Raw genomic sequence first — 144,179 nt, forward strand, 5'->3', positions numbered from 1 at the left:
CGGAAACCTGAAGGTTTCCGAAACTGGAGGTTCAGCACCCACATAGAATGCGGGTGCCACAGGGAGATCGCGGGGGGGGGGGGGGGGTCAGCAGTGGGTCACCACGATCAGACATCTTATCGTGTTTTTTCCCAGAATACCCCTTTAAGCATGTACAAATAAAGTACTATATTTACCAATACAAAATAAAACAAGACATGATGGCCACAATGTTCTAGCGCCAGTCTGAAGCCTGTGTAGGTACCAGAGTCCCGATTTATCTTCATGTGGTCCCAAGCAAGGGATCTGAGGCCTAACTGTAGAGATTAGACTCTTCACACAACACCAGACCCCATGACTACCTGGTCTGCACCTGATTACAGCCCTTCAGCTAAAATTAGGGAACCTCTACCCACACACTCTACCTTGTTTTACCATAGAAAGGACTGTATATGGATCAGTGTGTTTGAATGGGTTTTTCTCACAAGTACTTACACGTTCTGACAATGGATGTCAGAAAAGTAGACAGTTTGAATTTTGGCCACTAAGGCCATGTTCACACATCAGGATTCAATGGGATTCAATGAGATTCTGCTCTGCTGTGCACACGGTGGAATTCCCATGCTAGATGTTTCTGGTGTGGAGATTCCCGTGTCCGCAATAAGAATGAACCTGTGTATTCTTGCTGTGGACTTGGCATGGAATGCATTGCCATCTATGAGGCGGCACATTTCTGTGCGCTCCAGGTGCTGATGTGTTATGCCAGCGCTCGTAGTCTGCAGAATATCTGCATAGAGATTTTCTGTGTGGACATTCCGAAAGGTTAACTCAGCCTAAGTGTCTTCCTTCCCTGCAATCTGCTATCCACTGTCCATTAGGTGAAATCGGTCCCTGATAACATCTAGATTAGGACGGAACACAGAATGCCAAGGGTGGGACAGCTACTGCTGTGTGCAAAAGAGGGGGAGAGACAGTCTAGGAAAGTCAGGGCTGTGTACCTACAAACTGCCTGCCCCAGATAATCCACACTGGTCCTGAAAGGTAAATCAAGGCTCCAATCTCATCCCTGACCACCTATAAAGATACGTGCAGCTGTCCCATGTGTGCAGTGTAGTCTCCCATTCCTGTAGCTTGTCAGCAGCAGGAGCAGCTGTTTCTTTCCTTCTGCTTACATAGTGACTTGCAAACAAAGTTCATTAATAAAATCCTCCTCCCTCCCCACAGCATCTATAGTAGTGAACAGTAAATAATCCCGTAGTACAGTGCTAGCCTACTATGTCAAGCACTTTCACTAACACTGTGTCAAGGCAAAGCAGAGTGTGGTTGTGCTGTGTGGTGATTAGCCAGGCAAGTAAGGGAGGTAGTGTCATGATGTAGGTCAGGCATAGGCAACCTTTGGCACTGCAGATGTTTTGGACTATACCTCCCATCATGCTTCGGCAGCAATTTGGCTGCATGAACATCATTTTGTCTCCGGTTTAAAAACCGTACTGCAACCGCATACGTTTTTTTAACATGGACGTCAATGGGAAATGCACATGTATACGGTTCCATGCGGGAAAAACGTATACGTTTTTACTTTGCACATGCGCATTTGAATCCTGAAGTCCCCACCCAAGACCTCTCCCATTAAAAATGGACAACATTTTCAAAAACGTATGGGTTTTTTTTCTATAAAAACTGACAGAACTGTATGCACTTTTAAAAACAGTATACTGTTTAAAAACACATACGGTTTACTTTTTTCCATACTGTTCCATCCGTTTTTTGCCATATGGTTTTCTTTAGAAAAACGGATTGAAAACAGTATGGCAAAAACGTGATGTGAACCCAGCCTTAAACGATATGTGGGTCAATACGATTAAAACAATATCAGTGTTTACATGTTTTTCAATTATTGTACCGCTTAAAAAACAAACAAAAAAAAAACTGGTCCTGATGTGTCAATGTGTTTCTTCTGCTTCCTCTTGTTGCTAATGCACAAATAAAGAGAAAATAAAATTATGTAGAACATACAGTAACTGCAAGTTCAGACTACACAGGGTTTATGTGTAGTTTGTAACTATGGAGATGTGTGCATTGCAGCTATATACAATATATACAATGGTAGGGTACTTTTTGGCTTTGTTTCTACTTGCCAGTTTTTGAGACAAGTGGATCAAGCAAGAAATAGAAGTAGAAATCCCATTTACTCTAGATTTGGTTTAAAAACTGCATCTTTTGAGACAAAGCCAGAAGTAGATTCAGCAAGAAATAGAAGTAGAAGTTCTATTTACTTCTAGATTTGGCTTAAAAACTGCAGTGGCATCCCCCTTCCCCCCAAGATTGCCAAGTGGAAATCCAGCCTTAGGTTAGGTTCACATGGACAGATCTGCAGTGTATATTACACTGCGGATCCACTGACATTGGACCCCTACATTGTGCCTCAAGCTGTGCCTGCTTGTAGCAGCATTCTGCCGCTACGAGCGGACACGCTACGATGTCCGAGTCGCTACACGTATGCTCAGTATACTCGCACACATGGTGGCTGCTCTTGGCCTAGCTCAGGGAACAGGGGGAGTAGACTGCGCATGTGCGTGACAACTCGCACATCGCAGTGTGTCTGCTTGTAACGGCGGATTACTGCTACGAGCAGGCACAGCTTGAGGGGTTCATTGTCAGCGGATCTGCAGCATAGAATACGCTACTGATCTGTCCATGTGAACCTACCTTTAGGGTACAGTCACAGGGGGCGGATTACCTGCAGAATTCCGCAGCGGATTTTGCTACTGTAGTAGCCCTCTGGGGGTATAGTGTAGTTGGGGTGTTGCTTCAGAATATAAGGGGTTAATTTAACCCCTGTCACTTGTAACGCCAGGGTGAGGTTAATAAGCTTAGGTAGTTCTCCGGCCTATCGCCACCCTTCCCAGGAATGATAGGTGCGTGCTTAAATGAATGAAGGTCCACAATGGAGATGAACTTGAACTTGCATAAACTTTACTGAAGTACTTGCGGTACATCCAATTAACAGTAACAGTCTTAGTAATACAGTCTCTATATAGCACGGCAGTGATTGACAGATGCTGAGGACCATTGACTTATCCAAAGAGTTATTAGATTTAGGATTTTTGCAGAGATCCGTCCTGATTTAGGGGAATATTTAGGTCCGGTGATCTTGCTGAGGTAATAGGGATTGAAGTAACTCACAGTTTTTAGAGTTGACCGTTGCCGCAAGGCTTAGGACTGGTTATTGTAGATGACAGCTGCGCAGATCCGTCCTCATCAGCAGCCCACGAGGAAAGAGAACTAGTAATGGCCGCCGCTCCCTTATATGGGCAGGGCCGTTTTGGATTGGTCCGTGTCAGCTGTCACTCACCGTTACAAGGCATGGTGGGTGAACACGTCACGGGGACCTCCAAAGGTCCTTAAGCAAAACCATAGAGTTTCTACCTGATCACGTGACCCGCAGGTCCTGCTATGCTCCGTACAGGCAAATAACCAAATATATACAGTTTCTATACCTATAGCTATATAAATATCAAATAGAATTATTATATATCTACTGACTAAGTGAGAGGTGACAAGAGGAAGACTAGACAAGAGGGACCCCGATGTCCTAGGGACTCTGACTTTGGGGACCTCTATATAGGTAACGTATAGGATACGGTACCGGGATACCACACTACCATTGACTTCAATAGGTCAGCAGAAAATCTGCAGTAGAGGTAGATTTGTAGATTTTCCTTCAGATCCATTGAAGTCAATGATAGCAAAATCCGCTGCGGATTTTCCGCAGTAAACACACTGTGGAAATTCTGCAGATAATCTTCCCGTGTGAGCGTACCTTTAGGGTCCACGCACACAGATGGATTTCCAGCAGAATTTTCACAGTGTATTTGCTGAAAAAAAATCTGTAGGTTATTTTGCTACCATTGACTTCAATCCACAAATCTGCCACTATTGCAGATTTTCTGATGACCCTTTGAAGTCAATGGTAGCAAAATCCACTGCTGATATTCTGCAGCAAATAGGCTGTGAACAATCTGTGGGAAATCTGCCCGTAAGGACGGACCCTTAGGGTTTGTTCACACCAGCGTATTATGCTGTAGATTGCATTAGCTAATAAAGCAGCTACACATGTTGGCTCCACACAGAGGCTGTTTTTATTTCAAGAACATTTTCATTATTATGACAATATTTTGACAAGTTACCAGCCTACTCTTGTGATCATGCAGCGTTCATCTTATTGGGGTCTAAATTGCAGGAAATTGTGCATCTATTTCGATATCTAATTATTTTTTAGATAAATTCCTCCGGTTTGATCACAAGTCTCTATGGACCGTGTACTAGACAGAAATGAACTGGAAGGTCTTAGCTTGTTAGTGCCTCAGCTTTCGAAATACTAAACATTCTATGAAAAATCAGGGCATATTATTACTTACATGAGACCACAGTACAGTGGTCCCTCAACATATGATGGTAATCTGTTCCAAATGGACCATCGTTTGTTGAAACCATGCTATGTTGAGGGATCCGTGCAATGTAAAGTATAGGACAGTGGTCTACAACCTGCGGACCTCCAGATGTTGCAAAACTACAACACCCAGCATGCCCGGACAGCCAACGGCTGTCCGGGCATGCTGGGAGTTATAGTTTTGCAACATCTGGAGGTCCGCAGGTTGAAGACCACTGTGTTGGAGGTTATACTCACGTGTCCACGCCACTCCGGACCGTCAACGCTGCCCTGAATGTCGCCCTCCATCGCTGTCGTCGTGTCGCCGGGGTGTCCCCGACGCTCCGGCAAGGCCTCTGCTTCCCCGGCATCCTCGCTCTCCGTCGCCGCCATCACGTCTCTACGCACGCCGCTCCTATTGGATGACGGGACGGCGTGCGCAGCGATGTGATGTTTTGACGATGGAGAGCGCCGATGCAGGGGATCCCGAAGAGGACGCGCCGGTGCCCCGGGGACAGGTAAGTGATCGTCAGCGGACCACACGGGGCACCGTAAATGGCTATCCGGTGGCAGCTGAAGCAGTCTGCGCTGCCGGATAGCCGTTTATGCGATGGCCCCGACATACAAGAGAATTGTATGTTGATGAGTCCTTCAACATGCGATGGCCTCTGAGAGGTCATCGTATGCAGAAATGATCGTATGTCGGGGCCATCGTAGGTCGGGGGGTCACTGTAGAACAAATGCTCGTCCTATTACATGATTTATCCTAATGAAGTAGGAGATAAACTTCAGGAGTGTAAATATCTATATATCTCATTCATATCTAAAACCTTTACTTTTTTTTTGCACTCTATTTTGTAAATGTATAATTGTATTTTCTATATACAGTATGACTATGTGGGCAGTCATCTTGTGTAGACTGCCAACAGCAGTTGAGAGATTTGCTTTATAGCAGGCATCTGGGCATCTAAACAAGTGTTTTATGAGAAGGTGGAGAGGTCAGGGAGAAAGAATATTTATCTCCATCATTTAATGACAATGATACAATCTTGTGTTTTGCCACCAGATTTATAATAAAAGTGCTAAAACTCATTGCAATAATATTGAAATTTTTCCTCGTGTTTGAGAAAACATAAACACATAGAGGGACATTTATCAATGTTTGCTTATGTATTCTTTTTTTTAGTAATTTTTTCCTTACTTTTTTTTTTGCTTATGTGTGACTTATTTATCAACTAGTTTCAGCCTGTTGATAATTTTCTTTCACGTAAGCAAGTTTTCCTTTTTTACTTTGGTAGTAGCTTTTTCTGCTCCATGTTTGAGCTGGAGTAAATGTAGTCAATTTTTAACCCTGTTGCGACTTTTTTTTGCGCAGTTGCGACTGTCAGAGTTAATAAATACCTGACTACCCGTAGTCCATTTTAAAATTATTACTACATAGCTAATTTTTGGAAAACTTGCTTTTCTCGCTTTCCAGTCAAAATGTCGCACGAAAAATTGCGTAGTCGCAGTTGCGACAATTTTGCTACAATTATAGTAAAGAAAACCTGGCTAAACCCGTTGATAAATGTCCATAATAGAGAGCAAATAAATGAAAATAGAAGGCTTCCGTAAGTTAAAACTATTGTATGTCGAGGTCTTCATATGCTGGGGGCTTACTGTATTTAAAAGCTTAGAAAATATTTAGTGCAATTCACAGTCTAAACTGTGGTTCATATCCCCTTTGAAAACAATGAGGTACTCATTGAATGTGCTTTGTATGAACCCAGCTAAAAGGGGTTGTGCAGCGTAAAGTAACTTATCCCCTATACGCAGGATAGGGAAAAAAGTGTATCATAGTGGGGGTCCAACTGCTGGAACCCCCGTGATCTCCATGGTCCCAGGCGGCACTTTTTAGGGGCGGCCCAGATTTTTTCTCCTATGCAACCCCCCAGGATTACATTTTTTTTTCTACAGCTGCCGTCAGGGGGATATAGCCAGTACCCCCCTGCGGCAGCCGGAGCACAGAGGTAGAAGATTGCTGTTTAAACAGTGGTCACCTGCTTCTGCATACCTCCAATGAGTGATTGACCCTGAGGCAGGAACCTCCTCGGCGCTCCGGTGCACGAGTGACGTTATCAGACACTGAAGTGCAGAGGATAGAAAAGGCATGAGGAAGCTGCTGGGGAAGAATAAAGAAGAGATGCAGGAAGTAAGTATGTTGGGCTTCGGGGGGGGGGGGGGGGGGGGGGGCTTTCTCACTACTGCCGCAGCCTACCTAATGTGGGGGAACAACATCTGCCGCCTTACTTATGGTGGGAGAACATTTGCCACCTAACCTTTTGTGGGGGAACATCTGCCGACTAACCTAATTGTGGGAGAACATCTGCCGCTTGACATATTGTGGGAGAAGATCTGCCACCTAACCCTAATGTGGGGGAGCATCTGCTTAGCCTATTTTGGGGGAACATCTGCTGCCTATGCAAATTGTGGGGGAACACCTGCCGCCTAACCTATTGTGGGGGAACATCTGCTGCCTTACCTTATTGTGGGGGAACATCTGCCGCCTAACCTATTGTGAGGGAACATCTGCTGTACCTATTGTGGGGGGAACATCTGCTGCCTACCCTATTGTGGGGGAACATCTGCCGCCTAACCTATTGTGAGGGGAACATCTGCTTTACCTATTGTGGAGGGAACACCTGCTGCCTAACCTATTGTGGAGGAACATCTGCTGCCTAATCATGTAGGGGATCTCTGCTGCCTAGCTAATGTGGGGGTCCTCTGCTGCCTAGCTAATGTGGGGGACCTCTGCTGTCTAGCTTATGTGGGGGAATTCTGCTGCCTAGCTAATATGGGGCACGGGGGTGGAGAAGCTAAAATGGCACTGGGGGGAGACAATGAAATCAATGAAATGGCATGGAGGTGGGGAAATAAAATGGCACAGTGGGATCAGAGAGTGGCCACCTCAATTCCCAATCCCCCCATTTAAATTTCCAACCCCCCCCTTTTATTCCTCCTGTACCATTTCAATCGCCCCTTTGATCATCCTCCTGTGCCATTTCAATAAAGATATATATATATATATATATATATGTATGTTTAAAATAATAGATGTGGGGACGTTTTTGTTGGCTGTGTTTTGTATTTAAATGTTTTTTATTTTTTCTAGGGGTGTACAGCATTTCAGTCTTAGACCCAGGCAGCACCATGTCTTGGGCAGGACTTGCTGATGTGATATGCCAAATAGCTCCAGTTCTGCCCAAAGGACAAGTCACAAAGCTTCTGGAAGAACATTCTTTGGACAGATGAGACAAAACTGGAGCTTTTTAGCATCTATGGTACCAATTTACTCAAAAATCTATGCAAAACCAAACAAAATTACTATTGTGGCAAAAAGAAAAAAAAATATGTATATAATTTTATTTATTTATTTATTTATTTATTTTTTTTGGGGGGGGATTTCCACGCAGTATAATTTTCTGTAAAAATGTCATGTTGTCGTTACTCTTTATGTCCATACTATTACAACAAAACATACAGTTGAAACCAGAAGTTTACATACACTATATAAAAAGACGCATGTTTTTCTCACTGACATGAAATCAAAATAAACCTTACCTGTTTTAAGTCAATTTGCATTACCAAAATTATTTGTATTTGCCAAATGCCAGAATAATCAGAGAGAGAATGTTTTAGGTGCACCTAAATGGAGATTTCAGAACCGAAACGAAACTGAAATAAAAAAAAATGTCCGTCCGAAACCGAAACCGAAAATGACTTCTCCCCGTCTTCTGGTAAAATGCAGCGCTCCGCTCATTAGATTAGATTCCCCCACATTAGATTGCCAGCTCCCCCACTTTAGGTCGGGAGTTCCCCCACATTAATAGGCAGCTCCCCACAATAGTAGGCAGCTCCCCAACAATAGTAGGCAGCTCCCCCACAATAGTAGGCAGCTGCCCCACAATAGTAGGCAGCTCCCCCACAATAGTAGGCAGCTCCCCCACATTAGGTCAGCATTTCCCCCACAATAGTAGGCAGGTTCCCCACAATAGTAGGCAGCTCCCCCCAACAATAGTAGGCAGTTCCCCCACAATATTAGGCAGCTCCCCCCAACAATATTAGGCAGCTCCCCCCACATTTGTAGGCAGCCCCCCCCCCACATTAGGTCAGCAGTTCCCCCACAATAGTAGGCAGGTTCCCCACAATAGTAGGCAGTTCCCCCACAATATTAGGCAGCTCCCCCCACATTTGTAGGCAGCTCCCCCCCACAATATTAGGCAGTTCCCCCCACATTTGTAGGCAGCTCCCCCCATATTTGTAGGCAGCTCCCCCCCCCACAATATTAGGCAGCTCCCCCAACAATATTAGGCAGCTCCCCCCACATTTGTAGGCAGCTCCCCCCCAACAATATTAGGCAGCTCCCCCCACATTTGTAGGCAGCTCCCCCCCACATTAGGTCAGCAGTTCCCCCACAATAGTAGGCAGCTTCCCCCCACCCCACAGACATACAGCTTGTATGTCTGTAGTGCTGCCCCCACAGTGTTCCGGTCACCACTCCTCCGGCCCGGGGTCACATCTACTGCTATGGCCTATGGACCATAGCAGTAGGTGCCGGGACTGGAGGAGCGGTGACCGGAACACTCAAGAAGATGACGCGGTCACTTACCAGGCCCCGGCCAGTGGGCGTTCTCCTGCGACGATCCTGCGGTCCTCCTGCGTCTCTATGGTTGTACGCACGGGACGTCAGTGACGTCCCGTGCGTACGATCATAGAGGCGGAGAAGCGAGGGACCGAAGGAGGATCGCAGGAGGATGCCGGGGAATGGTGAGTGACCGGCGGACATCCTTATGTCCCGAAAAGATTTTTCGGGACATAAGGATGTCCGGGATAGGAATACTTCTTTTTATGTGCCTGGGCCAGCTCCCGTATGTGACTGCAGACGGGGGCTGACCAGAGCATATAAAAACGAATACTGTATACTATAAACCAGGGGGCCTCCAGCTGTTGTGAAACTACAACTCCCAGCATGCCCGGACAGACTTTGCCGGTCCGGGCATGCTGGGAGTTGTAGTTTCACAACAGCTGGAGGCCCCCTGGTTTTTAGTGCACAGTATTAGGTTTTATATGCGCTGGCTAGCCCCCGCCTGCAGCCACACATGGGAGCTGGCCCGGGCACATAAAAAGAAGTATTCCTATCCCGGAGAGCGCGCCCCCCCAGATGTTGTGCCCGGTGCGGCCGGCCCCCCTGCACCCCCCACGAGTGCCTCTGCCACTGGCAGTGTTTGTAACTTGTGCTGTGGGCGGGCAGGGGAGGTGGGTCATTATCGGCACATTTTTTGTTGTTTCAGCATTTCCCCGAAATAGCTATTTTCGGCCGATATGTATCGGCCGCCGATATATCGGTGCATCCCTAGTTTTAAGGCATTTTTATTACTTTCTGAAAAGTCAAAAGTTTACATACATTTCATTAGTATTTGGTAGCAATGCCCTTAAATGTACTTGGGTCAATGGTTTTGGATATCCTTTCGCAAGCTTCCCACAATAGTTGATAGACATTTTGGCCTATTCCTCCTGACAGAACTGGTGTAACTGAGCCATGTTTGTAGGTCGCCTTGCTCTCACTTGCCTTTTCATCTTTGCCCAAAAATTTTCAGTAGGATTGAGATCAGGGCTTTGTGACAGCCACTCCAAAACATTGACTTTGTTATCCTTAAACCACATTGTAACCAGTTTGGCAGTATGCTTCGGGTCATTGTCCATTTGGAAGACCTATTTCTGCCAAAGCTTTAACCTGTTCAGGACGCAGGGCGTATCCATACGCTCTGCATCCCGAGTCCTTAAGGGAATTCCGGTCCCGCCGCTAGCCGGTTGGGGACCGGATCGGGATGCCTGCTGAAATGATTCAGCAGGCACCCCAGCACATCGCCTAGGGGGGTCCTGAGACCCCCCTCCCCCATGTCAGTGATCGCAGAAAATCGCATGTCAATTCAGACATGCAATTTTCTGCTATTCTGGGCTGATCGGGTCTCTGGTGACCCGATCACCCAGAAAATAGCAATGAGGGACAGCCCCAATGATCTTGGGGGCTAGGAGTGGGGTCGCAGAGCTGCGATCTCCTCCTATCCCCTGCCATTGGTCAGAACTGATTCTGACCAATGGCAGAGCAGGACAGTGGGTTGCCATAGCAACCCCCCATTCTGCCCACCCCTGGATGTCGAGGGGATCGTGGGAAGAAGATGGAGGCCGGTACCTGCAGGAGAAGATGCCTGGGGACCCCGGATCTTCGCTGGAGACTGCTGGATACTGGATCAGGTAGGGAAGCGATGGTGGGGGGGGGGGGGATTGAAAGTGAAAGTAAAACGATCTTTACTGTGGCAACCAATAGGAAGGCCAAACTGCAACTCCCAGCATGCCCATGCAGCCAAAGGCTGTCTGTGCATGCTGGGAGTTGTAGTTCTGCAACATCTGGAGGGTAACAGTTTGGAGACCACAGTGTGGTGCCCAAACAGTAGCCCTCCAGATGTTGCCAAACTACAACTCTCAGCATGCCTGGATGCCCAGGCATGCTGGGAGTTGTAGTTCTGTAACATCTGTCCCTTCAGATTTAGCCATTTTCATGATTTTTTTGAAAATTGCTGCTCTACTTTGAAGCCCTCAAATTTTTTCAAAAAGTAAAAATATGTCCATTTTATGATGCCAACATAAAGTGGACATATTGTACTTGTGAATAAAAATAAAATTTAAGTAGACAGCTTCAAAGTTAGAAAAATGCGAAATTTTCATGAAATTTTTGGATTTTTCACCAAAAAAGGATGCAAGTAACGCCGGAAATTTACCACCAAAATAAAGTAGAATATGTCATGAAAAAACAATCTCAGAATCAGAATATTCTGTAAAAGCGTTTTCGCGTTATTAATTCGTAAAATGTCGGTGGTCAGAATTGCGAAAAAGGGCTCAGTCCTTAAGGTGAAAAAGGGCTGCGTCCTCAAAGGGGTATTCCGCCCCTAGACATCTTATCCCATATCCAAAGGATAGGGGATAAGATGTCAGATCGCCGCGGTCCCGCTGCTGGGGACCCCTGGGATCCCCGCTGTGGCACCGCGCTATCATTACAGCACAGAGCGAGTTCGCTGTGTGCGTAATGACGGGCGATACGGGGGACGGAACAGCGTGACATCATGGCTCCGCCCCTCGTGACATCACGGCCCGTCCCCTTAATGCAAGTTTATGGGAGGGGGCGTGACGACTGCGACACCCCCTCCCATAGACTTGTATTGAAAGGGGCGGGCCGTGACATCACGATGGGCGGAGCAGTGACGTAACGATGCTCCGGCCCCTGTACCGCCTATCATTACGTGCAGAGCGAACTCGCTCTGTGCAGTAATGATAGCGGGGTGCCGCAGCGGGGATCCCAGGGGTCCCCAGCAGCGGGACCGTGGCAATCTGACATCTTATCCCCTATCCTTTGGATAGGGGATAAGATGTCTAGGAGCGGAATACCCCTTTAAGGGATTAATTTCCTGGCCGATGTCTAGAGATGTTGCTTCAGTATTGCCACACAATCTTCCTTTCTCATGATGCCATCTATTTTGTGAAGTGCACCAGTCCCTCCTGCAGCAAAACAACCCCACAACATGATGCTGCCACCCCCATGTTTCACAGTTGAGATTGTGTTCTTAGGCTTCCAAGCCTCTCCCTTTTTCCTCCAAACATAACGACGGTCATTATGGACAAACAGTTAAATATTAAATTCGACAGACCACAGGACATGTCTCCAAAAGTGTAGGTCTTTGTTTCTGTGTGTTGTGGTTCGTGACGTTGGGGGTAGAATTAGATTTGTTGTACACAAATACTGTTTTAAGTGTAGTGGAGCGTATTGTCCTCCCCTTATATAAGCACTAAATATGTCAGGCACATAGGAGTGGTAGAGGCCTAAATTCATCAGGCGCAGGCAGAGGTTGAAGCAGACTAGGGGCGAGTGGCAGCTAGCGGTCGTATCTCGACCAGCAACCCATCTGCCATCATCAATTGGTTAACTCAGTCATCCACTTCATCACAAGTGACATCTGACACCCCCAGTTAATAGTCGCTGGGTTCCTCAGACACAACCCTCAGTTGGCATTGGCCCAGGAGCAGTACCTGTCCTCCCATTGCCTCTGTCCTATGCTGTTTCCTCCCCCACAGAAGTATCCTATACTGGGTGTTCAACTCAATTATTTAGTGAGGACGATCTACTATATGACAGTCAGCAGCTACTGCCCAGCCAAGAAATGGAGGAGACATCCCCCACTTCCTCCGCTAGGCGGGCAAGTAGTAATGAGGAGAGTGGTGTGGGAGGTGGTGTTGCGAGCGTTCAGGCTCCTGAAGCATACACTGTTGAGGAACATGAGGAGGACATCAGTGACGTGCAGACACAACTCGATGATGATGAAGCCGATCGCACTTGGGAGCCAGGTACAAAAGGGAAGAGGGGCTACATCATCAGGAGAAGAGGATTGCAGGTTGCCCGTGAGGCAGCAGCTGAGCCAGCAAGGTGGTAGCATGGTTGGCAGTCAACATGGTGGCCGAAGTGGAAAGTCTGGAGCCAAACGTGCCCGGGGTAGACCACCTGCTTTATGGCAGCCTACCTTCCTGGGAGGTAGGGGAACAGGGCTTCCTGGAGTTGGTGGAAGTAGAAGTAATTCAGTGCATACTGTTGGGGGGAAAATCAGCTACTCAACAGTGTGGCAGTTTTTCATCAAGCATCCGGAGAAGGATAACATGGCCACATAGAAGATGTGTCGGCAGAAGGTGAAGCATGGCCAGGGTACTGATGCTTCTGATGCCACCTTCAGGCTATCTCATTCTGGCATCATAGTTCTCCTCATACTGATATCAACTCCAGGCAGTCTCATCCTGCCACCATATGTTCTCCTCATGCTTCTGCCCTCTCCAGGCTGTGTCATGCAGCCACTATATGGTCTTCTCTTGCTGCCGCCAACTCCAGGCTGTGTCATTCAGCCACTATATGGTCTCCTCATGCTTCTGCCACCTCCAGGCTGTGCCATTCAGCCACTGTATGGTCTCCTCTTGCTGCTGCCAACTCCAGGCTGTGTCATTCAGCCACTATATGGTCTTCTCATGCTTCGGCCACCTCCAGGCTGTGTCATTCAGCCACTATATGGTCTCCTCATGCTGCCACCAACTCCAGGCTGTGCCATTCAGCCACTAGATGGTCTCCTCTTGCTGCCCCACCTCCAGGCTGTGCCATTCAGCCACTATATTGTCTCCCCTTGCTGCCGCCAACTCCAGGCAGTGTCATTCTGCCAGATTATGGTCTCATCATGCTTTTGCCACCTCCAGACTGCGTCACTTTGCTGCCATGTGGTCTCCACATGCTGCTTGTCAGGCTGTTGCCACCTCCAGGCTCGGTCGTTCAGTCACTATATGGTCTCCTCATGCTGCCGCCACCTCCACGCTGTGTCATTCAGGCACTATAGGGTCTCCTCATACTGATGCCACCTCCAGGCTCATTGTGCCACTCTACGACAGTGATTCTAATAGTTACTCCTCTCATCTGTATGTCATACTGAATAACAGTATTATTTCACTAACACAGCACACTCCCTATGCGTGTTACAGCAAGGCAAAGTGTTCTACACCCCTATTGAGGCTCTCTGTAGCCCAGAAATAGCCATTTTTAATAGCGATTCGCCACAAATAAATTCGGACGGAACCAAATTTTTTTCGGAAAATTTGGCAAAACGCCCAAATTGAATTTTTCAATAATGTACTCATCTCTACTAGCCATATTGCCTACTATCATACATTTTCAGCTCCCTTATTTAGCGATACTAGTACCTTAGAAGGTCTGCATCCACTCCATTTATCTCATTTCAAAGTCATGTAATGTCCTATAGGGGTTAAAAACAATATGCAAGCAATAATAAAAATGACCTATATAAATTGCATTACAAATACAGACTAATAACTATTAAAATACATAAATATGTATAAAAATATTATCACTTCACATTTGACAGGTTACACTGTCATAAATGATACCTCCAGCTGCTGCAGATTCACTGTCTCTGACTGCAGGCTCTCTGTATATGACTGTGGGTGGTTGTTGCAGGCGGCAGAGCAGCAAAGCTATGTAGAGAGCGAGTCCCAGCCACGTCGGCAGCAGAAGGTAAGGTGACCATGCGCTCACGGCCAGCGTGTAACAATGCTTAAAATTGTCAAATGTTTACCCCTATAAGGGTGGGTTCACATATGTCCGGCAACCGAAAAACATAGGAGAACATAGGAGAAGCAAAATCTTGATGCAACTGATGCCACAACTGATGACAACTTGTCATCAGATGTATGGCATCCGGCATCCATTGTTTCAGGGCAACTGACAGGGGAATGCAGCAAGCTGAGTTCCCCTTTCCAGAGCCCTCTGGCATGTCCAACCATCCGGTGTCAAAATTGAGATGCTGGATGATTGTGAACTGTCCCATTCACATGAATGGGATCTGTTCTAGCATCAGTTTCCCTCCGATGCACGCCACAGGTAAACTGTGCTAGATGCCCCACATATGTGAACCCAGAGTAACTTTTGCGCCATAATCTGTACATTTTATCAGAACCTTTTTATATAACTGTTTATTGGAAAAGTATTGTCCACAATTCTCATCATAAGACAACAACACCGGTCCATCTGCGTATAAATAAATCAATGTTTCTAATTGCAGTTGGCATACAGGATTTGCAGGTTTTCACTAGAAAATTTACACTTAACAAGGTAACAGTAGTGTATAGTTGTTCAATTATCATTAAAAAAAAAAAGAGCAAAAACTTAATCTTTACCATTCAGATGTAGCCTATGGAGGTATCTCTATAGGACTATGTCCTGGATGATGGTCAAAAACATGGGTTGAGTTCCCATATCAATATTAAACATTGTGCAGTACATTAAGTCGTTTCGCTATATTTCTCAAGTGGGTCAGTGTTGCAGAACATAATACAATCACAAGAAAGGGCGGTAAATGCCTAAAACGCATCATCATGGTTACCCTGTTCTGTGCTTTGGAGTTTATGCAATAAAGAGAGTGTCTGCATTTTCCATGCTGGCTACTTTCTTTTCTTCATATCTGTTGGTGTTGCCGCACACCTGCCACGCTGTGGATGGGACTGTGATCGGGTGAGCTGATCTTCACATCTCTACACAAGAAAGATATAACAAAAAAAAAAGATAGAAAAAAAAAGTATTAAGGAACTGAATGTAGTAGAACTACAGACAAGTAAACATACTCGTGCTAATCCTCTCAGAGCCAACTCCCCTACGAAGGATTATGGGTCTCCATGTATTTGTCCCAATCCTTCCAGACCCTGATAAACTGAGGTAATAGACTATCCCCCACTGCTGACAGATATTCCATTCCCCTTACTTCTGTGATTATATTAATCAGAGCTTGGATAGATGGGCTATCTGTTTTTTTCCAGTTGTCGTGATCAGACATTTAGCAGCTGTTAGGATATAATGGAAAAGTCTAGTCTTATGTTTTGGAAGGCCCAATGGTGGGAGATTCAGGAGGTTTGTTATAGGGTGTAAGGGTAATAACACTTTGAATAAAAATATTGAAACAAAAAGTAAAGTCTGTATACCCTAAGTTCTTAATATTGTGTATTGCCATGTTTTTTAAATAGTGGCGCGATGATATAAAGGTCAGTACAAAAATATTGATGGTGTTGTGGGGGGAGATCTTAGTTTCTTGGGGGGGGGGGGGGGGGTGGATGTCTTGTTCCAGGGGACAGGAACTTCAGCTGTACGGTGCCCCAAAATTCCTGATGGCAGGCTTGCCCATGAATGTTACTCATATTTCATGAAGAGTGAACAAGAAACTAATTCCATACAGACTGTTACCTGTCCAGTTATATCTGATAATCCCACCCGCTGAAATATGTGACTATCATGGCTACGATAAAAATAGACCATTTCACCTTTTACATGAAGACTGATGCCTGCTGCTCTAGCTTTATTTCCACATTAAGAACATTTTATTTCTTAAGTCTGATGAAACTTCATTTTACAGGGGCCATCAGCATAAGAAATGTTCGAGAATGGCTTGAGAGCAATAGAGATAGGGGAGATTTGTAGCACCACATGGAGGAGTGAATAGACATTGTATGCAGAAGGAGGCATTTCTTCTTATCTTCATCCTAGTAGTGATAGGAGTTGTGATGTTCAGATAGAAATCTGAATATGATATATTTAATATATAATTGGTTCCTTGTAAATTATAACATTTTTTGATATGAATATTATTAAATCATTTGTAATACAGAATGGCATTTTGTACTCCAGGTTATCATTCTGTAACATTTCTGTATAAACTTTATTTACAGTAGCTTCAATGCCCCATTGGCCCCCATGTTAAAGGAGTCTGTACTGTAATTTTTTTATAATCCCCTGTGCCTGGGCTGCAAAAAGTAACAAAATAAACTTTAATTCACCTTCCGACATCCCACCCTGTTGCGCCAATATTGGTGTCCCCGTCCTCCACTGCCGATCTTCTTCATGCTTCTTGGGGTTGATGATTCATACTGTGCTCAGCGTATTGGCAGCCGCAGCAGTCTTCCGCCTCGGAAGTGCACTGTCATGTAACGAGCCCAGACAGCAGGGAAAATGTTAGGGGCAGGCTCGTTACTAGTGATGAGCGGCATGTGCCATATTCAAATTTGCGATATTTTGCGAATATATGGACGAATATCCGTCATATATTTGCGAAATTCGCATATTCGTTATATTCATTTTTTTCTATGCGCATTTGTGAAAATGTATGCACATATGCGAAACTTGATGCGCATATGCGAATATTCGCAAATATTGAGCCCTCCCTTTAATGGCATAGGGAACTAATGTGCTAGTGCATTCACTTTTTGCCCATTGAAACCAATAGGCCCATTGTGGTCTACGGGGATCTCACCGAATGTAAAACTGTAAGATAAGCAGGAGGGTCTCAGCAGTACAGTTGATGGGAGACTGTGCAGTGGTTCAAGTCCTGGGGTGGGACAGAGTGTTACAGTGTTGTGGTTAAACTTTATGTTCCTGGAAAAGCTGCTAAGTTGCCCATAGCAACTAATCAGATCGCTTCTTTCATTTTTCACAAGGCCTCTGCAAAATGAAAGAAGCAATCTGATTGGTTGCTATGGGCAACTTGACAACTTTTCCTTTGCACAGGTTTTGATAAATCTCCCCCTATGGGGGAGATTTATCAAAACCTGTCCAGAGGAAAAGTTTCTGAGTTGCCCATAGCAACCAATCAGATTGCTTCTTTCATTTTTGAAAAGGCCTTTGAAAAATGAAAGAAGCAATTGGATTGGTTGCTATGGGCAACTGGGCAACCTTTACTCTGCACAGGTATTGATAAATATCCCATTATGTTCCTTAACCTCCCATTCATTCATACCCAGCCTTACACATTAAATCCCGTTTCAATTAACCCCAATACTCATATTTGGTACCCCATTAACCTAGTTCCCATGGTTCAAACACTCAATTAATTGCCAATTGACCTAGTTCCCATGGTTCAAAGGCTTTCTTAATTACCAATTGACATACATTTGTCAATCACGAGTAAAAAAGTTAATCCACAACACTGTAAAACTCCGTCCCACCCCGGGACTCAAACCACTGCACAGTCTCCCATCCACTGTACTGCCAAGACCCTCCTGCTTGTCTTTCAGCTTTCAATACTCATAGACCACAATGGGCCTATTGGTTTCAATGGGCAAAACATCACAGAGTTAATGCACCAGTGCAGTGGTCTCCAACCTGCGGACCTCCAGATGTTGCAAAACTACAACTCCCAGCATGCCCGGAGAGCCAACGGCTGTCCGTGCATGCTGGGAGTTGTAGTTTTGCAACATCTGGAGGTCCGCAGGTTGGAGACCACTGCACTAGCCCATTAGTTCCCTATACCATTAAAGAAGGGAGGGCACAATATTCACGAATATTGTCATATGTGAAGAGCAGAGAGGGATGATCAGTGATCACTGTGATGTGTACTGTGAACAAAAAAAAAGCGGATATTCGTAATTGCGAATATATAGTGCTATATTCACAATATTCGCAAATTCGGGAATATGCGATATTCGAGATTAAAATTCGAATTGCGAATATTCGCTAGCAACACTACTCATTACATGAGAAATTTAGGATTTCAGATTCAGGAAAATTCAGCAGGTCAGGTAATGGTTAAGGGAGCATTCATGTAGTTTATTAGATGCCAGGTAATTGAAGCTACCTTCACACTATTAAATTGGAAATGCTCTGAAGGGATTTCACATGGACATGTGATCTCACTTCATCCTATCTGGTTAATCCTAAAGCCACAAATCCATAAATTAAACCATTTCCTCTCCCCTTTTCAATTGCCATGATCCACAGTAAGACTAATCCTCAGCGGACATTATGGAAATTTCATCAACCAATATTAAAATGTGCTTCTCATGTAAATCTCCCACCCAGAAAAGCTTAGCACATACATTTATCTCTCCTGTTTCACTCAAATGTTAAGCAAAAGTAGTAAAAACGTCTTTAGAAGTATGTAATGTATTGATTTCAACATCTTATAGTTCAATATAGAGATTTATGAATCCCTCATGATAGCAGGGTATAACGCGCTTTCTTTATTTGCCGATTCAGCATGAACTGTTCCCATAAATCTACATAAGGCACAAGTGCTCCCATAAGCAAATTTTACTTAACACATACAGATTGTCTCTATAGTTGCATGCAGTAAAAAGGCTTCTATGTGACGAGTCTGTAATACTGTTTTCTTACCTATCCTTTTAATTATTTTGGTTTTAAAATTTAAAAAGGCTCAAAATTCTATGCTGACTTACTTATTTTATAATATATCATTAGACGGGTCTGTTTTTTTTTTTTTTTTTCCTACATATCAATTTGTCTACTTCCCATACTAAATGCTGAATACTTACATTAATTGCAATTGCAATATTAAGATGTCATTGTTTTTGTTCCCTGATGAACCTTTTTATTTAATGGGGGAAACAAGTTGGGACAGATTCAGGAATTGTCTAGGAGTTACATGAGTGACACCTTCCTGGATAGGCGCAAGTGACGGTATGCTCAGGCAATCACTGGTCGTAGCAATGCCCCCCACTTTTTCCTTATGCTGTGCATAGGGGATAAGTATCTGGTAAGTTTAGTCGCCTAAACTATTCCTTTAATACACCTACATGCCTCGATACTCTTATATCTTTCTGGCATCTTAAAATGTTAATTTGACGCCTATTTAAGTTGATTTGTATCACATTGCCTTAAAAGGGCAGGGATTTTATGGTATACCCAATAAACATTAAGTTTTCTAAGGATTTCCTATTCTATGATAACATTGATATGGTTGTGCACCACAAAACAGAAGCACACTGTCAATCCTATTGGCAGCTGCTACATCTTTATGACAAGAATCTTTATTTCTTCATTATTTTTACGCCCCATAAGCCCTCCCCCCCCAACCCACCCCCCAATATATAACTTTTAATTTGTTCTAAGTTTCAGGCTTTCCCCATTGCAGCAATGCTGTGTGATCACTCAGAGGCGGCTCTAGACTTTGTGAGGCCTTAGGTGAAACAAAAATATGAGGCCCCTCATAATCTTCTGCAGACTTCACATGGTGATCCACTCAGTTTCAAGATGATCACACTGTTGCCAGTCCCACAACATATTCTGTCCAGTATACTGAGAACCATATAACCAATAATACCAGAATATGTTGAGGAATGTTATCATCATACATATTACCATCATAATGAAGAAAGAGGAAAGATGCAGGGATCTTCCAGAGAAAAATGGTGCTTGAGGAGTGGCGCTCACCTCCTGTCGGCCGGCAGTTTAATAAACCGTCAGGATACAGGCTTGTTCATAAAACCATGGAGGATTTTATTTTCAATAGTAAAACAGGAACAACGCGTTTTGAGGGGCGGAGATCCCCTCTTCGTCAGGTTCTGATTGGTAATGGGGCCTGACGTGCCATTTATGCACGTCACAAAGCCCGGGAAAATTAAACAACTTCATAATGAAATAACTTAATAAGTTTAATTTTACCGGGCTTTTTGACGTGCATAAAAGGCACGTCAGGCCCCATTACCAATCAGAACCTGACGAAGAGGGGGTCTCTGCCCCTCAAAACGCGTTGTTCCTGTTTTACTATTGCAAATAAAATCCTCCATTGTTTTATGAACAAGCCTGTATCCTGACGGTTTATTAAACTGCCGGCCGACAGGAGGTGAGCGCCGCTCCGCAAGCACCATTTTTCTCTGGAAGATCCCTGCATCTTTCCTCTTTCTTCATTGTCCGGACCGTCCTCCATGGGTGGAAGCACGGGACAGGTACTGGAAGCACTTCTCCACACATCTTCCCCGAAAGCGTGGGAAATAAGCGACATTAGGTGTTGTGCTCTCAGCGCAACACAGCAAGGTGAGCAAAACCTTCTCCTGAGTTTTTTTGATCTTTTCTCATTTAAAAAGATAATTGTGCTTAGATGCGCACTGGTCCTTCTCTGTTTTTGTCTCTACATTTAATATTACCATCATACTGATACTGACCAAATCCTGAATTCTGAGACCAATATTACCAATAATATCAGTATACAAGGATGACTATTATTATTATACATATTGCCATCATACTGTTACTGACCAAATCCTGTATTCTAAGACCAATATTACCAATAATACTAGTATACAAGGAGGAATATTATTATCGTACATATATTACCGCCATTCTGTTACTGACAAAATCCTGAATACTGAGACTATTATTACTAATAATACCATTACAAAAACAAAAATAGTCAACACTTCCAAACAAATTGAGATATGTGCACAGGTGCACACAGCTAGTAGTAGTACCAGCGAGGAACAAATAATACAGCCACCCCATGACCACGACTACCACTGTGGCTGACTAATATCACAATATAGATACTGAATATAATCCACCTCATAAAGACCAATATTCTTACAAACAGGGACCATATAGGGGAAGATACCAGCTGTACACGAGCAATCTGCAGACCGTATAAGTGATTAAAGTTACACCTTGATACTCATAGGTGACGTCTTTTCTGATAAAAGTTGTTCTCTTTTCTTTTTCTTTTCCATTGGCTCAGATTCCCATGAAGACTTTTGTCCAAGACTTGTCTCTGCAGAATCTGCCACAAACATTTTAGGTTCCTTTCTAAAGCACCATCCCCACCTCTTTACAAACTCCCCATGTGTGTATTATTCCTGTACTGTGACATCACTGTGTATTATTCCTGTACTGGAATATAACTGCGTGTATTATCCCTGTACTGTGACATCACTGTGTATATTATCTTGTACTGTGAAATCACTGTGTTTATTATTCCTGTACTTTTACATCACTGTGTGTGTATTATTATTGTGCTGTGACATCACTGTGTATATTATCTTGTACTGTGAAATCACTGTGTGTATTATTCCTTTACTGTTACATTACTGTGTGTGTATTTTTCCTGTACTGTGACATCACTGTGTGTATTATTCCCATACTGTGACATCACTGAATATATTATCCCTGTAGTGTGACATCACTGTGTATATTATCCCCGTATTGTGACATCACTATATGTATTATCCCTGTACTGTGATATCTCTGTGTGTATTATTCCTGTATTGTGACATCACTGTGTTTATTATCCCTAACTGTGACATCACTGTGTTTATTATATAAAAGAACAATAGACGTTTAAAGGGGTACTCCCATGGAAAACTTTTTTATAAAATCAACTGGTGCCAGAAAGTTAAACAGAATTGTAAATCACTTCTATTAAAAAATCTTAATAGAGATTTTTTTTAGGGGCTGTATACTAACCCCTTAAGGACTCAGGGTTTTTCAGTTTTTGCACTTTAGTTTTTTCCTCCTTACCTTTTAAAAATCATAACCCTTTAAATTTTCCACCTGAAAATCCATATTATGGCTTATTTTTTTGTGTCACCAATTCTAATTTGCAGTGAAATTTGTCATTTTACCCAAAAATTCACAGCAAAACGGAAAAAAAAATCATTGTACGACAAAATCGAAGAAAAAATGCCATTTTGTAACTTTTGGGGGCTTTCGTTTCTACGCAGTGCATATTTCGGTAAAAATGACACCTTATCATTATTCTGTAGGTCCATACGGTTAAAATAATACCCTACTTATATAGGTTTGATTTTGTCATACTTCTGGAAAAAATCATAACTACATGCAGGAAAATTTATACGTTTAAAAATGTCATTTCTGACCCCTATAACTTTTTTATTTTTCCACGTACAGGGCGGTATGATGACTTATTTTTTGCGCCGTTATCTGAAATTTTTATCGGTATGATTTTTGTTTTGATCAGACTTTTTGATCACTTTTTATTCATTTTTTAATGGTCTAAAAAGTTACCAAAATACACTTTTTTGGACTTTGGAATTTTTTTACGTGTACGCCATTGACCATGCGGTTTAATTAATGATATATTTTTATAGTTCGGACATTTACGCATGCGACGATACCACATATGTTTATTTTTATTTTAATTTACACTGTTTTATTTTTTTTATGGGAAAAGGGGGGGGGGGTGATTCAAACTTTTATTAGGGAAGGGGTTAAATTACCTTTATTAACACTTTTTTTTAAACTTTTTTTTTTGCAGTGTCCCATAGGGACCTTTAACACTGCACACACTGATCTCCTATGCTGATCACTGGCGTGTATTAACACGCCTGTGATCAGCGTTATCGGCGCATGACTGCTCCTGCCTGGATCTCAGGCACGGAGCAGTCATTCATCGAACGGACACCGAGGAGGCAAGTAAGGGCCCTCCTGGTGTCCTGTAAGCTGTTCGGGAAGCCGCGGCGGTCCCGAACAGCCTGACTGACTAGTCGGGATAGTTTCACTTTCACTTTAGAAGTGGCGGTCAGCTTTGACCGCCGCTTCTAAAGGGTTAATACCGCACATTGCCGCGATCAGCGATGTGTGATATTAGTCGTGGGTCCCGGCCGTTGATGAGCGCCGGGACGGACGCAATGTGATTCGGGGTCACAGCGCGACCCCGCTTCATATCGCGGGAGCCGGCGCAGGATGTAAATATACGTCCTGCGTCGTTAAGGGGCTAAAGAGAAATCCAAACAAGAAATGCATTTCCTCTGATGTCATGACCACAGTGCTCTCTGCTGACCCCTGCTGTCCATTTTAGGAACTGCCCAGATCAGCATATGTGTGCTATGGAGTTTTTCTCCCGCTCTGGACAGTTCCTAAAATGGACAGCAGAGGTCAGCAGAGAGCACTGTGGTCATGACATTAGAGAAAATGCATTTCTTTTTTGTATTTCTCTTTAGTATACAGCCCCTAAAAAGTACTGGAAGGATTAAGATTTTTTAATAGAAGTAATTTACAAATCTGTTAAACTTTCTGGCACCAGTTGATAAAAAAAAAGTTTTCCACAGGAGTACCCCTTTAAGTGGCACTGCTGTGAATGAATGCCAGAATACAGTTTAAGATATTCAAGTTCAGCAGGCAGGGAAATTACGATGGTAAAATGCAGTCTGGGAGGTGCAGATAATACGGAGAAATATTCCAATATGGTTCAAATAGAGAAATGAAGATATCACACTCACCCACGATTGTTGCACAAAAGAAGAGGTTTTTATTCCAAGAAATACATCTTGAGAACAGCAGGCATATAGCATGGAGGAGTGAAAAAAGACAAGCCTGTGGTCATTATTCTGTACTGTGACATCACAGTGTATATTAACCTTGTACTGCGATGTCACTATGCATATTAACACTGTACTGTTAGTCACAACACAGGGTTAATATGGACAATGATATCACAGTACAGGGTTAATATACATCCTGATGTCACAGTACAGGGTTAATATACATCCTGATGTCACAGTACAGGGTTAATATACACCCTGATGTCACAGTACAGAGTTATTGTACAGGGATGTCACAATACAGGGTAATAAACACAGTGATGTCACAGTACAGGATTAATATACAGTGATGTAGCAGTACAGGGTTAATAAACAGCGATGTCACAGTACATGGATAATGCAAAGTGATGCCACAGTACAGGGACAATACACAGTGATGTCACAGTAAAGAAATAATACACACAGTGATGCCGCGGTACAGGTTAATAAATAGTGATGTCACAGAACAGGGATATTTCACACAGTGATGTCACAGTACAGGATTAATAAACAGCGATGTCACAGTACAGGGTTAATATGTAATGATGTTGCAGTATCGGGTTAATATACAGTGATGCCTTCACTGGTACTTAGACATCTCCAAAAATTAAAAGCCGATGTTGCACTTTTACAGGAAACCCACTTATTGCGGGAAGATTTTGTTAGACTCAAAAAGTGGTGGGTGGGGACAGTCTTGGGTTCACCTGCAATGGGGAGAAAAGGAGGCACCCTTCTTTTAATACACAGAAAGTTGTCACAAGCAGTCCACTCTCATTGGGAGGATAATGAGGGTATGTTACAGCATCTGGTATTGGGGGATGGAGGTGTACTGTACAGTAACTATAATGTTTATGGGCCGCACACAACTATTTTCTATGATAATTTAATGGCTCACATACAGGGGGATGGGAATCAAAATATCGTATTCAGCGGGGATTTTAGCATGGTCCTCCACACCTCTGGGGACAGTAAATGCCACCTCGCCCCCAGCGGAATTGTACTTACATTCCCTTACTCATACTACTGGCCTTATTGATTCTTGGAGACAACATTTAGATGTGGTAGCAAGAAGTAACTTCCTTAAAAATGTATCCCTGCCGTCGTAATCGGAGGAAGATAACGCTCAACGCTCCTGTTACTATTGAAGAGGTATCCTCGGAGATCAAAAATCTTAAGAACCATAAAGTGCCCGGCCCCAATGGGTACTAAGGAGAGTTTTTCAAATTACTTAATGAAAAAATCAGCCCGACTTTAAGTTAGCCAGACACACAATTGCAAAGCGTCTTTGAAACTCTGAAGATGTTTGGAACATTTTCAAGGTACAAAGTAAACGTAGACAAATGCCAATTACTGTATCTAGGTAGTAGATCCTCCTTTCCTCCACAAGTAGCTTCTGTCCAAGTAGCCAGGAAATCCATTATTTATTTAGGCATCAAGATAGGTCACACACCATTGTTGCTGTATGACCTGAATTATCCTCCCCTGATATCGAAAATAGAGAGGGAATTAATTAGATGGCGTTCACTCCCCCTATCCTTGATAGGCAGGGTTCAGCTAATAAAAATGATGAGTTTTTCAAAGCTTCTTTACCCGCTACAGATAATACCTCTACTCTTACGACATATTGATGTCAAAGACTCCAGGCTAGCTTCACAAAGTCTATATGGGTGGATAAATGCCCAAGGGTTGCTTATGATACACTTTGTCTGAGAAAAAGGGAGGGTGGCCTACAGGTACCGAACATCCAACTCTATAATTTAGCAGCCCTCTTTTGCCATGTACGTGACTGGCTACACAACACTGCCTATTTCTCCAACACATCTTTCGATAATCATCTATGCCCCTTGGCATCCCTCCAAACATTATTCCATCTACCTTATAAAGATATTCACCCATTTCTATGGAAAAATCTGTTGTTTAGTGACACTTTAGCGACCTGGAAAACTTTACGTAAATTGTGTGGACTGCCCTGGTGCCGCTCCAAATTCTTTCAGTTGTGGCATGTGCCTGCTTTAAAGCACTGTTTGGGTAATCCGGCCTGCAAAGTGTGGGTCGAAAAGGGCATATTAACATTTGGGGACTTTTTAAAAGACCGTAGTGGGACACTCATGAGTTGGGAGGAGTTCAGTGTTAAGTATGTTCTTCCCAGTAAACAGCAATGGCTTTTTAACCAATTCTGTTCTTCTTTTGGTAGCTTGGTTAGAGGTTATGGTACAGTAGAGAAACCTGGGTGTTTTTGATGCATTGGTGGGGTCCTCTAATAGCCATCGCTCCTTTTCGCTCATCCATGCAAACATCAGGGATGTAGTGTTAGAGGGAGCGGCGGCAAAGGCGCTTGTTAAATGGTCTACCCATATTAATGATCAACATTTACCAACATATATGCAGAAGGGTTTGCTAGCTGTGGATGGTTCCATCCCAAGTTCACAACTGAAGGAAATACCTAATACTACATAAAGTGGCATATGCATTTTAGGGACAGGGAACACCACCGCCGCCTCCTTATCTTGATCACTGTCCTACCTGTCAATTATCGATGGCTGATCTATGGCATTGCTTATGAAAGTGTCCACAAGTGATATGCTTGTGGTAGGAAATCCTGGAACTAGTGGACACTATTTGGGGTTGCAGACTTCCCACCTCACCTGAACCGTACTTATTACATTATCTTCCCATGCGAGAATCAAACAAATTAAACAAAGGCTCACACATCCTATTCTTAGTCACAAAATTGTGGCTTCTTAGACACTGGCTCATTCCCACAATTCCAAATGTAGCGGAAATCCTTAAATAATTCAGCTCTGAACTTTACAGGGAGTTGTTACTTGCAATAAGGAATTTGGAATTACACGCCAAATCATTTTTCCATAAGTGGAAGGTCTACTTACCAAATGAGGTGGGGAGACATAACATTGTGGCCCATTTTAAATCTTCTTCATGGTATAGTATAGAACATCTCAAGGATACCTTAGGGAACTTGGAATTACCTACCCGAGCTGGCCAACGGCTCACTTTCTGTTTCTTGTGGGTAGGGCACTTGAATAATATATTTACTCCTCTGTTGGGATGGTGGGCGATTTAACTGTACTTTTATTGTGTTTGTCTTGAGGACACTGTGGATATAGCACAAAATCGACTAGGTCTGTCATGGTCTACTCTCCTACTTGAATTATTTGACCTTGAGAGAAGTGTTGTGTTTGTTCTATGAGGTATTATTGTGTTTTTCATTATAAAAAAAAAAAAAAACAGGGGTCTTACAGTTTTCATTTTGTATGCTGTAGAGTCAAATTTCCTAAGTATCTAAAGACATGACTGTACACCATTTCATGGATGGCTCTTGTACTTTTTTGTTCATATGTTTGTACTGTATGCTTCTGTGAATAAATTTTATTAAAAAAAGTAAAAATGTACAGTGATGCCACAGTACTGAATTAATAAACAGTGATGCCACAGAACAGGGATATTTCACACAGTGATGTCACAGTAAAGGGTTAATATACAGGGTGGGCCATTTATATGGATACACCTTAATAGAATGGTTGGTGATATTAACTTCCTGTTTGTGGCCCATTAGTATATGTGAGGGGGGGGGGGGTAACTTTTCAAGATGGGTGGTGACCATGGCGGCCATTTTGAAGTCGTCCATTTGGAATCCAACTTGTGCTTGGTTTTAAAATCGCTTTATTCTTTCATGAGTTATTTACAAGTTTCTCTTTGTTTACAGCCATTGACATGTCATCGAGGTTAACACGTGAGGAGCAGATAGAAATTGTGTTGATGTCTGGTGAATGCAGTAACCGGGTCATTGCAGCAGATTTCAATGCAAGACACCATACGAGACCACCCATCTCCCATCCTACAGTTAGCAAACTGCTTGCTATGTTTCGGGAAACTGGTTCAGTGTTGTATTTGCCAAAATGTGGACGCATGAAATCTGTCACTAATGAAGAAACATTAGTGGCTGTCCTAGCTTCATTCAGCAAGAGCCCACAGCGTAGCACTCACCGCATGTCACTGGAGAGTGGCATTAGTCGAACATCCCTTCGGCGGATATTAGCTACTCACAAATGGCACCTTTACAAACTCCAGCTACTGCAGCATCTCAACGAGGATGACCCAGATCGGCAAACTGAATTTGCAGAATGGGCAAAACAAAAATAGGAAGAGGATCCTCAGTTTACACAGAAGATTTTGTTCAGTGATGCGGCAAACTTTTATGTAAGTGGTGAACAAACAAAACCACCGCTATTGGTCTGACACTAACCCACATTGGCTAGATCCCTCCAAGACTGTTGGAACACAAAAATTGATGGTATAGTGTGGTATATTACAAAGATAGTGGGGCCATTCTTCATGAATGGAAACCTCAAGACCACTGGATATGCAAAATTGCTACATGATGACGTGTTTCCCTCTTTATGCACTGAAGCTGGCACATTCCCTGAGTTTTTCCAGTTAGCTGGTGCACCACCACATTATGGGTGTCAGGTCCGAGCATTCCTAGATGAACAGTTTCCTGGAAAATGGATTGGTCATCGTGGGCCAGTTGAATGGTTACCAAGGTCTCCCGATCTGACCCCCTTAGACTTTTATCTTTGGGGTCATCTGAAGGCAACTGTCTATGCTGTGAAGATACGAGATGTGCAGCACCTGAAACTATGGATACTGGAATCCAGTGCTAGCATTTCTCCTGCGGTGTTGCTATCAGCGTGTGAAGAGTGGGAGAAGAGGGTTGCATTGACAATCTAACACAATGGGCAGCACATTGAGCACATTTTATAAGTGGTCAGAAACTTGTAAATAACTCATGAAAGAATACAGTTGCGTTCAAACCAAGCACATAATTGTTTTTCATGTGAAATTCCCAATAAGTTTGATGTGTCACATGACCCTCTTCCTATTGAAAAAACTAAAGTTGGATTCCAAATGGCCGACTTCAAAATGGCCGCCATGGTCACCACCCATCCTGAAAAGTTTCCCCCTCACAGATACTAATGTGCAACAAACAGGAAGTTAATATCACCAACCATTCCCATTTTATTAAGGTTTATATCCATATAAATGGCCCACTCTGTATATAGAAATGTTGCAGTACCAGGTTAATATACAGTGATGCCATAGTACTGGGTTAATAAACAATGAAGTGACATTACTGTATATATTAAAGGAAAACTTTCACCTTGATCACCCACACTAAACCCAATACACTGGGTTATAGTGTTGGTGACCAAGAATCCAAAGAGGGGTCACTTACTATAATCGTCATTGTGGTTCCCAAAATAATGGCTGGCAAAGTTCCCCTGAATTCAGGGAATCGAGCGCAGGAGGCGGGGCCCAGCCGGCTTGCCACCCCTGCTTCTTTCCATCTTCTCAATCAGTCGTCCCTTTAGTTAGCATATTCATATTCTGCGACTCCACGTCCTAGTGACGTGAGTCGCAGTTCACATGAGTGCTGCACTCTGTTGGTAGTTACATACAGCTCTCACATGACTACAGCTCTCACATGAATACTTTCAGCCGTCAGAGCTCAGGACATGAGAGCTGTATGTAAACTGCCGGCGCATGCGCTCTATGGATGGAGCACAGCGCTCACGTGACATGCTCACGTCACTAGGACGTGGAGTTGCAGAATATGAATATGCTAACTAAGGGATGGCTGATTTAGAAGACAGAAAATAGCAAGGGTGGCCTGCCTCCTGTGCGCGACTCCCTGAATTCAGAAGGGGAACTTTGCCAGCTAATATTTTGGGAACCACAGCACCGATTATAGTAAATGACCCCTTTTGGATTCCTGGTATCCCACACTATAACCCAGTGTATTGGGTTTAGTGTGGGTGATCAAGGTGACAGATGACTGATGACTGATGTCACTGTAAACAGTAAATATACACAGTGATGCATAGTGCATGTGGGCCTCACGTTGTGTGAATAAAATCCACTTTTTGCACTTTATGGAGTTGCTGCTGCCTATTTGCTACTATATATATATACATATAAATGTATATTATGTAGGGCAGCGGGCACAGTCCGTATGTATATTTTATTTTCTTACAGCTTGCCAGGCAGTTAATTTTCACCGCCTGGAGACGCTACATGCAGGGTAAAGGAGGAGACACTGACCTGGAAAAACAGGCCACCACGTGGAGCACTGACTGCTGCTGCGGGATGCTGGTGCAGAGACCCCGATGGCTGGCTGAGCAGCCATCACTGTTTAGCTCCTGGAGGCCATCTGTGAAGGTGAGGGCCGGTGTTCTGGAGCACCACAGGTATAAGATGGGCTTTATTTTGGGAGATCATAGAGAGGGAGTCGCAAGGTTGGACCTCTGTGTGGCAGCAGGGCATAAATCTCTTTTCCCTGCGCTCCTCTCCGGTGAGTAGCAGGGGGCTGGCCAGGGCAGGGACATATGTCTTAAAGTGGCAGAGGGGCAGCAGGGGCTGGTCAGAAGTAGCATGCATTGTTGAATTTGGGGTGGTCAGGGTCAGAGCGAGCGACCTAAGTGTCCTATACAGCAGAACTTGACTTTGGATAGAGGATAGGATGTCTAGGGGTGGAGCACCCCTTTAATATTCCCCAAGATCTTTCCCTTAAAGAGTACCTGTCATCAAACCATATTTTCTAAACTAACTCAGATTATATTCACTAACTACTCCTAACACCCCTTCTGCCCTAAAAAAAATTCCGAGCATTAAAAAGCTGTGTATCATACCTTTCCCCTTGCTCACATTGTGTGAGCTCCCGGCAGGAGAAAGTGGGAGTTCTCCAGCAGGGGTGACATCACTGAAGCCTGCGAGAGCTGTGACACGCACTTCCTGTGTTTGGACTTCTGCAAGTCCAGGTGAAGACCAAATTAACTGTTTGGGAACAGAACAGAGCCACCTAGTGGCAGTTTTTTCAATCACATTAAAAACATATAAAAGTTGAATATTTAAACAGCAAGGAAATAGCAAATTGTCTTATAATTACATGAGGAACAATATATTAAAAGTTTAGTTTGGTGCTCTTTAAATTCAAACTAACATCACAAAAATTAGTTGTTACTTTAAATGTCCCTTTGTAAACCCTAGACTACTTCTCCCTAGCAGAAATTACAAACAGACAGTAGGACCCCAGGCAATGCATGAATTAATGAAAGTATATTTGAGACTGGATCAATGGACTTGTGAAGCATCAAACAACTTTTTACTTTTCTTCTAACTCTAAATTTCTCGTTTCTCATTATGAGATAATTTGGCCTATGTGTGACTTGTTTTATAAAGGGGTATACAGATTTATTTTTTTACTGTTGCTATAATATGATTATAAATCTGCCAGACAATTAATTTTTATATTATTTTTGTATTTTTGTATTGGTGTAAACTTATTTCCCAAATGTAAACAAATAGATTCAGGTCTTAGCAAGCAGTCAGACCAGGGACTTTTCATAACAAATCATTAATTTGCCTCACTCCTCAGCAGTTATTCTAATGAAAATCCCTGCCTATAAATGACCAGTGGAATTTTATGCCAAATTCTCTAAGGCAAATATATTGTAAACCCTGGTAAGTACAATCAAAATAACAGTCTTTAGAAAAAGTAACTCAGAATATTTATAACATTTCTAATGATAATTTCTAAATATATTTCACAAATATTTAAAGGGGTATTCCAGGCAAAAGCTTTCATATATATATATATATATATATATATATATATATATATATATATATATATATATCAACCTGCTCCGGAAAGTTAAACAAATTTGTAAATTACTTCTATTAAAAAATCTTAATCCTTCCAATAGTTATTAGCTTCTGAAGTTTTCTGTCTAACTGCTCAATGATGATGTCACGTCCCCGGAGCTGTGCGTGATGGGAGAATATCCCCATAGGAGCTGGACAGCTCCTGGGATGTGAGTCATCAGAAAGCAGTTAGACAGAAAACAGCAACTCAACTTCAGAAGCTAATAACTATTGGAAGGATTAAGATTTTTTAATAGAAGTAATTTGCAAATCTGTTTAACTTTCCGGAGCCAGTTGATATATAAAAAAAAAGTTTTGGCCTGGAATACCCCTTTAACAAGTCTTTACCGTCAGGAATCTGTATACCACAATAAATTTAATTTTTTAGTAAGTACTGCTTCCACGTGATGACAGAGAAAAACGAAAAGAGACAGAGAAAAACAGAGACAGCTAGAGAGACAGAAAGGGACAGAGAGAGAGACAATGAGAGAGTGAGACAGAGAGTGACAGAGAGAGAGAGAGAGAGAGAGAGAGAGACAATGAGAGAGCGAGACAGAGAGAGACAGAGAGAGAGATGGAGATACTGTCCTGAAGAAGGCTTGCTGCATGAGGAAAGAGAAGGTGAGTTTTTCCTGGTCAGTGGCATCTCTACCGCATCTTCTTTTACCAACACTTTGCTCCAGGTTACTGAATGACGTCACTACAGAGGGCCGTGAGTCCAAGTGACCCCAACATGTTTCAGACAATAGATCTTCTTTATCAGGGAGAGGTTACATGGCTGGTCCTGGGCTATATATAGATAAAGCACAGGCTTTTACCCCTTAAGGACCCAGGACGTATGGGTACGTCCTGGGTCCCGGTCCTGTGATATAACGCGGGGTCACACGGTGACCCCGCATCATATCGTGGTGGGCCCGGCGTCATAGTGAAGCCGGTACCCGCCTCTAATAGCGCGCTATTAACCCTTTAGCCGCGCGCTAAAGCTGAGCCGCGCGGCTAAAAACTAAAGTGAAAGTTGCCGGTTAGCTCAGGGAGCTGTTCGGGATCGCCGCGGTATAATCGCAGCATCCCGAACAGCTGTACTACTCCTACAGTCCGATCGCTGATTGAATGCTTCAAGCCTGAGATCCAGGCTTGAGCATTCAATCGCCGAAAACACTGATTGATCCATTCCTAGAGATGAGCGAACTTTTCAAAAATTCGATTTGGCCGATTCACCGAATTTTCCGGAAAAATTTGTTTTAATCCGAATTTTTTCGCGACAAATCTATATTAAAAAAGGCTATTTCTAGTCTACTTACAGCCTCTGTAGGGGTATAGAACACTTTGCTGTGTTCTAAAACGCATATGGAGTATGCTGGGTTAGTGAAATAATACTGTTATTCAGAATAACATACAGATTACCGGCATCGCTTTTAGAATCACTGCCGCACAGCAGCACAAAGAGAGAGCCTGGTGGTGGCATCAGTGTCAGGAGACCATATAGTGACTGAATGACAGCGTGGAGGTGTTGGCAGCATGAAGACACCATTTAGTGGCTGAATGGCACAGTGTTGAGGTGTTGGCAGCATGAGGACACCATATAGTGGCTGAATGACAAAGCTTGGATGAGGCTGAAGCATGAGGACACCATATAGTGGCTCAATGACACAGAATGGAGGTGTTGGCAGCATGAGGACACCATATAGTGGCTTAATGGGACAGTGTGGAGGTGTTGGCAGCATGAGGACACCATATAGTGGCTGAATGACACAGCTTGGATGAGGCTGAAGCATGAGGACACCATATAGTGGCTCAATGACACAGAATGGAGGTGTTGGCAGCATGAGGACACCATATAGTGGCTGAATGGCACAGTGTGGAGGTGTTGGCAGCATGAGCACACCATATAGTGGCTGAATGACACAGCTTGGATGAGGCTGAAGCATGAGGACACCATATAGTGGCTCAATGACACAGAATGGAGGTGTTGGCAGCATGATGACACCATATATTGACTGAATGGCACAGTGTGGAGGTGTTGGCAGCATGAGGACACCATATAGTGGCTGAATGACACAGCATGGAGGTGTTGTCAGCATGAGGAGACCATATAGTGGCTTAATGACACAGCATGGACATGTTGGAAGCATGAGGACACCATATAGTGGCTGAATGACACAGCATGGAGGTGTTGTCAGCATGAGGAGACCATATAGTGGCTTAATGACACAGCATGGACATGTTGGCAGCATGAGGACACCATATAGTGGCTGAATGACACAGCATGGAGGTGTTGGCAGCATGAGGAGACCATATAGTGGATGAATGGCACAGCCCGGAGTTGCCAGCAGCATGAGTAGGCACTAGGCCTTCACAATCCCTAAGATTAAAAGATGAATTAAGAAATTTAAACCAAAGATTTTGGATAGCTGGTGCTACCTATGAGAAAATTTGAAATTACCAGACCCAGGCCCCACAGCGGCATCAGTAACCCATATATTGCCTGAATGACACAGCCTGGAGTTGGCTGATGCACGAGTACACACCAGGGCTTCACAATCCCTCCAAAAAAACACCACAATTTTAGAAATTTTTGAAAAAGATTTTGGATAGCAGGTGCTACCAATGAGAAACTTTGAAAATAACACACCCAGGCCCCACAGTGGCATCAGTAACCCATATATTGCCTGAATGACACAGCCTGGAGTTGGCTGATGCACGAGTACACATCAGGGCTTCACAATCGCTCCCAAAAAACACCACAATTTTTGAAATTTTTGAAAAAGATTTTGGATAGCGGGTGCTTCCCATGAGAAAATTTGAAATTAACAGACCCAGGCCCAACAGCGCCGTCATTTTTTTATTTGAAATTTAAAACAACCTTTGCGTGTCCCGCACCCCAGCATGTGGGTACGAAGGACCAAATCCAACAAGCCCCCACAGGGCTCATGTGGCCTTGAGATTTAGGCGAAACGTCTCCATTGCCCTGACCGGTCATTGTTCCCAAGACTTTTCGCCAAGGCAAACCATGTGAAGAACAGCGTGACACCGCCGTGACCTGCACACAAGGAAGGGCCACTGAGACTTGTCTGGGCAGTGGAGGCTTAAGACACAGAGGAGGATGTGGAGGCGGAGTAGCACACTGTTGCAGGACCAACGGGCTGACAGAGGGTAGCAGGAAGCAGCATTGAGTGCACACCAGGGCTTCAGAATCCCAAAGAAAAAACAACCATTTTTAAAATAATTTTAAGAATATTTAGGACAGCGGGTGCTACCTATATGTTGCATGAATGACACACCCTGGAGTTGGCTGATGCGTGAGTACACACTAGGGCTTCACAATCCCTCCAAAAAAACACAACAATTGTTGAAATTTATGAAGAAGACTTATGGATAGCGGGTGCTACCTATGAGAAAATTTGAAATTCCCAGACCCAGGCCCAGCAGCGCCATCAGTAAACCATATATTGCCTGGATGACACAGGCTGGAGTTGGCTGATGCATGAGTACGCACCAAAGCTTCACAATCCCTAATAAAAAAGACAAACATTTTTGACGAAAAATTTTAACAAAAATTTAGGACAGCGAGTGCTCTCTATATATTACCAGAATGACGCAGCCTGGAGTTGGCTGCAGCATGAGGAGACCATTGAAATGTGTGATTTTTAATTTGAAACTTAAATCAAAATTTGTGTCCCGGACCCAGCCGTGTGGGTACAAAGGACCTAATCTCACAAGCACCCACAGGGCTCATGCGGCCTTAAGATGTAGGCGCAACGTCTCCATAGCCCTGACCGGCCATTTTTTGGTTTTTGTACCTTTGTTTAAGAACAAGTGCCTATCCAAGATTCCAGAAGACTCTATAATGCAGGACGGTGGACCAGCAAAAGACATTCTTCTATAAAATAATTTTTTGATGAAATAAAGAAGCAGACTTCATCCCTCTGCATATTTTTTTTGAAAATTTAACTTAAAAAATCATACGCAACAATCGTTCAATTTTGTAATGGTTATTATTGTGGAAAACTCAAGTTTATTACTGTGATAATTATCAGAAAATTTGAAAAAAACACTACCCAAGAGTGTTTAATAACCCCATACATTGCACCATAAATGTTGAAATTTTAATTAAGCATGTATGTATGTATTTCAAAAATCCTAAAATTAAAAGCCCAAGCCCAGAAGCATCAGGATGTCAAGTACTTCCTGAAAAACACAGGAGCAGTCAGGAGTAGGCATCAGCAGTACCCAAGAGACTTTAATAACCCCTTACATTGCGATTACTCGCGAGATCGAGCAATGACAGGTGTGTTATGCCCTCAGATGTCCGGGGCTGCACGCGCGCTATACTGAACGGACCAGCGTGTGTCTATCTTTCACCGACAGGTGCAGGTAACCCGCTGAACCCCCTTTGCGATAGGGATCAGGAATTGCAATTATTTGCCAGGAAAGAAGAATCGCAGCTAAGCGCCGGTCAAAAGCTCGGGTTTATTAAGTCCCTGCCTTTTGTACTCACCGCATGTCTCTACTGTCACGATGCCGGCTGGCAGGAGGTGGATCCTCTGTGCCAGAGAGGGATTGGCGTGGACCGTGCTAGTGGACCGGTTCTAAGTCACTACTGGTATTCACCAGAGCCCGCCGCAAAGCGGGATGGTCTTGCTGCGGCGGTAGTGACCAGGTCGTATCCACTAGCAACGGCTCAACCTCTCTGACTGCTGAAGATAGGCGCGGTACAAGGGAGTAGACAGAAGCAAGGTCGGACGTAGCAGAAGGTCGGGGCAGGCAGCAAGGATCGTAGTCAGGGGCAACGGCAGGAGGTCTGGAACACAGGCTAGGAACACACAAGGGAACGCTTTCACTAGGCACAAGGGCAACAAGATCCGGCGAGGGAGTGCAGGGGAAGTGAGGTATACATAGGGAGTGCACAGGTGAAGACACTAATTGGAACCACTGCGCCAATCAGTGGCGCAGTGGCCCTTTAAATCGCAGAGACCCGGCGCGCGCGCGCCCTAGGGAGCGGGGCCGCGCGCGCCGGAACAGGACCGAGGGAGAGCGAGTCAGGTACGGAAGCCGGGGTGCGCATCGCGAGCGGGCGCCACCCGCATCGCGAATCGCATCCCGGCTGGAGGCGGTATCGCAGCGCACCCGGTCAGTGGGTCTGACCGGGGCGCTGCCGTAGCGAGGATGTTGCGAGCGCTCCGGGGAGGAGCGGGGACCCGGAGCGCTCGGCGTAACAGTACCCCCCCCTTGGGTCTCCCCCTCTTCTTAGAGCCTGAGAACCTGAGGACCAGACTTTTATCTAGGATATTGTCCTCAGGTTCCCAGGATCTCTCTTCAGGGCCACAGCCCTCCCAGTCCACTAAAAAAAAAGTTTTTCCTCTGACCTTTTTGGAGGCTAGTATCTCCTTTACGGGGAAGATGTCTGAAGAACCGGAGACAGGAGTAGGAGAAATAAGTTTGGGAGAGAAACGGTTGATGACGAGTGGTTTAAGAAGAGAGACATGAAAGGCATTAGGAATACGAAGAGAAGGAGGAAGAAGAAGTTTGTAAGAGACAGGATTAATTTGGCACAAGATCTTGAAAGGACCAAGATAGCGTGGTCCCAATTTGTAGCTGGGAACACGGAAGCGGACATATTTAGCGGAGAGCCATACCTTGTCTCCGGGAGAAAAAATGGGGGGAGCTCTTCTTTTCTTATCAGCAAACTTCTTCATGCGTGATGAAGCCTGTAAGAGAGAATTTTGGGTCTCTTTACATATGGTGGAAAGATCACGAGTTATTTCATCCACAGCGGGCAAACCAGAGGGCAAGGGAGTAGGGAGGGGGGGAAGAGGGTGACGGCCGTACACCACGAAAAATGGGGATTTGGAAGAAGATTCAAAGACTCTGAAGTTGTACGAGAATTCGGCCCATGGAAGGAGATCTGCCCAGTCATCCTGGCGGGAGGAAACAAAATGCCGTAAATAATCACCCAGGACCTGGTTAATTCTTTCTACTTGCCCATTGGATTGAGGATGATAAGCAGAAGAAAAGTTTAATTTAATCTTAAGTTGTTTACAGAGAGCCCTCCAGAATTTTGACACGAATTGGACGCCTCTATCCGAGACGATCTGCGTGGGCAACCCGTGAAGACGAAAAATGTGTACAAAAAATTGTTTTGCCAACTGAGGCGCTGAAGGAAGACCAGGAAGAGGAATAAAATGTGCCATCTTGGAAAATCGATCAACGACCACCCAAACAACAGTGTTGCCACGGGATGGGGGTAAGTCTGTAATAAAGTCCATACCAATCAGAGACCAAGGCTGTTCGGGGACAGGCAGAGGATGAAGAAGACCAGCAGGCTTCTGGCGAGGAGTCTTATCCCGGGCACAGACAGTACAGGCCCACACAAAATCAACAACATCCGTTTCCAGAGTCGGCCACCAATAGAAACGAGAGATGAGTTGCAAGGATTTCTTGATGCCCGCATGGCCTGCGAGATGGGAGGAGTGACCCCATTTGAGGATTCCGAGGCGTTGGCGTGGAGAAACGAAGGTCTTCCCTGGAGGAGTTTGCCTGATGGAGGCTGGAGAAGTGGAGATCAGGCAGTCAGGAGGAATGATGTGTTGCGGAGAGAGCTCTGCTTCCGAGGCATCCGAGGAACGAGAGAGAGCATCGGCCCTAATGTTCTTATCGGCAGGGCGAAAGTGAATGCACAGGCCAAAGGGCATGACCAGATACTCAAAGTGTCCATCTCTAGTGTTAAATGCCATTTTCCATTCGTCCCCCTCCCTGATGCGGATGAGATTATAAGCACCTCTTAAGTCCAGTTTGGTAAAGATGTGGGCACCTTGGAGGCGATCAAAGAGCTCAGAGATAAGAGGTAGAGGGTAGCGGTTCTTTACCGTGATTTTATTAAGTCCGCGGTAGTCAATGCAAGGACGTAGGGAGCCATCTTTTTTGGACACAAAGAAAAATGCAGCTCCGGCAGGAGAGGAGGATTTGCGGATAAACCCCATTTTTAAATTTTCCTGGATGTACTCAGACATAGCAAGAGTCTCTGGGGCGGACAGAGGATAAATTCTGCCCCGGGGTGGAGTAGTGCCCGGGAGGAGGTCAATAGGACAGTCATAAGGCCTGTGAGGAGGTAGAGTCTCAGCTTGTTTTTTGCAAAACACATCAGCAAAGTCCATATAGGCCTTAGGGAGACCGGTTACAGGGGGAACCACAGGGTCACGGCAGGGAGTACTGGGAACCGGTTTAAGGCAGTCCTTGAAACAAGAGGTACCCCAGCTCTTGATCTCCCCCGTGGACCAATCCAGGGTTGGGGAATGGCGTTGGAGCCACGGTAGTCCAAGGAGAATTTCGGAAGTGCAATTGGGGAGGACCAAGAACTCAATTTTTCTTGATGAGGTCCGATGCACATTAGAAGGGGCTCCGTGCGGTAACGTATGGTACAGTCCAATCTTTCATTGTTAACACAATTGATGTAGAGGGGCCTGGCGAGACTGGTTACCGGGATGTTGAACCTGTTGATGAGAGAGGCCAAAATAAAGTTTCCTGCAGATCCGGAATCCAAGAAGGCCATAGTAGAGAAGGAGAAGGTAGATGCAGATATCCGCACAGGCACAGTAAGACGTGGAGAAGCAGAGTAGACATCAAGGACTGTCTCACTTTTGTGCGGAGTCTGCGTGCGTCTTTCCAGGCGGGGAGGACGGATAGGACAATCCTTCAGGAAGTGTTCGGTACCGGCACAGTACAGGCAGAGATTCTCCATGCGGCGTCGTGTCCTCTCTTGAGGTGTCAGGCGAGACCGGTCAACTTGCATAGCCTCCACGGCGGGAGGCACAGGAACGGATTGCAGAGGACCAGAGGAGAGAGGAGCCGGGGAGAAAAAACGCCTTGTGCGAACAAAGTCCATATCCTGGCGGAGCTCCTGACGCCTTTCGGAAAAACGCATGTCAATGCGAGTGGCAAGATGAATGAGTTCATGTAGATTAGCAGGAATTTCTCGTGCGGCCAGAACATCTTTAATGTTGCTGGATAGGCCTTTTTTAAAGGTCGCGCAGAGGGCCTCATTATTCCAGGATAGTTCAGAAGCAAGAGTACGGAATTGTATGGCGTACTCGCCAACGGAAGAATTACCCTGGACCAGGTTCAGCAGGGCAGTCTCAGCAGAGGAGGCTCGGGCAGGTTCCTCAAAGACACTACGAATTTCCGAGAAGAAGGAGTGTACAGAGGCAGTGACGGGGTCATTGCGGTCCCAGAGCGGTGTGGCCCATGACAGAGCTTTTCCAGACAGAAGGCTGACTACGAAAGCCACCTTAGACCTTTCAGTAGGAAACTGGTCCGACATCATCTCCAAGTGCAGAGAACATTGTGAAAGAAAGCCACGGCAAAACTTAGAGTCCCCATCAAATTTATCCGGCAAGGATAGTCGTAGGCCTGAAGCGGCCACTCGCTGCGGAGGAGGTGCAGTAGCTGGCGGAGGAGATGATTGCTGAAGCTGTGGTAGTAGCTGCTGTAGCATCACGGTCAGTTGAGACAGCTGGTGGCCTTGTTGCGCTATCTGTTGTGACTGCTGGGCGACCACCGTGGTGAGGTCAGCGACAACTGGCAGAGGTACTTCAGCGGGATCCATGGCCGGATCTACTGTCACGATGCCGGCTGGCAGGAGGTGGATCCTCTGTGCCAGAGAGGGATTGGCGTGGACCGTGCTAGTGGACCGGTTCTAAGTCACTACTGGTATTCACCAGAGCCCGCCGCAAAGCGGGATGGTCTTGCTGTGGCGGTAGTGACCAGGTCGTATCCACTAGCAACGGCTCAACCTCTCTGACTGCTGAAGATAGGCGCGGTACAAGGGAGTAGACAGAAGCAAGGTCGGACGTAGCAGAAGGTCGGGGCAGGCAGCAAGGATCGTAGTCAGGGGCAACGGCAGGAGGTCTGGAACACAGGCTAGGAACACACAAGGGAACGCTTTCACTAGGCACAAGGGCAACAAGATCCGGCGAGGGAGTGCAGGGGAAGTGAGGTATACATAGGGAGTGCACAGGTGAAGACACTAATTGGAACCACTGCGCCAATCAGTGGCGCAGTGGCCCTTTAAATCGCAGAGACCCGGCGCGCGCGTGCCCTAGGGAGCGGGGCCGCGCGCGCCGGGACAGGACCGAGGGAGAGCGAGTCAGGTACGGAAGCCGGGGTGCGCATCCCGAGCGGGCGCCACCCGCATCGCAAATCGCATCCCGGCTGGAGGCGGTATCGCAGCGCACCCGGTCAGTGGGTCTGACCGGGGCGCTGCCGTAGCGAGGATGTTGCGAGCGCTCCGGGGAGGAGCGGGGACCCGGAGCGCTCGGCGTAACATCTACTACCGATTGGATGGTTTATTGAGGTCTTCGGATCGGCCCCGGCGGGGTAGGAGAAGGCCCTAGCAGAGCGCCAAGAATTTAAAGATCATTGTTGAAATTAAGCATGTATTAGCTACTGCTAAACTGATTGCATCAGGGAGGCAATTATTTCCTGAAAGACACAGAATGAGTCAGGGGCAGTCAGGAGCAGTACCCAAGAGGGTTTCATAACCAACCCCTTACATTTAAAGATCAATGTTGAAATTTACATTAAGCATGTATTTAGCTACTGCTGAATATCCAAAAATTGAAGGCCCAAGGCCTGAGGCATCAGGGAGGCAAGTAGTTCTCGAAAGACACAGAATGAGTCAGGAGCAGTCATTTGCAGTACCCAAGAGAGTTTCATAACCATCCCCTTACATTTAAAAGTCAATGTTGAAATTTGCATTAAGCATGTATTTAGCTACTGCTAAACATCCAAAAATTGAAGGCCCAAGGCCTGAGGGCAGGGAGGCAAGTAGTTCCTGAAAGACACAGAATGAGTATGGAGCAGGCATTCGCAGTACCCAAGAGGGTTTCATAACCCCTTACATTTAAAGATCAATGTTGACATTTGCATTAAGCATATATTTAGCTACTGCTAAACATCCAAAAATTAAAGGCCCAAGGCCAGAAGCATCAGTGAGGCAAGTAGTTCCTGAAAGACACAGGATGAGCCAGGAGCAGGCAATCGCAGTACCAAAGAGGGTTCCATTACCCTAATTGATAACCCAAGAGGGTTTCATAACCAACCATAATTGGGAAAAGTTGGTGTAGCAGCTTGGTCAATCTACTCTGAGGCAACTGGCATTGGTGGCTGGAAATCCTGGCTGATCCATCCCTGATTCATCTTGACAAACGTCAATCTCTCCATATTTTTTGTGGACAGACGAGTTCGCCTTGGGGTGACTATGTCCCTGGCTGCACTAAACACCCACTCTGATGGCATACTACTGGCCGGGCAGGACAGCTTTTCCAGGGCAAACTCTGCTAGTTGTGGCCATAAATCAAGTTTGGCTGCCCAGAAGTCCAGCGGATCTTCAATGGTTGTTGGCATGGCCATGTCAAGGTATGCCACCACCTGCTGATTCAGCTCCTGCTCCATGTCTACCTGCTGCTGATGAGTTGCTTCACTATGCGGGTGAAGAAAGCTACTCATCAGCAACTGTAGACTCAGGCTGCTGCTGATTGAGCTGGTACTGCTCCTCCCACCCCTCCCCTCCCCAGAAGCCATGGCAGTGGAAGGTGAGCGCAGAGGGCCCCCCGAGTCAGACCTGCGAGTGGATGGACCATGTGGCCGATAGGCATCAGCCAACTGACTACGTAGAATCTCTCTGTAGTAGGTCAGTTTTTCCTCCCTCTCAGTGGGTGTAAAAAAGGCCCCCATTTTGGGATGGTAGCAAGGGTCTAATAAGGTGGAGATCCAGAAGTCATCCCACTGACAAATTTTGACATTTTGCCATTTGCGCCAGTGACTCGGAGGGACTACCTGCCTCCATCTCCACTGCATACTGCCACGGTGTGTCTGGGTCCTCTGTCTCAACTTCCTCATAACCCTCCAGCTCCTCTGGCTGCTCCTGCTCCTCCTCTTCTGTCCGAAGACTAGAAACACCGGCCATCTCATCCAACCTAAACTGTGCTCCGCTCTGCCCCACATCTTCCTCCTCCTCCAGTTCAGCCCCTACAGGGCTCATGTAGCCTTGAGATGTAGGCGCAACGTCTCCATTGCCGTGACCAGCCATGGTTTCAATCATTTGTTGTAGGAAATGTAGGAGTGGAATTACGTCGTTCATGGCGTAATCCAAGCGACTCACAAATAATGTGGCTTCCTCAAAGGGCATCAGCAAACGGCAGGTGTCACGTATGAGCTGACACTGGTTCACATTGAAGTTACACAGGGGAGTACTCCTATCTGCTTGGATCATCAAGAAATCGGTGATGGCTTTTCTTTGTTCGTATAGTCTGTCCAACATATGGAGGGTGGAATTCCAATGTGTGGCAACGTCACAAATAATACTATGTTGTGGGATACCGTTCTGACACTGCAGCTCAAGGAAGGTGTGCTTGGCGGTGTACGAGTGGCTGAAGTGCATGCACAGTTTCCTTGCCATTTTCAGGATGTTTTGCAAATGGGGTGAAGACTTGAGGAAGTGCTTGACAACCATATTCAACACGTGTACAATGCAGGGCGCATGTTTCACACTTCCTTGTCGCAGTGCGGACACAATGTTCTTCCTGTTGTCTGTCACCATGGTTCCCATTTCCAGATTTCGTGGAGTATGCCATACTCGGATTTCTTTACGAATGAACTTTAGCAGTTCCTCCCCTGTGTGACTCAGTTCGCCAAGGCAAACCATGTGAAGAACAGCTTGACACCGCCGTGCCCTACACACATAGTACAATGAATGGGCATTGAGATTTGAACGTGCAGTGGAGGTCGAGTACACGGTGAAGCATGAGCAGGCGGCGTCACACACTGTAACAGGACCAACTGCTTGGGAGCGAGAGCGTGGAGGAGGAAGCGGTGTGACCTGTCCAAGTTGCTGTTGTGGCTGTGCAGGAACCACATTTACCCAGTGAGCCGTAAAAGACAAGTATTGTCCCTGCCCCTAGTTACAGCTCCACACATCAGTGCTGCCGTGCACTTTTGAACACACCGACAGGCTCAAGGACTGGCCCACCTTCTCTTGTACAAACTTATGCAGGGCTGGTACTGCCTTCTTCGCAAAGAAATGACGGCTTGGGACTCTCCACCTCGGTTCGGCACAAGCCATCAATTCTCTGAAAGGTGCAAAGTCCACCACTTGAAAAGAGAGGGACTGCAACACCAGCAACTTGGACAGGATCACATTCAACTTCTGCGCCGTTGGATGAGCGGGCGCATACTGTTGTCTCTTGGACATGGCTTCGCCGATGGATTGTTGGCGGAATGGCTGACTAAAAGTGGGAGAAGCAGGAGCGACAGAAGGAGGGTTTGACAAACAGCTCCCTTCGGCTGAGGTGGTGGAGCCTTGGCTGGATGAAGGAGGGAGCGGATGGCCAGTGGGTGATGCAGCAGGCTGGACCACCACATCGGAGCCACGGTTCTCCCAAGCCGCTTTATGGTGGCGAATCATGTGTTGACGCAGGGCCTTGGTGCCGACATTGGGACCCTGGCCACGCTTCACCTTCTGCCGACAGATCTTGCATGGGGCTACGTGAACCTTCTCTGGATGCCTTATGAAAAACTTCCACACCGCCGAGTAGCTGATTTTCCCACCCACAGTCCGCACTAATTGACAGCTACTGGCGCCGTCTCCAGGAACCCCTGTTCCACTACCTCCCGGAAAGGTAGGCTGCCGCGAAGCAGGTGGTCTCCCCCAGGCACGTTTGGCTCCTGAATTTCCACTACTGCCACCACGCTGACTGCCAACCGCGCTACCGCCTTGCTGCCTCAAGGGCAACCTGCAACTCTCTTCTCCTGATGATGATGATGATGAAGCCCCTTCTGCACCCAGCTCCCAATTGTGATCGGCTTCATCATCATCAACAGTTCTGTGCACGTCACTGATGTCCTCATCAGGTTCCCCAACAGTGTCTGCTTCAGGACCCTGAACACTTGCAACACCGCCTCCCACGTCACTCTCCTCATCACTACTTGGCCGCCTAGCGGAGCAAGCGTCGTGTGTCTCCTCCCCTTCTTGGCTGTCCAGTAGCTGCTGACTGTCCTCTATTGGATCGTCCTCAGTAAATAGTGGAGCTGATCCCTCAGCATAAGATACTTCTTTAGGAGAGGAAACAGCATAGGACAAAGGCAATGGGAGGACACGGACTGCTCCCGGGCCATGCCAACTGAGGGTTGTGTCTGAGGAACCCACCGACTGTTGACTGGGGGTGTCAGATGTCACTTGTGATCATGTGGATGAGCGTGTTAACCAATCGACGACGGCAGATGGGTTGCTGGTGGAGACACAACCGCTGGCTGATAACGGGAGCTCAGGCCTCTTACTGCGACTCCTGCTGTCACTCGCCCCTAGTCTGCTGCCAACTCTGCCTGAAGTATTTAGGCCTCTGCCACTCCTCTGTGCACATCCTGGCACTTCTCTGCCTGACATACTTAGTGCGTTTATGAGGGTATTACAATACGCTACACTACTCTTTAAAGTACTCTACTGTCCTTGAACAGTATGTAGGTCCTTGACAGATTAACAGGTACTAGATGGTACAATACTTGGATGTACGTATGCGGTATGCACTGATGAGGGCAGTAATATGCCTAACTATTAGCAGAAAAAACTCTGTATTTTGTAATACACCAGCCGCTGGATACTATTGTTTGGACTTTGACGGTATGGAGCACCTTGACAGCTTAACATGTACTAAATGGTACAATACTTCGATGTATCTATGCGGTATGCACTGATGAGGGCAGTTATATATGTGTAACTATGCGCAGAAAACTGTTTAAAAAAAAACAGCCGGTGAATAGTATTTTTTGAACTTGCACAGTATGTAGCCAGCCCCTTGACAGATTAACAGGTACAAAATGGTGCAAATGCACTACAGTCCACTGAACAATCACGTATTTCTGAACAGCAGCAGGACCCAACAGTGCAGCACCACAAAAAAAAAATCCAGGGATTAAACCCTAAATTGCACTCTGTCACACAATTCTGAGCAGCAGAAGTTTTGTGGAGCAAATAAAATTAAACTCAATTGGGCTGAACAATGAGGAGATAAGATGCTTCAGAAAGTTCAGGCAGCTTGGAGATCTGTATGAGGCAGCTGACAGCTATCTGCCCCTCTCTGCTGCAATGCTCAATAACGTGAATAGGAGGTTTAGCTATTAATGATCCTTAGTGTTACAGCAAAGCACTCTGCACTCCTGCCTTTCCCTAATGCTGTAGCAGTTGCAGTGCAACGCTGTGGTATGAGCTATTCACACACGCGCAGTCCTGTCCTCTCCATCTGAGTGCATAGATGAAATGAAGAGAGGCAAGATGGCCGCCGATTATATAGGGGCTGTGACATCACAGGGGTCAGTGAACACTGATAGGCTGCATCTCACATGTAATTCAGGGTCAGCCCGCCTACCTTCATTCCCGCCGCTTTTTCCCGGCCTCCCATAATCCCCTGCCCCATGTACTCACATGTGGATCCACCATCTTAGGTCCCCAATAGCCTGGAACGCTGTAAAATGGATTTAAATGAAGTGATTCGTGCGATAGAATCGCGGCGATATTCGTATTCGTTGCAAATCAAATTTTTCATTAAATTCGTAACAAATTTGGGTTCGTCAAGTTCGATTCGCTCATCTCTATCCTTTCCTATGGAGATGGATCAATCAGTGTAAAAGATCAGTTAATGCAATGCTATAGCCCCCTATAGGAGCTATAATATAGCATAAAAAAAAGTGTAAAAAATCATTAACCCTTTCAATTATCCCTTCCCCTAATAAAAGTTTGAATCACCCGGCATAAAAAATAACAGTGTAAATAAAAATTAAAATAAACATATGTGGTATCGCCGCATGCGTAAATGTCCGAATTATAAAATTATATAACTTTTTAAACCACACGTTCAATGGCGTATGGGCAAAAAAAATCAAAATAGCGCATTTTTTATCACTTTTTATACCACAAAAAAGTAAATAAAAAGTGATTAAAAAAAGTCTGATCAGAACAAAAATGGTACTGCTAAAAACTTCAGATCACGGCGCAAAAAATGAGCCCTCATAGCGCCCTGAACACAAAAAAATTAAAAAGTTATAGGGGTCAGAAGATGACCATTTTAAACGTATACATTTTCCTGCATGTATTCATGATTTTTTTCTGAAGTGATACAAAATCAAACCTATACAAGTAGTGTATCATTTTAACTGTATGGACCTACAGAATAAAGATAAGGTATCATTTTTGCCAAAAAATGTACTGCGTAAAAACGGAAGCCCCCAAAACGTACAAAATAGTGTTTTTTCATCAATTTTGTCGCACATTGATTTTTTGCCCGTTTCACCATAGATTTTTGGGTAAAATGACTAATGTCATTACAAAGTAGAATTAGTGACACAAAAAATAAGCCATTATATAGAATTTTAGGTGAAATTTTAAAGAGTTATGACTTTTTAGAATTAAGGAGGAAAAATTGAAAATGAAAAAACGGAAAAAGCCCGGGTCCTTAAGGGGTTAAAGGGGTACTCTGGCCCTAAGACATCTGGCCCTAAAATGTCTGATCACAGGGGTCCTGCCGCTGGGGACCCCCGCCCCCCCCCCCCCAATCTCTCATGCAGCATCCACCTGTGTGATCTCCATGCAGTGCTGGAAGCTCCGAGTCGGAAGTGTTACGACCGTTATGGTGTTGGGGCCAGAGTATCATGACGTCACGACTCCACCCTGTATGGGGTCATGCCCTGCCCCCTCAATGCAAGTCTATAGGAGGGGGCATGATGGCTGGATCGTAACGCTTCAGACTTGGAGCCTCCAGTGCTGCGTAGAGCTCACACAGGTGGGTGCTGCCTGAGAGATTGCGGGGGTCCTCAGCGGCGGGACCCCCGCGATCAGACATCTTATCCCCTATCCTTTGGATAGGGGAAAAGATGCCTTAGGGCTGGAGTACCCCTTTAATGATTCTTGTTTGTACTTGGCTTATAGTTCTTTCTCCGCTGTATATATTGCTCTGTTACCATGTTGCTCATAAGCTGTTTTTACAGAAAAAAGTGACCTTTGATCAGGCAAACTCAGGTGAAGAAATTATATAATAATATCTCCTTGCATTTGTTTTTTAGTTTTCTGGGTTCTATTTATCTCAAATGGCAGCAGTAATTGGGTTTCTGCCAAATATAGTGCCAGAGTATGCATTGGTTCTTTTACAAGATATTAATACCCTTACTAGACATGAATGGAGGGGTGTGGTGTGATGTCATTAGGGGGCGTGGCCCTGACATCACGTCCCCATCTCAGAGGCAGCACCCGGAACAGAATGTCGGGGGCTGCACCGAGATCGCGGTGGTCCTCAGCAGTGGGACCCCTGCAATCACACATCTTATCCCCTCTCCATTGGATAGGGGATAAGATGTATAAAGCTGGACTACCCCTTAAATAGTGTGGTCTCTCATGTTCAGGATCCATATGTCTTAACCAGAGTATAGAAAGATAACACAGAGCATCTCTTACTTGGGGGGACCTGTCCTGTTCTTTGTTACATAGACAACTGACAGATTTGAATGTGCACTCTGCAATGCTTACTTTCCCCTGTGGGGGTGCTGTAGAGAAAATGAAAACTTACTACAGATTACTGATCGCTAGGATTACTAATCATTGAGCATCTTTCTTCAGAGAAGGGGTTGTCTTGTTGAGACAACCACTGTAAGTACAATTATATTGCAGGTAATCTTTATGGCGTTCAGAAAAACATTATATGAGTGAAAATATGTGATAAAGTAAAATAGTAGGAACTATTAGTCCATATTTTCTATGGTTTTGCTTGTTGACATTTTCCTTAATAGTTCTTCTTCATCATTCTGAATCAACTCACTATCAACAATAAGTTCTTGGATCTCAAAACCACACAATAAAATTGTCCATCACTCACAGGCCCATTCTGAATTATAATGTCCTTATTTCTTTGCATATGGAATGGTTACACCACAATGAAGCCCTTAATATAATTTCAGCACATATTGTAGCTATGACAAAGGGTTGTCATGGTCCTGAATGATGGATAGCTTCCTTTATGCAGTATTTAGGCTTGCACATTAGTTCCTGTCCATTCCTTTGACAGTCCCATGCTGCTTGATGCCACACAAGGTATTCATTTTAGTTTCATATCTTGGGTAACCATCTGACTGGATAATTCTTTTTTTTCCAGCTTGAGAGTTTGAACAAGAGGTATAAATACTAATGGATCCCTGGGTAAAGGAGAGTATACAATATAAACATTATATTTTTCAGACCTCTTGGAAAGCATGGAACTGCCCTTCTTCCATTCCCATTTCCCCTTGTACAAGTAGTCTTTGTTAAAAACAGAACTATTTCTTTTCATTCTTTCTTTTGTATTTCCAGTTTTAGGAAACACAGAGCCATTTTCCCCTTCTGTCTTTTTTTTGTTTTTTGTTTTTGTTTCACAGAGCGAGCCTTCCCGAATGCTCTCTATTTTCTGTATCATTAGTTATTATTAGTTATTGTGCTATCTATTCTGAGATAAGATTAACTCTTCCACCCTCCATAATCGCTGTCTTTCATAATTAGTCCTAATCATCTTTCCTCAGTTTCTTTTCTTTAATTGTTTTTTTATTTTTTTTTATCTTTCTTTATTTTAACATTATCATTTAACAAAACAAAAAAAAGGAGTATATAACATATCAAAATTAGAATTGGCACACACATCAAATAATATCCCCTCTTTTTAAAACCATGTTACATCCCCTTTTTCTCTACAAACCAAATGGGAGCAAAGAGACAGAAGCACAAGAACTCAAGGATTCTCAACCTAACCTTTATTAATGTTATTGTACAACATAACCAATTTAAAGTATCTGTAACAGATCCAATGCACAAAGCATGAATATATATATATATATATATATATATATATATATATATTCAGGGTATAGGGCATATTAGGATCAGAACAGCCTAGACCCATGGCCAGCCTACCCCCACTCCCCTCACACACTCCCTTATTTTGAGGCAGGTCAGGGACATAGTACACCCCCGCTACTACTTTTTTTTTGCTATGTTTTAATGGTTTTTACTATCACTATCCGTTACTGATGACTATTATGATTTTCATATCTGCATATTTGCAATTATGTAAGCTTATCGGTATATGATTGCAGCCCTTATTTTTTACATAAGGGCTAACTAACTGCCTTTTAAACCCTTTTATGTTATAGCCATTCTTCTGCAAATAGGCATTATCAAAATGGAAATGCAGCGGACAATATCTATTCGGGTCCAACCTCCTGTTTCATTACCTTAGGATCAGCCATGCAAACACTTGTAATACAAAATATAATCGCCGGCCATTCACCATCTCCTGTCCGCCACTGCAGCCAGGAGATCAACGCCAACAGAATCCCCGGTCATATGTGAGTAGGGCAGACCAAGCAGTCCATTAGCTGCCTGGCATTCTTTTACTCACGATCTGTTACTTTCGTCTGACAGGGATTAACAGTCACAGTAGTGCATGATATGTCTCGTGGATACACAGTACTTGTACCGCAGGTGATAACCATAGCAATATTTCTGTGATGCCCTTGTTTTTAGGTGTGATCTGCTTTATTCACAAGGCTATTGAGGGTTTTTTTCTTTCCCTTTTTCTTTACAGGTCATAGGCCGTTCTGAAAAAGTAGCAACCCCATAACATATGGGGTAAAACTGATGCTGCATAATGTGCCTTGACCTTGGGAAGTTAACATGCCTAGTGTTCTTTCTATATACTGATCATATATCATAAGTATCTCTTTATGATTGTATTCATCTCAATACCTCTATCTCATTTTTTGCTCACAACCCCTAAACAATTTCTCCCCTGAGGAAGTCGCCAATGAGCTGGCGTCAGACACGTGTTGGGTGGTTCTAGGGGCATTGCAGTGAGCCAAAAACAAATAATTATGTATGCTTTACCCTAGTGGAGTTGCATGAGTTGTCCTCAAACCAGACTGTGGACACAACAGTGTGAGGCTCATTCTCCATACAGGGTTTACGTGGATGCCGATTGGGGCATCACTGTGTTTATGGTTCTTTTTATTGACGTTATTTTATTAATAATATTATTAAACGTTAAGTTTTAAGCACATCAAGTACATTTGCACCTATTTAAATTGCCTTCATTCAAATTGGTTCAGAGACAACCTTGTAGTCTGTTCACGCTCCTCTTGTGTAAGTAGTCATAAAAAATATGATGCAATTGTTCCCCCCACCCTGTCTTCTGTACCAATAGTTCTAGAAAACATAGAACCGACCTTCCCCAACCCCCATCTTTTTTATATAAGAAGTCTCAAAAAGTCATGTAGTCACTCTTCCCCTCTCGTCTATGTTTTTTGTATAAGTAGCCAAGTCTTAAATTTGTCTTTTTTAGTCTGTAGAATTATTATAGCTTACGACTAGAATGAGATAATAGGTTTACTTTTAGAAGTGGATACACATTTATAATGAGCTTTCATGTAGAGGCAATGGGTACACTCCTCTGGAAGCTTCATTAGTTGCTGGTTGTTCTTTCATTCTTTACATGAAATGCCTTATTTTCTGGATAAGGTTATTTTTTAATGCATTCTCTGTGGACATCCTGAAAAATAACATATAAAGTATTGATATGTTTATCAGCATTTTTGTGGGACAATATTCACATTTCTGCTGAATCATTTTAGAAACTAATAGAGAAGGCAGCCTGAGATGAATAGGTGGATATTATCAACAAATGCAAGAATAACTTTATCCAAAAATATAAATAAACTACAGGAGCAAGAAATGAGAAAAAAGCATAGAACAGAAAAAATACACTGATAAACTAACAAGCAATCCATTATTTCTTTAAAGAGGGACTTTGTCGCTAGATATCTTATCCCCTATCCAAAGGATAGGGGTTAAGATGTCTGATTGCAGGGGTCCTGCCAGGACCCCCCACCCGCAAACTCTGTGTGGGCACCCTGGCATTCTGAACATAAGGTTTAGAATGCTGGGTTTTGGCAGCCATGGTTGTGACATAGACATGAATGGAGGGTCATGGTATGACATCTTGAGGGGGCGTGGCATGACACCATGGCCACCCGAACCCAGTGTTCTGAACATATGTTTTACAATATCAGGGCGTCTGCACAGAGATTGTGGAGGGTCCCAGTGGCCGGACCCCAACAATCAAACATTTTTTATTTTTTTATTTCAGTACATGAAAATTATACAATTTTCTATTATACTTGCTGAACCCAATCCTCATGGTTTTTAAGACCTGTGATTACCCCACACGTTCCATCACCTGTTGGCAACTTCCTCAGGAATGTCCCTGAGGAAGTTGCCCACAGGTGATTGGACGTGTGGGGTTTAGGGGGGCACCTGCCCGATATCTGCATCCATCCTGATCTCTGGTCTGGTCCTTCTTTTATCATAAGAGGGTTTTGTATTCACTTTATATGTGTATTTTCCTGTCCATGTGTAGATATTTTTCTCTTTATTAAGGTTATTCTAGAGAGATTTTCTGACATTTTTTGTTATGGTCTTGGTTCAGCAGGAACCATTTTAAAGGGGTACTCCGCACCTAGACATCATATCCCCTATCCAAAGGATAGGAGATAAGATATCTGATCGAAGGGGTCCTGCCGCTGGGAAACCCCCCCCTCCCATGATCTCCCTGCAGCAGTTAGCGATTCGCCGTTGGAGGCTCGTGACGTCACAAGCCTCCGACACTGCATCGCTAGTCATCCGGCATGGAATTCGCTCTGTGCACCAAATTACTGGGGTGCCACAGCAGAGATTGCAGGGGGGCCAGCAGCGGGACCCCCACGATCAGACATCTTATCCCCTATCCAAAGGATAGGGGATAAGATGTCTAGGGGTGAAGTACCCCTTTAAGTGTTTTTTAATGTATAGGTCTAGCCTTTTGATTGTCAATAAAGATTGTTTACACTGTTCTCGTGACTTAGGTGTGTGCCTTATTAGTTCACCTCTTTTTTTCTTCTTTACACTTTGCGTGCTTGTTGTTGCTGCTAGGCACATTTAGTCCAGGGTTTTTCTAGGGGCAATTGCAGGGACATTCACTCTAGTATTAGGTTACAGTTTAGAGAAAGTACTAGACAGCTATCTTGTTTGTGTTATCATCCATTCTATCTAAAAGTATTGATATGTTATACAAAAAGAAAATGTCATAAAAGCTCAGTATAGTAAGCATAAAATCCATACTTTATTCAAAGACACATTGTTTATGTTGAAACAGATTACTGTGTGTGGGATATCAAAGAGAGCAAGGACAAAGCCATGGGTCAATCTCTCATTAAAAAAAAAAAACATAATAATAATAATAATGCCCCCATGCCTCCCATATAGTACTAAAGTGACTAAGGGTGGTGTGTATGATGTATTAATACAGTGTTGTGACTGAAGCAGAGTTTGTGATGCCAGAAATGTTAACCACCACACTACCAAGGATAAGCAGGTGCCTGTGCTAGGGGAAAAAGCACCTCAAATGCCAAGTTACAGTAATTTTAACTTTACTTTCAGGAACTTGCAGTATAAACAGGAACAGTTCAATTTTTTGGGCAATGTTCACTGAAGGATGCTTTTGAGAATCACAGCTGCTTTTAGGCACTATGGGGCTTGTGGTCCTCGCTGACTAGCTTGTTACTTGACTTAGTTATGCTTTAGACTGGTCTGAACTTGACTGGACAGGATGAACTGACTATGACTTGACTTAGGAAAGCTTGATTGAAGACAAATGAGAAAATAGAGACTTAGAGAAAGTAAATATGGCTGCCAACGGCCTTGACTTTCTACACACAGGGTTTCCAGGATTAGAGCTTTTGCCAGACTGAGCCTTATGGGACCTGAGTTTTCAGAGGCTTTCTCTTTCTCTTGCATTGCCTAAACTTGATGTGGACAGGGCAAGGTCTGGTCGGTGGGAATCCACATGTAGGCAGCCAGTCTCTTAGGAACTGGTAGACAAGGGAGAAGAGGTAGATCCTATCTCCATTAGAGGTATGAGGCAGGTGTACATGGAGATGCTTCTAGCTCTGACTGAGCTTACCTTCCTCGCCAAAAAACCATCTAGCCAGACCTGGGTGGAGCAGGGCAGGAGCGCTGATTGGCTGAAGCAGTCATGTGATTCCTTAAGTATCCTCCTGCAGAGTACAGATTAACGATTGTGTGGTCTTCCGGTACCATATCCTATCCGGTACCTGCGTGTGTGAGTCCCCTTAGCCAGAGTTCCTAGGACGTCGGGGTCCCCATTGTCTAGTTCACCCCTAGGAAGCATGTAAATATTATAGAAAATGCCTATAAATTGTTAATTACCTGTCTATAGCGTAGCAGGATCTGCGGGTCACGTGGTTAGGTGAACTCTATGGTATTTCTGCTTTAGGACCTTTGGAGGTCCTTGTGACGTAGTCAATCCCATCACACTGTGTAACAGTGAGTGACGGATGTTCGGACCAATCAGATTCGCCCGCCCCTGCCCATATAAGGGAGCGGTGGCCATTGTTCTCTCTCTTGTTCCCGGGCTGTCAAACAAGCAGGATCTGTGCAGCTGTCCATCGCAGTGAGTTAGGCCTGAGCTTTGCGGCAACGGCTGATATGTCTAGAATCGCGAGTGTATCAATCCCTAAGCACTCTGCAGGATCACCGGACCTTATCTATCCCCTAAATCCGGAGGGATCTGCAATAATTACCCTAAATTCAGAGACTTTAATTTCACGCAAGGTCCGCAACAATTGTCAGTCATTGAGATATATAGAGACTTTTTGCCTGAGACTGTATTTGTTCATTGGATGTACCGCAATCATCTAAGTAAAGTTCTTCAAGTTAAAGTTCAACTACTTTGTGGATCTTCAGTCATTTTATTACATGCCCCTATCGTTACTGGGAAGGGCGGTGATAGGCCGGAGAATTACCTCAGCATACTAGCCCGCAGCCTGGCGTCACGAACTATAGGGTTAATATTAACCCCTCATTTACCGAAACAATACCCCCACTACCAACACCCCCCAAGGGCTACCACAATTGCATAGCTGGAACAAATACATAGACAGCAATTAAATGACAGTAAACTGAAATACAATATAATACACATAACCCATAGTCTGAACTGTGGGCCCGGAGCAGACACGGCAAAATGATTGCCACCTGACAGGGCAGGTAGACAGGTTGGTTCCACACTGGCAAACCACAGTAATAGTGCCCTTCTGAGCTCCCACATAGCAATAGTGTCCACTGTGCCTCCATACCATAAAAGTGCCCCCTATGATCTCATTTAGTAATAGTGCCCCCTGTGACACAAAATAGTAATAGTGCCTCCTGTGCCACATATAGAAATAGTTTCCCTGTGCCTCCCACATATTAATTGTTCCCCTCTGTGCCTTCAACACATTAATAGTTCTCCTCTGTGCCTCTCATATAGTAATAGTGTCTCATGTGCCTAATATAGTAATAGTGTTCTCCTTGCCTCTCATAGAGTAATAGCCAAATGGAAAAAGTAAAATATTCACCTCGTCCTGGTTCCCATGATGATTTAAGCTGCTTTATGTTTCTCTTTTGGCCTATAGCCTGCATGCCAAAGGGACGGGATTCCCAGGCAAGCATGATGATGTCATATGCCAGTGTGGGGAATGCGTCCTGGCGGCTCATAGGCTGCAGGTCTAAGGTTCCTGCAACCTATGAGTGAAAGGTGTAGGGTTAGCCTCTACTTTGGGACAGAAATTATCCCCAAGTCTGTTTAATGACAAAAACCACACAAAACGAGTTTGGTTACAACAACATGGGTCATATAGATGTGGCCATAGAATATGTACATGTTGTAGAAAAATGTCACTAGCCACACAGTTCACATCTTGGGCCAACCATGAGTCATTTCAAATTAAGCAGTACATAAACTGCAATATTAGATATGTAGTTTACTTGTTCACCTGTGACTTGTGTTTGATCCAATACGTGGGCTGCACCAGCAATCCTCTGAAACCTCTCAGATGTTCCGCACTTTGGTACCAAAAATACATCTATGGTATTTAAACATATTGCGAAGCATCATGGAGGTGATTCCTCTACTATAGGACTTAAAAGTATTGAAAGGGTCTCATCTAAGGGGAGGTAATCATAAACAAAAATTACTAGACCGTGAGATATACTGGATCATTGTTACGCCGAGCGCTCCGGGTCCCCGCTCCTCCCCGGAGCGCTCGCTACACTCCTCTCACTGCAGCGCTCCGGTCGGTTCCACGGACCCGGGGCGCTGCGATACCGCCTCTGGCCGGGATGCGATTCGCGATGCGGGTAGCGCCCGCTCGCGATGCGCACCCCGGCTCCCGTACCTGACTCGCTCTCCGTCAGTTCTGTCCCGGCGCGCGCGGCCCCGCTCCCTAGGGCGCGCGCGCGCCGGGTCTTTGCGATTTAAAGGGCCACTGCGCCGCTGATTGGCGCAGTGGTTCCAATTAGTGTTTACACCTGTGCACTTCCCTATATCACCTCACTTCCCCTTCACTCCCTCGCCGGATCTTGTTGCCTTAGTGCCAGTGAAAGCGTTTCCTTGTGTGTTCCTAGCCTGTGTTCCAGACCTCCTGCCGTTGCCCCTGACTACGATCCTTGCTGCCTGCCCCGACCTTCTGCTACGTCCGACCTTGCTTCTGTCTACTCCCTTGTACCGCGCCTATCTTCAGCAGCCAGAGAGGTTGAGCCGTTGCTAGGGGATACGACCTGGTCACTACCGCCGCAGCAAGACCATCCCGCTTTGCGGCGGGCTCTGGTGAAAACCAGTAGTGACTTAGAACCGATCCTCTAGCACGGTCCACGCCAATCCCTCTCTGGCACAGAGGATCCACTACCTGCCAGCCGGCATCGTGACAGTAGATCCGGCCATGGATCCCGCTGAAGTTCCTCTGCCAGTTGTCGCTGACCTCACCACGGTGGTCGCCCAGCAGTCACAACAGATTGCGCAACAAGGCCAACAGCTGTCTCAACTGACTGTTATGCTACAACAGTTACTACCACAGCTCCAGCAACCATCTCCTCCGCCAGCTCCTGTACCTCCTCCGCAGCGAGTGGCCGCTTCTGGACTACGACTGTCCTTGCCGGATAAATTTGATGGGGACTCTAAGCTTTGCCGTGGCTTCCTTTCCCAATGTTCATTACACTTGGAGATGATGTCGGACCAGTTCCCCACTGAAAGGTCTAAGGTGGCTTTCGTAGTCAGCCTGCTGTCTGGAAAAGCCCTGGCTTGGGCCACACCGCTCTGGGACCGCAATGACCCCGTCACTGCCTCTGTACACTCCTTCTTCTCGGAAATTCGAAGTGTCTTTGAGGAACCTGCCCGAGCCTCTTCTGCTGAGACTGCCCTGTTGAACCTGGTCCAGGGTAATTCTTCCGTTGGCGAGTATGCCGTACAATTCCGTACTCTTGCTTCTGAATTATCCTGGAACAATGAGGCCCTCTGCGCGACCTTTAAAAAAGGCCTATCCAGCAACATTAAAGATGTTCTGGCCGCACGAGAAATGCCTGCTAATCTTCATGAACTTATTCACCTAGCCACTCGCATTGACATGCGTTTTTCCGAAAGGCGTCAGGAGCTCCGCCAAGATATGGACTCTGTTCGCACGAGGCGTTTCTTCTCCTCGGCTCCTCTCTCCTCTGGTTCCCTGCAATCTGTTCCTGTGCCTCCCGCCGTGGAGGCTATGCAGGTCGACCGGTCTCGCCTGACATCCCAAGAGAGGACACGACGCCGCATGGAGAACCTCTGCCTGTACTGTGCTAGTACCGAACACTTCCTGAGGGATTGTCCTATCCGCCCTCCCCGCCTGGAAAGACGTACCCTGACTCCGCACAAAGGTGAGACAATCCTTGATGTCCACTCTGCTTCTCCACGTCTTACTGTGCCTGTGCGGATGTCTGCCTCTGCCTTCTCCTTCTCTTCTGTGGCCTTCTTGGACTCTGGATCTGCAGGAAATTTTATTTTGGCCTCTCTCGTCAACAGGTTCAACATCCCAGTGACCAGTCTCACCAGACCCCTTTACATCAATTGTATAAACAATGAAAGATTGGACTGTTCCATACGTTTCCGCACGGAGCCCCTTCTAATGAGCATCGGATCTCATCACGAGAGGATTGAACTTTTGGTCCTCCCCAATTGCACCTCGGAAATTCTCCTTGGACTTCCCTGGCTTCAACTTCATTCCCCAACCCTGGATTGGTCCACTGGGGAGATCAAGAGTTGGGGGCCCTCTTGTTCCAAGGACTGTCTAAAACCGGTTCCCAGTAACCCTTGCCGTAACTCTGTGCTTCCTCCAGTAACCGGTCTCCCTAAGGCCTATATGGACTTCGCGGATGTTTTCTGCAAAAAACAAGCGGAGACTCTACCTCCTCACAGGCCTTATGATTGTCCTATCGACCTCCTCCCGGGCACTACTCCACCCCGGGGCAGAATTTATCCTCTCTCTGTCCCAGAGACTCTTGCCATGTCTGAATACGTCCAGGAGAATCTAAAAAAGGGCTTTATCCGTAAATCCTCCTCTCCTGCCGGAGCCGGATTTTTCTTTGTGTCCAAAAAAGATGGCTCTCTACGTCCTTGCATTGACTACCGCGGACTTAATAAAATCACGGTTAAGAACCGCTACCCCTTACCCCTCATCTCTGAACTCTTTGATCGCCTCCAAGGTGCCCACATCTTTACTAAATTGGACTTAAGAGGCGCCTATAACCTCATCCGCATCAGAGAGGGGGATGAGTGGAAAACAGCATTTAACACCAGAGATGGACACTTTGAGTATCTGGTCATGCCCTTTGGCCTGTGCAACGCCCCTGCTGTCTTCCAAGACTTTGTTAATGAAATTTTTCGTGATCTGTTATACTCCTGTGTTGTTGTATATCTTGATGATATCCTAATTTTTTCGGCCAATCTAGAAGAACACCGCCAGCATGTCCGTATGGTTCTTCAGAGACTTCGTGACAATCAACTCTATGCTAAAATTGAGAAATGTCTGTTTGAATGCCAATCTCTTCCTTTTCTAGGATACTTGGTCTCTGGCCAGGGACTACAAATGGATCCAGATAAACTCTCTGCCGTCTTAGATTGGCCACGCCCCTCCGGACTCCGTGCCATCCAACGTTTTTTGGGGTTCGCCAATTATTACAGGCAATTTATTCCACATTTTTCTACCATTGTGGCTCCTATTGTGGCTTTAACCAAAAAAAATGCCGATCCCAAGTCTTGGCCTCCTCAAGCGGAAGACGCCTTTAAACGACTCAAGTCCGCCTTCTCTTCGGCTCCCGTGCTCTCCAGACCTGACCCATCTAAACCCTTCCTATTGGAGGTTGATGCCTCCTCAGTGGGAGCTGGAGCTGTCCTTCTACAAAAAAACTCTTCCGGGCATGCTGTTACTTGTGGTTTTTTTTCTAGGACCTTCTCTCCGGCGGAGAGGAACTACTCCATCGGGGATCGAGAGCTTCTAGCCATTAAATTAGCACTTGAGGAATGGAGGCATCTGCTGGAGGGATCAAGATTTCCAGTTATTATTTACACCGATCACAAGAACCTCTCATACCTCGAGTCTGCCCAACGGCTGAATCCTCGTCAGGCCAGATGGTCTCTGTTCTTTGCCCGATTTAATTTTGAAATTCACTTTCGGCCTGCTGATAAGAACATTAGGGCCGATGCTCTCTCTCGTTCCTCAGATGCTTCTGAAATTGAACTCTCTCCTCAACACATCATTCCTCCTGACTGCCTGATTTCCACTTCTCCAGCCTCCATCAGGCAAACTCCTCCAGGAAAGACCTTTGTTTCTCCACGCCAACGCCTCGGAATCCTCAAATGGGGTCACTCCTCCCATCTCGCAGGTCATGCGGGCATCAAGAAATCTGTGCAACTCATCTCTCGCTTCTATTGGTGGCCGACTCTAGAGACTGATGTGGTGGACTTTGTGCGAGCCTGCACTATCTGTGCCCGGGATAAGACTCCTCGCCAGAAGCCCGCTGGTTTTCTTCTTCCTCTGCCTGTTCCCGAACAACCTTGGTCTCTGATTGGTATGGATTTTATTACTGACTTACCCCCATCCCATGGCAACACTGTTATTTGGGTGGTCGTTGATCGATTCTCCAAAATGGCACATTTCATCCCTCTTCCTGGTCTTCCTTCAGCGCCTCAGTTGGCTAAACAATTTTTTGTACACATTTTTCGTCTTCACGGGTTGCCTACGCAGATCGTCTCGGATAGAGGCGTCCAATTTGTGTCTAAATTCTGGAGGGCTCTCTGTAAACAACTCAAGATTAAATTAAATTTTTCTTCTGCATACCATCCTCAATCCAATGGACAAGTAGAAAGAATTAACCAGATCTTGGGTGACTATTTACGACATTTTGTTTCCTCCCGCCAGGATGACTGGGCAGATCTTCTACCTTGGGCCGAATTCTCGTATAATTTCAGAATCTCTGAATCTTCCTCCAAATCCCCGTTTTTCGTGGTGTACGGCCGTCACCCTCTTCCCCCCCTCCCTACCCCCTTGCCCTCTGGTCTGCCCGCTGTGGATGAAATTTCTCGTGATCTCTCCATCATATGGAGAGAGACCCAAAAATCTCTCTTACAGGCTTCTTCACGCATGAAGAGATTCGCGGATAAGAAGAGAAGAGCTCCTCCCATTTTTTCCCCTGGAGACAAGGTATGGCTCTCCGCCAAATATGTCCGCTTCCGTGTCCCTAGCTATAAGTTGGGACCACGCTATCTTGGTCCTTTCAAGATTTTGCGCCAGATTAATCCTGTCTCTTACAAACTTCTTCTTCCTCCTTCTCTTCGTATTCCTAATGCCTTTCATGTTTCTCTTCTTAAACCACTTATCATTAACCGTTTCTCTCCCAAATCTGTTCCCCCCACTCCTGTCTCCGGCTCCTCGGACATCTTCTCCGTCAAAGAAATTTTAGCATCTAAAAAGGTCAGAGGGAAAACCTTCTTTTTAGTGGATTGGGAGGGTTGTGGTCCAGAAGAGAGGTCCTGGGAACCTGAGGACAATATCCTGGACAAAAGTCTGGTCCTCAGGTTCTCAGGCTCCAAGAAGAGGGGGAGACCCAAGGGGGGGGGTACTGTTACGCCGAGCGCTCCGGGTCCCCGCTCCTCCCCGGAGCGCTCGCTACACTCCTCTCACTGCAGCGCTCCGGTCGGTTCCACGGACCCGGGGCGCTGCGATACCGCCTCTGGCCGGGATGCGATTCGCGATGCGGGTAGCGCCCGCTCGCGATGCGCACCCCGGCTCCCGTACCTGACTCGCTCTCCGTCAGTTCTGTCCCGGCGCGCGCGGCCCCGCTCCCTAGGGCGCGCGCGCGCCGGGTCTTTGCGATTTAAAGGGCCACTGCGCCGCTGATTGGCGCAGTGGTTCCAATTAGTGTTTACACCTGTGCACTTCCCTATATCACCTCACTTCCCCTTCACTCCCTCGCCGGATCTTGTTGCCTTAGTGCCAGTGAAAGCGTTTCCTTGTGTGTTCCTAGCCTGTGTTCCAGACCTCCTGCCGTTGCCCCTGACTACGATCCTTGCTGCCTGCCCCGACCTTCTGCTACGTCCGACCTTGCTTCTGTCTACTCCCTTGTACCGCGCCTATCTTCAGCAGCCAGAGAGGTTGAGCCGTTGCTAGGGGATACGACCTGGTCACTACCGCCGCAGCAAGACCATCCCGCTTTGCGGCGGGCTCTGGTGAAAACCAGTAGTGACTTAGAACCGATCCTCTAGCACGGTCCACGCCAATCCCTCTCTGGCACAGAGGATCCACTACCTGCCAGCCGGCATCGTGACAATCATCAAACTTAATACACGTTTTCCCATTGGTTTGAACAGGAGGCAAGATGTGATTCTTAATTATTAAATCGGATTATTATGTGTTTTTATTATTAGTAATGTGGTCTTTAGTTTTAGTATTTCTTTTTGCCTCTTGTTTTAAACACTCTGGGTTACCGATATTAATATTGAAGTCATTTTTTTATATTTATATAGCACCATTCTGTATAGTAACATGTGGGCATTCACCAGACCATCAATAGGGTTTTCTATCGCAGTCCTTGATATATATTCTTTAGATTTTCCCACTCTACGTATTTCTATATATTTTTTCATAATAATTTATATTGCTTGTTATTACATTATTGTGGGTCACTTTTTGCATTAGTGGTTTTTCTACATTCATATTTATGTCATCTTGTCTCTAACAGATGATATATTTCTGCTTGTATGCACTAACATAAGCTCACATTTGTATTATGTGCGGGTTATATATATGTCTTTCTCTTCATTGTCATTTTTTTTATATTATATTGAGCTTTTTTAGTGGTATATATGCAGCATGAGACCTTTGCTGTATCATGTAATATGTTTTTATATTAAAAAGAGGTATATATGGAATAATAGATAAAATGTTATTTCCTTTATATATACTGTTGCTCTATATCATACTGTATGTACCTATGTAAGTCTTTTTTGTATGCTTTTGTATGTTTTTAGACTTTTGTATTGACATATAGTGGTATGTCTTATGTAATTGGAGGAGAATGGGTTAATGCAATGTGAACAGGTGTTCCCTGTCTCGCATTTCCCCTTCTGCCTCTATATATACAGTATGATCCTTTGTAGTAGTAATTTGTGTATGAGTAAGACCAGCACCTGGTCGAAACGCGTCACATCCTTCCACCTACCTGTGATCCATGTATTTGTGTTTGAATAAAGATTGCACCATTGATTGAGACCAAGCTGGATTCTTCTCCTTTCGTGCCTATGAGTGAAAGGTGATCCAGGGAGTTTACAGCTCCTGCACTGGCATTCTGTGCCACTGCATGTGCAACCTCCAGATGCAGTGCTGTTGAGGAAGCAGTCGCCCAGGCAGCGTGCTAAAATTTCACTGCTTGCACCCTTGATGTCTGGTGCTAGCGATGCCTTGCCTATGTGAGATTATATATTCTCTTATATGAACGCAGAAAGGTGACAGTATTCTTATTGCCTTTGGTGCTGACACAGTAGATCAGGAACAGACTTTTGGAGATCACATAAAGTATCCACATAACTATACAAAGTCTGGTCTTCAGATGCCGGTGCAGCATTCTCCTGTCAGGAATCCTCTGGCTGAACACACAAATTAGTCTTGAAAACCCATTTGAAGACCTGTTTGGCTGAAGAGATGCAATCTGTCAGCTCAGACATTTCTTGGTGGCGTTGGGGGATAAATACGCTGACATGAAGCCGATTGTCAGCACGTAAGACAGATCAGAACCTCCATGGAAGGTAAATCCTCAGAGAAGTAGTGCTCTTTCCTTGCAGATCTCCTGCTGTCCGTGTCCCATAATTCATGTTACTTAGCAAAGAGAAATCAAGAACAGATTTAGCTGTCTGCCTGCGAGCATGCACCGAGCTGTAGTACTTTCCATTAGAAAGCTGAAATATCCTTTGGCCATTTTTTTATTTGAACTAGAGGATATCTCCTGAAGTGTGACTTTCCTGTTTTTTCCCTCCTGGAAATCTTGTTCTTTACTCTTCATTTATCTGCCATGGTGAGTGCTTTGGGAAGTGCATTGACAAACTCAATTAATACATGTATTAAAGGGGTATTCCAGGATTTATTTTTTATTTGACTATGCTACAGGGGCTGTAAAGTTAGTGTAGTTCATAATATAGTGTCTGTACCTGTGTGTGACGGTTTTCTCACAATTCTTCTGTGATTTTAACTCCAATATTTATTTTTGCCAGCAAACAAAATTACTGTTGTCTCAGATTTTTCCCAGCTTGCAATGCGGCCGAGACCTGACATCACTAGTCAGCTGATGACAGGGAGCCTGTCTGCTTCAATGGGTGGAGGGATCAATCTGCAACTAATGCAACAGCTGTAGGCACCCTGATTGAAAACCACAGGTCTTTGAATGGAAGCAGCTCATTTATGTTTCAATGGGTGGGGTGGCTGATGTGTGGGAGGGAGGAAAATGGAAATATGGGATTTGTAGTCAAATAAAGAAAAGTCAAACAGGAAATACCAGTTCACAAAAAGCTTGCCACAGTGTTATGGTAATCTCACAACACATTTAGTCTGAAGACAAGCGCAGATCCTTCCTAAGCATGTCCATTACTTTCTGCCAGATACATACTAAAATCACCTTATGGTGGATAACCCCTTTAAAAGAAAGAGGGTCAAATTAAAGGTGTTCAGAGAAGTTTCCACTTAAAGGAGTACTCCAAAGATAAAACAATGTTTATAAATAATAGACTCTTTCCAAAATGTTATACAACTTTGTAAATTACTTCCATTTAAAAAGCCTAATCCCGCTGTGGTGCCTTGTGAGTGTGAATGGTGATCGGGATGTTGCTGTACAGGTTAGAAAGGGTGCTATTAACCCTTGTCAGTTGTGACGCCAGGGTGAGTTAAATGCTGCATGACGTGGCCTATCGCCACCCTTCCCAAGGACGATAGGTGTTTGCAGAATAAAGTATTGTCCACAACCAGAGCTTCACTGAAAACTTGCATAAACTTTACTGAAGATTTTCTGTAACATGCGAACATAAGCAACAGTCTTTGTAACAGAGTCTATGAACAGCTTAGCTGAGATTGACCGTTGGTTGGGACTTTTAGTAAGTTCTTTAGCTTGTAGGGATTGAGTATGCGCAGATCTGCTGGATTTAGGGTTATGTTTAGGTCCAGGGTCCTTGCCAACATTAGCGGGGAATTTAGAAGAACTCACTGTGTAATTCAGCCGAGGCCGCAAGGCTTTGACCTAGTAATTGTCGTTGAAAGTTGCAGAGGTCCTACCTCTCATTCAGTGACAGCAAACCAAGAGAGAGAATAATGGCCGCAGCTCCCTTATATGGACAGGGGCTGCCCTTTTTTGGATTGGTCAACGCCATCTGTCAATCAGCTTTACAAGGCATTGTGGGTATCACATGTCCCATGAACTCCAAAGGTCCTTTTGAACTACCATAGGGACTAGAACATCGTCATGTGACCCGCCGGTCCTGCGACGCTAGCGCAAGGTAAGTACATTTTTTATATACATTTATTTACATTTACTTTATAATGTATTGACTATTTAAGGGGTGACTAGGGGAGGACTAGACCTGAGGACCCCACGGTTCCTAGGAAGTCTGACTTTGGGGACCCATACCAAATTACGGTATGTAATACGGTACCGGGACACCACACTTCCAGTACTTATCGGCTGCAGGGAAAGCTATGCAGTACCACAGTCTGACCACAGTGCTCTCTGCTGACACCTCTGTCCATGTCATTAAGTTTTAATAGCAGGATAGGTTTGCTATGGGGTTTTTCTCCAACTCAGGCCAATTCCTGACATGGACACAGGTGTCAGCAGAGATTGCATCTAAAGTAAAATTCTAGTTGTTCTCCATAAACTTTGACTTAAGAGATGTTATTTGAAATAGTTGTTTGTGGGGAATCTACATTGTGAAAAAGAATAGTATTACTGCAACCATGTGATATAATAACCCTCATAATACACTTCAGCCTACATACACAACCCTCTTTCTTGCATCACAAACATTAGATTGTCATGTATGCAACCCAATACATCCATACTGCGACCCCTGCAACTTGATTTAAGAAAAAAAAAGTGAAAAAATAGAAACATTGTGGTAGCCCTTGGGGGGTGTTGGTAGTGGGGGTATTGTTTCGGTAGATGAGGGGTTAATGTTAACCCTATAGTTCATGACGCCAGGCTGCGGGCTTGTATGCTGAGGTAATCCTCCGGCCTATCTCCGCCCTTCCCAGAAACGACAGGTGCATGTAACGAAATGACTGAAGGTCCACAATGTACTTGAACTTGTACTTGGATAACTTTACTTAAGTGCTTGCGGCACATCCAATGAACAATGACAGTCTCAGGAATACAGTCTTTATATAGCTCAATGACTGACAATTGTTGTGGACCTTGAAATAAATTAAAGTCTCTGAATTTAGGGTAATTATTGCAGATCCATCCAGATTTAGGGGATAGATAAGGTCCGGTGATCTTGCAGAGTGCGTGGGGATTGATACACTCAGAATTTAGAAGTTATCAGCCGTCGCCGCAAGGTTCAGGCCTAGACTCACAGATCTCAGCAGCGCAGATACTTCCTGCTTGCTTGCGCAGGAACAAGAGCGGAAAAGAAAGATCCTTACTGTTTGGCTGTGCAGGAACAAGAGAGCAAGAACATGATCACCGCTTCCTTATATGGGCAGGGGGCGGGTCCAAACTTCCGTCATTCACTGTTACAATGAGTGATGGGATTGACTACGTCACAAGGACCTCCAAAGGTGCTAAAGCAGAAATACCATAGAGTTCACTTAACCACGTGACCCGCACGTCCTGCTACACTATAGACAGGTAATTAACTATTTATAGGACATTTATATAACATTTACATGCTTCCTAAGTAAGCTATTGGAGCAATAACTATCCGGATGAGAGGTGACTAGGGGTGAACTAGACAATGGGGACCCCGACGTCCTGGGGACTCTGGCTAAGGGGACCCACACATGCAGGTACTGGATAGGATACGGTACCGGGACACCACAACATGATAAGTCATTACAATAAAAATAATTTGTATTGCTGGCTCTATAGCCAATGTTAACCAAATGTGCAGCTTGACCATCACAGGTTAACCAAATGTGCAGCTTGACCATCACAGGTAAGGTTCCTGTCACAATTCTCCAGACGAACAATCTACATTGGATATTATTGTGGCAATAAAAGTCATTTGTATCTTTACCCCGTACAGCACTGAATGACAGGACAACTTAATAGGATTTTCTGCCTTACAGGCATTCTGTCAAGTGAGCAAATTAAAGGCATAAAGAAACAGTAAGATAAATAAGAAGAGTAAAGAAGTGATAACAAGCTACCTGCCACATCTTTTACCTTCTTTAATCTCTGCGGAAATTTGGCAAAAAATCCTCTGAAGAGGGAACTGCAGTCATTAAGCTTCCAGCATGCAAACGCTGCAGGACATTTCAGATATCATGAATATTAATTGGGAGCATAATTGTAGCAATAATTAGGAGAAAAAAAACATAATTTGTTAATAGCTAACAGATGTATACACAGAATAAATGGGCTGCATCAGAAACAGATGACAACACACTGGCTTGGCTGAAAAATGTACTTTACTGTATTTTCCACAGTAGATTATTTTGCAAGATCAATGATTAGATTAGGGTATTAATAACATATTGTATGTACCGTATTTTTCGCCCTATAGGACGCACCGGCACACAAATTTAAAGGTGCAAAATCTAGAAAAAAAAGATTCTGCACACAACAGTGATCTTCAACCTGCGGACCTCCAGATGTTGCAAAACTACAACTTGCAGCATGCCCGGACAGCTGTTGGCTGTCCGGGCATGGTGGGAGTTGAAGTTTTGCAACATCTGGAGGTCCGCAGGTTGAACACCATTGGATAGGAAATGATACTCACGTGTCCCCGCCGCTCCGGACTCGTCACCGCTGCTCTGGATGTCGCTCCATCGCTGACGTCACGTCTCCGGGGTGTCTCCGACGCTCCAGACGTCTTCTTCCCCAGGATCCACACTCTCCGTCGCCGTTATCACGTCGCCATCATCATGTCGCAATGCACGCCGCTCCTATTGGATGACGGGACGGCGTGCGCGACGACGTGATGACGTCAAAGGAGAGCGACGCCATGCAGGGGATCCCAGCACGGAGCAGACACGGAGGAGGCAGGTAAGGTCCCTCCCGGTGTCCTGTAAGCTGTTCGGGAAGTCGCAATTTCACCGCAGTGGTCCCAAACAGCCCGACTGAGCAGCCGGGTTAGTGTCACTTTTGCTTCAGACGTGGTGGTCAGCTTTGATCGCAGCAACTGAAGGGTTAATACAGGGCATCACCGTGATCGGTGATGTTCTGTATTAGCCGCGGGTCCCGGCCGTTGATGGCGCAGGGACCGACCTGATAGGTGTGTTTTCGCCGTATAAGACGCACCAACTTTTCCCCCCCAGTTTTGGGGAAGAAAAAGTGCGTCTTATATGGCAAAAATATGGTATCTTTCTTGGGGGCTTTTCTTTTCATAATTACTGGGCCATTAGCCTAGACCTCTGAAGACGCTCGGCTGAGCGAAACATGTCAGAGGGGCTAGGTGTGTACATATTCTAAAGTCTAGTGTTACCAGAGTACCTTAAGCAGGCTGGTGGACTGCAGCTACCAATTTGCTAGGACAATAGAAGATGAAGATAGGGTTGTGCAATACAGTGTACAGTTATAAGCAACATTGAGGTATACAATAATTAACCCTGTGGCACACATCAATATTTATACTCTGGCGATATAGGTATTGGCTTTTGCACAATTTTTTTTTATAAATATGTAATAAAAGTTAGGTTTTAAGTGTGGTAAACAAGAGGGTAGAGTGATCCAATTTCACTGGGATCTTGAGTAATTCACAATTTGCAGAAATGTTTTGTATTGTTTTTCAATTTCCACCAATAAATATTTTTGTTTAATTTTGCATTTCATTTTATGATGAAATGAAGGGTGTCAATAAAAACTGCAATTTGTCTTTCAATAAAAAAAAATTACAATTTTATCGAAAAATGTAAATAGTTATTGCTCTTAGAAGGCATATGATATGATGAGGTGAGGTTGTAGGGGGATGCCTACATACATGGGGTGGGGTGGGTGAGTTTGGGACTGCCTATATACATGGGGTGGGGGGGTTGGTGACTGCCTATATATTTACCTATATACATAGAGTAGGGGGAGAGGCTTTCGGACTGTCTATAGACATGGGGGGGGGGAGTTGGGGTCAGCCTACATTCGTGGGGAGAGGGGTTGGGGTCTGGCTCATTATTTAACTCCTCTGTTAATTACTGTATCTGTACAGCAGCACTTTCTTTGTAATCGGCTGGGCTTGTTTGATTATAAGTTTATATATGTTTTTCATGTCTGTCTTTTGTTTGCTTTGGTTTGTTTACCCTTTTGTGTCCTGACCTGTTCCCTGACTATGGTACTGTGTTTGCTTGTTACTTTGACTTCATTACACTTTGCCCCTTAGTAGTTTATGGACCAAGACCATAGTTGGGACCACCTTATTAAGGCGGTGCCCACCCCTAAAAGACAGGGACAAAGGGTTTTAGTCAGTTTAGGGCCACACTTATCTCTGCTCAGCGCAACACCTACCCTCCAGAGCTTTCAGAAGAAAAGCCTTTAGCCCTCATCTCTCTTCCCCATGGTGCACTAGTTCAGGCACTATCTCTAAGGCACACATAACTATCTCTTCATGCGCTGCCCAGCTCTCTTCATTATCTTATAAAATAATGCCCCTATGGCATTGCATCCAAGACACAATGGGATAAGAAAAGGAATGCTACATGGATGTACACACTTGGAAAACACAAAGGTAAAATGGGTGGGGTTCTTGCCTCCTACATATATCCAACAATGTAGATTTATTGCCTTTCTAAATGCTTACTGTCATTAAAAACAAAATTGTTAGCTATTAGCCAAGGAAGCAAGCAGCAGTGTGGCGCTCACTCCCTAGCCGGCTGGCAGATCTGACCTTTTTTCTGTACCAGTTTCTATGCAGACACTTAAAAAAAAAAATTGTATAAAAGGTGGAGTCAGTTGCAGTTTTCTATACAGAAGCATCCTGCATAGTATATAGTATATATAGAGCCAATGGTTATGTATTCTTATGAATGTTTTAACCATTAAATACTTAACCAACTTGCCTAATGTGTCTTTGTCTCAAGAAAAAGCTGTATTATCATCAAAGAATAGATTATGCTGTTAAATAAGAAGTCATCCATATAAAATGGACATCCATATATTATGGGGCTTTGAAAATCCAAAAATAACCTGCTACAGGACCAAAATGTATCTCTATTTTTCATGGAGGTTTATTCTTATCAATTCACATGAAATCTTTGAGAACCAAAGTAAAAAAAACAACAAAAAGCAAGGTTGAAAGGAGAGACAGGGTTAGGATGAAATCAGAAGGCAAAGTCAGAAAACAAAGAGGCCAGATTAACCCCATGCATATAGGCAGACACCAATCCCACTCCTCATGAGTATAGGCAGACCCCAGATCTTCTCCCTATGTATATAGCCAGTCCCCAACCCCCACCCATTGTATATTTGAGCCCATGTATATAGACAGTGGATTGCCTGGTGTTCTGGTTTCTTGGCCCACTTGTCCTTCTTCCCATTGTGACGGGAAGCTCTGCACCAAGCAGAGGTGGTGGTCATGGACAGATTGGGATGCTCCAGGCACTAAGCACCACTTTTGAGCAATACTTCTGTATGTCACCATAAGTTGGTACAGTGATCTCTCAACTTACAATGGCCCCTACATACAATAGTTTCAACATACAATGGTCTTTTCTGGACCATTGTAACTTGAAACCAGACTCAACATACAATGCTATGAACAGTCCAGATCTGTGAAACGTGTCAATGGCTGGAATAACTGACCAATCAGAAACTCCTGTATTACTGAAGTGCATGCAGTGACTGGTGTCTGGTAGCACCCCTACAGTACAGGGAGGTAGTACATGTTCTTTGGACACCAGGTGAGGACGGCTCCATGTTACTTTTTCAGGACATTGTGTGTTCTGTACAGGACCCTGAAGAAGCTCCTGTCCTCTACATAGACAGTGATAACAGCTCCCAGCAGATCTTGCTTTATCTATATTATCTACTTACTATTCTTTAATCCTCACTTTTCCCCTATTTTTGGATGACATTTTGGGGCTTCAAAACCAATTACCAGGTTTGCATAGAGTTATGGTCTCAACATACAATGGTTTCAACATACAATTGTCAGCCTGGAACCAATTAATATTGTAACTTGAGGGACCACTGTATCTGGTTCATTTATATCGGACAACTGCCTTATGGGTAACAGAATGCTGAACATCTGAATGCTTGATGTGGACACTGACTGCACAAAAGCAACAATTCCCTCAAAGGACAAGTTGAATGACATCCCATGGGTCTACTAGAATTTGGACCCTATATTACAAAGTTACAAAGTCACTAGAAAATTGTCAATATCTTATTGATTAATCTGTAGGTCTATGAAGTTGTTAATAGATGTAGTCTTTGCATGGTATGGGTATTTTTAGACGCATGAAACTTTACATTTAAGTCCAGGCAAATCTTTCTAGCTGTATGTCTCTTTAGTTGGTGGTTATGGAATTGATAGCTACCGTTTTTTTCGCCATATAAGACGCACTTTTTCTTCCCCAAAACTGGGGGGGGGGGGGGTAAAAGTTGGTGCGTCTTATACTGCGAATACACATTAAAACCCTGTCCTATCGCAGCAGTCCCTGCGGTCATCAACGGCCGGGACCCGATCGCGGCGATGCCCTGTATTAACCCTTCAGACGTGGCGATCAAAGCTGACCGCCACGTCTGAAGGGAAAGTGACACTAACCCGGCTGCATCGGGAGGGACCTTACCTGCCTCCTCGGTGTCTGCTCCCCTGCATGGCTGGCGCTCTCCTTCGTCGTCATCACGTCGTCGCGCATGCCGTCCCGCCATCCAATAGGAGTGGGTGCGTAGCGACGTGATGGCGGCGACAGACATCGAAGGATACCGGGCAGCAGAGATGTTCCGGAGCAACGGGGACACCCCGGGGATGCGGCGACAGCGATGGAGGGCAGCGGTGACGAGCGGTGACAGGTCCGGAGCGGCGGGGACACGTGAGCATTACCTCCTATACCAGTGGTCTTCAACCTGCGGACCTGCAGATGTTGCAAAACTACAACTCCTGGCAGGAGTTGTAGTTTTGCAACATCTGGAGATCCGCTGGTTGAAGATCACTGTCCTATACTTTACATTGTATTCTAGATTTTCCTCCTTTAAAATTGGGTGCGTCTAATATGCCGGAGTGTCCTATAGTGCGAAAAATACAGTAAATAGAACAATAATGGAAACATGGAGGAGAAATCTGTCTCCTTTATGACAGAGTTGTGGACAGACTGCATGGTCATTGTGTGCACAATTACTAAGGCAGACATTTAGAAGACGGTATTGAGTAGATGACACTAGAGAAGGACACGATAAATATAGAAAATGATAACATAAAGCCTGTAATAATTGTCAGTGTTGTAATTCTCATAGAGAACACAGGTCTTTTACATCAAGTGCTCCATTATAATGCAGGACCTTTTCTCCACTCATGTCATGTGTAGTACTTTGTGTATTAATGGAGAAGTTCTCCTCTATGACCTATGACAAGGTCACATGTAGTTCAATAATAAAGGCTTTTGAGTGAAACACAATGCATCCTAAACACATTGTTTCCTTGCTGAGAATTATTGATCACAGCTGCTTTCACAGTTTGATAAATAAATGATCAATGACTTTGAAATATAAAGAAAATCTGGCACATACCATAAGAATGCAGCAAAGCCCGTGTGCAGTAAAGTCCCTTTTCATAAGCACATAAATATAACCTGTTTGGGTAATCTTTTAAGTCAACCTGTCACATTGAAAATGCTTTGTGATCTGCAGAAGGCGCTGAGCAGTCTGATACATAGTTTTATAAGAAAAGTTCCAGTGCTTCTTGTTATTATATTTTTAATTTATATGCCTTCTTATAGTGGGTTTAGGGGCACATTGTGGGTTTAGGGGTTTTGTGGATGGCCCTTCTCAGTGATTAACAGTAATTGACACTTATAAAGGGGGAGGCTGTCAATTACTGTGTAGGACAGTCCAGTGGACCTTTTAGTCCACGGATGTAAATAAATAAATAACTGATATAAGCTATACCAGAACATTATTTAACAAAACTATATTGAACATCACCCTCAGCATCCAAAAAGATTTACAAAAAGTTCCTTTGGTTCTGCTGTTCAGAGCTGTAGGGTCTCCATTGGGCTGACATATGGTGCCCTCAATCATTCCTAGAAGCAATGCTACCAGGGGAGAATACTTCTCGTAATATAACATGTGATGAAACATGTCACAATTTTTCTTATGGATTTCATAAAATCTATTACCAAAAACATTAGCATTTACAAATTGGGACCCTACATTTTCATGGGTATTGTTACGCCGAGCGCTCCGGGTCCCTGCTCCTCCCCGGAGCGCTCGCGGCATTCTCCTCTCTGCAGCGCACCGGTCAGACCCGCTGACCGGGAGCGCTGCACTGACACTGCCGGCGGGGATGCGATTCGTATAGCGGGACGCGCCCGCTCGCAAATCGCATCCCAAGCTACTTACCTGTCCCGGTCCCCGGCTGTCACGTCCTGGCGTGCGTGGCTCCGCTCTCTAGGGCGCGCGTGCCAGCTCTCTAACATTTAAAGGGCCAGTGCACCACTGATTGGTGCCTGGCCCAATCACTGTAATTAGCTTCACCTGCTCCTTGCTCTATATAACCTCACTTCCCCTTCCCAGCATTGCCGGATCGGATCTTGTTGCCCTTGTGCCTAGTGAAAGCGTTTCTTGTGATCGCCATACCAGTGTTTCCAGACCATCTGCCATTACCTTTGACTACGAACCTTGCCGCCTGCCCTGACCTTCTGCTACGTCTGACCTCGCCTCTGTCTAGTCCTTCTGTCCCACGCCTTCTCAGCAGTCAGCGAGGTTGAGCCGTTACCGGTGGATACGACCTGGTTGCTACTGCCGCAGCAAGACCATCCCGCTTAGCGGCGGGCTCTGGTGAATACCAGTAGCAGCTTAGAACCGGTCCACCGGTACGGTCCACACCAATCCCTCGCTGACACAGAGGATCCACATCCAGCCTGCCGAATCCTAACAGGTATTGTATTGCAGACCTGTGCAACATGGATTTGTAAAGTTGCCACCAGTTCAGAAAAACAACTGCAAAAGTCCCATTGATAGTGCTCAAATGTTCCAGGATTATGTTGGCAGCTGTGAATCTGTTATACCACAATGTACAAAACTTTTCCAAGCAATGTTTAAGGGTCTCTGAAACAAATATGTACTATGGAAAGCCTACAGTTGGACCGATTATCAAATACTAAAGCAAGAAGCAGATACTATAAGCTCTGGGAAAGATTAGGTGAAGCTGGTGAAATGATCCTTTCATAACCTGTTAGGGAGACTAGAAAAAGAGGAGGCGGAGTTATAAGATTAGTGTAGTAAAGATATGCTTTTATAGAAGATGGAAGGGGGAAGTGATTTAAATGGTAAAGTATGGATGTAGCGGTGTGTAAGAGAGGGAGATGTTTTTCTTTTTTTTTTCTCCTTTGTCTTTTTCATGTAACCTTAGTTTATTGTATATGCTATTTATGTTATTAAATAAAAAATTCTATAAAATATATTTAAAAATTAACCTTGGCAACAAAGTGAGTACACTCCTATGTGGAAATATCCACATTGGCCCCAAAGTGTCAATATTTTGGGTGGCCACCAGCCTCTTGGGCATAGATAGATTTCCCAGAGCTTTACATATTGCTACTGGAGTCCTCTTCTACTCCTCCATGATGACATCACAGAGGTGGTGGATGTTGGAGACTTTGTGCTCCCCTCACCTTTTATTTAACCTGTTGGGGACGAAGGGCGTATGCATACGCCCTTGCGTCCTGGTACTCAAGGACGAAGGGCGTATCCATACGCCCGTGGGAATTTCAGCCCCCACCGCGCGCCGGGCGGGGACCGAGCCGGGGTGACTGCTGATATCTATCAGCAGGCACCCCGTGCAAATGCCCGGGGGGTCATTAGATCCCCCCATGTCGGCGATCGGCGCAAATCGCAAGTGAATTCACACTTGCGATTTGCGCCGATTCCGGGTCATTACGGGTCTATGGTGACCCGGTGACCCGGAATAGAAGGGGGATCGCGGGTGTCTAAGACACCCACGATCCCCCTAAAGCGATAGGAGTGAGGGGGCAGAGTTGCCACCCCTCCTATCTCTGCTATTGGGGGTCTAGACGCGACCACCAATAGCAGATCTGGGGCGGAGGGGTTTACTTTCGTTTTCCCCGTCCTGCCCTCCCACAATAGGCGGGGCAGAACGGGGAAAACGAAGAGGAGCGGCGCCGGAGTCCACTTACCCCTCCGGAGGCAGCGGAGCGACGGGGATCGGCGGCGGCGACGGAGATCTGCGGCGGCGTGCGGCAGAAGAGGACGGCTCCCGGATGCGACGGAAGCCGGTGAGTAGTTGCATAGCAACATCTAGAGGGCTACAGTCTGAGACCACTATAGTGGTCTCTAGACTGTAGCCCTCCAGATGTTGCAAAACTACAACTCCCAGCATGCCCAGACAGCTGTTTGCTGTGTGGGCATGCTGGAATTTGTAGTTTTGCAACAGCTGGAGGTCTGCAGTTTAGAGACCACTGCACAGTGATCTCTATACTGCCCTCTAGATCTTGCAAAACTACAACTCCCAGCATGCCCACAAAGCTGTTTGCTGTCTGGGCATGCTGGGAGTTGTAGTTTTGCAACATCTGGAGGTCCACAGTTTGGAGATCACTGTTCAGTGGTCTCTAAATTGTAGCACTCCAGATGTTGCAAAACTACAAATTCCAGCATGCCCACACAGCAAACAGCTGTCTCGGCATGCTGGGAGTTGTAGTTGCGTACCTCCAGCTGTTGCATAACTACATCTCCCAGCATGCCCTTCTGTGATCAGACATGCTGGGAATTGTAGTTTTGCAACAGCTGGAGGCTCACTGGTTGGAAAATACTGAGTTAGGTAACAGAACCCAACTCAGTATTTTCCAACCAGTGTGCCTCCAGCTGTTTCAAAACTACAACTCCCAGCATGTACTGACAGACCGTGCATGCTGGGAGTTGTAGTTTTGCAACAGCTGGAGGCTCACTGGTTGGAAAATACTGAGTTAGGTAACAAAACCTAACTGAAGGTTTTCCAACCAGTGTGCCTCCAGCTGTTGCAAAACTACAACTCCCAGCATGTACTGACAGACCGTGCATGCTGGGAGTTGTAGTTTTGAAACAGCTGGAGGTTTGCCCCCCCCATATGAACGTACAGGGTACATTCACACGGGCGGGTTTACAGAAAGTTTCCTGCTTCAAGTATGAGCTGCGGCAAATTTTTCGCCGCAGCGCAAATTCCTAGCGGGAAACTCACCGTAACCCGCCAGTGTGAATGTACCCTAAAAACACTACACTACACTAACACCTAATAAAGAGTAAAACACTACATATACACCCCCTTACACTGTCCCCCCAATAAAAATAAAAAACGTATTGTACAGCAGTGTTTCCAAAACGGAGCCTCCAGCTGTTGCAAAACAACAACTCCCAGCATTTACGGACAGCCACTGATTGTCCAGGCATGCTGGGAGTTTAGCAACAGCTGGAGGCACCCTGTTTGGTAATCACTGGCGTAGAATACCCCTATGTCCACCCCTGTGCAATCCCTAATTTAGTCCTCAAATGCGCATGGTGCTCTCTCACTTTGGAGCCCTGTCGTATTTCAAGGAAACAGTTTAGGGCCACATATGGGGTATTTCTGTACTCGGGAGAAATTGCACTACAAATTTTGGGGGGCTTTTTCTCCTTTTACCCCTTATGAAAAGGAAAAGTTGGGGTCTACACCAGCATGTTAGTGTAAAAAAAAAAAAAATTACACTAACATGCTGGTGTTGCCCTTTACTTTTTATTTTCACAAGAGGTAAAAGGAAAAAAAGACCCCCCAAATTTGTAACGCAATTTCTGCTGAGTACGGAAATACCCCATATATGGGCGTAAAATGCTCTGCGGGCGCATAACAAGGCTCAGGAGTGAGAGCGCACCATGTACATTTGAGGCCGAAATTGGTGATTTGCACAGGGGTGGCTGATTTTACAGCGGTTCTGACATAAATGCAAAATAATAAATACCCACATGTGACCCCATTTTGGAAACTACACCCCTCATGGAATGTAATAAGGGGTACAGTGAGCATTTACGCCCCACAGGGGTCTGACAGATTTTTGGAACAGTGGTCTGTGAAAATGAAAAATTTAATTTTTTGGTTTGCACAGCCCACTGTTCCAAAGATCTGTCAAACGCCAGTGGGGTGTAAATGCTCACTGCACCCCTTATTACATTCCGTGAGGGGTGTAGTTTCCAAAATGGGGTCACATGTGGGGGTCCACTGTTCTGGCACCACGGGGGGCTTTGAAAATGCACATGGCCCCCGACTTCCATTCCAAACAAATTATCTCTCTATAAAAGCTCAATGGTGCTCCTTCTCTTCTGAGCATTGTAGTTCGCTCGCAGTGCACTTGCACTTGATGTCCACATATGGGGTATTTCCATACTCAGAAGAAATGGGGTTACAAATTTTGGGGGGCATTTTCTCCTATTACCCTTTGTAAAAAAAAAGTAAAATTTGGGGAAAAAACAGCATTTTAGTGGAAAAATATTTTTTTTTCATTTACACATCCGACTTCAACAAAAAGTTGTCAAACACCTGTGGGGTGTTAAGGCTCACCGTACCCCTTGTTACGTTCCTTGAGGGGTGTCGTTTCCATAATAGTGTGCGATGTGGTTTTTTTTTGCTGTCCTGGCACCATAGGGGCTTCCTAAATGGGACATGCCCCCCAAAAACCATTTCAGAAAAACTCACTCTCCTAAATCCCATTGTTGCTCCTTCGCTTCTGAGCCCTCTAGTGCACCCGCCGAACACTTGACATACACATATGAGATATTTTCTTACTCGAGAGAAATTGGGTTACAAATTTTGAGGGAATTTTTTTCCTTTTACCCCTTGTAAAAATTCAAAAACTGGGTCTACAAGAACATGCCAGTGTAAAAAATGAAGATTTTGAATTTTCACCTTCACTTTGCTGCTATTGCTGTGAAACACCTAAAGGGTTAACACACTTACTGATTGTCATTTTGAATACTTTGAGGGGTGCAGTTTTTATAATGGGGTCATTTATCGGGTATTTCTAACCAGAAGACCCTTCAAATCCACTTCAAACCTGAACTGGTCCCTGAAAAATTCCGATTTTGAAAATTTTGCGAAAAATTGGAAAATTGCTGCTGAACTTTGAAGCCCCCTGATGTCTTCCAAAAGTAAAAACTCATCAATTTTATGATGCAAACATAAAGTAGATATATTGTATATGTGAATCAATACATAATTTATTTGGAATATCCATATTCCTTATAAGTAGAGAGCTTCAAAGTTAGAAAAATGCAAAATTTTCAAATTTTTCATGAAATTTTTGCATTTTTCACCTAGAAAGGATGCAAGTATCGCCGAAAATTTACCACTAACATAAAGTAGAATATGTCACGAAAAAACAATCTTGGAATCAAATTTATAAGTAAAAGCATTCCAGAGTTATTAATGCTTAAAGTGACAGTGGTCAGATTTGCAAAAAATGCTCCCGTCCTTAGGGTCATAATGGGCTCCGTCCCCAAGGGGTTAAGGATGCCACTTAGATACTCGGGCTCAGATATGTCCTTCATATAAGGATATACTGGCTAATGTTTCCATTTTAACATCAGTGTTGAGGGTTAGCCAATGTCATTGTATACATCTACCACAGTAGTGAACCTAAATTCCTGTATTATTCTAATTGTTACACATCCACACCGTTTATCTGGTGTAGGATTCTATTGTGGCACTTGTAGTCTGCTGCAAGCATCCCCCATTGTATGCATTTTTATGCTGGGGATCGCCCCTAGCAACAGACCACAAGGGCAGGATCTGCTCCCCCAGTATAAATGAACAACTGCATTTGGAGTTGAGCACCTCCAGCCATTTGAGACCACGTCTTTGTTGTTGTTCACACAGATACTCAATAAGGTTTAGGTAGGAGACGTGCTTGGCCAGTCTGTCACCTTTACCTTCAATTGGCCCTGTCAGAATCAAATACTTTTTATAAGTTGTACATCTTAGCAAAACATCAACCTTTCTAATATACTTAATAATAAAGTTCTATCTCCTTTTTATAGAAATCATGGCTTATAAAATAATGGCTTTGCCCAAGCTTAAGCACAGGCATGGACAAAGTCCAGAAGTTAGGGTGGGCTAGCACTCCTCTGTGCTCTCTCCTGTCTGATAGTACTCATCTGTGTTCTCTCCTGTCTGATAGGATTTATCTGAGCTCTCTACTGTCTGATAGGACTCCTCTGTGCTCTCTCCTGTCTGATAGGACTTCTCTGTGCGCTCTCCTGTCTGATAGGACTTCTCTGTGCGCTCTCCTGTCTGAACAGTCTGATAGTACTCCTCTTTTTTCTCTCCTGTCTGATAGCACTCCTTTGTGCTCTCCCCTGTCTGATAGGACTCCCCTGTGCTTTCTTCTGTCTGATAGTACTCCTCTGTGCTCTCTCCTGTCTGATAGAACTCATTTGTGCTATCTCCTGTCTGATAGCACTCATTTGTGCCCTCTACTGTCTGATAGTATTCATCTCTGGGCTCTCTCCTGTCTTATAGTACTCCTCTGTGCTTTCTCCTGTCTGATAGCACTCCTCTGTGCTCTCTCCTGTCTGATAGGACTCCTCTGTGCTCTCTCCTGTCTGATAGTACTTCTCCGTGCTCTCGCCTGTCTGATAGTACTCCTCTATGATCTCTCCTCTCTGACAATACTCCTCTGTTCTCTCTCCTGTCTGATAGTACTCCACTGTGCTCTCTACTGTCGGATAGTACTCCTCTGTGCTCTATCCTGCCTTATAGCACTTCTCTGTGCTCTCTCTTGTCCGGTAGTATTCCTCTGTGATCTCTACTTTCTGATAGGACTCCTCTGTGCTCTCTCTTCTGTCTGATAGGACTCCTCTGTACTCTCTCCTGTCTGATAGCACTACTATGTGCTCTCTCCTGTCTGATAATACTCCTCTGTGCTCTCTCCTGTCTGATAGTAGTCCTCTATGCCATCTACTGTCTGATAGTACTCCTCTGTGCTCTCTCCTGTCTGAAAGGACTCCTCTGTGCTCTCTCCTGTCTGATAATACTCCTCTGTGCTCTCTCCTGATAGCACTACTCTATGCCCTCTACTGTCTGATAGTACTTCTCTGTGCTCTCTCCTGTCTGATAGGACTCCTTTGTGCTCTCCCATGTCTGATAGGACTCCCCTGTGCTTTCTTCTGTCTGATAGTACTCCTCTGTGCTCTCTCCTGTCTGATAGAACTCATTTGTGCTATCTCCTGTCTGATAGCACTCATTTGTGCCCTCTACTGTCTGCTAGTATTCATCTCTGGGCTCTCTCCTGTCTTATAGTACTCCTCTGTGCTTTCTCCTGTCTGATAGCACTCCTCTGTGCTCTCTCCTGTCTGATAGGACTCCTCTGTGCTCTCTCCTGTCTGATAGTACTTCTCCGTGCTCTCGCCTGTCTGATAGTACTCCTCTGTGATCTCTCCTCTCTGACAATACTCCTCTGTGCTCTCTCCTGTCTGATAGTACTCCACTGTGCTCTCTACTGTCGGATAGTACTCCTCTGTGCTCTATCCTGCCTTATAGCACTTCTCTGTGCTCTCTCTTGTCCGATAGTATTCCTCTGTGATCTCAACTTTCTGACAGGACTCCTCTGTGCTCTCTCTTCTGTCTGATAGGACTCCTCTGTACTCTCTCCTGTCTGATAGCACTACTATGTGCTCTCTCCTGTCTGATAATACTCCTCTGTGCTCTCTCCTGTCTGATAGTAGTCCTCTATGCCCTCTACTGTCTGATAGTACTCCTCTGTGCTCTCTCCTGTCTGAAAGGACTCCTCTGTGCTCTCTCCTGTCTGATAATACTCCTCTGTGCTCTCTCCTGATAGCACTACTCTATGCCCTCTACTGTCTGATAGTACTTCTCTGTGCTCTCTCCTGTCTGATAGGACTCCTCTGTGCTCTCTCCTGTCTGATAGCACTCCTATGTGCTCCCTACTATCTGATAGTACTCCCCTGTGCTCTATCCTGTCCTATAGTACTCCTCTATGCTCTCTTCTGTCTGATAGCACTCCTCTATGCCCTCTACTGTCTTATAGTACTCCTATGTGCTCTCTTCTGTATGATAGCACTCCTCTGTGCTCTCTCCTGCCTGATAGGACTCCTCTGTGCTCTCTCCTGTCTGATAGTACTCCTCTGTGATCTCTCCTCTCTCATAGTACTCCTCTGTGCTCTCCTGTCTGATAGCACTCCTCTGTGCTCTATCCTGTCTTATAATACTCCTCTGTGCTCTCTCCTGTCTGATAGTACTCCTCTGTGCTCTATACTGTCTGATAGTACTCCTCTGTGCTCTATCCTGCCTTATAGCACTTCTCTGTGCTCTCTCCTGTCTGATAGTATTCCTCTGTGATCTCTCCTCTCTGATAGGACTCCTCTGTGCTATCTCCTTTCAGATAGGACTCTTCTGTACTCTCTCCTGTCTGATAGTACTCCTCTGTGCTCTCTCCTGTCTGATAGGACACCACTGCAACCATTATTAACATTGTTTGTATGTTAATCTAGGCTCCAGGAAGCACTGATGAATGACAGCTGCCAGGGATTGGGCTGGTTATAATGGCTTATTCTTTTATTTGTTTTAGATTGTCAGACAACCCCTTGTACTTTATCAGAAAAATAACTTCAACACCAGCATTTTATTGATGTTGCACCATGTAGTGGTTCAGTTTTAATGCTTTCTCACTGCTTGTGTCTGTGTAAAAGCCATACATATTGTATTTTGTATGCTTTACTGACATCTAAGGGTTAAAGTGTGTTATGATAGAGCAAATATCCAATGGTATTATACTGTATTATACAACTACATATATGGTAAAGTAGGTAACATAGTTCATAAGGTTGAAAAAAGACCAGAGTCAATCACGCTCAACCTATATCCCAAATGAGTCCCTACTGAGTTAATCCAGAGGAAGGCAAAAAACCCTCATACCAGAGGTAAAAAATTACTTCACGACTCCAAATATGGCAGTCAGAATAAATCCCTGGATCAACGTTCTGTCCCTATAATTCTAATATACATAACCAGCAATGTTCTTACTCTCCAAAAATGCATCCAGACCCTTTTTAAAAAATTTTTAAAGAGTTCCCCATGACCACCTCCTCAGGGAGAGAATTCCACAGTCTCACTGCTCTTACAGTAAAGAACCCCCGTCTGTGCTGGTGTAGAAACCTTCTTTCCTCTAAACGGAGAGGATGCCCCCTTGTTATAGATACAGTCCTGGGTATAAATAGATCATGGGAAAGATCTCTGTACTGTCCCCTGATATATTTATACATAGTTATTAGGTCGCCCCTAAGCCTTCTTTTTTTTTTTTTTTAATATATACTAAATAACCCTAATTCTGATAATCTTTCTGGGTACTGTAGTCCTCCCATTCCCCGTATTACCCTGGTTGTGCGTCTTTGAACCCTCTCCAGCTCCACTGTATCTTTCTTGTACACTGGTGCCCAGTACTGTACACAGTATTCTATGTGTGGTCTGACTAGTGATTTGTACAGCGGTAGAATTATTTCCTTGTCATGGGCATCTATTCCCCTATTGATGCACCCCATGATTTTATTTGCCTTGGCAGCAGCTGCCCGACACTGGCCACTACAGCTAAATTTACTGTTAACTAAAACTCCCAAGTCCTTTTCCACATCAGTCATCCCTAGTGTGCTCCCATTTAATACATAATCCCAGGCCAGATTTTTCCTCCCCATATGCATTACCTTTCATTTATCAGTGTTGAATCTCATCTGCCACTTCCCAGCCCAAGCCTCCAACCTATCCAGATCCATTTGTAACAGTGCCCTGTCCTCTATAGTGTTTACCGCTTTACAGAATTTTGCATCATCTGCAAAGATTGCTACTTTACTATTCACACCCTCTTCAAGGTCATTAATGAATATATTAAATAGGACAGGACCCAATACTGACCCCTGTGGTACCCGACTAGTTACAGTCACCCAATCAGAATAAGTGCCATTAATAACCAGAAAGGAGGAAGTCCCTGCTCATTTACTAGTTCCCTTTCCAGCTAGGAGTAGTATGTCCTACCTAGAAGGAAAGAGTTGTCAGAGTCGTGTAGAACTTGAAAGAGGAGAGAAGTGGAGTATAGCTTAACATCTTACATATAGAGTGGGATTCTGCAGAGCCTTGGGTGACATGGACCTAAACCCCAGTCAAGTGAACTAAATGCCCAGGGAGTTCCAGCAGGGCAGGCCCAAGACATTGTGCTGCCTGGGTCAAAGAGTGAAATGCACATACACTGCAGGTCGCGGCTGCTATCAGCAGCCGGGGACCCACCGGTAATGGCCGACATCCGCGATCGCGCGGATGTCCGACGTTAAACCGCTCAGATGCCGTGATCGATACAGATCACGGCATCTGCAGCAATGCACATGTTAAAATAGATGATAGGATCGCCCGAAGCACTGCCGCAGGGATCCGATCTTCTGTAATGGTGGCCAGAGGTCCCCTCACCTGCCTCTGGCCATCTCCTCGGGTCTTCTGCTCTGGTCTGAGATCGAGCAAACCAGAGCAGAAGATTGCCAATAATACTGATCAGTGCTATGCCCTATTAGCAAAAGTGTTGAAAAATGAAAAAGTAAAAAAAAAAGTGAAAAATCCCCACCTCCAATCAAAATGTAAATTGTCCCTTTTTCACATTTTGCCCCCAAAAAGCGCAAAAATTGAAATGTGTAATATTTTTATAAACATATTTGGTATAGCTGTATGCGTAAATGTCCGAACTATCAAAATATAATGTTAATGATCCTGTACGGTGAACGGCGTAAACATAAAAACATTTTAAAAAGTCAGAAAATGCAGCTTTTTTGTCACATTTTATTCAAAAAATAAATAAAAAAAGTGATCTAAAAGTTTTATATCTGCAAATGTAGTATCGATAAAAAGTACAGATGATGATGCAAAAAAAGAGCCTTCATACTGCCCCATATACGGAAAAATGAAAAAAGTCACATGTGGTCAAAATAGGGCGATTTTATAGTACTGATTTTATACAAAAAATTTGAGATTGTTTTAAGTGGTACAAAAGTGGAAAAATATCTAGCCATGGGTATCATTTTAATCGTATTGACCCACAGAATAAAGAACACATGTCATTTTTACTGTAAAGTTTACAGTGTGAAAACAAATCCCTCCAAAATGTGCAAAATTGTGGCTTTCCTTTAAATTTCTTCCATAAAAAAATATTCTTTGGGTTTGCCATACATTTTTTTGCCATACATTTCATTACAAAGTACAATTGGTCACGCAAAAAACAAGCCCTTTTATGGGTCTGTAGATGGAAATAGGAAAGAGTTATGGATTTTAGAAGGTGAGGAGGAAAAGACGAAAACACAAAAATAAAATTGGCCTGGGCCTTAATGTCAAAATGGGCTTGGTCCTTAAGGGGTTAAATACATTATATTGGAAGGTGAGGAGTAAAAAGCTAAAGTGCAAAAATGAAAAATCACAATGTCCTTAAAGAGCACCTGTCACCAAACTAAACTTTTAATATATTGTTCCTTATGTAATTACAAGACACTTTGCTATTTACTTGCTGTTATAATTCTCAAACTTTATATGTTTTTAATTTGATTGAAAAACTGGCCACTAGGTGGCTCTGTTGTTTTCCCTGCGCAAGTCAAACAGTTAGTTTGGTCTCCTTCCGGCCTGGCAGGAGACCTAACTCAGGAAGTACGTGTGGGGCACAGGGAAGATCAGCTCTCACAGGCTTCAGTGATGTCGTGCCTGCTGGGGAATGCCCACTTTCTCTTGCCGGTAGCTCACACAATGTGAGCAAGGGAAAAGGTATGATACAGAGCTTTTTAAAACTCAGAAAACAAATTAAGTGCAGGAGGGGTGTTAAGAGTAGTTAGGGTATGTAATCTGAGTTAGTTTAGAAAATATGGGTTGATGACAGGTACTCTTTAACCCCTTAAGGACGCAGTACGTAAATGTACGTCCTGGTGCGGTGGTACTTAACGCACCAGGACGTACATTTACGTCCTGTGCATAACCGCGGGCATCGGATCGATTCCCGTGTCAAGCGCGGCTGATCCCGGCTGCTGATCGCAGCCAGGGACCCGCCGGCAATGGCCGACGCCCGCGATCTCGCAGGTGTCCACCATTAACCCCTCAGGTGCCAGGATCAATACAGATCCCGGCATCTGCGGCAGTGCGCTATTTCAATGAATGATCGGATCGCCCGCAGCGCTGCTCCGGGGATCCGATCATTCAGAACGCCGCAAGGAGGTCCCCTCACCTTCCTCTTTCTGGCTCCCGGCGTCTCCTTCTCTGGTCTGAGATCGAGCAGACCAGAGCAGAAGATGACTGATAACACTGATCTGTTCTATGTCCTATACATAGAACAGATCAGTATTAGCAATCATGGTATTGCTATGAATAGTCCCCTATGGGGACTATTCAAGTGTAAAAAAAAAATTTTTTTTAAATGTAAAAGTAAAAAAAAAGGGAAAAATCCTCTCCCCCAATAAAAAAGTAAAATGTCCGTTTTTTCCTATTTTACCCCCAAAAAGCGTAAAAAATTAATTTTATAGACATATTTGGTATCAACGCATGCGTAAATGTCCAAACTATTAAAATAAAATGTTAATAATCCCGTACGGTGAACGGCGTGAACGAAAAAAAGTCCAAAATTGCTACTTTTTAATACATTTTATTAAAAAAATATTATAAAAAATGTATTAAAAGTTTTTTATATGCAAATGTGGTATCAAAAAAAAAGTACAGATCATGGCGCAAAAATGAGCCCTCATGCCGCCGCTTATGCGGGAAAATAAAAAAGTTAGAGGTCATCAAATTAAAGGGATTATAAACGTACTAATTTGGTAAAAAAGTTTGTGATTTTTTTTAAGCACAACAATAATAGAAAAGTAAGTAATAATGGGTATAATTTTAATCGTATTGACCATCAGAAAAAAGAACACATGTCATTTTTACCATAAATTGTACGGCATGAAAACGAAACCTTCCAAAATTAGCAAAATTGCGTTTTTCTTTTTAATTTCCCCACAAAAATAGTGTTTTTTGGTTGCGCCATACATTTTATGATATAATGAGTTACGTCATTACAAAGGACAACTGGTCGCGCAAAAAACAAGCCCTCATACTAGTCTGTGGATGAAAATATAAAAGAGTTATGATTTTTAGAAGGCAAGGAGGAAAAACTGAAAACGTAAAAATTAAATTGTCTGAGTTCTTAAGGCCAAAATGGGCTGAGTCCTTAAGGGGTTAAGGGGTTAACACTGTGGTAAGGCTATAGGACCACATCAAAATGTTTATTTCGACCCTAGACATCCGCAGTTTATTTGTATTTCTGTCTCTTTACTTTGAGGTTTTGAGTACTGACATTGTCTCTCTAGTGCCATGCAAATTCCCATCATTAAATTCTATGGGATTGACCCTGAACCTTTAGAGACTGAGAGAAATGCATAAATAAAGTATCATGAGAGTAATTATATACATCCTAGATGCTTTATGTATAAGTATGCCGGAGGGACAAGTCAGGAGCTATATATCGTTTCATTAGGAATGTTATTTTATGGTAAATTAGCCCAAGATGCTTAGATCTATGGACGATCTGAGTGAAAAAAGATGAAAGTGATGTTAACACCTAAAATTTAAATGTGTCATAAATTTTAAGATCTCATCACTCAGCCTGATGCCATCAGATGCACAGAAATAACAGCTTTACAAGCCAAAAAAATGACCATTAAAAGTGGCTTGGGCTGGGGTTCATAACTTCAGCAATGTTTAACATCATAATAAACCTGCATAGGTAAGTGGTAGATAAATGCCCAACCTGAGTGCTCTCTGCTGCCACATCTATCCGTGTCAGGAGCAGGAGCCAATCCGACCACTTCTGCTCTGGACAATTCCTGACACGGACAGAGATGGCAGCAGAGAGCACAGTGTTCAGACTGGAAAGAGCTACACAACTTCCTATACAAGTTGGTATCCAAATTACTTACATTATCACTTATATGCACAAGCGTGTGTTACGCCGAGCGCTCCGGGTCCCCGCTCCTCCCCGGAGCGCTCGCTACACTCTCCGCTGCAGCGCTCCGGTCAGATCCACTGACCCGGGGCGCTGCGATTCTGCTTCCAGCCGGGATGCGATTCGCGATGCGGGTAGCGCCCGCTCGCGATGCGCACCCCGGCTCCCGTACCTGACTCGCTCTCCCTCGGTCCTGTCCCGGCGCGCGCGGCCCCGCTCCCTAGGGCGCGCGCGCGCCGGGTCTTTGCGATTTAAAGGGCCACTGCGCCGCTGATTGGCGCAGTGATTCCAATTAGTGTCTTCACCTGTGCACTTCCCTATATCACCTCACTTCCCCTGCACTTCCCTGCCGGATCTTGTTGCCATTGTGCCAGTGAAAGCGTTCCTTGTATGTTCCTAGCCTGTGTTCCAGACCTCCTGCCGTTGCCCCTGACTACGATCCTTGCTGCCTGCCCCGACCTTCTGCTACGTCCGACCTTGCTTCTGTCTACTCCCTTGTACCGCGCCTATCTTCAGCAGCCAGAGAGGTTGAGCCGTTGCTAGTGGATACGACCTGGTCACTACCGCCGCAGCAAGACCATCCCGCTTTGCGGCGGGCTCTGGTGAAAACCAGTAGTGACTTAGAACCGATCCACTAGCACGGTCCACGCCAATCCCTCTCTGGCACAGAGGATCCACTACCCGCCAGCCGGCATCGTGACAGTAGATCCGGCCATGGATCCCGCTGAAGTTCCTCTGCCAGTTGTCGCTGACCTCACCACGGTGGTCGCCCAGCAGTCACAACAGATAGCGCAACAAGGCCAACAGCTGTCTCAACTGACCGTTATGCTACAACAGTTACTACCACAGCTTCAGCAGTCATCTCCTCCGCCAGCTCCTGCACCTCCTCCGCAGCGAGTGGCCGCTCCTGGGCTACGCCTATCCTTGCCGGATAAATTTGATGGGGACTCTAAGTTTTGCCGTGGCTTTCTTTCCCAATGTTCCCTGCATCTGGAGATGATGTCGGACCTGTTTCCCACTGAAAGGTCTAAGGTGGCTTTCGTAGTCAGCCTTCTGTCCGGAAAAGCCCTGTCATGGGCCACACCGCTCTGGGACCGCAATGACCCCGTCACTGCCTCTGTACACTCCTTCTTCTCGGAAATCCGAAGTGTCTTTGAGGAACCTGCCCGAGCCTCTTCTGCTGAGACTGCCCTGTTGAACCTGGTCCAGGGTAATTCTTCCGTTGGCGAGTATGCCGTACAATTCCGTACTCTTGCTTCAGAATTGTCCTGGAATAATGAGGCCCTCTGCGCGACCTTTAAAAAAGGCCTATCCAGCAACATTAAAGATGTTCTGGCCGCACGAGAAATTCCTGCTAATCTACATGAACTTATTCACCTAGCCACTCGCATTGACATGCGTTTTTCCGAAAGGCGTCAGGAGCTCCGCCAAGATATGGACTCTGTTCGCACGAGGCGTTTCTTCTCCTCGGCTCCTCTCTCCTCTGGTCCCCTGCAATCTGTTCCTGTGCCTCCCGCCGTGGAGGCTATGCAGGTCGACCGGTCTCGCCTGACACCTCAAGAGAGGACACGACGCCGCATGGAGAACCTCTGCCTGTACTGTGCTAGTACCGAACACTTCCTGAGGGATTGTCCTATCCGTCCTCCCCGCCTGGAAAGACGTACGCTGACTCCGCACAAAGGTGAGACAGTCCTTGATGTCTACTCTGCTTCTCCACGTCTTACTGTGCCTGTGCGGATGTCTGCCTCTGCCTTCTCCTTCTCTACCGTGGCCTTCTTGGACTCTGGATCTGCAGGAAATTTTATTTTGGCCTCTCTCGTCAACAGGTTCAACATCCCAGTGACCAGTCTCGCCAGACCCCTTTACATCAATTGTGTAAACAATGAAAGATTGGACTGTACCATACGCTTCCGCACGGAGCCCCTTCTAATGAGCATCGGATCTCATCACGAGAGGATTGAACTTTTGGTCCTCCCCAATTGCACCTCGGAAATTCTCCTTGGACTTCCCTGGCTTCAACTTCATTCCCCAACCCTGGATTGGTCCACTGGGGAGATCAAGAGTTGGGGGCCCTCTTGTTCCAAGGACTGTCTAAGACCGGTTCCCAGTAACCCTTGCCGTGACTCTGTGGTTCCCTCAGTAACCGGTCTCCCTAAGGCCTATATGGACTTCGCGGATGTTTTCTGCAAAAAACAAGCTGAGACTCTACCTCCTCACAGGCCTTATGATTGCCCTATCGACCTCCTCCCGGGTACTTCTCCACCCCGGGGCAGAATTTATCCTCTCTCTGCCCCAGAGACTCTTGCCATGTCTGAGTATGTCCAGGAAAATTTAAAAAAGGGCTTTATCCGTAAATCCTCCTCTCCTGCCGGAGCTGGATTTTTCTTTGTGTCCAAAAAAGATGGCTCCCTACGTCCTTGCATTGACTACCGCGGTCTTAATAAAATCACGGTTAAGAACCGCTACCCCCTACCCCTCATCTCTGAACTCTTTGATCGCCTCCAAGGTGCCCACATCTTTACTAAATTGGACTTAAGAGGCGCCTATAACCTCATCCGCATCAGAGAGGGGGATGAGTGGAAAACGGCGTTTAACACCAGAGATGGACACTTTGAGTATCTGGTCATGCCCTTTGGCCTGTGCAACGCCCCTGCTGTCTTCCAAGACTTTGTCAATGAAATTTTTCGTGATCTGCTATACTCCTGTGTTGTTGTATATCTGGACGATATCCTAATTTTTTCTGCCAATCTAGAAGAACACCGCCAGCATGTCCGTATGGTTCTTCAGAGACTTCGTGACAATCAACTCTATGCCAAAATTGAGAAATGTCTGTTTGAATGCCAATCTCTTCCTTTTCTAGGATATTTGCTCTCTGGCCAGGGACTACAAATGGATCCAGACAAACTCTCTGCCGTCTTAGATTGGCCACGCCCCTCCGGACTCCGTGCTATCCAACGCTTTTTGGGGTTCGCCAATTATTACAGGCAATTTATTCCACATTTTTCTACCGTTGTGGCTCCTATCGTGGCTTTAACCAAAAAAAATGCCGATCCCAAGTCGTGGCCTCCTCAAGCGGAAGACGCCTTTAAACGACTCAAGTCTGCCTTTTCTTCGGCTCCCGTGCTCTCCAGACCTGACCCTTCCAAACCCTTCCTATTGGAGGTTGATGCCTCCTCAGTGGGAGCTGGAGCTGTTCTTTTACAAAAAAATTCTTCCGGGCATGCTGTCACTTGTGGGTTTTTTTCTAGGACCTTCTCTCCGGCGGAGAGGAACTACTCCATCGGGGATCGAGAGCTTCTAGCCATTAAATTAGCACTTGAGGAATGGAGGCATCTGCTGGAGGGATCAAGATTTCCAGTTATTATTTACACCGACCACAAGAACCTCTCCTACCTCCAGTCTGCCCAACGGCTGAATCCTCGCCAGGCCCGGTGGTCTCTGTTCTTTGCCCGATTTAATTTTGAGATTCACTTTCGTCCTGCCGATAAGAACATTAGGGCCGATGCTCTCTCTCGTTCCTCGGATGCCTCAGAAGTTGAACTCTCTCCGCAACACATCATTCCACCTGACTGCCTGATCTCCACTTCTCCAGCCTCCATCAGGCAAACTCCTCCAGGAAAGACCTTTGTTTCTCCACGCCAACGCCTCGGAATCCTCAAATGGGGTCACTCCTCCCATCTCGCAGGTCATGTGGGCATCAAGAAATCTGTGCAACTCATCTCCCGCTTCTATTGGTGGCCGACTCTGGAGACGGATGTTGTGGACTTTGTGCGAGCCTGCACTATCTGTGCCCGGGATAAGACTCCTCGCCAGAAGCCCGCTGGTTTTCTTCATCCCCTGCCTGTCCCCGAACAGCCTTGGTCTCTGATTGGTATGGATTTTATTACTGATTTACCCCCTTCCCGTGGCAACACTGTTATTTGGGTGGTCGTTGATCGATTCTCCAAAATGGCACATTTCATCCCTCTTCCTGGTCTTCCTTCAGCGCCTCAGTTGGCTAAACAATTTTTTGTACACATTTTTCGTCTTCACGGATTGCCTACGCAGATCGTCTCGGATAGAGGCGTCCAATTCGTGTCTAAATTCTGGAGGGCTCTCTGTAAACAACTCAAGATTAAATTAAATTTTTCTTCTGCATATCATCCCCAGTCCAATGGACAAGTAGAAAGAATTAACCAAGTCTTGGGTGATTATTTGCGACATTTTGTTTCCTCCCGCCAGGATGACTGGGCAGATCTCCTTCCATGGGCCGAATTCTCGTATAACTTCAGAGTCTCTGAATCTTCCTCCAAATCCCCATTTTTCGTGGTGTACGGCCGTCACCCTCTTCCCCCCCTCCCTACCCCCTTGCCCTCTGGTCTGCCCGCTGTGGATGAAATTTCTCGTGACCTTTCCATTATATGGAGAGAGACCCAAAATTCTCTCCTACAGGCTTCATCACGCATGAAGAGGTTCGCGGATAAGAAAAGAAGAGCTCCTCCCGTTTTTTCCCCTGGAGACAAGGTATGGCTCTCCGCTAAATATGTCCGCTTCCGTGTCCCTAGCTACAAGTTGGGACCACGCTATCTTGGTCCTTTCAAAATTTTGTGTCAAATTAATCCTGTCTCTTACAAACTTCTTCTTCCTCCTTCTCTTCGTATCCCTAATGCCTTTCACGTCTCTCTTCTTAAACCACTCATCCTCAACCGTTTTTCTCCCAAATCTGTTCCTCCCACTCCTGTTTCCGGCTCCTCGGACATCTTCTCTGTCAAAGAGATCTTAGCCTCTAAAAAGGTCAGAGGGAAAACTTTTTTTCTAGTGGACTGGGAGGGTTGTGGTCCTGAAGAGAGATCCTGGGAACCTGAGGACAACATCCTAGATAAAAGTCTGCTCCTCAGGTTCTCAGGCCCTAAAAAGAGGGGGAGACCCAAGGGGGGGGGTACTGTTACGCCGAGCGCTCCGGGTCCCCGCTCCTCCCCGGAGCGCTCGCTACACTCTCTCCGCTGCAGCGCTCCGGTCAGATCCACTGACCCGGGGCGCTGCGATTCTGCTTCCAGCCGGGATGCGATTCGCGATGCGGGTAGCGCCCGCTCGCGATGCGCACCTCGGCTCCCGTACCTGACTCGCTCTCCCTCGGTCCTGTCCCGGCGCGCGCGGCCCCGCTCCCTAGGGCGCGCGCGCGCCGGGTCTTTGCGATTTAAAGGGCCACTGCGCCGCTGATTGGCGCAGTGATTCCAATTAGTGTCTTCACCTGTGCACTTCCCTATATCACCTCACTTCCCCTGCACTTCCCTGCCGGATCTTGTTGCCATTGTGCCAGTGAAAGCGTTCCTTGTATGTTCCTAGCCTGTGTTCCAGACCTCCTGCCGTTGCCCCTGACTACGATCCTTGCTGCCTGCCCCGACCTTCTGCTACGTCCGACCTTTCTTCTGTCTACTCCCTTGTACCGCGCCTATCTTCAGCAGCCAGAGAGGTTGAGCCGTTGCTAGTGGATACGACCTGGTCACTACCGCCGCAGCAAGACCATCCCGCTTTGCGGCGGGCTCTGGTGAAAACCAGTAGTGACTTAGAACCGATCCACTAGCACGGTCCACGCCAATCCCTCTCTGGCACAGAGGATCCACTACCCGCCAGCCGGCATCGTGACAGCGTGGATGTGTTATTATTAATTCCTTGGGATTACATTACTTCCTATGTTGTTTTAACTGCAGGAATTGAGTTCAAGTTATAGATTAGATTCTTTTTTCTCTTGGACTTCTTCCTGCTGTAGCCCATTGGGGCCGGATTGGACAAAGCACCGTAGATATTTACTTTGATATGTACCCCAGTACAGCTGGCTTTGGACCCACAACCTATCGTTGCTCTTGTGACCATATCTTGCCATATGTCATGTGCTGTTTTGTGTGTTGTGATTTTGAAATGCTTGTCTGTTTTGCTGTAAAATTTAATGAAAACTTTAATGAAGTTCAAGTTATAAAAAAAAGAGCTACACAATTTCCTCTTGAGCATATTGCAGCTGATAAGTATTGGGAGAGTTAAAGGGGTATTCCAGGAAAAATACTTTTTTATTACATCAACTGGCTCCAGAAAGTTTAACAGATTTGTAAATTACTTCTATTAAAAAATTTTTATCCTTTCAATAATTATCAGCTGCTAAAGTTGAGTTGTTGTTTTCTGTCTGGCAACAGTGCTCTCTGCTGACATCTCTGCTTTTCTCGGGAACTGCACAGAGTAGAAGAGGTTTGCTATGGGGATTTGCTTCTAAACTGGGCGGTTCCCGAGACACGTGTCATCAGAGAGCACTTAGACAGAAAGAACAACTCAACTTCATCAGCTCATAAATACTGAAAGGATTAAGATTTTTTATAGAAGTAATTTACAAATCTGTTTAACTTTCTGGAGCCAGTTGATATATATAAAAAAAAGGTGTTTCCTTGATAACCCCCTTAAAGGAGAACCCCGATGAAAAAAACATTTCAAATCAACCGGTGCCAGAAAGGTATAGAGAAATGTAAATTACTTCTGTTTAATAATCTTAATCATTCCAGTACTTATCAACTGCTGTATGCTCCAAGGGAAGTTGTGTAGTCCTTTTCAGTGTGACTGCAGTGCTCTCTGCTGCCACCCCTGTCCGTGTCAGGAACTGTCCAGAGTAGAAGCAAATCTCCATAGCAAATCTCTCCTGCTCTGGACAGTTCCTGACATGGACAGAGATGGCAGCAGAAAGCACTGTGGTCAGACTGGAAAGAACTACACAACTGCCTCTGGAGCATACAGCAGCTGATAAGTACTGGAAATATTAAGATTATTAAATAGAAGTAATTTACATATTTGCAGAACTTTCTAGCACCTGTTGATTAGAAAGCATATTTTTCCACTAAGAGTACCCCTTTAAGATAAAAAATAAAATAAAATACACATCTGTATACATTTCTGTCACCAGTTGATTTGAAAACATTTTGCCCCCAGAGTACCCCTTTAAGTAAAAAAATATCCCCACTTTTAGGAATGAGAGGGTAGTTTTTCTCTATTTTTGATATATGCACAGGTCGATATGAACGAAATGAATATTATTGGAGAAAGCATCCGCACAAAAGACATGAACAGAAAATTGTAAGATCCCCTACCTTCCTGTCAAAGAATTGAAACCAGCACCTATCCATCTTTTATGGCATGTATTGTACATATGTCATACCTATGTGATGGAAATACCCCTTCAAACCTTGTTTACTGAACAGTCCCTTAAAGCGGTACTCCACCCCTTGACATCTTATCCTCTATCCAAAGGATAGGGGATAAGTTGTCTGATCGCGGGGGTCCCCTCATGCCCCCTCCCATAGACTTGCATTGAGGGGGCAGGGCCATAGGGGACAAGATGTCTAGGGGCGGAGTACCCATTTAAGTCCATTGTTCTTCAAATTTGTTAAGGTTCAGGTAACAAAGATGTCTCTACAACTTATCCAGGTTAGCCAGCCATCCAGAGGTCCTAAGGTCTTGGCCCCAAAGCAAAATCTGTAACAGAGCCCCAACTTAATTTTTGTTTATTTGGAAATGGGGCCCTTCAGGCACCCTCCGGTGATAGTACATAGGTAAGACACTAACTTATAATATTAAATATAACCACATCTGTCTCATGTCCTGAGGTTTATCAGCAGTAGCCATTTTAACTCCTTATAGCCCGTTATTAATTACGGACGTTATTTTGTGTTGGAAGATAGTAACGGGAGAAAGAGTGCATGCACTATTTCTCCTGTTACTATTAGAGATGAGCGAACTTACAGTAATTTGTCACAAACTTCTCGGCAGTTGATGACTTATCCTGCATAAATTAGTTCAGCTTTCAGGTGCTCCGGTGGGCTGGAAAAGGTGGATACAGTCCGAGGAAAGAGTCTCCTAGGACTGTATCCACCGTTTCCAGCCCAACGGAGCACCTGAAAGCTGAACTAATTTATGCAGGATAAGTCAGCAACTGCCTAGGCGAGAAGTTTGTGACAAATCGAATTTACTGTAAGTTCGCTCATCTCTAGTTACTATCTTCCATCACAAAATAAGGGTTGTTATTAATAACGGGCTATAACAGGTTAAAACAGCTATTAGAAAAACCCCGTAGACTATAGTGGGATTTTCTAACGACCGTATAGGATTTTGTAACTGTCGTTTTCAGCTGATTTTCAGATGGAACTTCGTACGGATCTTTAAACGGAGTAATTTTGTAGTGGGAAAACAAGCCTGAGGCAATTGAACCCTTTCAATACCAGCAAAACACACACAATTTGTGTCACTCTTATGTTATTCTACTATATGATTAATTAATCTATTCGCACCTGTTTGGTTTTTAATAGACCTAAGATGTTGCCTAATCCTTTAAAACTTTCTCCGTTTAGTCTTTCCTACATAAAATAAATCCCAGGGGCACGTCAAACAATGAACAACAAAATCAGTTTTATAGAAGTGATTAGTTCTCTCACTGTAATAGTTTTAGAACCCAACTTGAAATGATTGGAAGCCATATTGTGGGAACAAAATGAGTAATTATTACATATAAAGTTATCTTTAGGGGCACCTTCCACTAACCAGTTCTTAAGTACAATCTCCTTTTCCGTCAAGGTTTTTTTTAATTAAATTCCCTACAGTCCAGTTCCATCTAAATGTAATAACAGGTTTACGCAAATAAATCTCTTTAATGTCTGAATCCTATTCTACCAAAATTTCCTTAAGGTATGTTTTTTAGTAGCATTCATGGGGGTATTTTTAAATGAAAAAATAAATCTTTCTTTCTCTCTTCTTTTCCTATTGTTCTTAAAGGGAGGATCGGCCCCTAGACATTTTATCCCCTATCCAAAGGAAGGCGATAAGATGTCTGATCATGGGGGTTCCACCGCTGGGGACCCCCACAATCTTCCTGCCGCACCCTGTGTTCGTTTTTGAGCATCGTTTAGTGCAGCGCCAGAGGCTTGTGATGTCACGGCCATGCCACATTTGTGACATCCGACCATGCCCCCTAGATGCAAGTCTATGAGAGGGGGTGTGAAGGCCATCACACCCCCTCCCATAGACTTGCATTGAGGGGGGATGGCCATGACATCACGAGGTGGCGTGACTGTGATATCACGAACCTCCGCCCCACATCACCAGTCATCCAGGATGGATCGAAGGTCGCTTTGTGCATCGGATGTCTGGGGTGCTGCAGCCGAGATCGCGGGGGGTCCGCTAGCAGCTGGACCCCCGCAATCAGACATCTTATCCCCTATCCCCTTATTCGCTATCCCTTGTCCGACTGATCTACCCAGAATCCATACTGGATGACACCCTCACACTACTCTGGGGAGAGTAGATTGTTTTTTATTCACTCCTCCCACAGCCCTTCTGGAAACTTCTGCATAGAAACTTCTGCAGGACATGTTGTGTGGTCAATGAACCATTCATATAATACAATTAGCATATACTTACCCTAAAACAAGGTTGAATATGCTGATATAGCAATATATGTAATATACAAAACAGTTACAGTATGCAGGTCAACTACCAGTAACCCTTCCACATATTTAACCACACAACAACTTCACAAATATTTTGTAGCTGTGACATGGGAACTAGGACACTGTTTCAATACAAAATCTACTCAGTTCAGAAGCTTTTATTTTCTCCTATGCAGTCTTGTGATGACTTTGAAGGTAATTTATAGCTGCTCTTCTCCACTTTAATTTGCTCTATTCTCGGAACATATTTTGTTGCTCGTAAGAAAGATGCATTCTGTTTCAGGTAAACTGATTTGATTCACTATTTTATGGAGTTGAAAACATCAAGTCATTTACATATGCATTAAAAAGTGACAGTGTTAGAAGTGCTGTGTTTATTTCATCTTAGATCCGGCTTATGTCCCACCTGACAGTAAAATCACTTATCCCTCCAAAACCTGCCTCTTAATTTCATTGAGCTCTCATCAAAACCTCTTAATGTGCATTTCTTAAGCATTTTCACTTAAAGTATCACATTGGGAGATGCTTAGTGTTTATACTTTATGAAAATTACAGATTCACTTTACAATTCCATAGCTAAGTATTGAAGGTGTATTTTGCCACAATATTTTACCTTACTGACAAGTGATTAGTAAAATGTATAAACATTATTATTAGTAATTTCCTTACATACATCTTCTATATCAGACCCTCCATCAGTTGATTTTAGCACAAGAAAACTACCTGCTGGGAATATACCAACAGGGGAATCTAAGTGGTGGCCTATATACTGGGAAAGATCCCTTCTAGCTGCCTAAATCCTTAAAAAAACTGCTTAAAGTAGGCCTATATTCTGGGGAAAATATCTACTCGGTCATCTACTTTATATACTAGTGAAACTACCTACTTGTGGCACCGTTCAATGGAGCAATTCCCCCCTGTAGCTCAATTAAAGGGGTTATCTAAAGATATCACTTATGCACTACCCAGGGAATGACTAGCTGATCAATTGATATCTGACCACTGGGACCACGATCTTGGAAAGAAAGATCCCTTGTCATCTCCTCCCCTGGCCCCCACCTCCATGGAACTGCGTAACATTGTTCATGTCATGTACAGCACTCTGGTATCTTCCGAAGTCTCATAGGCAGTAAATGGAGAACAAGCTGAACATGTATACTGCCATAGTTTCCCCACTTGTGATCAGTGAAGGTCCCAGCAGTTAGAACCTCACCAAAAGGCTAGTAATCACCCGTCCTGTTGGCAATAAACTGTAATCTTGAGATAAGCTTTAAGACTTCTAAATGAATAATTTTGTGGCCCCACAAGTCTACCATCCTGCAGCTATAATATGTTGAAGCCATTTACTAGAATTGATGGGGATAGGTATTGAGGAATCTTCTCTTCGGGAAGCAGCCAATAACTTTGACTGGTATTAAAGCGGTACTCCAGTGCTACGACATCTTATCCCCTATTCAAAGGATAGGGGATAAGATGCCTGATCACGGGGGTCCCGCTGCTGGGGACCCCCGTGATCTTTCAAATAGCACCCCGTTACCATCAGCCCCCAGAGCATGTTCGCTCCGGGTCTGATGACTGCCTATCACAGGGACGGAGTATTGTGACATCACGGCTCCGCCCTCATGTGACATCATGGTCCGCCCCCTCAATGCAAGCCTATGGGAGGGGGCGTGACATGTTTTGGATAGGGGATAACATGTCTTAGCGCCGGAGTACCCCTTTAATATGGACAAGTCCTGCTGCAGAGGCACCAAGAGAGACAGATGGCTACCTATTTCCAATTCTGTCATCTGAAACTTTAAAACTATGTATTTTTTACACCATTTTTTTTAATCATATATCTCACCTGAAGGGCTGTTTGACAAAGCTGTGATTAATATAATATATGCAACACATTAGTCTAGAGGTCTGGAGTGGTATGCTCCTGAAATAGGCCAAAGAAAACCTAGTGAACCTCTTGGAAACTGACATAAGCTTTTTACATCTTTCTCATTTATCTTTTTATGTAATGTCCTTTAATTGCAGAGTCGGATCTACTTTTGTGCTTACTCTTCCACTTGTACCCTCGCATTCATTCTCTATAATCTGATTCACTATAGTGGTTTTGATTAAGAGCTGATTTATTCTTAAAGATTCATTAGTCAAAGTCTGTCCACAGGCTATAAATTCTACAATCAATGAAGGCGTCTCTGCAGATGAAACCGCAGGGTTGAAAAATTCACGTTCAGGCAGGACACAATTCTTCTGTGAATGTTGAGGCTGTCCTTTTTTTTCTTTCACTAAAGAAGAGATTATTAGTTGGTGCAATTTAGGGTAAGCATACAGTTTCCCAGTATAGATATTGATGAGTCAGTAGATTTTAGTGTGGTAGCCCTTGGGGGTGTATGGTAGTGCTGGTATGGTACCGGTATATGAGGGGTTAATGTTAACCCTATATAGTTCATGACGCCAGGCTGAGGGCTGATATGCTGAGGTAATACTCCGGCCTATCGCTGCCCTTCCCAGTAACGATAGGTGCATAAAATGACTGAAGGTCCATAAGGAGATTGAACATGAACTTGAACAACTTTACTTAAGTGCTTGCGATACATCCAAGGTACAGTAACAGTCTCATGCAAACAGTCCTTATATTGCTCAGTGACTGACAGTTGTTGTGGACCTTGAGCTATTTAGAAAGTCTCTGAATTTAGGGTAGATATTTGGACATCCGTCCGGATTTGGGGTTATATTAGGTCCGGTGATGCTGCAGAGTGTCTGGGGATTGATACACTCTCTATTCTGAATTACTCAGCCGTTGCCGCAAGGCTCGGGCCTAACTCACTGCGATAGTTGCTGTGCAGATCCTTCTCGTTTGACAGCCCAGGAACAAGAGAGAGAAAAGATGGCCGTCGCTCCCTTATATGGGCAGGGGGTGGGGTGAATCCGATTGGTCCGGACATCTGTCATTAATCATTACACAGAGTAATGGGATTGCATACGTCACAGGGCCTTCAAAGGTCCTTAAGCAGGATACCATAGAGTTTACCTAGTCACGTGACCCCCAGGTCCTGCAACACTATGGAACCGGTAATTAACCATTTATTTACATATATTACTATATTTACATCAACCTTACATAAATTACTAGGCTATTAGTTGAAATAGAGGCGACAAGGGGTAGGCTACACAACAGGGATCCCTACGTCCTAGGGACTCTGGCTATGGGGACCCACACATTCATAGGTACCGTATAAGATGCGGTACCGGGATACCACAATAGCAATGTAGAAATTTTAATATTACTTATTGAAACCAATCAAATGTTTTATTTCTGCTTACTATCACTCATGTATTAGTTATATTCAAATGACTAAAGCAGCAAAAGTCTAAATCACATAACAAAATACATGGAGAATGGATTGCTGTTGAGGCTCCCCCTCCTTCGGTACATTGATGAAGGATTTAGGAGCGGACCATTTTGGCCTCAAGTTGAAGGGGTCTGATTCCCAATCTGTAGATGGAAAGTACTTGAATGGAAGCTGTGTTGGTGCTGTTGGTCTTGTGACCACTGCAGCCCATTCTCCACGCAGGCTCTGGACAGGGGTGTACTCCACAATTTCACCCACCTCCAAGGAGTAGAACTTTTTATGAAGATATGGCCTCTGTACTGCTCGCCGGTTTACGAGGATGGTCTGCCCAGTGTGGCAATCAAGAAGTGTCCCATAACCTCTGACCTTGTTGAACTTGGCCACAGTTGCTCTTCGTCGTTCTAGAGGCTCCTCCCCTTCTTGGGGATGGTCCCATTTGCGGATGAATAATGCGTCCATTTCTTTGGTATTTTCTTGATACCGCACTTTCTCTTCATAAGGCAAATGTACGTGCTTAGGGGCATACAATTCTTTGTGTCGGGCCTTTAACTTTTCCATCAATTCGGCCAGCTCGGCTTCTTGATGGGCCCTTTCTCTTTGTGCAGTTGGGATTTGTGGGAGTGGCTTCCCAGGTATTGGCTGAAGTACCTTGTGCATATATTCGATCAGCCCCGGCTCATCTCCAAACACCCACTGCGGCAATTTCGGTGAGCACGGTCATGCACTTGGCAAATCAGATAGAGGAACTTTAGCTTAGGGGCTGGAGGAGGAAGAATAGGCCGCCTCTGGCAGGGTACTCACTGCAGACTCCTCCAATGGGATCTTGGTCCACGAGCCCCAAGTTCTGTGGTGAGGGGACAATCTCACCGGCGATGCACCTCCAGGTGTCCCTGCGCTCTCCGCTGGAGGTGTGTCTGGTCAATCGTCATCATCATCAGGCAGTGGGGGAAGATTGCAGGCCCCCTCTTCGTCTAATGACAACCGCTGCAGACGGTCAGCAAGTTCTTGAAAAAGTCGGGCTGCGACTGCCACGACTTTTCATTGTTACGGCGCCATTTTGCCATCTTCACCACGTGGAACGCTGCTTTCCGCCATGTCTGTACTCTCCGGCTCCCTGTGCAGACTGAAAAGGTCGCTGTGCGTGATGTCTTTTATAGTGGGCGTCATCGGTCCAGCCCCAACTTCCAATCCCTCCAGAGACAACTCCTGTATCTCCAAGTTCCCTTTCGGCTGTGATTCAGCGACTTGGCGTGGTGCAGCGTGGGCCTTCTTCGGGCGCTTTCTCGCCAGAAGTTCAGCTCCGCCTGTGCTGACCGGACCAGTGGATCGCAATGAACTCATTGCGCTTTTTACACATCTTAGTTGCAGACAAATTTTCGCCTCCCCCCTTACTTTTCCCGTGGCCCCCTTGTATGGTGCACCACAAACACCGCTCCCATACACAACAACACGGTTTACAGCACATGAATAAAGTCCGTTACTTTCTGGGGGGGGGGAGTACAATTTCACCAGTGGCAACAGTAGTAGGCACACACCCGAATCCTGTTCGTGCAACGCCAAAAAGGCTTTGTGGTAGCCCTTGGGGGGTATAGGGTGGTTGGGGTGTTGCTTCAGAATACAAGGGGTTAATTTAACCCCTGTCACTCGTGATGCCAGGGGGAGGGTTAATACGCTGAGGTAAAACTCCGGCCTATGGCCACCCTTCCCAGTAACGATAGGTGTGTGCTTAAATGAATGAAGGTCCACAATGGAGATGAACTTGAACTTGCATAAACTTTACTGAAGTACTTGCAGTACATCCAATTAACAGCAACATCCTTAGTAATACAGTCTATATATAGCATAGCAGTGACTGACAGATGTTGAGGACCATTGACTTATCCAAAGAGTTATTAGATTTAGGATTTTTGCAGAGATCCGTCCGGATTTAGGGGAATATTTAGGTCCGGTGATCTTGCTGAGGTAATAGGGATTGAAATAACTCACAGTTTTGAGAGATGGCCGTTGCCGCAAGGCTTAAGCCTGGTTACTGTTGATGACAGCTACGCAGATCCGTCCTCATCAGCAGCCCACGAGGAAAGAGAACTAGTAATGGCCGCAGCTCCCTTATATGGGCAGGGCCGTTTTGGATTGGTCCTTGTCAGCTGTCACTCACCGCTACAAGGCATGGTGGGTGAACACACCACGGGGACCTCCAAATGTCCCCAAGCAAAACCACAGAGTTTCCAACCGATCACGTGACCCGCAGGTCCCGCCACGCCCCGCACAGGTAAATAACCAAATATATACAGTTTCTATACCTATAGCTATATAAATATCAAATAGAATTACTATATATTTACTGACTAGGTGAAAGGTGACAAGGGGAAGACTAGACAAGAGGGACCCCGACGTCCTAGGGACTCTGGCTATGGGGACCTCTATACGGGTAATGTATAGGATTCGGTACCGGGACACCACAATATTAATAAGTATCAACCCCGTTCCTTATGCGCCATATAAAGTCCATCTATCTATTTTTTTATTTACAAATCTGTTTAACTTTCATATATATATATATATATATATATATATATATATATATATATATACATACAGTATAATGGTTTTCCACCAGAGTAACCCTTTAAAGTTAAAAGTAGTGCCCATCGTCTAGGCTGTAGGCAGCTTCTTGTCCGCTGCCACTGGAGGCCTGGAGTGTCTCTTCCCTTGAGATGGAAACATGCATGATGATATCACTCGTGTAGGTCCCAAAGGAAGAGATACTCAAGGCCTCTAGTAGCTGCAGGCATGATGCTTCTTGCGGCCTAGAAGATAGAAGAGAAGATACTAGGGAGTATGGAAAGCTGAGAGAATAATTTGTTTTGGTTTTTATCTTGGCAATGGAGCCTTTTTACTGTGAAAATATAACTACTAGCGCCTATTTACAATTCATTTAGAATGTTTTCAACCATTTTTTTCCCCACTTTTTTTAATGTGAAGGCCTTATACTTCATACTAACTGTTTGACTTGTGGCAGGGAACAGAACAGAGCCACCTAGTGGCCGTTTTTTCAATCCCATTAAAAACATATAAAGGTTGTAAATAGCAACGTGGGGTGACAGGTACTCTTTAAAATGGTTGTCCACAATGGTCCCCGTATAACCTGACAGAGCTTGAAAGGATCTGCAGAGAAAAATTGTAAAAAATATTCAAATCTAGGTGTGCAAACTTTGCGGCATCATACCTATGAAGACTAGAAACTGTGTGGTGTCACTATTGACTGTATGCAGGGTGTATAGATCAGTTTGTGACATAAGGGCATCATTAACCTACATGGTCCGAGGATGAGATAGAGGGTAACCCAGGGAGCCTGTCGTCTTGCTGGGAGTTGTAGTTGCTGTCAATGCATCTTTCAGATTATTAGCAGCCCACGCTGATTTGAGAGATTTAATTTGATTGAATGAAGACGTGATTTTCCCCAAGAGCTTTGCTTACCAAACACGCTTTGACATTCACCCGTGCGCTGGGGCCTTCCTGAGACTGGTGTGGCCGTGGTATTATGAGATTTTCCTCTTGTTACCTGCACTCCACTCCTGAATTCCTCACTCCACACTCCTCACTTCAACTCTCCTCACACACTCTCTAAAAAAGCTCCTTTCCCCCTACACTACTTAAGGGCTAGGTTTGGGGTTCCCCATAGGGGCATCAGGGTCACCTAGTCACTCTGCAACAATCCCTTAAAGCTACAGTGCATCATTAAGGCATTTCATAACATAACAATATATAACATTACAACAGGTCAAACTATGTGTAATGTCAGTGCTCCGGCCAGACATGCTGGCTGTGAGTGCTCTACTGTCATGTCCCCGCTGCCCGCGGGGCTGGGATTCACATCGCGGGACGCACCTGCATGCAAGTTCCAGCCAATCTCTCACCTCCCTGGTCTTCCATGTTCTCAACCCCGGAGCGCGTGCCCCTACCTCTTAGGGTGCATGCACCGACCGGAGCTCTTACATTGAAAGGGCCAGTATGCCCTTAGTTAGTGTATTCACCTGCGCCTTCTCTTATAGGCATCAGTTCCTCCCATGACTCTTGGCCGGATTTCTGTTGCCCCAGTGCCTGAGAGAAAGCTTCTGTGTTCCATTGTACCTGTTATCCATGTACCCGACTTTTGTTCCGTGTCCTTACCCTGCTTCAGTGCCACCTGTCCTGTCCATCAGTTATTCTGACCACATCTAGTCTGTATCCTTCTGTGCCACGCTTCATCCCAGCAACCTGTGTGGACGGGTCATGCCAGGGGTAGCGACCTGGTTGCTGCCTGCCACGGCAAGACCTTCCTGCTTTGCGCCAAGCTCAGGTGAAAACCAGCGGCACCCTAGACTCTGTTTCCTGGCAGGACTCACGTCATCATCCCCACAAGCCCAGAGGATCCACCACCTGCCGTGACCCTTACACTATGGAGCAGTGGGCCCAACACAGAGACAGCAGGGATGCCTGAGCCAATCTTTAGCCCACAGGACAGCCTTTGGTGCTGGGACACCACGTAAGTATAAGTCTAAATATGCAAATTTGATGGGGAAAACTTGAGTTTTGTTGATTTTAGCACAGGTCCACAACATATCAAAATGTGAAAAAAGTGAACTAGCATGTACAGGGAAAACTACCTACTAGGAGCCTATCTACAGGTTAAATCTACCTATTGGGGGCCTATCTACTGGGAGCCTATTTATAGGGAAAAAGTACACATTGATGGCCTATACACTGAGAAATCTATCTACTTGGTGCCTACAGGGGTGCTATATACTGGGGAAGATAATAACTTGGGCATCTACTGCACATACCGGGGAAACTACCTACTGGGCACCTGATACTGGAGAAAGCTTCATACTGGGGGAACCTGTCCATCTACTAAAGTGACCTACCAACCAACCCATTTCCCCAACCCACTTACCTACCCACTTTACTGTGCGGGATACCAAGGGGGCATTAATATTGTTTGGTGGTACTGAAGGTAGAAGAAATGTAAGGAAGTTACTGGAAAAGTGTGGAGCCTTAGATATTGGTCTGGAAAGTTCTGCAGAGTGGACTTATTGCTGGATCATCCTGGTGGGATAGACATGCAAAGGCTAAAGCACCACCTGTGACTCATTATATGTAACTACACTGTAATCACTTATGTGGTATTCAGAAATTAAAGCTGGTATCTACCACTGTATGGGTATTGTTTGGTGGTATATTGGTCTGCTTATAGTGTTGATTTAATAACACACACCTCTTGGGAAAATCTTATGTACTCCATTGAACTGGTGCTGCCTGACTATAGCAATGTCTGATGTTGAATTATGGCAGTTTCAGACTGCCTCTTCCTATAGAAATAAACAAGCACATTTAACCATCAGATCTTTACTAGTAGGAAGTGCATGAGAAAGGGTAGAAGATCTCTAAATATGGAGAATGGATGTGTTTGCCACACACAAAAAAAAAATCATAATAAGGGTATAGTTACAAATGTTTCAACTATTCATAATTTTGTCTGATTGCGGGGATCCCGCCACTGGGGTCCCCTGAGATCTCTGCAGCGCCACCCCGCCGTCATCACTACAAAGCAAACTGGCTCTGTGTGTGATGATGGGGCGATGCAGGGGATGGAGCATCGTGACATCACAGCTCCGCCCTGTGATGTTACGTACAGCCCACTTAATACAAGTCTATGTGAGGGGGCGTAGTGATTGTCACACCCCCTCCCATAGACTTGTATGAAGGGGGAGGTGCGTGACATCATTGGGGCGGAGCCGTGATGTCACGATGTTACGTTCCCTGCATCTCCTTGTCATCATGCACAGAGCCAGTTTACTCTGTAGTGATGGCGGCGGGGTGGCGCTGCAGAGATCGCGGGGGACCCACCTTTGGATAGGGGATAAGATGTATGGGGCTGAGTACCCCTTGAAGGAAAGTGTAAAATGGAGGCCCTCCCTATACTCTAGCCTTGATCCTAACATGCATTGCATAGTATACACTGCTTTTATTATTGTACAGGTCATACCCTAATTAATTTTAATTATCCTGCTAAGTGCAGGACTGTAATATCTGTAATCACTGTCCATCTTCTTTGTTAGACTTTCTGTTACATTTTAGAAACATAAAAAAATGATTCCCTTACAATGTACTTTTAAATTTTTAGAGAAGAACACTTATCATAATGTTACAGTTTTTTCAATAATCCCTCTTTTTTCTCAGGTGTCTGGCACTTTTAATAGGTTTGTCTATTAGGTCCTTTGTGATTTAACAGTTCCATTAACTTGGAAGATGCAGCTGCTAATGCAGACTCTACAGCGAACAATACAGCTCTGTACTGCGGGACAGAAAAGTCATTTGAGAAGACAAGCAAAGGTGTTGGATAAAATGAGTCATTACGGAAACATAGACTGTACTTAGAGGTGAATTACAAAATCATTCTATATCCCCCTTCTGAAAAGGTTGCAATTGATTTGTCCGTTCATAATTGAAAGTGACTAAAATGAATATGTTAAAGAAAGTCTGACAAGAGAAAGAACGTTGGTGGTTCATTTGGAATTCACCTCTTGTCTGACCCTATGGGTGAGTACATGTTGTCCTTGTATTATATGCCAAAAATATCCTTTAAATCCTTCGAGTACCTTATTAGCCAGACAAAAGAATAATATGATGTAGTATTATCATTAATCACTCGCTCATAGTTTTCTTCTCTCTTCAAATAGAGAACCCTAAGGGTTTATTCAAACAAATGGCTTTGGTGTCCTTTGAAACAGTTTTTTTTTACTGAGGTATCAGAAAGATCACTGCATGAGATAACAGGTTCAAACATTATTTACGCCTTGGATTTGTTGACCCCAATGCCCATTGCTTCATGTGCTCGGAGAAACAGTAATGTCAGTGTTACAGTCCTACACTCCTCCATTAGGAGCTACGATTGCCAGCACAGTTTTGAAAGCAAAAGTGCTTCCCTTTTCATTATGAATGGTGGTCCAAGACTGTTGTCCATCAAGAAAATTGAGTCAAATCCAGGGCCGGATTAACGTAGGGGCGCATGGAGCGTCAGCTCCAGGCCCCTGCGTTAAAATAGGCCCGGTGGCCCACACAAACGGCCCGCATAGACCGACCGGCGCCCGTGACAGCAATGTTAACAGCATATAGGCCACCGCCGCAACTCCCTGCTCTCTGGCCAGACCGCAGGGAGTGAAGTTTAAAAATAGAAAAACATTTCCTGCGTGCCCCAGCGCTGCGTCCAACCAGCCCCTGCTGCCCCTTTAAGAGAGGGGGCTGATGGGGCTGGTCATGTGCCAAAGACACTGTAGCTTATTAGTTAATAGTCCCTGCCCGCCCTCCCCCTCCCCCGGCTGCTCACCTCACCGCAGAGCTGAAGAGATGGCGAGAGAAACACTGCCTCACAGCTGTACAGCCTCTGCGGTCTGGATCTTCCCTCCATGTGAGGAGCTCCGTCCAGTCTGGTAGTCTCCCACCGGCAGAGGGGCCATCAGTGCGAGAAAGAAGGTCAGAAGGTGACGAGCTCTGTAGATAAGTCCCAGTGGCCGGGCCTGGATCAGGCTGCATTCATTATTAAGCAAGCAAGGACAGTCACTAACTGTATACCAGTGACTGTGCTGTGCCCTCTGCCCTATACTAATCAATCTATATATACACACACAGACATATACATATTAGTATATGCAGTATGGGCCAGCCAGGGAACACAGCACAGTCATTGATATACTGCAGAGTTTCCCAACCAGGGTGCATCCAGCTGTTGCAAAACTACAACTACCAGCATGCCCAGACAGCCCTTTGCTGTCTGGGAGTTGTAGTTTTGCAACAGCTGGAGGCACCCTGGTTGGGAGACACTGATATACAGTGACATCATACTGCGGGGCTATATACATCAACTGTGCTGTACACACAGTGGGTACGGCACAGTCGATTTATATAGCCTCGCAGTATGATGTCACTGTTCTCGCTGGCCTATACATGAAGTGTAAAAAAAAAATAACTAAAAAAAAAATTATAATAATGTGATTTAACCCCTTCCCTAATAAAAGTTAGAATCACCCCATTTTCCCATGAAAAATTGTAAAAAACAAACCTATAAACATATGTGGTATCGCCACATGCGCAAATGTCTGAACTAATAAAATATAATGTTAATTAAGTTACATAGTGAAAGGCGAAAGTGTGAAAAAATATCCAGAAGTGCACATTTTTTGTCACTTCATATACTAGAAAAAAAAATAACACCCAATCAAACAGGTGCCATCAAAATAAAAATGGTCCTGATAAAAACTTCAGATCACAGCGCAAAAAATGAGCCCTCATATAGCTCTGTATGCGGAAAAATAAAATGGTTGTAGGGGGGAGAAGAGACACTTTAAAGGGGTACTCCGGTGCTTACACATCTTATCCCCTATCCAAAAGATAGGGGATAAGATGCCTAATCGCGGGAGTCCTGCCACTGGGGACCCCCAGGATCTTGCACGCGACACCCCATTTGTAATCAGTCCCCGGAGTGTGTTCGCTCCGGGTCTGGTTACAGGCGACCACCGGGCCTGCGGCGTGTGACGTCACGTCTCCGCCCCTCAATGCATGTCTATGGGAGGGAGCGTGACAGCTATCACGCCCCCTCCCATAGGCTTGCATTGAGGGGCGCAGTGTGACGTCACACAAGGGCGGAGGCGTGACGTCACACACCGCCGGCCCGGTGGTCGCCTGTAATCAGACCCGGAGTGAACACGCTCCGGGGACTGATTACAAACGGGGTGCCGCGTGCAAGATCACGGGGGTACCCAGCGGCGGGACTCCCGTGATCAGGCATCTTATCCCCTATCCTTTGGATAGGGGAAAAGATGTGTAAGCACCGGAGAACCCCTTTAAAGCACACTCATTTTTGTACAACAAGAATTTTTTTTAAGTAGTTAAATAAAAATAACCTATATAAAATGGCGATCATTTCAATCGTATGGACCTACAGAATAAATATTAAGTCTTTTTATCGAAAAGTGCACTGCATAGAATCGGACGCACCCCAAAAGTTGCAAAATGGTGTTTTTTTTCAATTTTGCCCTCCTTGTATACTGGTATTAGTGGTGAGTGTGGTCTCAATGTACTAGACAGAATTTGCAGTGGGACCCACAGGACACTAGTTATCCCCCTGATCTCATCTCTACTCCGCCGCCACTTGAGATTGGTGCTGCAACAACAGCGCAACTATCTCACAGCTGATCGGATCAGTATGTGAAGTCTGCAGAAAATGATGCCGGGGCCTCATGTTCCAGTTACGCCTAAGGCCTCTCAAATTCTAGAGCCGCCTCTGGTTAACAGTAAAAGAGGGCTGGCCCTGCGATGTCCCAGGCCGGCCCACAGGCTTACCTACGGCCCTGGTGGTGATGTGGCTGCGTAACCAGCTGACCTGCATGCCCCACATGACATCAGGGTAGCGTATGAGACTTCTCCCCCCCGTTCGGCCAGCGCCCGCCAAGTTTGAAAAACTACTGTGTGTGCTGTAGCTGCCACCTGCCTGAGGTCCTGCCGCCGGCGCACATTACTCTCTGCCCCAGGAGTTTCCCCCAAAGGTATCACTAGTCCACCAGGCATAAACTGACTTGCCATTCAGGTGCACAGAAAAGCTAGGTGACAATGTCTCACCTAGCTTTTCCATGCTCCTGAAGGGCATGTCTGCTTATAGTAGCTGAGCTGAAGAAGATATGCCACTCAGGAGTACGAAAAAGCTAGGTGAAACATTGTCACCTAGCTTTTCTGGGTTCGGGAATGGCATATCTGCTTATAATAGCTCAGCCATTATAGACAGATTTGCCTATAGTCATATAGTCAAAGCTGTCTATAATAGCTGAACTATGATAAGCAAATATGCCATTCAGGAGCCCAGAAAAGTTAGATGACAATTTCTCACTTAGCTTTTTCATACTCCTGAATGGCATATCTGCTGATAATAGCTCAGCTGGTATTGACAGCTTTGACTATATGTTATAGGCAAATATGTCTATAATAGCTGAGCTATGATAAGCAGATATGCCATTCAGGAGCATGAAAAAGCTAGGTGAGAAATTGTTACCCAGCTTTTCTGTACTCTTTAGTTCCATTTATGCTTATATTAGTTAAAGAGTAGCTCCCACCATCCTATTTTTTTTTCTGTCCCTGCCTATTGCACATCTATCCCTAACCCCCTCCCTGCTTTTAATTTTTATTTTTACTATATTAAAATAACTTTTTGTCTGCCTAGTAGTGTGCTCACTACCAGGCAGACTTCCCCAGCAGGCACCACGTCACTAATGCCTGCTGGGGGGGACTTCCGCCCTTAGTTCATCTACACAGTTTCACCACTACAACTCCCAGCTTGCCCTGACATCTATTGGCTGTCAGGGCATGCTGGGAGTTGTAGCATTGAAACAGCTGGAGGCACCCTGTGTAGATAAGCTATTAGTTAGTCACATGTGGCGCTAGCCAGTCCCCTCCGTTTCCCTCCCCCCGCGCCATACCCCGTTCCCTCCATCACAAATCCCCCCCCCCCCCCCCGCATACCTCGTTCCCTCCATCACAAACCCCCCTCCCGCATACCCCGTTCCCTCATTACACTTACTGCAGAGTCTGGCAGCGGGTTGTGCAGGGACAGAGGCGGCGACGAGGTGGTGATGTGCGGTAGGAGTGGCCTCCCAGCCAGTGGCCGGGGAGCCAATGCGCTCGCTCCCTGCCTTTATGATTCACAGGCACGGAGCGAGCGCAGGCTGAATGAAAAAGGACCGATGCCTGGCCGCATCAGTCCTTTTTCAGGCATGACGTCATGCCAGGCTGCAGCCGGCCACTAGGAGGGAGACCCCTAGTTGCCGGTTTTCAAATGTAAATTAAACCATTTAAAAAAAAAAAAAAAAAAAAAAGTATATTAGAGATATGTTGTAGTACATAAGTACAACAACATATCAAAAAATAAAGTTGGTGACAGTGCCCATTTAAGCTGTTATAGACAGAGTTGCCTATAATTTATAGTAAGTTATCCTTATAGGCTATAAGCAGCAATGGCATTCAGGAGCATAGAAAAGCTAGGTGACAATTTCTCACCTATCTTTTCCATGCTCCTGAATGCCATATTTGCTTATAATAGCTCAGATATACCGTAATACACAAATTTGCCTAGAAGTTATAGACAAATAACCCCTTCCCACAAAAAAGTGTTAAAAATAAATATATAAAAAAGTAAAGTAATACAATTGAATTAACCCATTCCCTAATAAAAGTTTGAATCATCCCCCTTCTCATGTTTCAAATGAAAAAAAAAAAAAAAAAAAAAACATATGTAGTATCGCCGTGTGCGTAAATGTTCAAACTACTAAAATATAATGTTGAGTAATCCACATGGTCAATGGCCCAATTTTGGTATTGTTGTAATTGTATGGACCTACGGAATTAAGCTAATCGGGGAAATTTATCAAAACCTGTGTGGTACAGTTGCCCATAACAACCAATCAAATCGCTTCTTTAATTTTTTTTAAAAGCCTCTGAAAAATGAAAGAAGCGACCTGATTGGTTGCTATAGGCAACTGCACCTCTCTTTGGATACAGGTTTTTGCTAAATCTCTCCCAATGTGTCACTGTTTGGGAAAAGTGCACTGTGTAGAAAGCCCCCAAAAATTGCATTTTTTTTTTCAATTTTGTCCCACTAATATTTTTTGTGTTTCACTGTAGATTTCCTGGCAACGGAAGTGATGTCATTGCAAAGTATAATTGCTAACGTAACAAACAAGCCCTTATATGAGTCTGTAGGTGGAAAAATAAGAGTTATGGGGGAGATTTTTCAAAACTTGTAGCTTCTTTCATTTTTAAAATGCCTCTGAAAAATGATAGAAGTGATTTGATTGGTTGCTATGGGCAACTGCACAGCTCTTCCTCTACACAGGTTTTGATAAATCTCCCCCTATGTCTAAATCATGTGACAAAATTGCTTTGTGTTGCATTTTCATGTTATGTACTTTGATAAAAAGGCCCATCACAATCTTCAGCACCAGGCCCATGATGCTCTTAATCCGGCCCTGGTCAAATCATCCGAATGGTGCCTATAAGAATTGCTTTATTTCAAATGGAAGTGTACAGGGTACAAGTAGACCAAGACCAAGTTGCAGGAATATAAATCCTAAACTAATGGGATATATATATATATATATATATATATATATATATATATATATATATATACATACTGTGCTACAGCTGCTCTGTGATATCTTAGTACATTCAGAATATGGTATGTTTGAAAAAAGTTTAAGTATAAAAGAAAGAGAATGTGGATTCTAAATATCTAGACTCCAAATCTGACTTCACCAAAGGTTCCTTAACCCCTTCATGACCCAGCTAATTTTGGCCTTCATGACCCAGTCCGTTTTTTCAAGTCTGACATGTGTCAGTATCTGCATGACGTACATGTACGTCACAGTTCGGGAAAACCTTCATGTCATGGGTCGGGAAGGGGTTAAAGGGGTACTCCATCCCTAGACATCTTATCCCCTATCCAAAGAGGACCCCCGCAATCTCCATGCTGCACCCAATGACATTCGTTTAGAGAGTCAGGGTCAGCGCCGGAGGCTTGTGACGACACAGCCACGCCCCACTCGTGATGTCATGGCCACGGCCCCTCATAGACTTGCATTGAGGAGGCATGGTCATGACATCACGAGCGGGGCATGACCGTGTTCCGTGCACCGAATGTCTGGGGTACCATAACCGAGATTGCAGGGTCCCCAGCTGTGGGACCCCCGCAATCAGACATCTTATCCCCTATGCTTTGGATAGGGAACAAGATGTCTAGGGGCAGAGTACCCCTTTAAGATTTTTCAGTAAAAAAAAAATAAAAAAATGTGCATTTTGCCAGATGTTAGTTGCAAGTCAGTGGGGAGTTACAAAATACCATATTGTTACGCCTAGCGCTCCGGGTCCCCGCTCCTCCCCGGAGCGCTCACGGCGCCTTTCTCCCTGCAGCTCCCCGGTCAGCGCTGACCGGGAGCGCTGCTCTGCCATGGCCGTTGGGGATGCGATTCGCACAGCGGGACGCGCCCGCTCGCGAATCGCATCCCAGGTCACTTACCCGTTCCCGTCTCCTGCGGTCATGTGCTGGCGCGCGCGGCTCCGCTCTCTAGGGCGCGCGCGCGCCAGCTCCCTCAGACTTAAAGGGCCAGTGCACCAATGATTGGTGCCTGGCCCAATTAGCTTAATTGTCTCCCACCTGTTCCCTGGCTATATCTAGTCTCCTCCCTTGCACTCCCTTGCCGGATCTTGTTGCCTTAGTGCCAGTGAAAGCGTTCTTTGTGTGTTTATACCCTGTGTACCAGTACCTTTGCTATCTCCCCTGACTACGAACCTTGCCGCCTGCCCCCGACCTTCTGCTACGTCCGACCTTGCTACTGCCTACTCCCTTGTACCTCGCCTATCTTCTGTATCTTCAGCAGCCAGAGAGGTGAGCCGTTGCTAGTGGATACGACCTGGTCACTACCGCCGCAGCAAGACCATCCCGCTTTGCGGCGGGCTCTGGTGAAAACCAGTAGTGGCTTAGAACCGGTCCACTAGCACGGTCCACGCCAATCCCTCTCTGGCACAGAGGATCCACCTCCTGCCAGCCGGCATCGTGACAGTAGATCCGGCCATGGATCCCGCTGAGGTTCCCCTGCCAGTTGCCTCTGATATCACCACGGTGGTCGCCCAGCAAGCCCGACAGATCGCCCATCTAACCCACCAGATGTCGGAAATGTCCACCATTGTGCACCAACTTCAGTCGCAACTTCATCAGCAATCATCTCCTCCGCCAGCTCCTGCACCTCCTCCGCAGCGAGTGGCCACTCCTAGCCTCCGCCTGTCCTTGCCGGACAAATTTAATGGGGACTCTAAGTTTTGCCGTGGCTTTCTTTCGCAATGTTCCCTGCACTTGGAGATGATGTCGGACCAGTTTCCTACTGAAAGGTCTAAGGTGGCTTTCGTAGTCAGCCTTCTGTCTGGAAAAGCCCTGTCATGGGCCACACCGCTCTGGGACCGCGATGACCCCGTCACTGCCTCTGTACACTCCTTCTTCTCGGAAATTCGAAGTGTCTTTGAGGAACCTGCCCGAGCCTCTTCTGCTGAGACTGCCCTGCTGAACCTGGTCCAGGGTAATTCCTCCGTTGGCGAGTACGCCATACAATTCCGTACTCTTGCTTCTGAACTATCCTGGAATAATGAGGCTCTCTGCGCGACCTTTAAAAAAGGCCTATCCAGCAACATTAAAGATGTTCTGGCCGCACGAGAGACTCCTGCTAACCTGCATGAACTCATTCATCTAGCCACTCGCATTGACATGCGTTTTTCTGAGAGGCATCAAGAGCTCCGCCAGGAAAAAGACTTAGATCTCTGGACACCTCTCCCACAGTCTCCACTGCAATCTGCGCCTAGGCCTCCCGCCGAGGAGGCCATGCAAGTGGATCGGTCTCGCCTGACCTTGGAAGAGAGGAATCGCCGTAAGGAAGAGAATCTTTGTCTGTACTGTGCCAGTACTGAACATTTTTTGGTGGATTGCCCAATCCGTCCTCCACGTCTGGGAAACGCACGCTCACACTCAGCTCTCGTGGGTGTGGCGTCTCTTGATGCCAAGTCGGCTTCTCCACGTCTCACGGTACCTGTTCGGATTTCCACTTCAGCCAGCTCTTCCCTCTCAGCCGTGGCCTGCCTGGACTCTGGAGCTTCTGGGAATTTTATTCGGGAGTCCTTTGCGAATAAATTCCGTATTCCGGTGACCCGTCTTGTCAAGCCACTCCACATTTCCGCGGTCAACGGAGCCAGGTTGGACTGTACCATACGTTTCCGCACGGAGCCCCTTCTTATGAGCATCGGATCTCATCACGAGAGGATTGAACTTTTGGTCCTCCCCAATTGCACCTCGGAAATTCTCCTTGGACTTCCCTGGCTTCAACTTCATTCCCCAACCCTGGATTGGTCCACTGGGGAGATCAAGAGTTGGGGGTCCTCTTGTGCCAAGAACTGTCTAAAACCGGTTCCCAGTAACCCTTGCCGTAACTCTGTGGTTCCTCCTGTATCCGGTCCCCCTAAGGTCATTAAGGACTCTGCCTGCCACAGGAAATGCCCCTCCCCCCCTCCCAGTTCCATCAGGCAAGCTTCTGTGTCCCCTCATGGCCCTCGTCCTGCTGTCACACTGCCCCGTGCCAGGTCTCGCCCTCTGCCCTCTCTCCCCATTCCTACTCCTGCGGTTCTGCCTGCCGTTGAGGAATCCCTCCATCCTTTCCCGGTGTCCTCATCCCAGGGGAGGCAGTTACCCGATAAAGAGAAGGGGAGACCTAAGGGGGGGGGGGTACTGTTACGCCTAGCGCTCCGGGTCCCCGCTCCTCCCCGGAGCGCTCACGGCGCCTTTCTCCCTGCAGCTCCCCGGTCAGCGCTGACCGGGAGCGCTGCTCTGCCATGGCCGTTGGGGATGCGATTCGCACAGCGGGACGCGCCCGCTCGCGAATCGCATCCCAGGTCACTTACCCGTTCCCGTCTCCTGCGGTCATGTGCTGGCGCGCGCGGCTCCGCTCTCTAGGGCGCGCGCGCGCCAGCTCCCTGAGACTTAAAGGGCCAGTGCACCAATGATTGGTGCCTGGCCCAATTAGCTTAATTGTCTCCCACCTGTTCCCTGGCTATATCTAGTCTCCTCCCTTGCACTCCCTTGCCGGATCTTGTTGCCTTAGTGCCAGTGAAAGCGTTCTTTGTGTGTTTATACCCTGTGTACCAGTACCTTTGCTATCTCCCCTGACTACGAACCTTGCCGCCTGCCCCCGACCTTCTGCTACGTCCGACCTTGCTACTGCCTACTCCCTTGTACCTCGCCTATCTTCTGTATCTTCAGCAGCCAGAGAGGTGAGCCGTTGCTAGTGGATACGACCTGGTCACTACCGCCGCAGCAAGACCATCCCGCTTTGCGGCGGGCTCTGGTGAAAACCAGTAGTGGCTTAGAACCGGTCCACTAGCACGGTCCACGCCAATCCCTCTCTGGCACAGAGGATCCACCTCCTGCCAGCCGGCATCGTGACACATATGCACTTGGCATTTTTACAGTTTGCCATTTTTTAAATCCTTTTGCCGTTTTTTGCTATTTTGGGCTCCCTGGCAGTTTTTCAACAACAACCTCTTGTTGAGACTTTGGTGTTTTTTCGGAAATATAGTGGCGTTTTTCTCCCATAGAAGTAAACAGTGAAAAAAAACTGCTTTTATAAACATTAAAACATTTTTAAAAAATATAACAAATTTGCCCTTTTTTGTAAGTTGCAACAGGATTGGTTTCCTAAAACAGTGAAGAAGAAATAACTTTTGTATGAAATGCCCCAAAAAAAATTCCCTTTTTTTGGGGAGCATGTGTTGTATATGTGTAAATCAGGCTGGTAGTAACGGCAGCAAGGCTGATGGTGGACTGGTTGTAGTAGTTGTGGCCAGAAGACATCAGGTAGTGGTAGACTGATGAAAGGTGTAGTATCCAGCGTACAGCAGGCAGTATTGAACTGCTGGGAGTTGTAGTTACCAGCGGACAGGACAGTGGTGGACTGATGGGAATTGGAGCAGGGGTGGTGGTAGTACTGTCTGATCCGCTTAAATTCCTCACTGATCTAGGCCTGATTTATTTTATCAAACATAAGTTTTTCAACATTGCTGGGAGACAATCTTGTTCGCTTATGAATGACTATGATGCCTGCTGCCCTGAACACTCTGATGCTACACTGGAGGGAGGGCAAGGCAAAATACCCATAGCAAATTGGGCAAATTTTGGCCAATGGTCTAATCTGGAGACCCAAAAGTCCATGGGGTCTGGGCTTATGGTGTCATTGAAAGACAGGGCACAGCTTAAGTATGCATCAACCTGGTTGTTCATGTGGTGCTCTCCCTTCCTTTGGTGATTATTCATGTCAGGAAGAAAAACTGGAAGTAAAAACTCCAACATGAAGATGATGTTGCTGTTCCTGCCTCCTTTGCAGTGGTAGTGTTGGCAGAGAGAGTGGAGCACTGACTCAGCAGGGAGCAAAAAGGAACCCTGTTCGGCAGAAGTTTGGTGCTAGCTTCTCCCTATAAAAATTCCATTTAGCTTTCTTTTCAGAACGGGAAAACATTTCTCCATTCTTACTTTATACTGAGGGTTTAAGGGTGTGGCTATCCAGTACTTAACTCTTTACTTCATACGCACAATATGCCTGTCATTGTGCAAGCAAGAAATCATACAACTTGCCATCCTTGCCAGCTTTTCTGAAGCCTTGGCTAGTTCCGCCTCAGTCCCATACTGGCAAGGTTGGTCATCATAGTCCTCGTTGTCATAATCATCATCATTGTCACCTTGTGTAGGTTCCTCATACCCTATCCTTTAGACAGATTCCATATCCAAATCCTCCTCAGGTCCCACGTTCTTATCCTCTTCATCCAACTCCTCCTCAAGAATAACATCCATACTGCTGCCAGCCATAAGTGAACATTCCTCCATCCCTCTTTCCTTAATCATCACCGTAAGTGTTTTCCTTCCTAGAGGAATATCAGTGGCCTAACATTACTAATTCCACTGTTGCCCTTACTGACAAAATGTGTTGCCTCTTTTAAAGGCCTGAGCATGCAACAGGTACATCTGATTAGCTACCACTGCCTCAGCTGAAAGTCACACTAGACCCAAAAATTGTCTGCCTGCTGCATTAGAAAGTTTGTCACCATTTTTTGCTACTGGTACAGGCAGATGTGTAATGTTAAAGGGGTATTCCATGAAAAAAACTTTTTTTTTATATATCAATTGGCTCCAGAAAGTTAAAAAGATTTGTAAATTAATTCTATTAAAAAATCTTAATCCTTTCAATAATTATCAGCTGCTGAAGTTGAGTTGTTGTTTTCTGTCTTGTAACAGTGCTCTCTGCGGACATCTCTGCTTGTCTCGGGAACTCTGCTTGAGTCGAAAAGGTTTGCTATGGGGATTTGCTTCTAAACTGGGCGGTTCCCGAGACACGTGTCATCAGAGAGCACTTAGACAGAAAAGAACAACTCAACTTCAGAAGCTCATAAGTACTGAAAGGATTAATATTTTTTAATAGAAGTAATTTACAAATTTGTTTAACTTTCTGGAGCCAGTTGATATATAAAAAAAGTTTTTTCCTGGATAACCCCTTTAAGTTTATCCACGTTGGAACATCACAAATGAGGCAGTGTTGGGGAAGAAAATTTTGGTGCTGTAGGTCAAGGAGAGCATATTTAAAGGGGTACTCCACTGGAAAACATTTTTTTTTAACTCAACTTGTGCCAGAAAATTAAACATATTTGTAAATTCCTTCTATTTAAAAATCTTAATCCTTCCAGTACTTATCAACTGCTACATGCTCCATAGGTAGTTATTTTCTTTTTTAATTTCCTTTCTGTCTGACCACAGTGCTCTCTGCTGACACTTCTGTCCATTTTAGGGACTATCCAAAGCAGGGGCAAATCCTCAGAGAAAACCTATCCTGCTCTGGACAGTTCCTGACATGGACAGAGGTGTCAGCAGAGAGCACTGTGGTTAGACAGAAAATAAATAAAAAATAAAAGAACTTCCTGTGGATAATAGAGCAGCTAATAAGTACTGGAAGCATTAAGATTTTTTTAACAGAAGTAATCTACAAATCTTTTTAACTTTCTGGCATCAGTTGATTAAAAAAAAAAAAAAAAAAAAAAATTTTCCAGTGGAGTACCCCTTTAAAAACATAAGAACAGCTAAAACCAAATTCAAACTTACCTGCACATATTCAGCACATCACTGAGACCACCTCAATTAATTTTGATAACAAGATTTAGCACATGTGCCATACAGGAATGCCACCTAGACACTAGACGTGCTTTTACAATGTTTGTGCCATGATCGCAACCATGTCTCCTAATGTCGGATCACGACCAGACAGCAAATGTGAAGCTTCCTGTTGCACACAGGGCATCAGCTTCTTTGCTGTGTGGCTTTTCTTGACCCAGTAGGCTGTAAAAAACATGCATTGGCTCTAGCCATAGATACTACTCCAAGTATCTACCATTGCATTCATTGTGCTGCACACTAACAACTGAATGGAATGGCCCACCCTCTCCGCCACATGATTGTGCAAAGCAGGGACAGCTTTATTGACAAAATATTGGCGACTAGGTATGCACCACCTGGACACATTAGTTGCCTAAAGTCTGTGAAGGATAGCTGACAGGAGGAGGAGGACAAAACACTGATTAGGAGAAGACAGAATGAGCTGCCTGTGCAAGAGGCCTCACTGTAAGACAGCTGAGAGGGATCTGGAACAGCAGCAGCAGGGACAAGGGTTTTCGCACATTGTGGGCATCTCGACTGTCCTACGCGGCCTTGTGATGCTGCTCCAGGTGCTTACATAGAGGTGTAGTTCATATACTCGTACCCTAGCAACAGCTTATTTTATGTTTTCAGAGACAGAAAATTGCTGCATTTGCTAAAAGAATTTCCACCTGGCAAAATACTGGACAGATAGACCATCACCTGACTGTGCCCCTTGGTAGTTTTGGTAGTTTTTCTTTCTTTTTTTTTTTCTTTTCTGGCACTACCTCGGCTATGCTCATCTTTGCTAAAAATATCACTCCTGCTCTGAACATGTCACCTTCTCACCTGGTTTCCACATCCTGTCCAATGCTACATTATCAAACTCCCTCTTTGTACCCACCACTCTTGTCTGCATGAACTTTTGATATCTGATCATGAGCTCCTTGCTCCCCTCAGCATATCCACCATGATGCCTTACAGTATCCCCACTACACCTACCACCACCAGTCCCACTAGTGCTATGCCTTGCCGCTGCTTCAATTTTCTCCAAAAGTTGCTATCCAAATGCTATCCTTCTGAAAAGACAGAGATGATGGAACAGATCATCTACAATGAACATTTTCACCGTGCCATGTAATTGTAGACTATGAGGAATCCACTGACACCTTGCTCAACGTCTTATTGCCAGACTCTTCTTTCACTTCCTGAGAAGACCTCAAACGAGTCAACCAGTCCACAAGGGCTGTAATATTCTCTGAAACTACTCAACCCCTGAACCCTCCTGTTTAACAGTTCCCTTACCATATATATATATATATATATATATATATATATATATTTATTTATTTTTTTATTTTTTTTATTATTATTATTGAAAAAGATTTGGAGGTTATTTTTAATTTTTGCCTGATCTCACTCACCTACTAGTCACCTTTCACGCTCAATACTAGACATGTGTATTTTTGATAAACCCAGCTACAAATGTTATGTTTTTTTTTTTATTTTTTTTATTAAAGAAGAATAGATGTAACTTAGCTTAAGATGGCTATTCCACATTCTTTCTTAACACATTTTTGCATAATTATGTTAAACCTAGGTAGAAATACTATTTGTTTGAAATAACTTAGAAAATACAAATATCTTGCCATTAGATGGCTTATATGGGCGTGTTCACTGCTGGCTGGAATTTGTAGTGCACTAACTGGACACAGTACTGCAGGTAACAGAAGGTCACTTTCTGAGGTCAGTCCATTGAATAATGCTGTGCTCAGCTTGCTTTTAAATTCTGTTGGATTTGTGTAGGCTTTCTGTGATCAGCAGTTCTTGTTCTCTCTCGCTCTATCTCTCTCTCTCTCTCAGCTTTCTCTCCAAAAGAGGAGACTGGGCAGAAGGCTCTCTGTTTTTAAACAGTTATATGTTGCTGGTAGTGGGAGTAGCCTGTGCTTGCTCCTGGCTTTTTAATCCTCCTGCTATGTGAGTCAGTGGCATGTCACAGAGCTTCACTGTACAGAGCCCTGCTTGTTCATAGTGTACAAAGCCCTGTTTTTCTCAGTGCACAGAGCCCTGCTTGTCCACAATGCAGAGAGCCCTGCTTGTCCTCAGTGCGCAGAGTCCTGCTTGTCCTCACTGAACAGAGCCCTGCTTGTCCTCAGTGTACAATGCCCTGCTTGTCCTCAGTGCACAGAGCCTTGCTTGTCCTCATTGCACAGAGCCCGGCTTGTCGTCAGTGCACAGAGCCCTGCTTTTCTTCACTGCACAAAGCCCTGCTTGTTCTCAGTGCACAGAGCCCTGCTTGCCCTCCAGGCACAGAGCCCTGCTTGTCCTCAGTGCACAGAGCCCTGCTTTCCCTCCATGCACAGAGCCCTGCTTGTCCTTGTTGCACATAGCCCTGCTTTTCCTCAGTGCACAGAGCCCTGCTTGTCCTCCATGCACAGAGCCCTGCTTGTCCTTGTTGCACATAGCCCTGCTTGTCCTCAGTGCACAGAGCCCCTGCTTGCCCTCCATGCACAGAGCCCTGCTTGTCCTCAGTGCACAGAGCCCTGCTTTCCCTCCATGCACAGAGCCCTGCTTGTCCTTGTTGCACATAGCCCTGCTTGTCCTCAGTGCACAGAGCCCTGCTTGTCCTCAATGCACAGAGCCATGCTTGTCCTCACTGCACAGAGCCCTGCTTGTCCTCACTGCACAGAGCCCTGCTTGTCCTCAGTGCACAGAGCCCTGCTTGTCCTCAGTGTACAGATCCCTGCTTGTCCTCACTGCACAGAGCCCTGCTTGTCCTCAGTGTACAGAGCCCTGCTTGTCCTCAGTGTACAGAGCCCTGCTTGTCCTCCGTGTACATAGCCCTGCTTGTATTCAGTGCACAGAGCCCTGCTTGTTCTCGGTGTACAGAGCCCTGCTTGTCGTCATCGCACAAAGCTCTGTTTGTCCTCATTGTAGAGTCCTGCTTGTCCTCAGTGCACAAAGTCCCTCTTGTCCTCAGTGCACAGAGCACTAATTGTCCACCCACACTTCCTGTATTTGTTCTCCTCACAGACACACAGACAATAGCTGTAAGGACAAAAATATAAACATTTTTTTAACTAATGTATATCAATGTATAATGATATTATCTGCATTATGTAAAAAAAAAGTTCTTTGTGACCACAGGTAAATTTTAAGGAAAGCACATTTTCTTGATTATTCCATCTTTGTATTTAAATGCCATTTTTTATAGGCATAGGGGTATGGAGGCTTGTTTTTTAAGGACACGATGCATTTTATGGGGGCACCATTTTGTGGAATTAAAAGTCGGGCAGATTTACTTTCACTATCTAAAGCTAGGTTCATTGCCATTGCATTTTAACCTGTTCGGAGTCCGTACGGCTCTCTTATTTTTTTTTATGCACTGTACATGCCCTAAACAGATCAGTGCACAATTGACGCTGCCCCGTCTCGACAAATACCATCAATTGATACCAGCATGTCTCAACAGTTACCATTGACTTGAATGGGCTTTGTTGGGTGTCCAATTTGTTACATGGCAATATTTCACTATTTTTTTTTTCCACTCAACTTGACCGACTTCAGTTTAAACTTGACAGTTTAAGAATGTGCCAGGGATATCACACTGGTTCAGACTGTTAGGCTAGACAGTCTTAACATGCACCAAATTAATCTAAATTAAAACTGGCTTAGAGTTGACAAAATTTACACCATATAGTGTCATATATAAGACACACCTCTTTTATTAAAGCCATGCCCCATTTATTGAAGTCACACCCTTTTGCTGGGCACCATCAGAAAAGTGCGTAATTTTTTGGCACAGATTATGTCTTAATTTTAAACTGAAAATGTTATTAATGAGTTATCGTGGAAAAACTAAAACAAAATTACAAGTGACCATAGGCAGTATTCCAACAAAATGTCAACAGACCAGTATAAGATAAAGTATTATAAAACATACATTTCCTGGTGATCAAAGCTCAGCAAAAAAGAAAATGTACATAACTGTGCACACTAAGCACATCTTATCACAACTCAAACTGGAACTCATTGTTAAACAGGTTATAGCCACCATAACGAATGAGCATAATAAAATCAAAACAAAGCAGTAAGGTGAAGAAAATGGCCACTCCAATTTTGCAAGCAAAAATGAAAAGATTTACTAGAAGGAAGAAGGTGAACCCCGATAGGGCACCACAGAGACACCACACAGGACAAACACACAACTACAGAACAAGAAGAACAAGACAAAAAGAACAAGAAGGGAACGGAAAAGGAGAAAAAAACAGAAAGGGAGGGATAAGGGAAATCAGGAAGGCATTCCATCCACAAAACAATCCCACGGCTCCTAGATAGAAGCTCCACAGTGTTGTTCAAGGAAGCAGTAAGAGACTCCAGATACCGGATATCCCATATGTAGAAGAGGAGGTCATTCAAGGAAGCTGACCTCTTCTAAAACTTAGCTATGAAGGATTTGGCCACAAGAAGGACATGCAAGCATGCAGTTTAACATCTTTTACTAGGCAGTAAGGGGAAAGATGGAGAAGGTAGATCAAGGGGTCTAAGGGGACAGCAACACCAAAAACACTTACCACCAGATGGCTAACCTCAGCCCAGAACCCTACTGTCCTGTCTGGGCAGGGAAGGAGTGAACACTATTCTCTCCCACTCCGCTATCCCTGCCTACGTACCCGCCCTAGGCAACGGATCCATAACCATGGTGACAGTCCCTCCCTAGACAAGTGAGGGGAGTCAACTGTCAAAATAATAAAATACAATAATACAGACAGCAGCAAAACTAACACACTCACACATTAAGTCAAAGTCCACTATCCACATCAAAAAACAGGAGTTGTAAAAGTACAAAATCGCTAATGCCAGAGAAGAGTCAGAGAGTGGAGCCAAAGAGTCAAAATGCCAGATATTACAGATACAGTAGAAAGCTAGCTAGGAGTACAAACTGAGTTTTATAGCAGGCAAAAACTGGCAGAAGGCTGCTAGCTTATATGGAGGCAGAGAAGGTGCTCCAATCCTCCAATCAAGGTCAGCTGACCAGTCCAAACAGCCTGGCGTAACCCAGCAACAAAAAACAACAAAGAACCTGTCAGAACCTTTTAACCCTATAGGTTCTGACAGTACCTCCCCCTTTTAAGAGGGGCCACCGGACCCTTCACATTCTGAGAGTAAAGAGGTCTTCACTTGGTACAGATGGACCATCAATGTCCTCATCTGTATCCTTCAAATCACACCGCTCATTGGTGTCCTCACAGTCATCCTCCAGAATCTCACTACTTCCCTCTGACTGCAAGTCAACAGGAGCACTCTCCACACTCTTATTTCCCATGGTGTAATATGATGCCGGTTAAGACAGAGACTGGTGCAAAACTGGCTTTACAATACTCTTAGATTTTAGGTCAGATTGTACACTAGATGGAACAATGCCCCCCAGAAGAACTCTGCCAGGCGTAGCTGTTTGAGATGCATGACATACCTGTACGTCCAAGTGGCCTACACGATGGTCACTTGGATGCGGACGCTTGAAACAGGATGCGGTGAAGTGTGTATTCTCCCCACAGTAAAAACATAGGCCGTTTAGTTGACGAAACCTTCTGCACTCCTCTGGGGTACGAATTGACCCTAATTGCCTGGGCTCCACCTCAGGCACAAGTGGATAATTGTAGACAGATAAAGAGTCAAGCAAAAGAGGAGAATTGGAGGAAGATGAACACTCGTTTGCACACCACGTAGACATTTATCTAAACGGACAGCTAACGTTATGGCTTGGTCAAGGGTGTCAGGAGAGGGGAAAATCACCAGCATGTCTTTTAAGGTGTCAGATAATCCCAATCTAAACTGACAAATCAAGGCTGAAGAATTCCAGTTGAAGGCCACGCACCACTTTCTAAAATCTGCACAGTACTCCTCTACTGGTCTGCAACCTTGCTTTAATGTATGCAGTTGACTCTGAGCGTACACAGCACAGTTCAGCGTACAAAAGACCCAGTCCCGCAATTAAGGCGTCTACTGAGGACAACTCCGGAGCATCGGGACCAAGAGAAAATACCCAATCCTGGGGACCCCCTTGCAAAAGAGACCTAATGATACCCACTCTTTGTTGGGCCTCAGTACCAGATGTGTAAGTACAAGTTGCAGCTCTCACAAAAGATTTAGAACATTTTGCTGTTTCCAAAAAATCAGTCAGGAAGACTAACTTGTGGCTCCACAGGAGCTGAAGCAGGAAAAAATTATATATTCTAGTGAACATCAAATATTTCTAATGCAACTCTGGTGCTATAAGAATTTGTTTAAGCCCACAATGTAGAGCACATCTTGCAAAACATCATTAAGATCATTATACCCCATGACTCCAATAGCCCTATTACTTACATTTATTGCATTTTAAAATGTGCAGCATCAAAAATAGGTCTGTTAGAAAGAACGTTGACTCGATAGATCTATAGAGAGTAATCCTGAAGACTCTTCAAGGTTAATTTACTTTAATATTCTTAGCAAAAAAAAATCATCATTTTCACTTCCATTACTAATGATAGCTACTTAGAGTATGTCATTTTTTACACATTTAGAGAGGTTGTATTATGCCTAGAATGGTATTCCCTAAGTGAAATATATTTTGTTTCCTTTTATTCCTTATTGCAACCTTAAGAAGCTTTTAGCATAGGTTTTGTCTCCCTGAGATTTGCCACATTATATTTAATATTCTGTCACTTAATTCAATCTTTAACGTAAATTCACAGTTAAAGACTGCTATATAAAAATATACTTTGTAACTATGTAGATTTACAGTTTTTATACAGATACTGTGTTATTTCATGTTCTTTTTATGTCAAATGTATAGCTGGTTTGAAAATGCTGCTGGAAGCCCTTTGAAACAACAGTTTAGCTTCACTCATCTGTCAGATATTTGACTTAACAATCAACTTCTTCTTATCTAATGGTCAAGTGACTTCCCATGATGCACTGCCTTAGTAAAACGTACCGTATTTTTCGCCGTATAAGACGGACTTTTTCTTCCCCAAAGTTGGTGCGTCTTATACGGCAAATACACATTAAAACCAGCGGTCTCTGCGGCCATCAAACGGCCGGGACCCGCGGCTAATACAGGACATCACCGATCTCGGTGATGCCCTGTATTAGCCCTTCAAATGCGGCGATCAAAGCTGACCGCCACATCTGAAGCGAAAGTGACACTAACCCGGCTGCCCTGTCGGGCTGTTCGGGATTACCGCGGCATCCCGAACAGCTTACAGGACACTGGGAGGGACCTTACCTTACTCCTAGGTGTCTGCTCCTTGCCGGGATCCCCTGCATGGCCGGCGCTCTCCTTCGTTGTCATCACGTCGTCACGCACACCGTCCCGTGATCCAATAGGAGTGGCGTGTGTAGCGGCGTGCATAGCGACGTGATGGCGGCGATGGAGAGCGAGGATACCGGGCAGCAGAGACGTTCCAGAGCAACGGGGACACCCCGGGGACGCGGCAATAGCGATGGAGGGCGACATCCAGGGCATCGGTGACGAGCGGTGACTGGTCCGGAGCGGCGTGGACACGTGAGTCCTACCTCCTATACCTGTGGTCTTCAACCTACGGACCTCTAGATGTTGCAAAACTACAACTCCCAGCATGCCCGGACAGCCAACGGGTAGTTTTGCAACATCTGAAGGTCTGCAGGTTGAAGATAACTGTCCTATACTTTACATTGTTTTTGGTTCAGAATCTTTATTTTCTAGATTTTTATGCTTTAAAATTGTGCGTGTCTTATATGCCAGAGCGTCTTATATGACAAAAAAATACGGTAATAGCAGAATTTTTAAGTTTCTGAAATAATTAAGAAATTTAAAATACTTATACGGAAAATAAAGAAAAAAATATATACAAAGTAAATCAGTATACTATTCTGTTTAAAGTTGTACATAGAGTAAGGTCTACCATGAAAGACATCAAACTCCTTCTGTACAGTGCTGGAAAACCTTCAGCTGTTGTGATTGGAGACCACTACTGACTGTAGCAATCTGAGAATCCCATGCAGCAAAGTCAGGTCCATATAAAGATATTAAAAGGGTATTTCAGCATTTAAAAATGATATATTTCCGGGGCAACATAATAAAAACTCCATACAGTCCCCCAATCTTCTGTCTTTTCTTCAAACTTGTTACAGGTCATTAACTCCTTAAGTGCATTTTCACCTTAAAGGGGTACTCCGCCCCTGGCATCTTATCCCTTATCGAAAGGATAGGGGATAAGATGTTAGATCGCCGCGGTCCCACTGCTGGGGACCCCGGGGATCGCCGCTGCGGCACCCCGCTATCATTACTGCACAGAGCGGGTTCGCTCTGTGCGTAATGACGGGCGATACAGGGGCCGGAGCAGCCTGACGTCATGGCCCCGCACCTCATGACATCACGGCCCGTCACCTTAATGCAAGTCTATGGCAGGGGGCGTGACGACCGCCAGGCCCCTCCCATAGACTTGTATTGACGGGGGTGGGCCGTGACATCACGAGGGGTGGAGCCATGAAGTAATGATGCTCCGGCCCCTGTATTGCCCGTCATTACGTGCAGAGCGATCTCGCGCTGCGCAGTAATGATAGCGGGGTGCTGCAGCAGCGATCCCCGGGGTCCCCAGCAGTGGGACCCCGGCGATCTGACATCTTAAGGACTAATTTTCATTTTTGCACTTTCGTCCCCCCCCCCTTCAAAAATCATACCGCGTTCAATTTTGCACCTACAGACCCATATAAAGGCTTGTCTTTTGCGTCACCAATTGTACTTTGTATTGACATCACTTACTTTATAACATATTCTGCGGCGAAACAAAAAAAACTTATTTCGGGCTTCAGTTTCTAAGCAGTGCGTTTTTTTGTAAAAATGACACCTTATATTTCTTCTGTAGGTCCATATGGTTACAAGGATACCCAATTTATGTAGGTTTTATATTTTTTTTACTACCTAAAAAAAATATAACTACGTGCACCAAATTAGTATTTTTTAAATTGTCCTTTTCTGACCCCTATAACGTAAAAATTTTTATGCATACGGAGAAATGTAAGGGCAAATTTTTTGCACCGTTGTCTGTTGTTTTTATTGGTATCATTTTTGGTTTGATGGGACTTTTGGAACTTTTAATTCATATTTTTATGGTATAATAAGTGACCAAAAATGCACAATTTTAGCCTTTGGTATGTTTTTACGTATATGCCATCAACCGTGTGCTTTAGCTAACCTCATATTTTAATAGTTCTGACATTTGCACATGCAATGGTACCACATATGATTATTTATATTTTTTATTACATTATTTTATTTTAAAAAAATGGTAAATGGGGGTGATTCAAACTTTTATTAGGGGAGAGGCTTACTCACATTTATTACTTTTTTTTTCTTTTTTTACACCTTTTACTTTTTTTTTTTAGCCCCCATTGGGGGCTATACAATACAATCTTTTGATTGCATACAATTATCAATGCTATGCCATAACATAGTATTGATCAGTGTTATTGGTGCTCTACTGCTCCAGCCTGCATGACAGGCTTGAAGCAAATGAGCACCGATCAGACAGCGGGTAGGGAGGTAAGGACCCTCTCAGCTGATTTGGACATCACAATTTTGTTGCGATAGAGCCGATCAGCTCTTCTGCGCTGCCAGGATACTTTCAGTTTAATTTCATCATCAAAGTTGATTGTGGCGTCTAAAGGCAGGGCCGCCATCAGGGGGGTACAACCGGTACCCCAGTAAGGGACCCGGACCCCCAGGCGGGCCCGACTGGGCCAAACCCCCTTTTTTTTTTATTTGTGAATCAGTGAGTGTCTGTCACTCACTGACCGCTGGGGGGGGGGGGGGGAGGAGGGGCATCACTATACACTAACTGACTAACTGACTGTACTCTGTACAGGCAGTCAGTCAGTCACACCAGAGAGGGGGCCCGCCGCTATCATCACGTTCCTTTTTTTATTTTTTTTATTACTGGGGCCCGACCAATCCATCCCAGCCCTACCCTGGCTGTCTGCATCTGTGATCTGGATCGCGGTCTGGAGGGAGAGGTAGCGCCGTCCGGAGGGCAGCACACTGACACTTTGTGGCTGCAGCTATTAAGAGACATGCCTGCGCTTGGCCCTCAGTTTCCAGCAGGCCAGTGACGTCAGCCCCATGTCCCTCCTCCCCCTGCCCGGCGCCCACAATAGAGGAGCAGAGCAGCCTGCTACACTGCACGCAGGTACTAACTTATATGGTGGCAGTGTATGTGTGTATGATGGCTGTTGGTATATAGGGGTAGTGTATGTGTATGATGCAGTGAATGTGTATAGAGCAGTGTATATGTTTATGGGGCTGTGTATGTGTGTACATGGGGGCTCTGTGTGTGGGGTGCTGTGTATGTGTGTATATAGGGGCTGTGTATGTGTGTAGGGGCTGTGTGTGTGGGGAGGGGCTGTGTATGTGGGGGCTTTGTATGTGTGTATGAGGGATGTGTATGTAGGGTTGCCACCCAGCCTGTATTTCTAATTTGCCGCAGGTAATTTAATATGAAAAATAACGGCCATGCAGTGGCCGGTATTTTTCAGTAAGGAGAGCCCACCCCGGCCAGAATAAAACGTCACTTGTCTCTATCGGTGCCACCCTAACTGAAAGTCCGCTGGTGCCAACAGACTGCCTGCAAGAGAAGCTGCCTGCAGTGAGGTACAGGCAGCTCTCTAAACCACCAGCGGGGAAATAAAGGAGGGGGTCAAATTAAAATGCATAGTGGAGTGGGGTGGGGTATTGTTGGAGTTAATTGAATCAATCAATTAAAATCCCACATAGGGATTCAAATTGAAACCCCTGATCCCTCTGTGCCATTTTAATTGACCTGAATCAGGGGGGTGTCAATTAAAATGGCACAGTAGGATTAGAAGGGGACTGGAATTATCCCCCTCTGATCCTGTGCCTTTTTTTTATTCCCCCTGCATCATTTCAATCCCCCCATCTGAACCATCCTGTGCCATTTCAATCCCCCCTCCGATCCCCCCCGTGCCATTTTAATCCACCCATCCGATCCCCCCCTGTGCCATTTTAATCACCTTCTGATCCCTCTGTGCCATTACGTGACGTGTATTGGCATGGGTGGAGCTTCCTATGATGTCACGCATGTATATGATTAATTATTCAAATTACCATGGCTGGTATTTTTTTGCAAAAAAGGTGGCAGCCCTATGTGTATGTGTGCATAAGGGCAGTGTATGTGTGTATGGACACTGAGTATGTGTATATGGGGGCTGTGTATACACAGTATATATATATATATATATATATATATATATATATATATATATATATATATATGCTGTGTATGTGTTTCTGGGGGCGGTGTATGTGTGTGTGGGGGGGTGTATAGGGGCTGTGCGCACATGTGTTGGTGCTGTATCTGTGTATGGGGGGTACAAAGTGAACACTATTACTACGTGAGGCAATATTGATGGGGAGTTTGTATAGGGGTGGGGATGGTGCTTTAGAAAGGAGCCTAAAATGTGTCTCCATCAGGTTCTGCTGAGAAAAGTCATCAAAGAGGTCCAGGCCAGATGGAGAAGCCAAAGAAACATGAACGACTACGATCAGAGAAGATGTCGCCTGTGAGTCCTGTCATTGTAATCACCTATACTGTCAGCAGACACTTCCTGGATTCTACCTCTGTAAGGTCAGTGGGGGAGATTTAACACAACATGTATAGAGGAAAAGTGATGCAGTTGCCCATAGCAACAATCAGATTGCTTCTATTTATCTGTCAAATACTTTCTTATAAATTAAAGAAGCCACCTGATTGGTTGCTATGGACAACTTATCCACTTTTCCTCTCACAGGTTTTCATAAATCTCCCCCAGTATGTGGGAATATTCACATTTTTTTAGGGCATTTTTACAGTAACCAGAATAGGATATATTTGATTATAGTAGAGTGCGACACAGTTATATACTTTGCAGCACAGTATTTTACGGCATTGCCCTCTGCTGTAATCTAATTAAAAATACATAATTAGAAAAAAACTGGGTGGTTGGTCCCTGGGGGCAGACTTGGGGGGCAGGCCACCTATGGGGAAGGGGGCCCATGCCTTCACCTGTGTAAGGGGCCCCAAAATTTGGCAGCCCTGTCTAAAGGGTTAATGATGGGCATTGGCCTGATTGGTGATGCCCGGCATTAACCCTGGGTCTTGGCTGCTGAAAGCAGTCGGGACCCACCGGGTTTAAAGAGTTCTCTGCTCGCGCCGATAACGAGACCAGGACGTACAGGTACACCCTGCATCCTTAACAGGTTAAAGAAGATGGAGGATCTGACAGAGCTGAATAAGAGCTGCTAAAGATCAACAAGGGTCAAGGGCTAGGTAAGTTTCTATTTTTCCCCATCACATTATTTATTTATTATCTTTTTTTTTTTTTTTTTATAAAACTCTTGCTAACCCCTTTAGCCTCAATAGTGTATAGACCTATAATGGAATAGAGAGAGTTAGCTCACTCTGTCTCTACAATATGAAAACTTCCATTGATAATCTATGTAAAATTGAACGCAGTTATCAGTGTTGTCCTATATGCATAGTCAGTGAGTCATTTGTCAAGAATCACAAAGCTGCTGGGCCCTAGAAACATGTCTGGGAGACATTACCTTCCAGCAGACACATTAGGTGTATGATCAACAAAACCCTGCAAGGCTGTTTTCATCAGTTCCAAAATTGGTAGTTGTCTATGGAGTATTAAAATGTCTTTCCAATCACATTAGTTCTGTTTTCGCAAGGTTATGAACATTTGCAGAACATCTTTTGTATGGTACATGAGTAGTGGATACTGAAAGCTTTGATTTATGATATTACCATTTAATGAGGCTTTATATGAAGTTATGCTACTGACTGAAAGATGTAATTCTCATAGCAAATCTCCAATTTAAAGTATAAGAGCTTGAGCGGGTGAACATTTTGTAACTCACAGAATATAAAACACTGTGGCCAAGATTTACTCATATTGCATAATTCTTAAACAGAGTAAACTTAGACTAGACATCCTTCGAATGAACCACATTTATCACAGTGTCTTAGCCTATTTGATATGCACAGCTTATGTATAGACTGCCTAGTGCCAAGTTTAGACCAACTACTATAGTTAGTGTGTTACTAATAATAACTAATTATTAGTCAGTTTCCATTTAACACTATTATCAGAGTATTAACATCAATGTCTGTTTGGATGATGCCGCCTAATGTGATTTACTTAGCGAATCGAAGCTGACGAACCCGAATTTGTTACGAAATTTGTTTTGCAAGGAATGTGAATATCGACACAATTCTATCGTGTGAATCGCTTCATTAAACTCCATTAACTCCAGGGCACCTAAAATGGCGGATCCACATGTCAGTACATGGGGCAAGGAACGCTGGGAAGGCAAGGCGGGAGCGCGATGACCCTGAATCACATGCAGTAGACATGTGCAATTTGTTTCGAATGTAATTCGTTTTTGTCCGAATTGTTCATATTTCGTACATTCGGATTGATCCGAATGTACGAAATATTTACATCCGAATGAATCAGAACAAAACGAATTGTACATGCCTCCGAAATTGTGAAAAACTAATTTTATTTTTGTTAAAACAAAATTTTTCATTTAGAAGCAAGGGACCATTATCGGGAGCCGATGCACAGAAAAGAAGAGACCCGCGGAGATCAGAACATTAAGACAATACAATATGAAAACTTCCATTGATAATCTATGTAAAATTGAACGCAGTTATCAGTGTTGTCCTATATGCATAGTCAGTGAGTCATTTGTCAAGAATCACAAAGCTGCTGGGCCCTAGAAACATGTCTGGGAGACATTACCTTCCAGCAGACACATTAGGTGTATGATCAACAAAACCCTGCAAGGCTGTTTTCATCAGTTCCAAAATTGGTAGTTGTCTATGGAGTATTAAAATGTCTTTCCAATCACATTAGTTCTGTTTTCGCAAGGTTATGAACATTTGCAGAACATCTTTTGTATGGTACATGAGTAGTGGATACTGAAAGCTTTGATTTATGATATTACCATTTAATGAGGCTTTATATGAAGTTATGCTACTGACTGAAAGATGTAATTCTCATAGCAAATCTCCAATTTAAAGTATAAGAGCTTGAGCGGGTGAACATTTTGTAACTCACAGAATATAAAACACTGTGGCCAAGATTTACTCATATTGCATAATTCTTAAACAGAGTAAACTTAGACTAGACATCCTTCGAATGAACCACATTTATCACAGTGTCTTAGCCTATTTGATATGCACAGCTTATGTATAGACTGCCTAGTGCCAAGTTTAGACCAACTACTATAGTTAGTGTGTTACTAATAATAACTAATTATTAGTCAGTTTCCATTTAACACTATTATCAGAGTATTAACATCAATGTCTGTTTGGATGATGCCGCCTAATGTGATTTACTTAGCGAATCGAAGCTGACGAACCCGAATTTGTTACGAAATTTGTTTTACAAGGAATGTGAATATCGACACAATTCTATCGTGTGAATCGCTTCATTAAACTCCATTAACTCCAGGGCACCTAAAATGGCGCATACACATGTCAGTACATGGGGCAAGGAACGCTGGGAAGGCAAGGCGGGAGCGCGATGACCCTGAATCACATGCAGTAGACATGTGCAATTTGTTTCGAATGTAATTAGTTTTTGTCCGAATTGTTCATATTTCGTACATTCGGATTGATCCGAATGTACGAAATATTTACATCCGAATGAATCAGAACAAAACGAATTGTACATGCCTACGAAATTGTGAAAAACTAATTTTATTTTTGTTAAAACAAAATTTTTCATTTAGAAGCAAGGGACCATTATCGGGAGCCGATGCACAGAAAAGAAGAGACCCGCGGAGATCAGAACATTAAGACAGGTAAGATAATGTATAATTCTATGTGATTCATTAATACATGATATAATGTTGAATGAATGAATGAATGAATGCTGCATGAATGATTGATGTGTTTGATCGATGTATTTGAATGTTGGGTGACTTATGTATAACATGTCATGTCACTTGCGCTAACACTGTTTCTGTTACTGTTACCAGGGTGCCTCCAGCTGTAGCAAAACTACAACACCCACCCAGCATGCCCTGACAGCCAAAGGCTGTCTGGGCATGCTGGGAGTTGCAGATTTGCAACAGCTGGAGATACTCTTGGTGGTTGGCAAACATGTTCTAACTACTTTCATTTTTAAATATCCCTCGCTCTTTTCTGAACTGGGTTAGTATAGGTCAATGAAATGCATAAAAAGAGAATGAGGGAATAAAACAAGAGGGCAGCGCCACGTGTGATACCGTAAAATCAAGTGAACCCAGGTGGATCCCCCAACAGGGTGTGCTCTCACCTGGTGACCCTCTTGAGGGTTAAGCGTGTCTCCCCGTTTGAGGGGTATTGATGATGTCCGTGCTGCAGCCGAAGGTGCCTAGACCGGTGTCCTGTGCAGGAACCCGTAAGGTGCTTGGATAAGGAAGGAAAAAGGAGGCCCTTGCGTCTGGAGCCGCTCGGTCCAGAAATGGCTCAGGGAAGACGTGGGTCCAAGTCTGCACTGAAAGAAGACAGAGAAGATTGTGGCCCATGTCATCCCTGAGCCATTTCTGGACCGAGCGGCGCCGGACGCAAGGGCCTCCTTTTTCCCTCCTTATCCAATGAAATGCATAGTAATTGCCGTGGGAACATTTTTCATTCATAAAACCGCAGACTTAATTGGATAATTGCCGTTTTGAACGTTTGGGGTCCCAAATGTTATAATAAATCACAAAAAATGATATTATCTTACCTGTCTTCCAATGTTCCGATCTCTGCGGCTGCCCTCTTTTCCTGCACCCGCTCCCGATAATAGTCCCCTGCTTAAAAAAGATTTACCCGAATGTACCCGAATACCGAATGTATCCGAAAAAAATCTTACTCGAAACCCCAAATACCTAATGTATCCGAAAAATCAAACCTGAACAAATTACCGAACGGAAAATTTTACCAACATTGAAAAACAAAATTAATCGGAAATTTTTCTTGTGCACATGTGTAACATGCAGTATGCAGCCTATCAGCAGCCAGTCACCCCTGTGATGTCACAGCCCTATATATTCGGCAGCCATTTTGCGGCTCCTCATTTCATTCATTACACTGCAGAGAGATAGGACGGACATCGCTGTGTGTGTGTTACACAGAAAAGCTTTTTGCAGCAGCGTTTCACCTCTAAGTCAGCTCAGCCTTCTGTAGGACACAGACCACAGCATTTTTGCACTGAAATAAATTCTTACTGCAGCGATTAACCCCTCAGTCCCTGTGAACAACATTGTATTACAAAGAGGGGCAGAGACCTGTGTGAGGGACAAATAATTTTTAGGGCAAAACTGTGTCTTTGTTCCACAACAACTGGTCTGCTGGTTATTCTAGTCTGTAGATGGTATAGTACATACCCAGCAGTCCATTCCTAATAGTATTTGAGAGAGAGTCTTTTTGCAATTTTGGGTTTAGTACACAGTGACTATGTGCTCGAGCATTGTTGTGTACTGCTTGTACTGTGGGCATTTTTTTTTGCATACTGTAGAGCATTTTTCGGCCCTCATAAGTGCATACCACATACCTACATCTATGTGGTGTACTATTTTGTACCTGTCTGTTAATCTGTCAAGGGCCTACATAATGTGAAAAGACAGCCAAAAGTAATCACTGGCTGGTGTTTTACTCAAATAATTTTTGAAGCGTACAGTAGTGCATTTTTCTGCCCTCAAAAGTGCATACCACATACACACATCTAAGTAGTGTACTATTTTGTACCTGGTAATCTGTCAAGGGCCTAGATACTGTGAAAGGACAGTCAAAAGTACACACCTGCTGCTGTTCTAGACAAATACTGTTTTAAGCGTAGTGAAGCGTATTGTACTCCCCTCATATACGCACTAAGTATGTCAGGCACTATATGGTCTCCTCCTGCTGCCAACGCCTCCACACTGTGTCATTCAGCCACTATATGGTCTCCTCATGCTGCCAACACCTCCACGTTGTGTCATTCAGCCACTATATGGTCTCCTCATGCTTCAGCCACATCCAAGCTGTGTCATTCAGCCACTATATGATCACCTCATGCTTCCAACACCTCCACGCTGTGTAATTCAGCCACTAGACGGTCTCCTCATACTGATGCCACCTCCAGGCTCTGTCATTGTGCCGCTCTGCGGCAGTGATTCTAATAGCTATGCCTGTAATCTGCATGTCATTTTGAATAGCAATATTATTTCCCTACCCCAGCACACTCAATATGCGTCTTGAAACAAAACAAAGTGTTTTACACCCCTATTGAGGCTCTCTGTAGAAATAGCCATTTTTGATATTGATTAACCGCAAATATTTCGACCCAAAACAAATCATTTTCAGAGAATTTGGCGAACTGGCTGAATCAAATTTTTCAAAAGTTTGCTCATCTCTAGTTACTTTACATTCCAATAAGTTAATATTTAGGGTCAAACACTGGCAAAATATCTGCAGACCATCTTAGACAGGTCCCTTTGAGAGACACCCAAATTGGGCCCAATTGGTACATTTGCTATTCAATGACTAGATTACTTCATCAGGGGCCTGGAGCTGCATTCTAAGCCAAGTGAGCCAAGAGACAGACAACACCACTACCAAAGATTTCCCGCATCAAGGACTGCAGTACGTTTAATGTTTATCCAGTAAATTGAGTGTTCCTTCTGATAGCAGCTAAACTCAGGGAATTCATTTTACAGTGCTTATTTCAATGTTAGTCTTAGGCACTCAGTGCAGCCATAGCTCATTGCTCTGGTATTCTGTATTGGTATAAGGTGGTCCGTCAATGACCGGCAGAGGCATGTTGGTTGCACTAAATGAGTGTGTAGGAGCAAATAAGCTGCTACAAAATAACAGTAAAACAATTTTACTCAAATTCTATCTTTTAACCCCTTAATTACATAGGACATAAATGTATGTCCTGGTGTCCTGGTACTTAACACACCAGGACTTCAATTTATGTCCTATGCATTAAACGAGTGCAGGAGCTGTGCTTGCTACATATACGCCAAGTCCCAGCTGCTATCAGCAGCCAGCAACCTGCCGATAATGGCAGACATCAGCGATCGTCCTGTCCACCATTAACCCTTTAGATGCCATGATCAATACCGATCATGGCATCTATGGCAATGCCACCGTTCTAATGGATGATCGGATCGCCCACAGCACAGCCACGGGGATCCGATCATTCAAAATGGTGGATGGAGGTCCCCTCACCTGCCTCCTCGGCTCTCCATGCGTCCTCTTTTCTGGTCTGCCCTTTAGCAGACTAGAAAAGAAGATCGCAGATAGTACTGATCATTTCTATGCATATGCATTGTACTGAACAGAATTAGCAACTTGATGATTGCTATGAACAGTTTCCTATGGGGACATAAAAAGAGTAAAAAAAAAAGTGAAAAAATAATGTGAAAAAGCTCCTTCCCCCAATAATAATTTAAATTTCCACATTTTTCATTTTACCCCAAAAAGTGTAAAAATAAATAATAAATAAACATATTTGGTATTTGGTGTGTGTGTGTGTATGTAAATGTCTGATCAAAATATAATGTAAAAGATCCCAACGGTGAACGGCGTTAATGTAAAAAAAAAAAAAAAAAAAAGCCAAAATTGTTGCTTGTTTTGTCACATCTCATTTCAAATTTTTTTTATAAAAAGTTATTAAAAAGTCACATATATGTTGATAAAATCTAAAATCAGCCTCCAGCTGTTGCAAAACTACAACTCCCAGCATGTACTGATCACCGAAGAGCATGCTGGGAGATGTAGTTATGCAACAGCTGGAGGGATCGCAACTACAACTCCCAGCATACTGGGATTTGCAGTTTTGCAACATCTGGAGAGCTACAGTATAGAGACCACTGCAAACTGTGGCCCTCCAGATGCTTCAAAACTACAAATCCCAGCATGCCCTGACAGCAAACAGTTGTGTGGGCATGCTAGGAGTTACAGTTTTGCAAGATCTGGAGGGCTATAGTTCAGAGACTACCATATAGTGGTCTCAAACTGTAGCCCTCCAGCTGTTGCAAAACTACAACTCCCAGCATGCCCAAACAGCTGTCTGGGCATGCTGGGAGTTGTAGTTTTGCAACATCTGGAGTGCTACAGTATAGAGACCACGATGTTGCTAGGCAACTTATTGGCTTCCGTCGGATCCAGGGAGCCTGCAGTACGACATTGCCGCCTGCCGATCTCCGACACCGATCGTCGCCCGTAGCCTCGCCCGCCGGGTAAGTGGACTCCGGCGCCGGTCCCTGTCGGTTTCCCCGTCCTGCCTCGCCTATTGTGGGTGGGTAGGACGGGGAAAATGAAAGTTAACCCCCCCCCACCCCCGATCTGCTATTGGTGGTCGTGTCTAGACCACCAATAGCAGGGATAGGAGGGGTGGCACCCCTGCCACCTCACTCGTATCTCTTCAGGGGGATTGTGGGTGTCTTAGACACCCGCGATCCCCCTTATATTCCGGGTCACTGGGTCACCATAGACCCATAACGACCCGGAATCGCGCAAATCGCAAGTGTGAATTCACTTGCGATTTGCGCCGATTGCCGACATTGGGGGTCTGATGACCCCCCTGAGCATTTGCGCGGGGTGATTGCTGATCGATATCAGAAGTCACCCCGGTCTGGTCCGCGCCCGGCGCGCGGCAGGGACCGAAATTCCCACGGGCATACAGGTACGCCCTTGGTCCTTAAGTACCAGGGAGCAAAGGCGTACCTGTACGCCCTTGGTCCTTAACCCCTTAAGGACCAAGGACGTACCGGTACGTCCTTGGTCCTGCTCTTCTGATATAACGCGGGGTTACACAGTAACCCCGCGTCATATCATGGCGGGCCCGGCGTCATAGTGAAGCCGGGACCCGCCTCTAATAGCGCGCAGTGCCGATCGCGGCGCCGCACGCTATTAACCCTTTAGCCGCGCGCTCAAAGCTGAGCCGCGCGGCTAAAAGTGAAACCGAAAGTTGCCGGCTAGCTCAGTCGGGCTGTTCGGGATAGCCGTGGCTAATCGCGGCATCCCGAACAGCTGACAGGACAGCGGGAGGGCCCCTTCCTGCCTCCTCGCTGTCCGATCGCCGAATGACTGCTCAGTGCCTGAGATCCAGGCATGAGCAGTCATCCGGCAGAATCGTTGATCACTGGTTTCTTATGAGAAACCAGTGATCAGCATAGAAGATCAGTGTGTGCAGTGTTATAGGTCCCTATGGGAGCTATAACACTGCAAAAAAAAAGTGAAAAAAAAAAGTGAATAAAGATCATTTAACTCCTCCCCTATTAAAAGTTTGAATCACCCCCCTTTTCCAATAAAAAAAAAACACAGTGTAAATAAAAATAAAAATAAACACATGTGGTATCACCGCGTGCGGAAATGTCCGAATTATAAAAATATATCATTAATTAAACCGCTCGGTCAATGGCGTGCGCGCAAAAAAATTCCAAAGTCCAAAATAGTGCATTTTTGATCACTTTTTATATCATTTAAAAATGAATAAAAATTGATCAATAAGTCCTATCAATGCAAAAATGGTACCGTTAAAAACTTCAGATCACGGCGCAAAAAATGAGCCCTCATACCGCCCCATACACAGAAAAATAAAAAAGTTATAGGGGTCAGAAGATGACAATTTTAAACGTATTAATTTTCCTGCATGTAGTTATGATTTTTTCCAGAAGTCCGACAAAATCAAACCTATATAAGTAGGGTATCATTTTAATCGTATGGACCTACAGAGTACATATCAGGTGTCATTTTTACCGAAAAATGTACTACCTAGAAACGGAAGAGTCAAAAATTTACAAAACAGCGTTTTTTTTTTCAATTTTGTCGCACAATGATTTTTTTTCCCGCTTCACCATAGATTTTTGGGCAAAATGCCTGACGTCATTACAAAGTAGAATTGGTGGCGCAAAAAATAAGCCATCATATGGATTTTTATGTGTAAATTTGAAAGAGTTATGATTTTTTAAAGGCAAGGAGCAAAAAACGAAAATGCAAAAACGGAAAAACCTCCGGTCCTTAAGGGGTTAAAGGGGTACTCCGGTGAAAAACTTTTTTTTTTTTTTTAAATCAACTAGTGCCAGAAAGTTAAACAGATTTGTAAATTACTTCTATAAAAAAAATCTTAATAATTCTAATACTTATCAGCTGCTGTATAGTACAGAGAAAGTTATTTTCTTTTTGAATTTATTTTCTGTCTGTCCACATTGCTCTCTGCTGACACCTCTGTCCATGTCAGGAACTGTCCAGAGTACCAGCATATTCCCATAGTAAACCTCTGCTGCTCTAGACAGTTCCCGACAGTTCCTGTGTCAGCAGAGAGCACTGTGGACAGACAGAAAATAAATTTAAAAAGAAAAGAACTTTCTCTGTGGTATACAACATCTGAGAAGTACTGGAAGGATTAAGATTTTTTAATAGTAGTAATTTACAAATCTGTTCAACTTTCTGGCACCAGTTGATTTAAAATAGTTTTCCACCGGAGTACCCCTTTAAGCAGCTTCAAAAAGTCTCATAGCAGTTTGATGTAAGTTTTGCAAGTCACCCGTACTCTGACTTACAGCAGAGACACTACAGTATATAAATTCTTTCTTTATTAAGCTGGTCTGTAACTGTGTCTTTGAGGGCCCAGAGGAAGGATTTTGTTGTGCTTAACATCAGTATAATTAACTGGATTAGTGAATGCAATTTCCATCATCCTGTGATGCGGAGGTTGGCACTGCTTTCTTTCACTGGGACTTCCTCATTTGGTGGATGCACTTTGGAATACCGTGTGATTTGCAGAGACTAATGATTTGCTTAATTAGACTTTTTGCAGATTTTGTTTTCATGCTGCTTCATGTTGACTGCAAGGCTCTAGGCTTTACTTACAAAAGTTAAAAACTTATTTGCTAACAAGTCCAGTAAGTCCATCTTGCAAGCTTGCCTCTTTAGGAATGAGCTTATGTATCATCACAGCACTAGAAATCACCATGTAATGACCATGGGTGCCACTTCAAAAATAAGATGGATTTTATTAGTAACTGTACATGGTGAAGAAGATATAATAATAATAATAATTATTATTATTATTATTATTATTATTATTATACAGTGGTCCCTCAACGACCCATCGTTTGTCGAATCCATCGTATGTTGAGGGATTTGTGCAATGTAAAAAGTGCATTTAATACCTGTCCCCACAGCTCCAGACCGCGTCCTCACCGCTCCCGATGCTGTCCCAGGGGCTCCCGATGCTGTCCCGCTGCTCCGGCGTCTTCTTCGGGATCCTCCGGCTTCTTCCGCATCTTCTCCGGTGTCCGGGCCTCGCCTTCTGGTGACGTTATTACGTTGCTGCGCCAGGATGGTGTGTGCCGGGATGGCGCGCACAGCGACATAATAACGACGCCAGAAAGCGAGGCCCGGACCCCGGAGAAGATGCAGAAGACGCCGGAGGATCGCAAAGTGGACCCGGAGCAGCGGGGATAGGTAAGTGAACCTGCCCGGGATGCTTAAACTGCTATCCGACAGCAGCTTAAGCATTTTGCGCTGTCTGATAGAAGTTAATGCGATGGTCCCGACATATAAAAGCATCGTATTTCGATGCTGACATCGACATGCGATGGCATCTGAGAGGCCATCGTATGTCGATTTGATCATATGTCGGGGCCATCGTAGGTCGGGGGGTTGCTGTATAATCCTGGATAACGCTTGAATGCAAAGAAAACTGGAAATTCTATACAAGTGGCCAGGTCTTTCTGCCAAAAAAATTGCATATGGCAGCATGTACAGTGCTGTGAAAAAAAGTATTTTTTAGCACATTTCTCACACCTAAATCATCAGGAGATCATCAAACACATTTTAATAATATGCGAATATAATTCAATGAACTCAAAATGCAGGTTTTTTCTTTAAGTGATCATTACCAATATTATGGGGGAAAAAGCAATATGAACTTCCATGGCCCTATATGAAAAAGTTATTTCCCCCAAACCTAATAACTAGGAATTTTGGCCCCTCTTCTTTGTAGAACCGTTTTAATGCAGCCTATCGGAGGATTTTTGAGAATGAAAATAAAAGAACATAAAATGAATTATACAGAGAAATAAGCTTTCACAAATGAACTACATTAACATCATTCATTTTAATTGGATATTTTTAGGCTTTGCACTTCCTGTGATCGTTTTTTTCAAGCCTATTACATTAACTCTCTAGAACAATATGTCTGGCAGTGGTATACATTTTTTTTGTCTTAACCTGATGGGGTCAGAACCAATAGGCTGATCGCTCCCATCGATTAATCTCTTAAAGAATAAGGCTGTGTTCACATGTTATGATTTTGGTTTGCAGATTGCTGTGGCACTGCTGTGACTGTCTGCATCAGAAGAAAAGTGGGAAAGAGTGGACCTGAGCATCAGGAGGACCCAGAGAAGCTGCGGGAGAGTGCTGTCACAGGTGAGTATTGTTTGTTTTTAAAGGGGTACTCTGGCGCTAAGACATCTTATCCCCTATCCAAAGGGGACTGATTCTAATGGGGTGCTGTGTGAAAGATCACGGGGGTCCCCAGCGGTGGGACCCCCGTGATCAGGCATCTTATCCCCTATCCTTTGGATAGAGGATGTTAGGATTCGGCAGGCTGGATGTGGATCCTCTGTGTCAGCGAGGGATTGGCGTGGACCGTGTCGGTGGACCGGTTCTAGGTTGCTACTGGTATTCACCAGAGCCCGCCGCAAAGCGGGATGGTCTTGCTGTGGCGGTAGCAACCAGGTCGTATCCACCTGCAACGGCTCAACCTCGCAGACTGCTGAGAAGGCGTGGCACAGAAGGACTAGACAGAGGCAAGGTCAGACGTAGCAGAAGGTCGGGGCAGGCGGCAAGGTTCGTAGTCAATGGAGATAGCAAGAGGTCAGGAACACTGGTTAGGCAAACACTGTAAACGCTTTCTCTGGCACAAAGCCAACAAGATGCGGCAAGGAAGTGAAGGGGAAGTGAGGTTATATGAGCAGGGAGCAGGTGGAGGCTAATTAGACTGATTGGGCCAGGCACCAATCATTGGTGCACTGGCCCTTTAAATCTTAGAGAGCTGGCGAGCGCACGCCCTAAGGAGCGGAGCAGCACGCGCCAGGATGTGACAGCCGGGGACCGGCACAGGTGAGTGACTTGGGGTGCGATTCGTGAGCGGGCGTGTCCCGCTATGCGAATCGCATCCCCGCCGGCAGTGTCAGTGCAGCGCTCCCGGTCAGCGGGTCTGACCGGGACGCTGCAGAAAGAGGAACGTCGCGAGTGCTCCGGGGAGGAGCAGGGACCCGGAGCGCTCGGCGTAACAGGGAATAAGATGTCTTAGCGCCGGTGTAGCCTTTTAATGTTGTCACATATGGGGACAGTGTGGGGTTCCTAACTACAATATGAGGGCACCTAGGGCCTAACTACTATATGGGGGCACAAAGGGGATCTAACTACTATAAAGGGGCAAAAAGGGGCCTAAAGAAGGGGCATACATTTTATGGAGACACATAGGGGGGCTAATTTTTTAATGGGGCAGTGTGAGGGACCTAAGTACTAAATGAGTGCACAGAGGGGGCCTCACTACTAAATAGGGGGCAGTGTGGAGGGCCTAACTACTATATGGGGACAAGTTGGGTTAAATAGCAATATGGGGACAGTTTTGGGGCCTAACTGTAATATGGAGCCAGTGTGATGGTCTAACTACTATATGTTTGCAGTGTAATACAGTAGTGTTGGGCGCAAATATTTGCATTTCAAATTAATCTGTATATAGTGAATTTTATTCAATAACAGTAATAGCTGTATGACTGTATTGTTCAGTCATGTGGTGTCATGGCATTGGTTATGATATTATGTGTCCCTTATATAATGGTATCATTGGTAATGCAGCTCTTGGTTTACTGGATTTGCTCAGTTACAGTGTAGTGGTAATATGTATGGTGAAATTAGCTTTTTGTATCGTGGTATTATTTGGTAAGTGTATGACTATTTTACATAGGTATCATGGGAGTTATAGGACACTTAAAGGGGTTTTCCGGTCCTAATACATTTTATCCCCTATCCAAAGCATAGGAGATAAGATGTATGATCATGGGGGTCTCGCCGTTGGGGACCCCCGTAATCTGTCATTGCGCACCCACCTTTGTGAGCTCTGAGCAGTGCTGGAGACTCTGAGTGTGTAGCGTGATGTCACACAGGGGCGGAGTCCTGACATCACGATACTCCGGCCCCGTGGTCCTCACGCTACACACTTGGAGCCTCCAGCGCTGCGGAGAGCTCACAAAGGTGGGTGCGCAATGACAGATTGCGGGGGACCCCAGTGGCGGGACCCCCGCGATCATACATCTTATTCCCTATCCTTTGGATGGGGATGAGATGTATTAGGGCCTGAGTATCCCTTTAAGAGAGCAAGAAACATTAGGTACATTATAGAATTGTTTAAAGTTGCTGTCATTAACCAATAATATAAGCTCTAGAGCGTAACTAATAATTATTTTTCAGACAGGAGACTCGTATCTTGTGCATTAATCTTTCTTTATTAATGCCCATAGCAGAAAATCAAACGTTTAGTTTTAACGTATTTAAACAGAAAAAACTTTCTCAAACTACAACTCCCAGCAGTCCCCTGAGATCACTTCGGCCAATCCTAGCCTAGGTGGCTCCTATATAAGGGACTGCCCTAGAAGACTCCTCCTCTTTCTTTCTGCTCATAGCTTCAGATAAGTATATGTTCATTCATGTCTTACTGATGTATTGATTGTGGTTAGAGATGAGCGAACTTACAGTAAATTTGATTTGTCACGAACTTCTCGGCTCGGCAGTTGATGACTTTTCCTGCATAAATTA

General features: G+C 44.8%; 1 long non-coding RNA gene across 1 annotated transcript; it reads right to left on the reverse strand.

Moving 5' to 3' along the window:
- Positions 1-15,087: 15,087 nt before the first annotated feature.
- Positions 15,088-62,666, reverse strand: LOC130277708 (uncharacterized). The gene is made up of 3 exons (XR_008845541.1): positions 62,544-62,666; positions 55,793-55,930; positions 15,088-15,580 (listed from the first exon to the last, which is right to left on the reverse strand). It is a non-coding gene; the product is annotated as an uncharacterized LOC130277708 (long non-coding RNA).
- Between the last annotated feature and the right edge of the window lie 81,513 nt (positions 62,667-144,179).

The sequence above is a fragment of the Hyla sarda genome, chromosome 6 (genome assembly GCF_029499605.1).
Source record: "Hyla sarda isolate aHylSar1 chromosome 6, aHylSar1.hap1, whole genome shotgun sequence".
NCBI lineage: Eukaryota > Metazoa > Chordata > Amphibia > Anura > Hylidae > Hyla > Hyla sarda.